This window comes from Vipera ursinii, assembly GCF_947247035.1.
Source record: "Vipera ursinii genome assembly, chromosome: 12".
Classification (NCBI taxonomy): domain Eukaryota; kingdom Metazoa; phylum Chordata; class Lepidosauria; order Squamata; family Viperidae; genus Vipera; species Vipera ursinii.
In genome coordinates, this window is record NC_139525.1 from 1 (window position 1) to 102,247 (window position 102,247).

The 102,247-nt window shown below is 45.0% G+C and overlaps 2 protein-coding genes and 2 long non-coding RNA genes across 10 annotated transcripts in view; 1 reads left to right on the plus strand and 3 right to left on the minus strand.

Annotated features, from left to right (window-relative positions):
* Positions 1 to 8,060: 8,060 nt before the first annotated feature.
* LOC310645790 lies at positions 8,061 to 10,527 on the minus strand. 5 transcript variants are annotated; one of them, XR_014493583.1, is made up of 3 exons: positions 10,425 to 10,527; positions 9,187 to 9,325; positions 8,061 to 8,603 (listed from the first exon to the last, which is right to left on the minus strand). It is a non-coding gene; the product is annotated as an uncharacterized lncRNA (long non-coding RNA). The 5 variants fall into 5 exon arrangements; XR_014493584.1 differs by having other exon boundaries at positions 10,296 to 10,512; XR_014493585.1 differs by lacking the exon at positions 10,425 to 10,527 and adding an exon at positions 10,160 to 10,282.
* Positions 10,528 to 17,639: 7,112 nt separating this feature from the next.
* On the minus strand, positions 17,640 to 23,743 carry LOC310645791. 2 transcript variants are annotated; one of them, XR_014493588.1, is made up of 4 exons: positions 23,692 to 23,743; positions 19,169 to 19,621; positions 18,454 to 18,592; positions 17,640 to 17,877 (listed from the first exon to the last, which is right to left on the minus strand). It is a non-coding gene; the product is annotated as an uncharacterized lncRNA (long non-coding RNA). The 2 variants fall into 2 exon arrangements; XR_014493589.1 differs by lacking the exon at positions 23,692 to 23,743 and having other exon boundaries at positions 19,169 to 19,907.
* Positions 23,744 to 36,787: 13,044 nt separating this feature from the next.
* LOC310645860 (gamma-aminobutyric acid receptor subunit beta-4) lies at positions 36,788 to 73,555 on the minus strand (the record flags this gene model as incomplete). Of its 2 annotated transcripts, none has more annotated exons than XM_083371883.1 (9): positions 36,788 to 37,165; positions 41,050 to 41,297; positions 43,014 to 43,166; positions 46,106 to 46,243; positions 47,937 to 48,019; positions 52,554 to 52,774; positions 58,304 to 58,371; positions 70,290 to 70,378; positions 73,476 to 73,555. In XM_083371883.1, 9 exons carry the CDS (start codon positions 73,553 to 73,555, stop codon positions 36,788 to 36,790), a joined length of 1,458 nt encoding a protein of 485 aa, XP_083228009.1. The 2 variants fall into 2 exon arrangements, with proteins under 2 accessions (XP_083228009.1, XP_083228008.1); XM_083371882.1 differs by having other exon boundaries at positions 41,038 to 41,297.
* A 14,228-nt stretch (positions 73,556 to 87,783) lies between these two features.
* The window catches only part of LOC310646069 (gamma-aminobutyric acid receptor subunit alpha-3-like), a gene marked incomplete at both ends in the record, with an annotated part of 14,688 nt that continues 224 nt past the window's right edge, over positions 87,784 to 102,247 (plus strand). Inside the window, 9 exons of the mRNA XM_083372265.1 lie at positions 87,784 to 87,872; positions 91,916 to 92,040; positions 95,570 to 95,637; positions 98,280 to 98,500; positions 98,949 to 99,031; positions 99,757 to 99,891; positions 100,538 to 100,690; positions 101,461 to 101,672; positions 102,130 to 102,247. The exon at positions 102,130 to 102,247 is cut by the window's right edge and continues 224 nt beyond it. Coding sequence (XP_083228391.1) covers positions 87,784 to 87,872; positions 91,916 to 92,040; positions 95,570 to 95,637; positions 98,280 to 98,500; positions 98,949 to 99,031; positions 99,757 to 99,891; positions 100,538 to 100,690; positions 101,461 to 101,672; positions 102,130 to 102,247 — 1,204 coding nt within the window. The remainder of the gene's footprint in view (positions 87,873 to 91,915; positions 92,041 to 95,569; positions 95,638 to 98,279; positions 98,501 to 98,948; positions 99,032 to 99,756; positions 99,892 to 100,537; positions 100,691 to 101,460; positions 101,673 to 102,129) is intronic.

Sequence of the window (102,247 nt, forward strand, 5' to 3'; positions counted from 1 at the left end):
CCTAACCCTAACCCTAACCCTAACCCTAACCCTAACCCTAACCCTAACCCTAACCCTAACCCTAACCCTAACCCTAACCCTAACCCTAACCCTAACCCTAACCCTAACCCTAACCCTAACCCTAACCCTAACCCTAACCCTAACCCTAACCCTAACCCTAACCCTAACCCTAACCCTAACCCTAACCCTAACCCTAACCCTAACCCTAACCCTAACCCTAACCCTAACCCTAACCCTAACCCTAACCCTAACCCTAACCCTAACCCTAACCCTAACCCTAACCCTAACCCTAACCCTAACCCTAACCCTAACCCTAACCCTAACCCTAACCCTAACCCTAACCCTAACCCTAACCCTAACCCTAACCCTAACCCTAACCCTAACCCTAACCCTAACCCTAACCCTAACCCTAACCCTAACCCTAACCCTAACCCTAACCCTAACCCTAACCCTAACCCTAACCCTAACCCTAACCCTAACCCTAACCCTAACCCTAACCCTAACCCTAACCCTAACCCTAACCCTAACCCTAACCCTAACCCTAACCCTAACCCTAACCCTAACCCTAACCCTAACCCTAACCCTAACCCTAACCCTAACCCTAACCCTAACCCTAACCCTAACCCTAACCCTAACCCTAACCCTAACCCTAACCCTAACCCTAACCCTAACCCTAACCCTAACCCCTAACCCTAACCCTAACCCTAACCCTAACCCTAACCCTAACCCCTAACCCTAACCCTAACCCTAACCCTAACCCTAACCCTAACCCTAACCCTAACCCTAACCCTAACCCTAACCCTAACCCTAACCCTAACCCTAACCCTAACCCTAACCCTAACCCTAACCCTAACCCTAACCCTAACCCTAACCCTAACCCTAACCCTAACCCTAACCCTAACCCTAACCCTAACCCTAACCCTAACCCTAACCCTAACCCTAACCCTAACCCTAACCCTAACCCTAACCCTAACCCTAACCCTAACCCTAACCCTAACCCTAACCCTAACCCTAACCCTAACCCTAACCCTAACCCTAACCCTAACCCTAACCCTAACCCTAACCCTAACCCTAACCCTAACCCTAACCCTAACCCTAACCCTAACCCTAACCCTAACCCTAACCCTAACCCTAACCCTAACCCTAACCCTAACCCTAACCCTAACCCCTAACCCCTAACCCCTAACCCCTAACCCTAACCCTAACCCTAACCCTAACCCTAACCCTAACCCCTTAACCCTAAACCCTTAACCCTAAACCCTAACCCTAACCCTAACCCTAACCCTAACCCTAACCCTAACCCTAACCCTAACCCTAACCCGCTGCTCCACCAAGGCTCCCTGTTAAGTTAGGAGGGAATAGTGTTACTTAAGGAGCCGATAGCCCCATCGTCCGCCAAAGCTCCTTTTAAAGTTGGGATAGAATGATTAACGAGAGTGGAGCAAAAGGGCCTGGGGGACTGTAAATTTCAACGGACGGGAAGTCTGCAATGCTGAGAACGGAAGTTAGTGTGGATGATAAAAAAGAAAGGAGCGAAAAACCCTGGGGGAATAAAAATTTGAAGGCACAGAGACTCGAACCTGCACCGATTACAGGCAGCCAGTACTACTTAATGAGGCGTTAGCCCACTGCTCCACCGAGGCTCCTTGTGAAGTTGGGAGGGAATTGTGTTACTTAACGAGGTAATAGCCCACTGCTCCACCAAAGCTCCTTTTGAAATTGGGATAGAATAATTAAGAAACAGGGACCAAAAGGGCCCGGGGGATTACAAATTTGAAGGGACGGAAAGTCCACCGTGTTTGTAAAGCTAGGGGGTTGATAAAGAAGAACGGACCGAAATGCCCTGGGGGGACTACAAATGTGACCGCGCAAAAAGTCCATCTTGCTGGGAACGGAAAAGGACGGACCGATAAGCCCTGGGGGAATGAAAATTTGAACTGACGAGAAATCCGCCGTGCTGAGAACGGAAGTTAGGAGGATGATAAAAAAGAACGGACCGAAAGGTCCTGAGGGTCTACAAATTTAAACGGACGGGAAGTTCTCCGTAATGGGAAAGGAAGTTAGGGGGGATGATAAAGAAAAACGGACCAAAATGCCCTAGGGGACTGCAAATGTGAAAGGACGGGAAGTCCCTCTGGCAGGGAACGGAAGTTAGGATCGTAAAGAAGAACGGACGTGTAGGCCCTGGGGGACTCCAAATTTGAACGGACGGGAAGTTCTCCGTAATAGGAAAGGAAGTTAGGGGGGGATGATAAAGAACAACGCAACAAAATGCCCTAGGGGACTGCAAACGTGAAAGGACGGGAAGTCCCTCTGGCAGGGAACGGAAGTTAGGATCGTAAAGAAGAACGGACGTATAGGCCCCGGGGGACTCCAAATTTGAACGGACGGGAAGTTCTCCGTAATAGGAAAGGAAGTTAGGGGGGGATGATAAAGAACAACGCAACAAAATGCCCTAGGGGACTGCAAACGTGAAAGGACGGGAAGTCCCTCTGGCAGGGAACGGAAGTTAGGATCGTAAAGAAGAACGGACGTATAGGCCCCGGGGGACTCCAAATTTGAACGGACGGGAAGTTCTCCACAAGGGGAAAGGAAGTTAGGGGGGGATGACTGATGCTTAATTTGAACTAATTTCAGTGGCCTAATGTTGCTCTGATTTTCACTGGATTTAAAAACAAAAGTACTGCTGTTGCAGGCAGGCACCGTTACAGTTATGCTTCTGTATTGTTTTATTTTAAAAGTGTGGACAGCAATTAAGCCTGATGATTTGCAAAATTTGATTTAGAGTTATGTTTATTCCTAGAGTGTAGCACGCTAAGGTTTAAGATGTAATCTATGTTTATAGTTATTTCTAACTTTACATTTGTTTCTAAGTTATTTTTTATCTAGGCGGCTTTTGTTTCTTCTACCGTCAAAGTTCTTCACAAAAAACACTAACGTTGTAATCTATAAACATTAATCCCGTTGAAATCGGTCTTATAATTACACAAGAGGATTGTTCAGAAATCAAAAGTTCGCCAAAGGACATGCCTTCTTATCTTGTCTCTAAATGCCTGCAAACTGGGGCCCGCGAGCACCATCCGAAGATTCTGCTGCACGGCCTGGCAGGCACGCCAGAAAGGGCCCTTCACGGTAGACTGCCGAGCTCTGCTCCTGGGAAGGCCCTTGGAAAGGTCCCTCCTGCTATTTCCCACCAAAACTGCAATATTGAGAGTGGTGGCCGTCGCGACCTCCCACCGTGTTTCCCGCTGCCTCTTGCTCCCGACTCGGCTCCCGACCTTACTCAATTTCCATCCCCGACTCTTTAAAAGGAAAAGCCTAAACCTTGCTGAAACGGCAAAAAAGAAAAAAAAATCCTCAAGGACAACTTATCTGTTTTCCTGAGTTCCTTCTTTAAGTGCATTAACACCCATTAACCCCCAGTAACCTTCATTAGCCACCATTAACCCCCTTAAACCACCATTGACCCACATTAACTTCATTAACACCCATTAACCCCCATAAACCACCATTGACCCCCATTAAGTGCATTAACACCCATTAACCCCCAGTAACCTTCATTAACCCCCAATAACCCACATAAACCACCATTGACCCCCATTAACTGCACTGACACCTATTAACCCCCATTAACCTTCAGTAACCACCATTAACCCCCATAAACCACCATTGACACCCATTAACTTCATTAACCCCCATTAACCCCCATTAACCTTCATTAGCCACCATTAACCCGCATAAACCACCATTGACCCCTATTAACTTCATTAACACACATTAACCCCCATTAACCTTCATTAACCACCATTAACCCCCTTAAACCACCATTGACCCACAGTAACTGCATTAACCACAATTAACCCCCATTAACACCCATTAACCCCCATAAACCACCCTTGACCCCCATTAACTTCATTAAAACCCATTAACCCCCATAAACCACCATTGAACCCCATTAACTGCACTAACGCCTATTAACCCCCATTAACCTTCATTAACACCCATTAACCCCCAGTAACCTTCATTAACCTCCATTAACCCCCATAAACCACCATTGACCCCCATAAGCCACCATTGACCCCCATTAAGTGCATTAACACCCATTAACCCCATTAAACTTCATTAACCACCATTAACCCCCATAAACCACCATTGACCACATTAACCTTCATTAACGCCAATTAACCCCCATAAACCACCATTGACCCACATTAACTTCATTAACACCCATTAACCACCATTAACCTTCATTAACACCCATTAACCCCCTTAAACCACCATTGACCCACATTAACTACATTAACCCCCATTAACCACCATTAACCTTCAGTAACCACAATTAACCCCCATAAACCACCATTGACCCCCTTTAACTTCATTAACACCCATTAGCCCCCATTAACCTTCATTAACCACCATTAACCCACATAAACCACCATTGACACCCAGTAACCACAATTAACCCCCATAAACCACCATTGACCCCCTTTAACTTCATTAACCCCCATTAACCCCCATTAACCTTCATTAACCACCATTAACCCACATAAACCACCATTGACCCCATTAACCTTCATTAACACACATTAACCCCCATTAACCTTCATTAGCCACCATTAACCCCCATTGACCCCCATAAACCACCATTGACCCCCATTAAGTTCATTAACACACATTAGCCCCCATTAACCTTCATTAACCACCATTAACCGCCTTAAACCACCATTGACCCACATTAACTGCATTAACGACAATTAACACCCATTAACCCCCATTAATGCCCATAAACCACCATTGACCCCCATAACACACCATTAAGTGCATTAACCCCCATTGACTCGCAATTTACTCCATTAAAACCCATTAACCGCCATTAACAACCATTAAGCCCCATTGACCACTATTAGTCCTATTAAACCCCATTAACAACAATTGACCATTATTAATCCCATTAACCCCCATTAATAACAATTAACCGACATGAAACCCCATTAAGCACAATTGAAGTTGGGGGGGAATGATTAAGAACGGACCAAAAGGCCCTGGGGGACTGCAAATTTCAACGGGCAGGAAGTCCGCAATGCTAAGAACGGAAGTAAGCGGGGATGATAAAAAAGAACGGACAAGAAGGCCCTGGGGGACTGCAAATTTGACGGACAGGAAGTCCCCATGATGGGAACGGAAGTTGGAGGGATAATTAAGAAGGACGTACCAATAGGCCCTGGGGACTGCAAATTTCAACGGACAGGAAGTCAGCCATGATGGAATCGGAAGTTAGCGGGATGATAAAAAAGAACGGACCAGAAGGACCTGGGGGACTGCAAATTTCAAGGGACAGGAAGTCCGCCATGATGGAAACGGAAGTTAGCGGGATGATAAAAAAGAACGGACCAGAAGGCCCTGGGGGACTGCAAATTTGACGGACAGGAAGTCCCCATGATGGGAACGGAAGTTGGAGGGATAATTAAGAAGGACGTACCAATAGGCCCTGGGGGACTGCAAATTTCAATGGACAGGAAGTCGGCCATGATGGAAACGGAAGTTAGCGGGATGATAAAAAAGAACGGACCAGAAGGCCCTGAGGGACTGCAAATTTGACGGACAGGAAGTCCCCATTATGGGAACGGAAGTTGGAGGGATAATTAAGAAGGACGTACCAATAGGGCCTGGGGGACTGCAAATTTGACCTCACAGGAAGTCCGCCTTACTAGGAACGGAAGTTAGGGGAATGATTAAGAAGAACGGAACGGAAGTCAGCCATGATGGAAAGGTAATTTTTCCACAGGCCCGGGGGGACGGTAAGTTTAAACGGACAGGAAGTGCGCCTTGCTGGGAAGGTCTCTGTGAAAGGGGACGCTCTGCCCTTTGTTGTTTCGCTTATCGGAGTCCCGATACTAGGCAAAAGGCCTACGACGTCCTCAATGATAATTCTATGAGACGGAAAACCGTGCCCTCCTGTGGTAAAACCGGGTATTGCGGCCGCCGAAGGAAATAATCCTTTTTAAATGGCGTTTTGAGGTTATTACCTTTCTTTATTATTACCGCCTTATTAATATGAATAGGGGGACTGGTGACGCTTTTGCTGAGACACAGGCGCAGAATAAGAGGACCTAATATTGATAAGGTTTGATTAATAGAGAATAATAATCTTAAAACGCCACTTGAAAGGTTGATTTATTTTGATGGCTGCTACGCCGGCGTATACCACAGGAGGGCACAGTTTTCCGTCCCTTAGCGATAGCGGCGTTGAGGCCTTCGAAAAGGTTTACCGTGGTCTCGGTGATAATGTTATGGGACGGAAAACTGCCGTCCTGTCGTCAAAGCGGGAGTTGCGGCCGCGAAAATAAAAATATATTTTTACTAGCGTTTTAAATGGACGGTCTACTAACTTGTTGATCGGACGTGAATTCCGCCGTGCCCGCAAGGTCGCCGCGAAAGGAACTTGGGCAATGACTAAGAAGAAATGACCGCAAGTCAGCCGTGATGGAAAGGTCCTATTTCAAAGAACTGGAGGACGGCCGATATCGACGAACAGGAAGTGCGTCGGGCACAGAAGGTCTCTCGGAGATTATTCGTGAAGAACGAGCCGGCTGACGCGTAGAATGGTGACGCCTTGTTGACGCTCTGCGCTTTTTGGGGCCTCTTCTCGGTGTCGCGATCTTAGGCGAAAGACCTCCCGCGGCCTCTATGTTAATGGTGTGGGACGGAAAACGGTGCCCTCCTGTGGTCAAACGGGGTATTGCTGCCGCCGAAACAAAAAATCCTTTTTAATGGGGTTTTAACTTCTCCTTTTTATTAATGCTTTATTATTACATATGAATATTAACGCCTCATTATTAATATTAATGTTAAAACGGAACCCGTTTGCTGCAACGCAGGCGCAGAAGAACAAATCCTTCTTCAGAAGCCTTAAAGCGAATTAAGCCCTACGTTGGCCTGTTAATATTAATAATTTGAATAATATAGAATGATTTAAAAATGCCGTTAAAAAGGTTTTTTATTTTTTTAATGTATTTATTTTTTGACGGAAGGATTCGGAAAGTTATCTTGCTATGCAAAAAACATTTTGTTGCGTCCTTGTTAATTTCCCAGGAAATTACTGGTTAACGATATGGGAAATAGCAGATACTAGCAGAATTGCTAAATTTTGAGAAGCGTGGACCTGATCGATAATTGGGATGGAAACGCTGGGGAGCTTACGTAAAACGGGAAGTTGAAGTAAGGTTTCTTTTTAAAAGGAAGGCTTCCTAACGCGTCTTTGTTTAGAATGGTAGATTTGTGACGTTTGACTATTTTAAATTATTCCGGTTGTGTGTGCGTTCTTACGCATGTAGGAATGCAAATTCAGACTGACCCTTCCGCACGCAAGCAATTGTCTTTTTCTGAAAATTCCCCGCTTATCTTATCTTTAGAATATGAATAAATTAATTTTAATGCTTGGCCGTTGCAGAATGCAGACAAATGCGTCTTCGCCCGATATTGGTTTGTTGTTGCCTTTTCTCCAGATCCTCACCTTTAGGCTTTAATTATATCGATAAAATAAAAATTAAAGTACTCCTGGTTTGATTTTTCAACCTAATTATTTAAGGTTATTTTGACTCCTATATATTATACAAAATAAGATTTGGAATGAGACGTCATATTTTACCTTCTTAAGATATATGTATGTGCTATGTAGGCTTACTTTCCACAAATGTACTTTTCTCATTAAAAATGCTTTTTTTGTTCCCTAGCGATATGTTCCGTGTTTAATATTTTCAAATGGTTTCTTTGTATGTTTGAGTCGTCCGAGTCGTGGTTATCCCAAAGATCCTTTTTCCAGACGCGAACGGAATCCAGTTCATTTCTGAAGATGTTTCGCCTCTCATCTGAAAACCCGCTTCGCCTCTGATTAGATAGTGGGGAATGGAAGGATTTATATTCCATGCGGACGGCTGGTCCTTTTAGAGTCTCTTCGGATCTTTCCACCGACTCGGTTTCCACAAAGACCAAACTCCATCCTCTCACGCTGGCTCCACAGACTTATTTCTCCATCTACAGCTGCAGCACATGACTATACATATAACAATTTTTTTTTCTCGGTAAATACTAAAACTTTACTTCTCATCAGCTTTCACATAGATTTACAGAGAAGGCAGGAGATGAAAGCAGCAAAAAATGGGTTGAGGAAAGCAGAGCAGATCAAAGCGGAACAAAAGAACCCACCTGCTTGGAGACGAAAAGGCACAGCTGCAGCAAGTCTGCATCCCAGGAGGCAGAAGGGCTTGGCCTCCAGGGCGCAGGCGAGGAGGCCTGCCCTGCAGTAGCGAGGGCGGCAGCTTGCCTGAACGAACAGGTTTCACGCGTTGACCCGAGTGGGAATTTGTGGTTTCCTGAATCGGCCGCACCGGCCTGGTGTACGCCTCATGTTAAGCCGAGACTGAATGCTGGGGCTACCGTGATCTAGGAAGCCCCTGAAGTCTTCCGTGGATGGTCTGTCGAAGGCTGGTTGAACGAACCTTCCCGAGGCCAACCACGTTGGCGAGGACATGACCGATCGGGCAATAGATGTTTTCCTTCCTCTCTAGGCTGTGTGGGTGAAGCGACTCCTCTTCTACTCCTGTCTGTTAAGAGAAGTGAATTATGAGATCATCTCGTTTAAATTTTTTGCTTGTGGATTGGAAAGGCAAACTGAGACACCAGAGCCTCAAACTGAGACTGCGGGTGAAAAAAGTCCACCTGGGGAGAATATAGAGTTGCTTAAAAGCTTACAATTTATTTATTGTTTTGTTTTCTTTTTAGCAAAACATCTTTCCTCTTTCTTCCTTCTCGTAGAGGATGGGCTTCCCTGTGACTCACGAGGCTCTCTGTGACTACAGAGCAGCCCTCTGGCTAACTGCTCCCAGACTGCTTTTCAGTCAATAAGGGTCTCTGTGGATATTCTGCTACTAACTAGCGTAGACAAAAACTGGCAGAGCGTAACAACGTTGTGGCAGTATTTTAAAAGGCAAATGTTTGATTTTAAAGAAAGTATCGGCAGGGGCCTGGAAAGTTTGTTACTCCCTCTGTGAAAAACGCAGATGCCGCATTATATCTCAAGAACAAAATAGATCGTTACAGCATTGGCAGAGCCAGAAGCGATGGAGAGTGCTGCTGAGAAGATCAGAGCGGACCGTAGGCACCTAACACAAAACACCGGCTCCTTACCTCTAAACTCCAACCTCTCGCTGTCCCCCGTGGCCGAAAGGATAGGGTGGTCACCTTGGTGTTTAATTTTCCAAGGGGCAGGCTGATCAAAGGTCTTCGCAGAAGGGCTCCATGCCTGCATCAACTGAGCGGCCTAGTTCTAGAAAGTGGGAGCAACAAGTGTTACACAGACTGCTTTTTGCCCAAAAAAGGGCTAAAGACAAATGCAAAACAGCTACTGAAGTTGCCCCTATGCTCGGAAAAACAGTGCTGACTCAATAGGACCCAAAATACTATCAGAAACACCCTGGGTTTTCTTATGCCACCTGCTTGCTGCGAAGCTACCTGCCTGTCTCGTGTCCTCCTTTCTGTTTTGGATTCTGCTGCTAAGAGGGCCCTGGCGGTCATTTCTGACTCCCACCCACCCCCGGCCAGAAAGTAAAGCATCGGCCCCTAGGAAAGGGCCTTCTCTGCATACCTACCGGACTCTGTGACAGGACCCTGGAGAGCGGCTCTTAACTGAGTTTCCACATGAAACGTAACCTGATGCTTAATTTGAACTAATTTCAGTGGCATAATTTTGCTCCGATTTTCACTTTATGATGTGAAATGTGATGATGTGCTTCAACCCAAAAACCTAGAACTAAGGAGAAACTTCCTGACAGTTAGAACAATTAACCAGTGGAACAACCTGCCTCCAGAAGTGGTGAATGCTCAAAAACTGGATGTTTTTAAGAAGAGACTGGGCAGCCATTTATCTAAAATGGTATAGGGTTTCCTGAGCATGGGGGTGGACTAGATGACCACCAGGGAGCCTTCAAACTCTGTGGTTCTGTAAGTTCTGCCTAAGCAGGGGATTGGACTAGATGACCTCCAAGGTCCCTTCCAATTATTATTATTATTATTATTATTATTATTATTATTATTATTATTATTATTATTATTATTATTATTATTATTATTATTATTATTATGAAGAAACGTACGTACGTACAATCTCCTTAAAGAAATAGCAGGGCAGGTCAATCAAACTATTCTTGAATGAAAACATCTTCGTTTGGTGGACGGGGGTCAGCGGGGTACACTTTTAAGAGGAACCTATTAAGACCTTATACAGAGAAGTGCCATACCGCTCGTTCTTCTACATCCGGGAGTGGGGCACTGGGAAAACACCATCAAACGGGTGCCTTGCTTGACAGCCTTCGAGGAGACCCCCGAGACGGGTCGGAACGCCATTCCGGACCCGGACGCCAAAACACCTTGAGTGCCGGTCCCGGCTCTAAAAAGGAGCTCCGCGATCTTTGCAGCACAACAGAAGGCGCGGCTGAGCTAACAGGAAGTCCGCCATTGCCAGAAAGTCGCAGCAAAAGGAAGTTGGCCGGGAAGACTAAAAGGAACGGACAGGAAGTCGGCCTTTTCGAGGTCTTTGTAAAAGGGGACGCTCTGCGCTTTGCGGCTTCGCTTCTCGGTGTACCGATCCTAGGGAAAAGGCCTACCACGGCCTCAATATTAATGCTATGGGCGCGAAACCGTGCCCTCCTGTGGTCAAACCCGGTATTGCGGCCGCCGAAATAAACCTTTTAAATGGCATTTTAAATCTACGGTCTAACGTTGATCAGACGTGAAGTCCGCCAGGCCCAGAAAGTCGCCGCGAAAGGAAGTTGGAGGATGACTAAGAAGAATGGACAGGAAAACGGCCATCGTGGAAAGGACAGGAAGCCCACCATGACGATGTCTCTCTCTGAAAGGAAGTTAGGGGAATGATCAAAAAGAAATGACCGGAAGTCAGCCGTCATGGAAGGGACCTATTTCAAAAGTCCTGGGGGACGGCCGATAGCGACGGACAGGAAGTCCGCCGGCCCGAGGTCTCTCAGAGATTACACGGGAGGAACGAGACGGTGCACATGCGCAGAAGGCCGACGGGAGCGGCTCGTCCTTTTCGGAGGAGGGTACAGCGGCGACGCTTTTGCTGACGCTCTGCGCTTTGGGGCTTCGCTTCTCGGTGTCCCGATCCTAGGCAAAAGGCCTACGGGGGCATCGATAATAATGCGATGGGACGGAAAAGCGTGCCCTCCTGTGGTCAAACCGGGTATTGCGGCCGCCAAAAAGAAATACACCTTTTAAATAGGATTTTAAGGTTATTATTCGCCATCTTTATTATTAACGCCTTATTAATGTTAATATTGATAATAATGCATTATTGATATTAATAGGGTGACAGATGGCTGAGACACAGGCACAGAATTAAATAGTATTAATGAGGTTCTGTTAATAAAGAATAATAATCTTACAATGCCATTTAAAAGATTTATTCCTTTTGGTGGCTGCCGTACCCGCTTGGACCGACGGAGAACACGGTTTTCTGTCCCTTAGAGATAGCACTGAGGCCATCCAAAAGGCGTACTACGATGCCCACGATTGCTAATGCTATGGGACGGGAGACTGTCAAACCATATATTGCAGCAGCCACCAAAAAAAAGAAACCTTTTAAAGGCTTTTGAAGCAGGATTCCTTCTTCTGTGCCTGTTCTGTACTCCTTGCAGGACTGAAAATAGTGCCGTCCTGTGTTCCAGTCACAATTAATAAAACTTTTTAATGACATTTTACCGTTATTTTTCTGTATCTTTATTATTAACAACTTATTATTAATAGGGCAACGGGAGGTCCGTTTGCTGCAACACAGGCACAGAAGGGAGTCCTGCTTCAAAAGCCTTAAACCAAGTTAAGGAGGACTACGATGCCCTATTAATATTAGTAAGGTTTAAATAATAAGGAATAACCTTAAAATGCCATTTAAAAGATTTATTTCTTTTGGTGGCTGCCAAAAGAATCTCAGAAGATTTAAGAATAGGGTAATTGTGCATCTCTTGGACTGAGCTACGACCTGAAACCTATACTGATGCTTAATTTGAACTAATTTCAGTGGCCTAATGTTGCTCTGATTTTCAATTGATTTAAAAACAAAAGTACTGCTGTTGCAGGCAGGCACCGTTACAGTTATGCTTCTGTATTTTTTTATTTTAAAAGTGTGGACAGCAATTAAGCCTGATGATTTGCAAAATTTGATTTAGAGTTATGTTTATTCCTAGAGTGTAGCACGCTAAGGTTTAAGATGTAATCTATGTTTATAGTTATTTCTAATTTTACATTTGTTATCTAGGCAGCTTTTGTTTCTTCTACCGTCAAAGTTCTTCACAAAAAAAACTAACATTGTAATCTATAAACATTAATGCCATTGAAATCGGTCTTAAAATTACACAAGAGGATTGTTCAGAAATCAAAAGTTCGCCAAAGGACATGCGTTCTTATCTTGTCTCTAAATGCCTGCAAACTGGGGCCCGCAAGCACCATCCGAAGATTCTGCTGCACGGCCTGGCAGGCACGCCAGAAACGGCCCTTCCCGGTAGACTGCCAAGCTCTGCTCCTGGGAAGGCCCTTGGAAAGGTCCCTCCTGCTATTTCCCACCAAAACTGCAATATTGAGAGTGGTGGCCGTCGCAACCTCCCACCGTGTTTCCCGCTGCCTCTTGCTCCCAACTCGGGTCCCAACCTTACTCAATTTCCATCCCCGACTCTTTAAAAGGAAAAGCCTTAACCTTGCTGAAACGGCAAAAAAGAAAAAAAAATCCTCAAGGACAACTTATCTGTTTTCCTGAGTTCCTTCTTAACAGCCACAGCAGGGCAGGTCACCCATTGGGGGAGGCTCTAGGCTGCAAATCCAGGGAACGTAACCTTCTTTCTCCACTGCCTTTCGGCCTGCAGGCCTTTGTAGGACTGGCCTCTTACCCTTCCTCCTCACCCACAGGACTGCTACCTCAGTCGTGGAGCTGTGATTGGGGAAGTTAGCAAAATTGCAAGCTGGACTCTGCAAAGACCCAAGTCTCCTGTTGCCCCCAGAGACCTGCTTTTCCTTTCTTTTACCTCTGGGCGGTGGGCGGGCTTCCCCCCACCCTGCAACCTGGAGAGGAAAGGGAAGAATCTCCTGCGCTTCCTAACCCTGACTTGCTTTGCAAAAAGTTCTACAAAGTTAGATGGATGGCAAACAAATCAATAAATTCCATGAGTTCCAACTCCTCTCCCCCATTTTATCCATACTTTCAATGATAAAACTTTAAGGCACCAATATGTTATATACATTTTCAAAATAAATTATATTTATTTTTATATCAATTTATATTTATCATTTCTTAATAAAAAGTACACAATTTATTTCAATTAGAAATTTAATATTCAATGTACATTAATATAGATATCTCAAAGGGATATCCTTTAGAAACATCAAATATAAACATAAACACCCAGATGCAAACAAAGTCATTACTAAAAGACAACATGGGTTTGTCAAAAACAGATCGTGCCAGACAAATCTTACTGCATTCTTTGACCAAGTGACAAAATTAGTGGACCAGAGGAATGCTGTGGATATAATTTACCGGGACTTCAGTAAGGCATTTGATAAAGTAGAGCACAACCTACTACTTGATAAGATAGAAAAATGTGGCTTAGACAGCATCACCGCCAGTTGGATTCGTCCCGCCGTACTCAGTGTGTGGTCCTCAAATGAACCGCATCGACATGGAAGGAAGGGTGTAGTTGGGTACTCCCTAACCCTAACCCCTAACCCTCTCTACCTTGAGCCTGGTGGGATTCGAACCTGCACTAGTTGCAGGCGACTGCTCCACCAAGGCTCCCTGTTAAGTTGGGAGGGAATAGTGTTACTTAAGGAGCCAACAGCCCCCTCCTCCAGCAAAGCTTCTTTTAAAGTTGGGATGGAATGATTAACAAGCATGGAGGAAAAGGACCCGGGGGACTGCAAATTTCAACGGAGTCTGCAATGCTGAGAACGGAAGTTAGTTCGGATGATAAAAAAGAACGGAGCGAAAAGGCCTGGGGGATTACAAATTTGAAAAGACAGGGACTCGAACCTGCACTAATTGCAGGCACCTGATGTTACTTAAGGTGGCATTAGCCCACTACTCCAGCAAGGCTCCTTGTGAAGTTGGGAGGGAATTGTGTTACTTAACGAGGTAATAGCCCACTGCTCCACCAAAGCTCCTTTTGAAATTCGGATGGAATGATTAAGAAGCATGGACCAAAAGGGCCCGGGGGACTACAAATTTGAACGGACGGGAAGTCTGCAATGCTGACAACGGAAGTTAGTGCGGATGATAAAAAAAGGACAGAAAAGATGGGGGATTACAAACTTGAAAGGACAGGGACTCGAACCTGCACTAATTGCAGGCAACTGGTGTTACTTAAGGTGGCATTAGCCCACTACTCCAGCAAGGCTCCTTGTGAAGATGGGAGAGAATTGCTTTACTTAAAGGGCATTAGCCCACTGCTCCACCAAGGCTCCTTTTGAAGTTGGGATAGAATGATTAAGAAACATGGACCAAAAGGGCCCGGGGGACTGCAAATTTGAACGGACGGGAAGTCTGCAATGCTGAAAACGGGAGTTAGTGCGGATGATAAAAAAGAACGGACCGAAAGCCCCTGGGGGATTACAAATTTGAACGGACAGGAAGTTCGCCGTGTTTGGAAAGCTAGGGGGTCGATAAAGAAGAACGGACCAAAATGCCCTGGGAGGACTACAAATGTGACCGCACAAAAAGTCCATCTTGCTGGGAACGGAAAAGGACGGACCGATAAGCCCTGGGGGACTGCAAATTTGAACTGACGAGAAATCCGCCATGCTGAGAACGGAAGTTAGGAGGATGATAAAAAAGAACGGACCAAAAGGTCCTGAGGGACTACAAATTTGAACGGACAGGAAGTTCTCCGTAATGGGAAAGGAAGTTAGGGGGGGGATGATAAAGAAGAACGGACCAAAATGCCCTAGGGGACTGCAAATGTGAAAGGACGGGAAGTCCCTCTTGCCGGGAACGGAAGTTAGGATCATAAAGAAGAACGGACATGTAGGGCCTAGAGGACTCCAAATTTGAACGGACAGGAAGTTCTCCGCAATGGGAAAGGAAGTTAGGGGGGATGATAAAGAAGAACGGACCAAAATGCCCTAGGGGACTGCAAATGTGAAAGGACGGGAAGTCCCTCTTGCCGGGAACGGAAGTTAGGATCATAAAGAAGAACGGACATGTAGGCCCTAGGAAACTCCAAATTTGAACGGACGGGAAGTCGTCCGTGATGGAAAGGTCCTATTTCAAAGACCTAGAGGACGGCCGATATCGACGGACGGAAAGTGCGTCCGGCCGAGAAGGTCTCTCGGAGATTACTCGTCAAGAACGAGCCGGCTGACGTGCGCGGAACGACGACGGAAGCGGCTCGTCCCTTTTGGAGGAGCGTAGAACGGCGACGCTTTGGCTGACGCTCTGCGCCTTTGGGGCTTCGCTTCTCGGTGTCCCGAACTTAGGCGAAAGACCTACTGCCGCCTCGATGTTAATGGTGTGGGACGGAAAACGGTGCCCTCCTGTGGTAAAACCTGGTATTGCTGCCGCCGAAACAAACAATCCTTTTTAACGACGCTTCAACGTAATTCTTATCTTTTTATTAATGCTTTATTATTAAATATGAATATTATTAACGACTTATTATTAATATAAATGTTAAAAGGAAAACCCGTTTGCTGCGACGCAGGCGCGGAAGAACGAATCCTTCGGAAGCCTTAAGGCCTACGTTGGCATGTTAATATTCATAATTTTAATAATATAGAATGATTTAAAAATGCCGTTAAAAAGCTTTATTTTTTATTTTTTAATGTATTTATTTTTTGAGGGAAGGATTCCCAAAGTTACCTTGCTGTGCTATGCAAAAAACATTTTCTTGCGTCCTTCTTAATTTCCCAGGAAATTATTGGTTAACGATATGGCAAATAGCGGATACTAGCAGAATTGCTAAATTTTGAAAAGCGTTGACCTGATCGATAATTGGGATGAAAAAGCTGGGGAGCTTACGTAAAACGGCAAGTTGAAGTAAGGTTTCTTTTTAAAAGGAAGGCTTCCTAACGCATCTGCGTTTAGAATGGAAGATTTGTGACCGTTTGACTTTTAAATTATTCCGATTGCGTGTGCGTCCGTAAGCGTGTAGGAACGCGAATTCAGACCGACCCTTCCGCACGCGAGCAATTATGTCTTTTTCTGAAAATTACCTGCTTACCTTATCTTTACAATATGAATAAATTAATTTTAATGCTTGGCTGTTGCGGAATGCAGACAAATGCGTCTTCGCCTCCTATTGGTTTGTTGTTGCCTTTTGTCCAGATCCTCGCCTCTAGGCTTTAATTATATCCATAAAATAGAAATTAAAGTACTCCTGGTTGGATTTTTCAAACTAATTCTTTAATGTTATTTGGACTCCTATATATTATACAAAATAGGATTTGCAATGAGACGTCACGTTTTACGCTCTTAAGATATATGTATGTGCTATGTAGGCTTACTTTCCGCAAATGTACTTTTCTCCTGAAAAACGATTAAATTGTTCCCTAGCGATATGTTCCGTGTTTAATATTTTCAAATGGTTTCTTTGTGTGTTTGAGTCGTCCCGAGTCGTGGTTATCCCAAAGATCCTTTTTCCGGATGCGACCGGAATCCTGTTCCTTTTTCAAGATGTTTCGCCTCTCCTCTGAAAACCCTCCTCGGCTATGACTAGATAGTGGGGAATGGAAGGATTTATATTCCTTGCGGATGGCTGGTCCTTTTAGAGTCTCTTCGGATCCTTCCGCCGACTCGGTTACCGCAAAGACCGAACCCCATCCTCCCAAACTGGCTCCACAGACTTATTTCTCCGTCTACAGCACGTGACTATACGTATAACAATATTTTTTTTTCTTGGTAAATACTAAAACTTTACTTCTCGTCAGCTTTCACGTAGATTTACAGAGAAGGCAGGAGACGAAAGCAGCAAAAAATGGGTTGAGGAAAGCAGAGCAGATCGAAGCGGACCAAAAGAACCCACCTGCTAGGAGACGAAAAAGCACGGCTGCAGCAAGTTTGCATCCCAGGAGGCGGAAGGGTTGGCCTCCAGGGCGCGGGCGAGGAGGCCTGCTCGGCAGTAACGAGGGCGGCAGCTTTATTTATTTATTTATTTTTGGGACTTATATGCCGCCCTATCTCCCAAAGGACTCAGGGTGGCTAACAACAATAAAAAACAACAATACAAAAATTAAAAAAGAAATAACAGCGCCAAAATAAATTGACTACACAGTTAAAAATTAAAACATATTTAAAAACCCCATCATCAATCCAGGTCAGCCTGATGGAAGAAAAAAGTTTTGAGGTCGCGGCAAAAGGACCGGAGGTCCGGGGCCATCCAAAGCTCAAGAGGGAGTTGGTTCCAAAGGGCTGGTGCTCCCACAGAGAAGGCCCTCCCCCTGGGGGTTGCCAGCCGACATTGTCTGGCCGCCGGCACCCTGACGAGGCCCTCTCTGTGTGAGCGCACTGGGCGATGGGAAGTCGTCCCCGGTAGCAGACGGTCCTGCTTTCCTGAACGAACGGGGTTCACGCGTTAACCCGAATGGGAATTTGTGGTTTCCTGAATTGGCTGCGCCGCCTGGTGTACGCCTGGTGTTAAGCTGAGACCGAATGCTGGGGCTACCGTGATCTAGGAAGCCCCTGAAGTTTTCTGTGGATGGTCTGTCGAAAGCTGAGTGAATGAACCTTCCCGAGGCCGACCGCGTTGGTGAGGACAGGACCGATCGGGCGGTAGATCTTTTCCTTCCTCTCTAGGCCGTGTGGGTGAAGCGACTCCTCTTCTACTCCTGTCCGTTAAGAGAAGTGAATTAGGAGATCGTTTCGTGTAAAGGTTTTGCTTAAGTGGATTGGAAAGGCAAACTGAGACACCAGAGCCTCAGACTGAGACTGCAGGTGAAAAAAGTCCCCTTGGAGAGAATATAGAGTTGCTTAAAAGCTTACATTTTTTTTGTTTTCTTTTTAGAAAAAATCTTTCCTTTCTTCCTTCTGGTAAAGGATGGGCTTCCCTGTGGCTCACGAGGCGCTCTGTGACTACAGAGCGGCCCTCTGGCTAACTGCTCCCCGACTGCTTTTCAGTTGATACGAGTCTCTGTGGATATTCTGCTACTAACTAGCGTAGACAAAATCTGGCAGAGTGTAACAACGTTGTGGCAGTATTTTAAAAGGCAAATGTTTTATTTTAAAGAAATTATCGGCAGGGGCCTGGAAAGTTTGTTACTCCTTGTGAAAAAGGCAGATGCCACATTATATCTCAACAACAAAACAGATAGTTACAGCATTGGCAGAGCCAGAAGCGATGGACAGCGCTGCTGAGAAGATCGGAGCGGACTGTAGGCACGTAACACAAAACAACGACTCCTCACCTCTAAACTCCAAGCTCTCGCTGTCCCCCGTGGCCCAAAGGATAGGGTGGTTTCCTTGGTGTTTCGCTTTCCAAGGGGCAGGCTGATGAAACGTCTTCGCAGAAGGGCTCTACGCCTGCATCCGTCGAGCGGCCTAGTTCTAGAAAGTGGGAGAAATGAGTGTTACTCAGACAGCTTCTTGCCCAAAAGAGGGCTAAAGACAAATACAAAACAGCTACTATAGTTGCCCCTATGCTCGGAAAAACAGTGCTGACTCGATAGGACCCAAAATACTATTGGAACCATGCTGGGTTTCGTATGCCGCCTGCTTGCTGCAAAGCTACCCCTTGCCTGTCTCGTGTCCTCCTTTCTGTTTTGGATTCTGCTGCTAAGAGGGCCTTGGAGGTCGTTTCTGACTCCCACCCACCCCGGCCACAAAGTAAAGCGTCGGGCCCCTAGGAAAGGGCGTTCTTTGCACAGCTACCGGACTCTGCGATGGGACCCTGGAGAGTGGCTCTTTGCCTATCAGAAGATTTAAGACTAGGGCAATCATCCTTCTTGTTAACTGAGTTTCCGCCTGAAAATTATCCTGATGCTTAATTTGAAGTAATTTCAGTGGCATAATATTCCTCCGATTTTCACTGATGATGTGAAATGTGATGATGTGCCTCACCCCAAAACCAACTAAGGAGAAACTTGCTGACAGTTAGAACAATTAACCAGTAGAACAACCTGCCTCCAGAAGTGGCGAATGCTCCAATGCTGGAAGTTTTTAACAAAAGACTGAGCAGCCGTCTGTCTGAAATAATATAGGGCTTCCTGAGCACTGGGGTGGACTAGATGACCTCCAGGGTCCCTTCCAAGTGTGCGGTTTTGTAAGGTCTCCTGCTTGAGCGGGAGTTGGACTGGATGGCCACCAGGCTCCCTTCCAATTCTGTGATTCTGTAAGTTCTGCCTAACCAGGGGATTGGACTAGATGACCTCCAAGGTGCCTTCCAATTTTTTTTATTATTATTAAAAAGGCAGGTCAAGCAAAACTATTCTTGAATGAAAACATTTTGGTTTGGAGGACGGGAGTGAGCGGGGTACGCTTTTAAGAGGAACCTATTAAGATCTTATACAGAGAAGCGCCATAGCGCTCGTTCTTCTACATCCGGGAGTCGGGCGCTGGGAAAACACCATTAAACGGCTGCCTTGCTTGACAGACTTCGAGGAGACCCCCGAGACGGGACGGAACACCATTCCGGACCCTGTCGCCAAAAACCTTGAGCGCCGGCCCGGGTCTAAAAAGGAGCTCCGCGGTCTTTGTAGCACAACAGAAGCCGTGGCTGAGCTGACAGGAAGCCCGCCATGGCGAGAAAGTCGCTACGAAAAGAAGTTGGCAGGGAAGACTAAAAGCAACGGACAGGAAGTTGGCTTCGTTTCTCGGTGTCCCAATCCTAGACAAAATGCCTACGACGGCCTCATTAATGCTATGAAGCTCCGCGGTCTTTGTAGCACAACAGAAGCCGTGGCTGAGCTGACAGGAAGCCCGCCATGGCGAGAAAGTCGCTACGAAAAGAAGTTGGCAGGGAAGACTAAAAGCAACGGACAGGAAGTTGGCTTCGTTTCTCGGTGTCCCAATCCTAGACAAAATGCCTACGACGGCCTCATTAATGCTATGAGGCGCGAAACCGTGCCCTCCTGTGGTCAAACCCGGTATTGCGGCCGCCGAAAGAAATAAACCTTTTTAATGGCATTTTAAATCTACGGTCTAACTTGTTGATCGGACTTGAAGTCCGCCGGGCCCAGAAGGTCGCCGCGAAAGGAAGTTAGAGGATGACTAAGAAGGATGGACGGCCATCGTGGAAAGGTCGTTTTTTAAAGGCCCTGGGGGCGGCAGCGAATTTGCTAGGACAGGAAGTCCACCGTGCCGAGAAGGTCTATCTCACTCTCTGAAAGGAAGTTAGGGGAATGATCAAAAACAAAGGACCGGAAGTCAGCCGTGATGGAAAGGTCCTAGTACAAAGGTCCTGGGGGATGGCCGATATGAACGGACAGGAAGTCCGCTGGGCCGAGAAGGGCTCTCGGAGATTACACGGGAGGAACGAGACGACGGACGTGCGCAGAAGGCCGACGGGAGCAGCTCGTCCCTTTCGGGGAAGCGTAGAGTGGCCACGCTTTGGCTGACGCTCTGCGCTTTGGGGCTTCGCTTCTCAGTGTCCCGATCCTAGGCAAAAGGCCTACGGGGGCATCGATACTAATGCGATGGGACGGAAAAGCGTGCCCTCCTGTGGTCAAACGGCCGCTAAAAAGAAATACATTTCTTTTTAGAAATAATTGCGGCCGCTAAAAAGAAATACACATTTTAAATAGGATTTTAAGGTTATTATTCGCCATCTTTATTCTAACGCCTTATTGTTAATATTAACGCATTGATGTTAATAGGGTGACAGATGGCCATTTTCCTGAGACACAGGCGCAGAATTAAATGCCCTAGTATTAATAAGCCTTTATTAATAAAGAATAATAATCTTAAAATGCCATTTAAAAGATTTCTTTTGGTGGTTGCCGTACCTGCTTGGACCAAGGGAGGGCATGTCCCTTAGAGATAACACTGAGGCGGACATGCATAGAAGGCCGATGGGAGCGGCTTGTCCCTTTAGGGGAAACGTAGAATAGCGACGCTTTGGCTGACGCTCTGCCCTTTGGGGCTTCGCTTCTCGGTGTCCCGATCCTAGGCAAAAGGCCTACGGGGGCATCAATACTAATACGATGGGACGGAAAAGCGTGCCCTCCTGTGGTCAAACCAGGTATTGCGGCCGCTAAAAAGAAATACACATTTTAAATAGGATTTTAAGGTTATTATTCTCCATCTTTATTCTTAACGCCTTATTAATGTTAATATAGTTAATATTGACGCGTTATTGATATTAATAGGGTGACCCCCGAGATGGGACGGAACCCCATTCCGGACTAAAAGGGACGGACAGGAAGTTGGCCATTTCGAGGTCTCTGTGAAAGAGGACGCTCTGCGCTTGTGGCTTCGTTCTTCGGTGTCCCGATCGATCCTAGGCAAAAGTTAGACCATAGATTTACCTGCTTGGACCAAGGGAGGGCATGGTTTTCTGTCCCTTAGAGATAGCACTGAGGTCATCGAAAAGGCATGCTACGATGCCCTCGATTGCTAATGCTATGGGACGGAAAACTGTGTCAAAGCATATATTGCAGCCACCAAAAGAAAGAAGCCTTTTTAAGGCTTTTGAAGCAGGATTCCTTCTTCTGTGCCTGTTCTGTAGTCATTGTGGAACTGAAAATAGTGCCGTCTTGTGTTCCAAGCAGACACAATTAATAAACCCTTTTAATGGCATTTTAAGGTTATTTTTCTGTATATTATTAACACCTTATTATTAATAGGGCAACGGGAGGTCCCTTTGCTGCAACACAGGCACAGAAGGAGTCCTGCTTCAAAAGCCTTAAATAAAGTTAAGGAGGACTATGATGCCCTATTACGTAAAAGGTAAAGGTTCCCCCACAAATGCGTGCTAGTCGTTTCCAACTCTAGGGGCCGGTGCTCATCCCCGTTTCAAAGCCGAAGAAACAGTGCGTGTCCGAGGACGTCTCCGTCATGTGGCCGGCATGACTAGACGCCAAAGGCGCACAGAATGCTATTACCTTCCCACTGTAGAGGTCCCTATTTTTCTACTTGCCTTTTTACGTGCTTTCGAACTGATCGGTTGTCAGAAGCTCAGGCGGTCACTCTGTTACGCGGCACTCGGGATTCGACCCGCCAAATTGCCGACCTTCTGATCGACAAGCTCAGCGTCCTAACCCACTGAGCCACTGCGTCCCTTATGATGCCCTATTAATAAGCTTTATATTATAAGGAATAACCTTAAAATGCCATTTAAGATTTATTTCTTTTGGTGGCTCCCAAAAGAATCTCAGAAGATTTAAGAATAGGGTAATTGTGCATGTCTTGGACTGAGCTACGACCTGAAACCTATCCTGATGCTTAATTTGAACTAATTTCAGTGGCATAATACTGCTCTGATTTTCACTTGATTTAAAAAACAACTGCTGTTGCAGGCAGGTACTGTTACAATTACGCTTCTGTATTTATTTTAAAAGTGTGGACAGCAATTAAGCCTAATGATTTTCAAAATTTGATTTAGAGTTATCTTTATTCCTAGAGTGTAGTACGCTAAGTTTTAAGATGTAATCTATGTTTAGTTATTTCTAATTTTACATTTGTTTCTAAGTTATTTTATATCTAGGCAGCTTTGTTTCTTCTACCGTCAAAGTGCTTCAAAAAACACTAACAGTGTAATCTATAAACATTAATGCAATTTAAATCGGTCTTAAAATTACACAAGAGGATTGTTCAGAAATCAAAAGCTCGCCAAAAGACATGCGTTCTTACCTTGTCTCTACATCCCTGGAAAGTCGGGCCCGCAAACACCATCCGAAGATTCTGCTGCAGGGCCTGGCAGGCACGCCAGAAACGGCCCTTCCCGGTAGACTGCCAAGTTGTGCTCCTGGGAAGGCCCTTGGAAAGGTCCCTCCTGCTATTTCCCACCAAAACTGCAATATTTAGAATGGTGGCCATCGCAACCTCCCACCGTGTTTCCCGCTGCCTTTTGCTCCCAACTTGGCTCCCAACCTTACTCAATTTCCATCCCCAACTCTTTAAAAGGAAAAGCCTTAAACTCGGTGAAACTGACAAAAAAGGACAACTTATCTGTTTTCCTGAGTTCCTTCTTAACAGCCACAGCAGAGCAGGGCTTCGGTTCTCTACAACTGCGATATCTGGCGTGTTGTGTTCCAAATGGCTATCTGTCTGTATTCGGAAGTCCCACAAGATCTTCACCCTCTCTCATTCTCGACAACTTTTTCCACCCTATGTTTCCATGACTTTTCGGACACAGGCAAGTTGTATTTTTCACACAATGTCCAGTGGATTAGTTAGCAACTCTGTCACGTCTAGCTTTGTAATCAGTTTGCGCGATTTTGCTGCACTCACATATTAAATAATAATAACAACAACAACAATAACACCGCCGATGATGATGAAAGGTACATACGTACAATCTCCTTAAAGAAATAGCAGGGCAGGACAAACAAAAGTATTCTTAAATAAAAAAAAATCTTGGTTTGGTGGACAGGGGTGAGTGGGGTACGCTTTTAAGAGGAACCTATTTAAGATCTAATGCAGAGAAGGGCCATACCACTCATTCTTCTACATCCGGGACTTGGGCTCTGGGGAAATACCATTATAACAGCTGCCTTGCTTGGCAGCCTTCGAGGAGACCCCCGAGATGGGATGGAACCCATTCCCGACCTGGACACCAAAAACCTTGAGGGCCGGCCCCGGCTCTAAAAAGGAGCTCCGTGATCTTTGTAGCACAACAGAAGTCGCGGCTGAGCCCGAATAAACAACTCAGAAGTGTATTATTGAAACAAACTAACTTCATTTGTATGTTCCCAATTTAGCCCCTCGTTTTTCTAAAGCTGAAATGGAATGAGTACAAAGAGACCCGGTCTCACAACCGCTGATGGCGCCACCACCACCGGTACTCGGTCGCTTCCTTACAGACGAAGTGAAAGGCCAGGAACGTGCAGGCAGTCAGCTTAGGGGAAGAGGACCAAATGAGTGGTCAGGGTGGCGGGGCGGGGGGCACGTGGGGATCCCCCGCTAACTAGGTAATAGAAAAACCCGCTGTCTTTGTGGAATCCGGAAATGCGGGGATGACTCGGCTCACCTGCGTCTCCATCAAGCTTTTTTTTTTCCCTTTTTGCGGCCTTGCCGGTGGACGCGCACCCCGGCAGTATAGAGCAGAAAATAGGACAGGAAAAAGCAGAGAACAGTTCTACAAATGGACAGGAAATTCATGACGGCCATACTGAGAAGGTCGTTGTTAAAGGCACTGGAGGACGACCGTAGCCGACTCACAGGAAGTCCGCCATGGCGAGAAGGTTGCTGCGAAAGGAAGTTGGCGGGGAAGACGGACAGGAAGTCGGCCATACTAGGAAGGTCCGTTCCAAATAAACTGGGGGATGAACGGACAGAAAGTTCGCCATATCGAGAAGGTCTCTGTGAAAGGGGACGCTCTGCGCTTTGTGGCTTCGCTTCTCGGTGTCCCGATCCTAGGCAAAAGACCTACAACGGCCTCAATGTTAATGCAATGGGACGGGAAACCGTGCCCTCCTGTGGTGAAACCGGATATTGCTGCCGCCGAAAGAAATAATCCTTTTTAATGGCATTTAAGGTTATTATTATCTATCTTTATTATTAACGCCTTATTAATATTAATAGGGCGACGGATGGCCGTTTTGCTGCGACACAGGCGCAGAATTAAATGGCCTAATATTAATAAATTTTTATTAATAAAGAATAATAATCTTAAAACGTCATTTAAAAGATTTATCTCTTTTGGTGGCTGCTATACCTGCTGGGACCACAGGATGGCACAGTTTTCTGTCCCCTAAGCGATAGCATCGAGGCCATTGAAATGGCCTATGATGGTCTTGACGCTAAACCCTGACCTAGGTTCAAGGCAGCTTATAATCATTAAATATTTGCCTCAGCCTAAAAAATATATTCATCTGTGCAATATCCCTTGAACAAGATGCCTTTAGGAGACCCCTAAGGGTATCTGATGCCCTCTCGCTTGCCTGGCTCCTCCAAAGAGAATGCCAGGGGAGGATCCACCCTCTTCTCAGCAAAGATACCGCACGGGCGAGAGCTTTAGGCTTGGCAGCTGCCCACCAGATCACCCTGTTGATCCCTGACAGGACATATTCACTGGAATCACTTGAAATTGTTCTTGGCTGGGCCCCTGAGATGCCCTCTTTCTTCCACTAAGGTCTCCCTGGATTTCCATGCTCCATGCCTGATCCAAGAAAGCTGCTCTATATGGTGGCAAGCATAGCTGAGCTTCCTTTCTGGCCATATCGTTCTTCATCTTTCACACCAGGGCTCTGCAAAAGGCTGGGGGAGATGTCCTGGGTTGCATCCCGTCAGAAGAGGAGGACTTTTCCACAAAAAAAGGGAGTGCTATGGCAAGGCAGCCACTTATGCTCTGTTTCTCAAGAAGAAGATATTTAATTCCAACCCTATGGCTAATCTTCAAGTTCAGTTCTGGCTCAGCTGTGACTGAGGACAGGACTGCCAGGCAGCTCTAAGTGTTCAGAGCTTGCAGCCTATTGCTTAGTTGGTGATCGTGGTCACATCGGGATTCCTGCAGAAGCCTACGTGCAGGTTCCCTCTTGTGCATGCACATATGAGCATTTTGGATCTCAGCCCTTGTGACTGTCAACTGGCACTCAACCAATGCATGGCAGCTACTTTTAAAGCAGCAGAGACTGCAAATCGGCTTGGTGGCCCTTGTGTGGGTCCTCCTCACCCCCCAATCCCTTTCTCTTATCAATACTCCAAGGACCAAAATCTATATTCTGACCCCTAGCTTTCTCCCAGTTACTGCCGAGAGACAACCCCTTCTCTTCAGGGATGGTGTGTTCCCCAAACCGAAATGAAGCAAAACATTTCTACCTTCAAACTGAGGAAAGAAATAAACATATCTTCTGTCAACCTGTATTTTGAAAGTGTTATTTCTTTTCTGGGTTAAAAACAAAAACAAAAAAGACTCCTGATCAATTATTATTTAACAATTTTAAAATACATTTTAGACCATATACATTGCCATTTGATTTTTCTTTAAAAAGGGTTATTGTTAGGGATATATGTGTGTCGGTATGTGTGCGTGCGTGTGTCTGTGGGTTTCAGTACTTTTCAAAACAAAACATGAATGTACACAGTTTACGTTGTTTGGCACTCTTATGATTGTTAAAAAACAGTTAATACTGATCGTATTTTATACAAAACTGTAAACTATGTTCAAGTTTCTTTTTTAAAGGTTAGTTTCTTGACATCTTTCAAAAACTGTCACTGTTAAAGTAACAGAATCAAAAAGGAAAACCGACCTATGTAGTAAAAGAGACAGTTTTTGAAAGCACTTTATTAACGAAGCAATTGGTGAATCTGCACTTCCAATCGCTTTCTCTCCTCTGCAGAACAGGAGTTCTGGACAACTCGTGACTCGCCAGCAGTGGCTGCTTGTGAAAAGGAAGTATTTGCTCTCCAATCGCATTTTCACATCTTAGAGTAGACAAAGATGGCTCTTTAAGTTATTTTTTTGTTTTGTTTGTTTTCTTGCCTTTTAATACAAAAATCTACAGCTAAATCACTTTGCTAGAAAGATTATTTCCTTTCCTGCTTTGTACACTTATAAAGCAGAATTTGCTTTCATGAGGAAAAAAAATATAAAAAACAACATTTCATGCACAAAATGCAAATCAAATAGAATTAAAAAGCTGCTTTTCTTTTCTTCTTTTCTTTTCTTTGTTTTGTGTAGGGTGCAAAGTAACCTGGGTGCAAAGTAGCCTGTTTAGGAAAGATTAAATAGGTTGGACAGAACAATTTCTACTGCAACATCTGTTCCCAGATCATTATAATGGAATTTTCCGCCTTTTCTTGGCTTTAGTTGAAGTTGGTCAGATGGTCTCTTAGAAGACAGAAGAGGCGTATCTTGTGGCTTCTGTTGAACATTCCGACTAGGCTAAAGTCTTCTGTCTTGATCTCTACAGTATAGAGATGACCATTTGCACCACAGGTCTAAATTACGCCTCTTGGTCAACTGCCATGTTGTTTGTTGTGTGAAACAATGCCTGTTTTGGATAAATGGCCATAGTACACGTCTAAAACTTGTTTCAAAATTAAATTGTTGAGCAGAAATTCCTGTTGCTTAAGCATAAAGTAATATCGATGCCCAAAGCACATAACATAACTGCAGCCCTGAAAATATCCTGAGCAAGTACTTCTCTGAAGTGTGGACTATGGACCTCCAGAGCAATTGCAAAACTTGCCAGTGAATTGCAGTTCCAGTTAATTTGAACATGACAGGGGAATTACTTGGTGAAATGCATTGGTGTTTATATATTAACTACTACTTTCAGTTGAATTGACTCAGGTAATATTCAAATTTTGACCGGCCCCCTGTCTTCTTTTTTCTTTGGGTCACTGCCTCCTTTTTGGACTGTATCGCCTGCAAAGGCCACTGTGGCTCTCCTTCTCCTTCCAGACTTTGGCTGGAGAAAGGCTTTCCTGGCCACTGTGGACTCTCAGCATTCTCGACTGGAACAGTGGCATTCCCATGCCAGATCCGGAGCTTAAGTCTTGGCAGCATAGAGAGGATAATAAGAGTATAAAAGGCTTCACACATCACAAGCTTACATGATAGAGTGATGACTTGTAATTTTCAGTCTCCTGTCCAGATTCAGATGCCTTACTTCTGACCTATTTCATCAAAGAGTTGATATTTGACAATCTTCTACTCGCTCCTAAAAAGACTTTGTTTGGAAAGCTGCATTTTCCTGAAGTTTGGAACACAAACTTACAAAGCCTGAGAGAACCTGGATGCTAAGAAGAGTGATGTCAAATCTGCTAAACTCACTGAGTTTCTTTTTTCCATCAAAATGGGGAAGGTAGGAAGTACCAATGGAGTGTAGGTCTTTCTCCTTGACACCATTTTCCAGTTTGGGTAGAAGTTTGCTACAGTATAAATTGCCAGTTGTTGCAGGCAAGACCAAGGCAGCCTTTCTCTGCCAGGGGCTCTTTCGGAACCTTTTCATTGATAGGCTACAGAAACACCCTATAACTGCTGCCTAATCTCCTGGCAGTTACTTCCTTTCGTTTCTATCCAGCACAATTTAGAATTCCCACTTGGCACAAACACATATTCTGTCATTATAAATTATATGGCACTTAGGAAGTCTGTTCATATATAAGATGTCACTTGTCCCAGGACACAAATAGGAGAATTTATTTAGAAAGAAAGTTAATAATAATTATGTAGGCAAATTTGGGAATTAGACACCACCTTTGATGTCTCTCAATGGCTTCGGGTGGCAATCTTGCCAAGGACTCTGCCCATTTGGCTTCTTTTCCCACCATCATCCCCAGGCTGGCCAAGCAGCACCTTTTTCTGTCCTCAAATGTAGGCATGGAAGCAGTATATGCCAGCACCAGCCCTGGTGAGGAAGATGAACACTTTCTGCACCATGGCTACATTGGAACTGAATCTACTTATTTAGTGCCACATTTCAACATCTAACACTGCAAGTGAACCGTCCAATTCACTGTTGAGCTCCTCTCCGAGAGCCCTGCAGCCTGATCGAGCACCACCTGGGGAGTTCTCCCACTCCTGGAAGGGGGTGATTGCATATGTGTGACCATACCAAGAAAAAATCAGTAGCATATTAGCATTCCAGACCTAAATTATTTAGTGTTTCAGACAGTTACCTACTTAACAAATAGTATTTCATTTAGAAATTCCTTCCTAAATGCTTGTTCGCAGCATCTTATGAAAGTCGTTCAGTTAGCCTATCTGTTCCTGTTTTAGTCCTGGTTATCTTACTGTTCTTTTCCAGCCCTTGTCCATCATTTATATCTGGAATTAGTACTATTATGCAGTATACACAACATACGAAAACACAGCTGCTGATTCTTTAGCTGGTGTTCTTCTTCATATGTATCCATTCCCCCCCCAAAAAACCTACAATGCTGTCATATTTTATTTATTAGATTTATGTGCCACTATCTAATCTATGTTATTATGATGATTCATTACATAGACAGCCAGATATTTAGACTGGATTTGGCATTTCGATCCACTTATGGAGTCATTTCCAAGGATCTGGGATAGGCAAATGTTATTATTATTATTAAATTTGTACTCTTTCAACTACACAACCTGTTCACCTTACCATTTCTATCCAAGGTTCCCTCTATATTTAAATCATTGTCACCTTATTTTTCTGCATAAAATAAGATTTATATAGATTATCGGGTGAGTCCATGTGTTCCTCTTAGGCGGGGCAGAACTATTGTTAAAATGTTCACCAATGGCAGACAGCATGAAACTTTAGTAAGGGAAAAGGAGGGAACACAATGAATGATGGCGCTAGTTGTGCAGCCATGGAAAGACTTCTCTTCCTCCTGGGATAGTCCTACATCCACAATATAACAATCAACATGGTTCACAAGGTTGGCAGGGAGAGAACAAACTGACAGCATGTGGGATTGTTTTTCTCAGGTTGAAGACAATAAGGCCTTGCTTAGTATACAATTGTTCTTCAACTGTACGCTTCATGTGCTGATAGGTTGATCAGAGCTACTGTGCTAGCTAAACGGGAGCACAGCACTGCTCAAAAACTGGAGTAGGGAGCTATGTCTTCCTCTGGAATTTATTGGTAATAGATTTGGCCTGATTTTAACTGAGGATTCCCACATACTAACATTGCTCATTACTCTGCACTGGGATCAGAGCCCCAATTCTTTTTTCTGAAATATGAGGAAAGAATAGAAAACAGTGTTTTTCTTGGGCAGAGAAATCCTTGTATTTCTACCGCTTATTATTTGCCAAAGGGCAAAAATAACTGAAGTGTGTTTTTTTTTATTTTCCAGGCCCAACAGTCCCCTCCCCCACCTTTTATTCATATGGAGAGGACACAAGAAGAGAAACTGGTGCCAAATCAAGCTTATGGCATGTGGATAAACTCCATCTTTGTCTAATTCCTGTTGCTTAATGCAACCAAACACAAGAATGCCAGTGGCAGGGGCAACATTCCTTGTTCATGTTTCTGAATTAAGGCTCTTTCTGAAAAATTACACTTCTCCTGCTACCTTGCTTGTTCCATCTGATTTGCTTGCCTAGAGAACGGAACAACAAAATTGAAAAATGAAAATCATGTGCACACACACAGAGCTGGTGGCCTCTCTGACAAACCTTTTCTTCCCTTTACTGTCTCAAGGTGAGTCTCACAAGAACACAGAAATCAGCCTTGCGTTGAATCAGAGGGCTAACCAGGTAGGCCAATTTGGCCTGCACTGAGCAGCAGCATTCAAATCAGGGACTGCATGCATGGCAACCATGGAGACCCTTCAGGTACCTCCTCCCAACTGGCCCACCCTTCCTAGGCTGTCCTTTGGGACCAGCCAGAAGGCTCAGTTGGTCTGGATGGTGCCACTGACCCACCTGACGTGGAAGGTAGTACCCCACGGCGGCTAAGCTGCCTTTCTCTGTAGCCTTGGCACTCTGACAGGCTGTTAATTATTTAACACTGTTAATTACTAGTTTTCGTTCCTCATTCATTTTCTTGTAAATGAGTGCCAATCTCAAAAACTCTGAATTATTCTATCAGGATTCTCCATGCATTTTAGCCATTCCTGTACAAGGCTTAGCTTCCTGCAAGTCCTTGTATCACATTTACTTTGAATAATTGCTGAGCTGAGATCATCGCTACCCCTGGCTCAAAACTCTGCTTCCATGTTGTCTGAAGCATCTGGTAGTTCCAAGACCCCAGGCTCATAAAGCTCTCACTGCCCCCAATAGAACTGATTCACTCATGGGGAGCATCAGCCACGTAACAATTAGGCAAATTGGTAGGTGAAGCTTGGCCTCCAAAACATAGTGCTGACTCTAGTCCACATATCTTTTCTCTTACCTACTGTTTAATCCATATACTTGTCTTTTTTTTCCCTGAGGAAGAAGTGGGGTATTGAAATATGGAGCGATTGACTGGATGGCACCCACAATTCACTAAAGTCCCTGAGTGGTGATGGCCTATTTTGTGCCAGCAGAAGAAAATAAAGCATGCCTACAGTTTGTGCTGTCCTGAGAGTTCTGACAATATTTATTGTTTCTTCTTCTTTCTCCTCCTTCCTTCCCAAAAAAGGAATTGTGATGGTAATACTTCATCCTGAGTTTTGACTAGTCCAGGATGATCATCAGACTCATCAAGCATTTTCATCAAGATCTTTTCTGCTCCTATTCTCTTCTGTGTTGCTTCTCCAGCATTAGAGAAGCAGATTAAACAAAAGCAGGTTGAACAAACATGTTTTTGAAATGCTGATCAAGAGTGACCTAGCACAAGAATCAAGATAGAAAGAGGGATGCTGGTTCAGGGTCTTTGGGAAGTCCTGGCTGCTCCATAGCTCTCAGAAGGATGGCCTTGTGATTTTGCGGCTGATATACTAATGAACTGAAATTGAGCCATTGTGATAGAGTTGGTAGACATATGAGAACTAACTGCAATTGTTAAAAGGATGTTAATTATGGGGTTGGATGTAGAGACAGTAGAAGTGGACAGACATGAATGGCCTGGGTAGGCGAAACCGTCATCCAAATAGTGATGTCACAGCAACACACTTTTCCCCCTTTTCCATCGTCACTGGCCACATTTTTTTTTGAAGTACAAACTTTCCTAGTTTATTTATGTCAAGAGCTGGACTTGGAGCAATTTTAACTGCACAAGTGAAGGAAATCTGTGTATTTGCAAGAATGAGAAAATAAGAAAATAAACGATTCCTTCATCAGTTAGTATTCTATGGGCACACACATTCTTGTGGGGTCATCGCTACTGACAATTACTTCATAGAGACCATAGAGGCAGAATTATTTGGTTTCCCGTACAGATTTTCACACCCAGAGGAAAGGTGGAGCAATGTCAACTTCTGGTTGCTCTAACTGCAGCTGGCTTCCGACTGTGGAGGCCCTCCTTCCAGATTTGGGCATCAGTGTGGTCACTAAGAGAGTTGGGGTGGTACCTCTTGGAAGGAAAATTATAATTGGTATAGATGAGTAGATCAAAATAGTTACCTTTGGGTGCTGACAAGCAGCTTTTTATATCTAATGTAAACTGGTAGCAGTAAAATCTACAGGAGTATTTTATATTGGTTTTGGTTATTTCCGTTTGCCACAGTGGAACAAATATAGCACGATATCAAAAGAAAACCAAGAAAATTTGGAATTTCTAGTACAGATCAGCTGCAGTCCCAGATTGGTTAGGTTTTACAGGACGTGCTGAAAACTGGAGAAAATAAGCAAAAACTTGAGCTGCGTTGGATGGGTAGTGGACTCAATGCAAAGAATGAGAAATTACAGACAGCCTGGAGATGAGGTAACTAAAGTCTGATGAGGAGTCGGATAAACATCGTTTGAGAAATGTGAAAATTACTTTGTACTGACCCAGAATATTACATTATGAAAGGCCTACAAACAAACAAAAAGGAGATATTATCCCCTATATAACAGAGTTAAAACTTGCAGCAAATTTTGGGGAAACTTTTTAAAGATGGTATCGTGTATGGAATGAAAAGAGTTACAGAAAGATGATTAATGTTGGAAAATGCTGTTGATGTCTGTAGAGCTGAGGAGTCGGCTGTAACTCACTTAAAAGGAAACTGAAATTCTGAGGAGTCAAATATTAAACTCAACCAAAGGTACATATCTTAGCAATCAGTCGGGATGCCAAAGGACAGAGACTGGAAGCACCTACGTCCCTAGAGTTTATACTCCTGAAACAGCCTGCTAAGCTGTTGAGGCAGAAAGAAGGAGAGGAAAGCTTAGACATTTTGCAGAACTGTATAGAACTAATGACAAACATGTTATGTGCTCTGAATGAAGAACTTTTAAAATAGAGGGAATAAAGGATGAACAAGTTGTTCATTTAATTACGACACTGAAATTTTAAGATTTATAGGGACACAAGCAAATGCTGGATCTTACTGAATAGTTGCAGAAAAAAAATGTGAAATAAACTTCAGGTATAACCCTATGAGTTTGATATTAAAGTTCTAGTTGTGGATTTTAGGTTCTTTTTTAGGTTAGTGCAGTAATTCATTTAAATCTCGTATTGAGAGTTTTTGCAAGAAGTAGAATTTTAAATTCATGTGTAGTATAGCATATGAATTTTAAAAAATGATTTTTAGATTAGGATACCTAACAGGACATGAAATGAAATGAATCAAATTGAATTAACAAGTACTTCCTGTGCACCAAGAAATAGTCTGGTAATAATAAAAACTGAACAAGAATTGAATAGAGTGGAACGCAGGAGTTGTAATAAAAGTAGATGACTGCTGAATGAGTAAACCCAATACTAATTATGGAGAAAACAGGATGGAAACAAAGATATGTTTCAGTTCCAGGAATTTAAATAAAGCTATTTTAAGAAAACACTATTATTACTAAGTGAAGAAGAAGATTTAGAGGGACCACAATTCTTTATTGTTTTCAATGCAAGTAGTTTTTTTAAAAAATGCAGTTAGATTACAGGACCTTGGAGAGATGAATTTTTAGTACGTCTTTAGATAAGTACAAATTTAAAAGTTTGTTTGGGGTTTTTCCCCAGAACTCTATAAAATGCAGCAGATTCTAGATGTTTTAGAAGCAGTCTTGTGCTTTGTGACATTTAATGTAGATATTCTGACATAGGTTACGGATAAACAACACAAGAATTAACAAGTTTTCAAAAAGGTGGAGAAAAAATTTAAATTAAAGAAATGAAGCTGTATGCTTAGATTAAATGAGGTAACGTTTTTGGAATATATGTTAACTACAGTGCTGTGAAACCTGACAAAATGAAGATTGACACTATTGTTAATGTACCGAGCAATATTTAAGTTTGGCCAATTATTTAGCAAAACATCTTCTGGAAATGGACACTGGCACAACTGCATTAAGCAAATTGGTGCTGCAGGATATGTAATTACGGTGGATGCCAACTGATGAAGAAAAAAGTAATAAATTAAGAAGATTGTTAACAAAGGCACCCACATTACTATATAAGGTGAAAAACTGTAAATTCTGGTGCATCTGATTTAGATGCAGTATTGCTACCAGGATGTACAAGAATTCTCTTTATTTCCAGAAAACACTTTCAGTAGAACTTTGATCATAAATCTTTGAAAGCTATTTTTAAGGAACCGTTATACTGTTCACGTTTAGGAATCCAAAGATGGTTATTGATGTAGCAATCACAATAAATGTTTTGTGTCTGGAAATAGCCAATAATTGCATGTGGTCTGCTTGTCTAGCGGGCTTTTATGAAACAAAGATGTGCAGGATGCCTTATTTATGATAGAAAAATACAAGAATTTAAAGATACTACATTAAATGACAGAACATTACAATTATTCAGGAGAATGAAATGAAAATGAGCATATCCCAAAAAGGAAAGACGTTCGAGAGGATGTAAAAAAATACTAGAATTGAAGAAAGAAGTTAAGCATTTACTTTTCAAGAATGATACAGTGGTCATCCTTGAACAGCCAGCAGTGAGAATTTCAAATTAATACATCAAAGGCCTTTGTGTAAGAGAGAGGCTAAAAAGGTTTTCCTTTGGCTAGGTGTGAATATTCCAAAGATAATGTACAAGGCAGATCAGATTTTAAGAAATATAAAGAATCAACTGAAATGCATGGATTAGTCTATGAGAGCTTAGCAGAAGTTGGGAATGACTATGTTTTAATTTTAAAAACATTTTGTACTAATTGTTTTTCTAAATTTCATGAAATTCAGAATTTTTGTTTAGTCAAATAATAATTTTGCATTGTCTCTTCATAAAGTGTGGAATCTCTGAAGAGATTGTTTTACTTTGCTTTATTTGTCTTGATGCTTTTGGATTTTGCTCTTCTACTGTGTTTCTTTTAATAAGTTGGTTTTTAATTGTCAGCCACTGAGAGGTGTTTGGAAGTGGGGCAGCTTATAAATTAAATAAATTTTATATCGTACAATTACATTGTATAATTTTGTACATTATACATTTTGTATAAATTTTACATTGTGTCGCCACAATGTAAAAAAGATGTTGAGAATCTAGAAAGAATGCAGAGAAGAGCAACAAAAGTGATTAGGGGCTAAAACATATAAAGAATGGTTACAGGAATCGAGTGTGTCTGGTTTAATGAAAAGAAGGACTAGGGGGGACGTGATAGCAGTCTTTCAATATCTGAGGGGCTCCCACAAAGAAAGCAGGGGTCAATCTATTCTCCAAAGCACCTGAAGGCAGGACAAGAAGCAACAGATGGAAATTAATCAAGGAGAGAAGCAATCTAGAATTAAGGAGAAATTTCCTGACAGTGAGAACAATTAATCAGTGGAACAACCTGCCTCCAGAGGTTGTGGGTGCTCCATCACTGGAAGTTTATAAGAAGAGATTGGACAATCATTTGACTGAAATGGTAGAGGGTTTCCTGCCTGAGCAGGGCGTTGGACAACAAGACCTCCAAGATCTCTTTCAACTCTGTTATTCTATAGATAAAATAGAAGACAAAATAAAATAATAAAATAAATAAATAAATAAACAACAGATAATGGGCCACAATTTTGCTCACTGGAATTTGCAAATAATTATAACTTCATGGACTCTGCTCCTAGGTCATATTACATCCAAACAAAAGAGATTAGAAAAAGAACTAGAAAAAGATTAGAATTAGAATTAGATAAAGGATCAATCTAAACTTTACTGCCACTTGAAATTCTTTCGGGTCCATCTCTGGCATCAAGAAATAAGGGCAGGTGGCAGGTAAATCTGTGGCAACCCAAAGGGGACCCACCCAACCAGGGCAAAGTCAACTTGAAGGAAGGGAACAGAGCAGCAGCAGCAGCAGCCTTCCTTTATGACACTTATTGGCAAGTCAATTCAGCAAGAGTCTTCTACCTTTTTCACACCTACAACTCTCGGTCCTATTCCACCAATGGACAATACAAATCCCTCCCTCACCCCAGAAAATATACATTCACCCCAGGAAAGCAAACACTCCCAAACTTCTAAAAGTCGTAAATGCAGCTTACAAACATTCCTTTGTCTTCAACACACTCACAGCAGATCCCCCCCCACCCGCCGTAATTTCCCATTTCTGCCCAAACAGTTGCAAAATACGGGTTCTGTTGTTTTAAACAAATCCTTATGCACCTATAAGATAGAAGGTGACAAAATAAAGGAAACTCATGCTTTGGGAGAATGTAGCTCCATCTTTCAAAAGAATCCACAAAGAAAGAAAAAATCTTAGAGTAACCTCACAGGTGAGGAACTGCACAATCTGTGAGCCAATGGAGCGGATCGCCAGGCATTTGCTGACACACTCTAGAGTCTAGAGCTAACTTTTGCAAGACTACTCTAAGAACTAAATTAGCTGCAATAATGAATTAAAAGAGACGATCACTCCCCTACCCACCCCTAGGGATGAAGCATTTCAAGCATAACAGAGAGGGGGAGGGAGGGAAGGTAGGAAAATCCCTGAAAACCATTCCCTCCTCCTTCAACAAACCCACATAGCCCACCACACAAACTCTTTGTGCGCATCATGTGCTGAAAAGAGGAATAACGATTTGCAGAAATTAAATAAAAGGTGGGGATGAAGTGAAAAATTGGTCATAATTTAGAGAATAACCAAACCCCAAAGATCGCCACACTCCTGTGTTGTTGTCATAGTTTGAGTGTCTTCCCCTATTCTTTCTCTGGTCTGCAGGCATCAATTTACATAGTACAACCAGTAAACCAGGTTGAAGAATCCAAAAGTGATGGGGAAAATGATCCGTGACCATTTGTCAATGGTGCTGACATCTGCCAGGTCAGGAATTTTGAGCTTCAGCTTAGACGATCGTCGGCGGAGTCGGCAGTTGGCACGAGTACGGGCTGCAGCATGATGGGTCAGCGGGACGTGGCGTTCAACTGGTGGGTGGTGTCCAAAACCATCTCGAGGGGCCAGCTGCTTGCGGAACTGGATCCCTGATCCTTCAAAGGACATGACAGAGTTTCGTGATTCACCTGCTGTGGTCATCATGTCAGAAGCTAATAATTCATTGTTCATTTCCAAAGAGCTGAGAAGAATGTTGCCATAAGGGTCCACCTGAAAAAAAGGTCCAAAGATATTGCACAGTATTAACATTTTATCTGTACGATGGATGATACCTGAACACAGGTGTTGATGTCATAAATGATACATTTGTTTGAGCAGCTTTTTCACAAATTTGTAGGGAAAGAATCAAGTGTGAAAGTACAGGTAGTCTTCAGGTTACAATGACAATTGAGACCAAATTTTCCATTGCTAAGTGATGCCATCTAACTATGTCACTTAGCAGTCCTGGTTACTGTTGTAATCCAAGGACTCTGTGGGTTATTAAGACAGGACCTTATGTGATTGTGACTTTTACCTTCCTACTGCCTTCTCCACTGACTTTGCTTATAGGAAGCGAGCAGGGAGCATCACAAATCATGAACATGTGGCCATGAGAAAGGTTTAATGGCTGGAACTCCAAGGACTGGTTGTGAGTACTATTTGTTCAGCACTGTCATCTCTGAACAGTCGCTAAATGGTCGCAATCTGAGAACTACCTGTAAAGGTTTTGCAGGAAGAGAAAGCAAACATTATGTATGAACAAGTATTAAAAAAACAGATCACTCTTCCAATACAGTAAATGAAAAATAGAGATAAGGAAAGAGGTTGTGGGAGCTGCTTGGAAAAGAGTGAGAAGAATTATGTGACAGAGACAAGGAAACAGGTGGTGTTATACCAGGAGGAAATATGAAGAAAGACGCTTGGTGGAAGGACAAAGCGAGAGAGACTCTGGATTAGAAAACCTGCATTTAAGAAAAGGATTGCTACAAAAAGTGAGGAAGGTATAATCTTTATATAGAGAAAAATAGAGTTTCACAGAAGGTAATAAAGAAAACCCTAAAGAGCACTTAGGAACAGAATGAAAAATAAAAATGATAAAAGCTTTGGGATGAAACTAAATTGAGGGAATGCTACAAAGAGTATTTAAGAAATTTGTATATGTACATTTTATATCTATAAAGATAATGGTTACTTGAAGATTGGAATTAATAATAAACTATATAAAAGTTTGTCAAAGGAAAACAGATGAAGAGGATATAATAAACGCTATGAAAATTTGAAAATGGTAATGATGCTGTTGTAGATATTAACATTTCAGCATTTGGATGTAGTTCCTTTATGACTAGATCTGCAACTTGTTTAAATCAGTCAGAATAGAGCTGGAATGGACCTTGGAGGTCTTCTAGTTCAACCCACTGGTCAAGCAGGAAGACCCTATACCATTTCAGAAAAGCCACTGTCCAGTCTCTTCTTACAAACCTCCAGTGATGAAGCACACACAACTTCTGATAGCAAGCTGCTCCACTGGTTGTCCTCACTCTTAGGAACTTTTTCCAGGTTGCTTCTCTCCATGATTGGTTTCCATCCATTGTTTTTTTGTCCTGCCCTCTGGTGCTTTGGAGAATAAATTGACTCCCTCCTGTTTGTGACAACCTCTCAGATACTTGGATACTGCTATCATGCCCTCCCCCCTAGTCCTTCTTTTCTCTAGATTAGTGAAACCCAAATCCTGCAATCATTCTTCATATGTTATAGTCTCCAGGCCTTTAATCATCCTAATTGCCCTTCTCTGCACTTTTCCCCAAAGTCTCAACATCTTTTTTGTAATGTGGTGACCAAAACTGGATGAGGTATTCCAGGTGTGACCTTGCTAAGGCTTTATAAAGTGGTACTAATACTTCATGTGATTTTGATTCTATGCCTCTGTTTATACAACCGAGGATTGTATTAGCTTTTTTGGCTACTGCCACACACTGCTGGCTCATATTTAAGTGATCATCCAATAGGACTCCAAGGTACCTCTCACAGTTACTGTTTTTGAGCAGGTTTCGCCTAATCTGTACTTGTACCATAAGTTTTTCCTGACTAAGCATAAAACCTTGCTTTTCTCCACATTAAATTTCATATTGTTGGATAGGGCTCATTGCTCAAATCTGTCAACATCTTTTTGGATCCTGAGCTTGTCTTCTGAGGTTCTGGCTATTCCTGTCATCTGCAAATGTTATGAGTTCCCCTTCTATTCCCTCATCTAAATCATTTATGAAGGTATTGAAGAGTACTGGCCCTAAGATGGAACCTTGTGGTACCCCATGACTTACTTCCCTCCATGTAGATATAGTACCATTAAGGATGACTCGTGTGAGTACAGTTTGTCAGCCAGTTACAAATCCATCTGGTGGTGATGCTATCAATCCATCTTTTTCTAGACATAGCATTTCGCTGGTGTACTAATTTAGTCACTTTGCCAAAGAATGAAATAAGATTGGTTTGGCATGATCTGCTTTTAACAAACCCATGCTGGCTTTTAGTTATAACTTTATTTGTTTCTAGATGTTCTGTTTTTTTTATTATCTTTTCCAGTATCTTCCCAGGTATTGATGTTAGGCTGACTGGTCTGTACTTTCCTGGATCTGTTTTACTTAGATGGGAACCACATCAGCTCTTTTCTAATCCTCTGGTAGTTCCCTGATGTTCCAGGATTTTTGAAAGATATGGTACAATGGTTCTGAGATGACATCCACCAGCTCCTTCAAAACTCTGGGATGAAATCCATCAGTTCCTAGTGGTTTACATTTGTTAAGATCAGATAGGTATTCTCTAACCATTTTCTTGCTTATTTTAATTTTTATTTCTACTCTGTCTTTTACAGTTAGGTTTTTGATAGGTTGGGCTATAGTTTCTTTTCCCAGTTGCAATGTATGGCAGTGAAAGTTGGACCATAAAAAAGGCTGAGCGCCAAAGAATTGAGGCCTTTGAACTATGGTGCTGGAGAAGACTCCTGCGAGTCCCTTGGACTGCAAGGCGATCAAACTGGTCAGTCCTAGAGGAGATCAACCCTGACTGCTCTTTAGAAGGCCAGATCCTGAAGCTAAAACTCAAATACTTTGGCCACCTAATGAGAAGGAAGGACTCACTGGAGAAGAGCCTAATGCTGGGAAAGATTGAGGGCAAGAGAAGAAGGGGATGACAGAGAATGAGGTGGCTGGATGGAGTCACTGAAGCAGGAGGCGTGAGCTTAAATGGACTCCAGAAGATGGTAGAGGACAGGAAGGCCTGGAGGAATGTTGTCCATAGGGTCGCGATGGGTCGGACACGACTTCGCAGCTAACAACAACAAAATAGTTCCTTTTTGCGTGAAGACTGATGCAAAGAATGAGTTAAGCAGCTCTGGTTTCTCTCTATTGCCTGTTACTTCCTTGACATCTTCCCTCTTAAGCGGACCTACTGTTTCCTTGACTTTTTTCTTATTATTTATATGTTGAAAGAAACTTTATTTATTATCTTTGACTCTTGTTGCAAGCCTGTGTTCATTCTGAGCCTTTGTTTACCCGACTTCATCTTTGCAGATTCAGACTATCTGCTGATACTCTGCCTTAGTTATGTGTCCCTCTTTCCATTTTTTGTACTTGTCCTTTTTGTCTTTCTTCACGTATATGGAGACTTGCATATGACCTAACAGTTGGAAGGCTGCCCTTGTTGTTCTCCAATAAAAGGGAAGCGCATACAGAAACAACTGGGGGATTGGCTTACACAGGGTGCTGGGAGAATCTCGGGCAGAATTCTACATTCTAAACCGGAAGCTACAGCCAGGCACTTTCCATTATGCTCCTGTGTCATCACTGCTATGCCAGCTGCATTGGTTACTAGTAGGCTTCCAGGTGTCCTTCAAGTTGGTTACTCTCCCCCCATTTCTTATGTGAATGAGGGAGCCTCTTCCACTTATTTTTTGTCTGTTGTGGAGTTAAGATATGTTTTACCCCTTGGCATTTTGGTAATGTAGCTCACATAACCTTCAAGATCTTCTTCCTTGCTCTCTACACTTAACACTCACAAGACACAACCTGTAGTTTGCTCGTAATTCTGCAATGAGGAAATCTACCAACCTGCTCTCTCACCCGCTTCTCCTCATATCGGTGCTTGTCCTCGTTAGTTGTCTTGTTGAGACGCTCGCTCTGTTTCTTCTGCTGCCAGGGGCCCCGGCCAAAGAAAATGTAGTTGACGAAGGCATATTCCAAGAGCGCCAGGAACACAAAAACAAAGCAGCCCATGAGATAGACATCGATGGCTTTGACGTAGGGGATTTTGGGCAGAGTTTCCCGAAGGTGCGTGTTGATGGTCGTCATGGTGAGGACTGTGGTGACTCCTGTGGAGGGAGAGTTCAGACATACATTTAGTGCTTTCAAACTGACTGTTGTCAGGAAAAGATTTTCAGTGGAGCAAGGGAGACTGCACAGCACTTTTTAAAAATGCTTTTGGAGACAATAAAAAACACAGGGCACCGGGGAGGGATGATTGTGTGAAAAGCCTGCACTAATTCTGCAAAAGAAAGCTGATTCCTGGCTGGACCGCCTCTCCTTAGGGGCCACGCAGCCTGCCTGTTTTATGGTCAGATTCTGGATTATGTAATCACTGTAACAAAATCCTGGGTTGCTCTGTCATCTACTTGACAACACTGTACAAGATCCGCAATACAAGCCTTGTGGGTTTGGGCATACTTTGATACAAGGGTGCTGGGAGTTGAATGGCATATTATTATGGTTGGTGGAAAAATTAGCCAGATGTTTAGACTGGGTTTGGCATTTTTATGGCATGCCCCTGAAGATCTAGCTCTTTGCCTAAGCCTTTGATGAGGATGAATTGACACCTCCTCTTAAATTAGGTTGTTCTCATTTGCTCCTACCTGGTTTGTCATCCTGCTATCTTTATCCTTGCTTTTGTTGTTTTTTGTGTTTTTTATGACTTGAAATTAGTAAAGCCCAGAATTGCTGGGAATTGGACAGAATACTAATCAAAATAAGAATAATAAAATACAAATACTTGCAAATAGAAATGACAAAAGAAAAAGAAAGATAGTATACAATAGTAATAGGTGCCTTGGGTGCAATCAACTGGAGCACCACTTGAAACACCATTGGCATTGACAAAATCACCATCAGTCAATTGCAAAAGGCAGCTTTGCTCAGAAGAGCTTCCATCCTGAGACCTTTAGGACTAGCAAACATCCACATCTGCCTATCTCAGCTCGATAGATAGACAATAATGCCAAATCCAGTGCAAACATCTGGCTGATAGTGTGAAGAACCAAAATATGAATAATAATCTAAACTGTTGATAATCACATTTTTAAAAGTTCAAGTTTAATTTCCAGGATTCATTCTTTTAAAAGCAAAATCAAAAATATTAATGCAACTGATATTTTACTTTTATTTTTAAAAAAAAACATTTATCTTATCCAGATTCTTTTAATTCTTGAACCATTAATATTTTGACCAACTGTAGCCCTAACCCTTATCCTTACTCAAATCAGACTTGCCCCAGGTTTTACTTATCACAAAACGGAGTGGCTGCGCATTTAACAAAATAACCTTGAAGAACCACTAATTGGTATTCGTACCTACAATGGCATTCAGCAGATATACTAGATAGAATTAACAAAGTCAGTAAGGTTATATTGTTTCCCATAATTAGTTGGGGGGGCAATATTGTTTATCATTTTTATTTAAATTAATTGGATGCCTGAGTCCTGTAGAGGCAGATGGTTTATTAATGATAGCTAAGGCCCTGACTTCAAAGTTGAATCTTATTTGGGTTAGTCTCTCAATTTACATAGCCAAGATAAATAGAAGTTGAAGAACTTCTGAGAAAAGAGCATTATGATATACTTATATCCCAAGAAACAATTTTGTTTCTTGAAAAAGAAAACAGAAATTTGTTTGCCACCTTTGTAAGCCTTTCCACCTACAGCTTACTGCTACAAACCTTTAGAAAACTTTCCCAATTTTTTGAAACATTCATGATAAACATTCTTCTTCATGACAAACCAACTCAGTTTCAAATTGATGTCAATCTGTAGACCTACCCAGGGCAACCCGGGCTGCAGAGGCATCGTAATTGATCCAGAAGGAGACCCAGGAAAGAATTGTAATGAGAATGGAAGGCATGTATGTTTGCAGGATGAAGTAACCGATGTTCCGTTTGATTCGGAAGCTGAGCGACAAGCGAAGATAGGAACCTACCAGATAGACGAGAGGGGAAAAACGGTATAATGAGAAGGAGATCTTGGAATCATCTCAGTGGAAATTTCTAGTTTTTCACAGCACAAAACTCAACATCAAAGTAATTATTATACACTTTTCAATAGATGGTAAGTAAATTTGGATGACAAATAAACAGCCACAATATAAAGTGACAGTTGTAACCCAACTGTCTGTTTTCTGTTCTGCTTGAAGGAGCAGAGATTATTCTTCCTGTGTCCTTCCAGCCCTTTCTAGCAATGAGGGCCCCGGTTGTGTGAATAGTGGCAACCATCTATGTCACAGCCATGTAAATTATAAAATCCTGTGATGCTCAGCCAAAGGAGGGTGGGCTGCAACCTGATCCAAAGAGGTTTCAGAGCTCCCCACAGGGATGGGTCATCTGCTCATTTCTAAATATCTCTCATCATTTTTCATTACTCCCTATAACCACCACCTGTTTTGAGATAAAAGGAGTTGCATTTGTATTTATTGTAAATTAACCCTTTTCAAGTATAGTAATTGCAATGAAACAAGAAACCTTAGTTTATTTTTTTTGTCTGTGTGCTTTATGGATTTTATGGATTTTAATTGGTGGTATTGGTTGTGAATGACATTTATTGCAATATTACAGTGCTGTAATTGGGCAACATAGGAACAGTAATAATGAATAATAATGAAGCTAACATGGCAAAAAGAGACACACTTTGGGGAGTGGGGAGGGAGAGAAGGAGGCTCTGTGAAATATGAAAGTTATGAAAAAATGCTTCAGATAAATAGAGGTCTCAGTTTTAAATGCAATTGTAGTGTATTCTAACTAAAGGGGCCCAAATGCTTATCTAGTCGAGGTCTCTGACAGAATGCAGCTGGGGTTACTGTTTGCATTTGGGAAAGACAGCTGCAGGTGGGCAGAAAGGCAGCTCACCCCACCGCTCCAAGGACAGCCTCAGCTTCTCCCAAACAGCAGCAAAAGTTAACAGCAATAGCACTTAGACTTATATACCCCTTCATAGAGCTTTTATAACCCTCTCTAAGCAGTTTACAGAGTCTGCATATTGCCTTCAACAACCTGGGTCCTCATTTTACCAACCTTGGAAGAATGGAAGGCTGTTGAGCTGTTCAGAATCGAACTCCTGGAATGAGCAGTGAGTTAGCCTGCAGTACTGCATTCTAACCACTGCACCATCAGAAACTTGAGAGGAGGTGGGCTCATTCATTGATTCATCCCTCCTCCCACCTCACAGTTTACTTATAAGCATCCACACTTGGTGGGCTAATTGAGCCACATCCTGATGCCTTTTGGAACTTGCAGATATCCACAGGCAGTCTCATCCCCCACCTGGGCTCTTAACCTACAAAAATGTGATTGTGTAGGAGAGGAAACAAAGAAGACAATGAGCAGAGGAGGAAGTGGGACATCTGCAATGTACATTACAGGCAAGCAAGAGCGCTGTCAACCACCAGGACCCCCAGCTATGACTCTGCCACCTGTTGTGGTGGGGTTCCTGCCTGGTGCTTGGCTTTGCCCAAAAGGAGCAACAGGATTCAGGCAGCAGCTAGTCCCAAGGACAAAGGTTGTATGCCACCCTACAAACTGTAAGATTTTGATTTCTTGTAAGGACTAACCATCAAATCCGGCTACACCAACTTGCAAAGCCTAGCAGGGTAAAGTTAACCAAGAGGAACAGGAAAGGCGTGTGTTATAATGAATTATTTTCTACAGAATTCATCTATATTGTGGTGTGTCCAGTTTTTGGAAAACAAAGAACCCTCACAGTGCTGCATATACTTCTAGAGGTGAGTGAAAAAAGTTACAAATCTTGATAGTTCAGAATAGAAACATGCCCCCAAATGATACTTCAATAAAATGCTCTCTAAGACACCAGGAGCAGATTGTAGAAAGAGGAAGAACTACTTGGAGAAGTCTGGAACATGCCATGTTTGATGTACCCTCAAATTGCTGGAACAATACAAAGTGACCACAAAAGCAAACAAGGGCTTCTATAAGAAAAATAACAAAATTTGAAATGCTTATGCAGAATAAAGCCTACCTATTAGGACATATATATGTAAATTGTTACTCGGGTAGACATGGAGACTGAACAAATAAAAGCATGAATGATAAATTGGATACAAAACTCACCAGTTCCTTTCCAGTATTCCCTGTCCACAGTTTCTTCTTTTCAGTGACTATTTTCCCTCCCCCAACATGCCTCCCTGAGCTTTCTCCACTTTTTTCATTTTTCCACCTTTTTTCCTCAATTCCCAGATCCCAAGATTGTTGCACTGTGTCCTGTGCTGGTTAAACTACTCTTGAAGTCCCGTATTATGTTGAGGGAGCACATTTTTAAATGGTGTGGAGAAGCTGGATAGGGCTCAAAGGAGACCTCCGGGCTAGAAGATTTTCACACAGCTTTGGGGGAGGAGAAAGTGAATAAGTAGCTGTGGTTGACTGCTAAATATCTACTTTCAGGGAATACAGCAGACAAAATCCAAGACAAGAATGTATATTATGAAGCAGGACCAACAGAAAGAGAAGTACTTGCAATCAGAGATGGGGAGAGGAGTTAAGGCACCTTAGTACCTGCTCTCTTCCGCTCCAATGAAAAACATCTGGCCAAGACCAGTGGATAATGTGCCATCAACTCATGTTCCGCTCCTATATATTACATAATGTTCTCTCTGCTGATCTGCCCCTCCCTTGGTCTTCAGGACTTCCAAGGGCGCACCCAATGCCGCTGTAACTGAGTTTGTTCCCTTGGTCTTCAGGACTTCCAAGGGCGCACCCAATGCCGCTGTAACTGAGTTTGTCTTTCTTTTCTCAGCTTTTCTCTAGGGAGCTAGGTCTTTGCACCATGTTTTTAACTAATTCTCTTGGTGTTTACATCGAGGCCTTGATGCCCCGAGTTGTCATTATGGCAAGGACGGAAGAACTCACCTGTGGTAAAGTTCACTTCTCTGGTGACAAGCCTTTGCTCAATGATGGTGAACTGGGGCAGCTCGAGGACCTCCATCCCTGTCACAGCTGAATTATTTCCTTGCCAAAAGAACACGATGTCATCAACTGTGTAGCCATCTGGAGAAAAGTAGAGCAGAGAAAGTCAGCAAAGTCTGCAGAGCACTTCAGAGAATAGCCAGAGGATGCAGGAGCCACAGGCTCACAGGCCACGAATTAGCATCATACTGGCCTACTGTGATTTATATTAGTGCTATTAGGATTTACTAGCTGTCACAAATGTAAACATGAATCCTAGTTCCTCTGTGAAAAGAAAACATTTTTCTCTCCTCCTGAAGGAGCTGTTGCAGCCAGCTGTCATACTTTCCAGGGATGAGATCTGGGAAATCTTAGCCTTACTGGTCTTGGGAAGCTGTCATTCCAAGTCACCTCCACACAAAAAAAACAAAGACAAACGCAGAGGGCAAGCTCAGTCCGCTAAACTTGCTCCAGCCCTAGGAATTGCACCTTCCGTTTCCTAAATGAAGAGGGGTGGGGGAAGGGGAGAAAACCAGTGGTTTCCCCACTCAAATGTCTCTGAAGATGAGAAAGGTTTGGAAACTCTGATGAATGAAAAAGTAACATCCAGGTACAAGAGTTCCTTCCCACTCCTGCACACGGGTGTCTGTGGGAGTGCATGGGGCTACCTCCTGTGCCTTCCCAGCACGCGCGCTCACACCCCAACCAGGAGGGTTGCTCATCTCAGACAGAGCCGCCCTGGCTTTAATCTCCGGAGTCCAAAGAAGTCTGGCTCCCTTCTCACCCAGCCTCTTGGCCGGCCTTGCCTGTATTGAAACGCGGGCTGAAGCGCGCGAGTCAGGGTCGTCCCGGCTTCCAGACCGGCCGTGCCCTTCTGCCCGATACTGGATCTCCCGGTGGGGTGCAGCCGTCAAGCGCATTTTCAACGAAGACAGCGAGCCTCGCTTTAAGGTGCGTCATCAGGTTTCCGCGACTCCCGATGCAGCCTCACTCGGCGGACACAGCGTAAGAATGTGGCTCTCTCGGGACGAGGGGGCTGAAGCCCTCAGCATCGCCCTCATGAGCCCCGCGAGAAGAGGGGCTACTTTTCCGGCTGGAGGCCGCTGTTGGCTGCGGCCGCCAGAGAGATGCGTGGTGAAGGGCGAGTTCCTGGGCGGCAAAGAATCTGGGGCCCCGGGATGCGCAGGAGCCTCGCGTTCTCCGTTCCACCGAAGCTTCAGGCAGTTCCCGGGAGGCTGAGCGTGTCCAGCCAGAGATGGGACCGGTCCGGACAGCCATAACCGGTTCCCTTTGTCTGGATGGCAACCGGCCACCATCATCCCCTTGCGCCTTTTGTGCTCCGACAAGCAGTGGAAGACTCCCACCCAATTAAAGGAGCTCATTAAGATGGGGGGAGGGTATTCTGTGCCACTGGGCAAGTGTGCACTACCTACACTCTGAAGACCACCCAGAGCCTCAGTTTTGCAATAACACCTCCCCACACACACTCAAAGATGGTTGGTTTTGAATCCGTGGGGGAAACCCGTTTAAAAAGTGCAGTTGTGGAACATCATTGACAGATGTCCACATCAGAACCCCACTTAGTCCTACTCAGAGGGAAAGTAGACAAAATAGCATTCTGCAAGCAAAGAAGGAGGAGATTTCCACAGTGGCAGAGTAAGTGTCAAAGGCAGGCAGGCAAAGAAGGGTCCATGCTCACTCTCCCTCCTTCATCCCCCCCACCCAACCTCACCCCCATGTTCCTCTTCAAACTCACTGGGGGAGCCCCTTCCAGGCCAAACAGGCTGGTACTCACAGCTCTCAATTTCCAAAGTGCAATTTTGCTGGTCAAGGGGGTATCTCCTTAAGTCCATCATGCAAGCAGCCGTGGTAGTGATTCTGGGGGGGGGGGGGGAAGGAAAGAAGGAAGGGAGAAAGAGAAAGTTAACATGGTGGGTTGCTGTCCCTATGGCAACCAAAAAGAGAGTGTAGGGTAGGTGTGTACATGAGGTGGGGAATGACAGGAAGAGACCGGCTGTGCTACACAGCATCCACTGCACAGTTTTAAGTCATTTGTGACTCACTGCAGCCAGCCCAGCAGCTCTACCAAAACAAGCTAGGAGGGTCAGAAAGAAAATGTAAGAAGAAAATCGGTAAGTGAACAAGAGACACTCATGTTTGTTACAATGCTCAGGAATAAATCTAGGTATAAGTTGTTTTTCAAAATGCAAACGCCTACATCTGAACTCTTCAGAAAGGATCAGTTGGTTTGAAGCAAAACTAAGTTTCAAATGGAATATGGAAAGCAAATCTAATCAAGAATTTTGATTGCCCAAACATGGTTTCTGTAAATGTACTGCAATCCAACCACGGTGTTAAATCCCGCAAATCATCCACCCCCAAGTTACATAAACAAGTTATACAATTGCATTTGACTACCACAAAATGTCACCTGCAGATCCATAAATATCAAATAACCAGTTCAAGAATACCAATTTCAGGCCGCAAAAGTGATCCTTTCCAGAGATTTGGAGGGCAACCTGGAGTCAGTATGAGACATCCTTGTGATGCCTATTGTGCCCTGCAAAGCTGCCAAGAGGATGGGACGCGGTTGTGTCATGAATTCAGTCTAAAGAAGGAGCACAATCTCAGGAGAAGAGGGACCCTGAACAATGGAAAAGCAAAAATTTTGATACAAAGCAAGAAATCCCAGAAATCTGATTGGCTGGCCAGTTTGGGGAAGCTAGGCAGGCCTTTGTCCTTACGCCTAGAGAGTGTTTTAGCAGGGCAGCAGAACTGGGAAAGACCATCGTGGAAGAGGTAGAGGTTGAGGTCATCGGCTGGTGGAGGATGGCGCCTTGGGGTTACTGTGGTGCAAGTCTCTTCTCGGGGCTGCCCTCAGGCTGTGCCGTGAGTGAGTGAGGTTTTTGGACAGCACCACCTTCTTAGTTATTCTCCTGTCTGCAAGAGCTGTGCCACAATGCTGAGAACTGACTACTCTGGGAAGTCTGAGTAATTTGGTCCCACTTGCTTCATTGTGGCAACGGAGACAGAATTGGTACTTTGGTGTTGAAGAAACCATTATTGGTGCATCACAGTTTTGTTTTCTTTCAGAACAAATGTCCTCCCTCCCTTTTATTCTTTGTCTTCATCCTTTCCAACCTGATTCTTGTAGTGAATATGAGATCGTGGTGGCTTATTTGCCTGGCTGAATAATGTTCCTTTGAAAATTGATCAGAATAATTCCTTCTTGCTGATATAGTTGGGCCTGTCAGGAAAACCTGGACCACGTTGTTTCTGCCCCAGAGTTTAAAAACACCTGGCACATACTTCATAGAGAAAATGCCAGTGACTTATCAGGTGAGCGCACAAGGGTGCAGTGAACAGATCTGTGGTGAAATTGTGTGATCTTGGAGCTGCGCAGTGGGTTCTTCGGTATTATTATCATCGCCAGGGCAGTTTTAAATTTCTATAAATCGCTGCCAGCTGAGATCATGTATAGCACGGTGTGGCTTTAATGGGCACTTTAGTTCATGTTATCCAAGAAAGCATTGGAGCAACTGCCTCCAACCTGAACTCATGTCACCTAGGTAGAATCTGAGTTGTTCAAGCTAAATCCAGACAAAACAAAGCTGGTGCTGTTAAAAATGGATGATGAATGATGATAGTTCAGAGTAATCCTTCTGTTGCATTAAAGCCCTGTGTGAGATCTGTGTGTTGTTGCTGATTGGAGCTCCAGTTTGATTTTCAAGGCTCAGTTTCCCTAAAGAAGGATTCTCAGCAGCCCCTGGCAAATGTCTCTGAATGGGCGCAGTTCAGAGGCTGAGCTTAAGGCAGTCCTCAAGCACGTGTTCTCTATTTAAAGGGAGTGCTTGCTTTTCCAGGAACATGGAGCGAGAAAGAAGACAATGAGGTGACTGCAACCAGCAGGGGAATGTAGACCATGAGGATGCAAAAGAAAATGGAGGCAGGGAGATAACCAACAGTGACCTGATAATTTGATCTCTCTGTAATGGGAAGCCTTGTGGGTGCCTCTGCTGTTGTCTCATGCCCTATAAATAGATGGAAAGGGATGGGGAACTTAGGAAAAGCATACCCTCAGATAGATCGGGACCATTTTGCCAAATGCTGGGGGTGGGGTGGGTCTGTTCAGTACATGGCTGTCTGTACATGGCTGTTTGTACAAAGCTGGGAGCATCTTCTCCCTGGAGGGGCTAAGCAAAGGCTAGCTGCAGCTCCCAGGAATGGGCTGGCTGCCAGAGGCCAGTTGGCACTCCCTGAGGCAGCAGCTGGATTAAGAGCATCTCTTCTAGGGAGGACCAGCCCTTCTTCACAAGAGCCACAAATTGGTTGGTGCTCTTTGTGGAGACGGAGGAACAGAACCTGTGGGTCTTCCTTGAAATTCCAGAGAGCAGCTCTTGGGTCTCTGAGAGTGATAGAGGAGCAACATTTAGAGAACCACCAATTTCTATTTTTTTTATGGTTGGTGAGATTCCTCTTGCTACAATGGATTCATTAAAACAGAATAATTTAAGATTAAAAAATTTAAAAATATAAAATATTATAAAATTACAAAAGATGGAGAGTACCAAGATGGGGAGGGTAGGAGTTGTTAATATAGGCTGCGGGGGGAGGTGTTTTCCATAGGGCCATCCAGTCCCATGGCTGTGGGGGCCCTGCATCCTTTGTGGAAGACCAAGAGAGTGGGGGCTTTCCTCACCTCTGGGGCATAAGATGTTCCACAATGCACAGGTGGTGGCAGAAGTGGAAATTCTTTGACTGATGGGTCTGTAGCCTGCTTTCCCTGACTGAACTAGTGGGGTGGGCTAATGTGTTGGGGTGAAGCCGGTTCCACGACTCAATGCCATGTAGAGCTTTATAGGTAATAATCAATACCTTGAATTGGACCCAGAAGCAAACTGGCATCCAGTACAGTTCGCGGAGCAGAGGTGTTATACACATGCCCTTCTTTGGGCACCCAGCATGGCTCACATAGCTGCATTCTGCACCCAGTTCAAGCTTCTTTTCAAGGGTAACCCCATATAGAGCAAGTTGCAGTAGTCCAGTTGGGAGATGACTAGAGCATACATACCAAGCAGATGCCCTCCCTGTCCAGGAAGGGGCATAACTGGCACACAAGGAGAAAAGGTCCTCCTGGCCATGGCTGCCACCTGAACTTTGAGCAAGGCCCCCTCAGTTACATACCAGATCTGTCTGGGGTAGTATGACCCCATCCAGGATCAAAGATGATAAATCCCTGGATACAGAAAGGCCCACCCACAGCCTCTCCATCTTACTAGAGTTCAGTTGAAGTCTGTCGTTCCCCATGCAGACCCCCCCCCCCCGCAGCCTCCAGGCACTGCCAAGGGGCATCCACTGCATCGCTCACTTCACCCAGAACGGAGATATACAGTTGTATATCAGCCCCAAATGATAGAGAATTTGACATTTTAGCAGCTTTGTCACTTGTTGCTGATTCATACGGAGTTTGTGATCCACTCTTGTTCTTTGATACTTCCCATGCATACTCTTATCCTGACATAGCCATATATGCCCTCAAGTCTTCTTCCTAATATCCCCTCCTCAAAAAATATGAAACCCAAGTGGAAGTAGTTGATTACTTCTGCCTTTTCTTAGTTACCCTTGTATTTTTGTGACTTTCAGTGCTGCACTATACCACTTGTTTCCTTCACGGTTGGGTCAGATAACCACCTTTTTAAAATTTACAGCTTTGCATGATCATATTGCCTCAGATTTTAGTAGAGTCCAGGCTCATTGATAACTATCCACCACTATTATCCATAGTGACTTGGCCATCTCTAACAAATATCTTCCTCTAGCTTTGGATCAGGTGGACTCTATCCCTCTCCTATGCCTCTGGTGACCATAGCATAGCTTCTAAAGAGTTCTATGCTACAAAGGAATTCAATCCAAAATGAATGTTTCTTATGGATTGTTAGCTACACACCATTACAACTGCACTCAATTAACCCCCTTGTGTGGAGACCACACATTCTTCTAAGCCAGCAAGGGGAAATGGAATCCCTTAGTTTGGTCTAAGCCAAAACTTTGTCCAGGGCAATTGTCCTGTGAAAACTGAAATAACCATTTAGAGGTCAATGTGTAACTCATGCATTTTGGCCACAAACTATTGCAGCATTGCCACAAATACACTGATTATGAGAAAACCACAATTTCTTATTTCTAGATTTTGACTTAAGATGAAAAGCCTTTTTGAAATGCTACTGAGGGTAACTTTGGAGCCCATACAAATAATTCAAGCCCAGATCATTTTTCTAAATTACTGGGAAAATATATTGATATTATTAAGTACAATTGCAATACAAACACACCACAGAAAAGCCAGCTTTCTCCTCATTTTACTAGAAAATAAAGGGTAGAATCCAGACTAAATGCTTTCTTTTGGACTCACCTCAAGCCGTAAAGAACAGTCCCATCTGGGTGAAGCCTGATCATCCGGTTCTTGACTGTTACCCCATGCAGGAAGGACTTCTTATCATTTAGGAAATAGGTATCAGGGAGCCACAGCTGGTCAGCCACGCGATTATCCAGGGTGAGGTTTAGGGCTAGATCACTATATGCTAGACGCTTATCTCGCCAACTTTGCTGGAAATACATGGTGATGGTGTAGTCCTGGGAACACAAGTGGAGAAGCCATGGGCTAAATGTCAGAAGAATGGCCACCTGTCTTTTCTAGGCAGAAGCACAGAGAATGTCAGGGCATCTGATGGCAACTGAATTCTCTGAGAAAGACATAGAACATAAAATAATGCTGTAGGATTGGAAAGGAACTTGCAGGTCTTCCAGTCCAATCCCTTGCTTAAGCAGGAGACAAATGGTTGTCTGGTCTCTTCTTGAAAACCTCCAGTGATGGAGTGCCCACAACTTCTGGAGGTAAACTATCCCACTGATTGTTTTACTGTCAAAGAAATTCTCCTTAATTCTAGGTTGGGTGTCTCTTTGATGATCTGCCACCCATTGCTTCTTATCCTGCCCTCAGTTGCTTTGAAAAGTAAGTTGACCCCTTCTTATCATGACAGCTCCTTAAGTACTGGGAGACTGCTATCATATCACCCCTAGTCCTTCTTTTCATTAGATTAGACATACCTGGTTCTCTCACTTGTTCATTATATAGTTTAGCTTCCAGACCCCTGATCATCTTTGTTGCTCTTCTCTGCCTGTCTGTGTCTGCCTTCCCTTTGCACTGCTTGCACTTCAGTCCCTTGGGGGGGGGTGTCACCCAGATTCTGGCCTGCCCAAAGGCTTGACAGAAATATGTCCCATTTCTTGGGATGATCTTCATTCCACATTTCAGTCGGAGGAGGAAGAGGAGACGGAATGGCCTCCATGTTCAACCACCTCACTGCTCTTTTGGGTTTGCATAGCTTTTGCTTTAAGACCTGCTTAGAGTAAAGAGAATAATTTCCAAAAATGCAGCACTATTAAAACTTAATTATTTCTGAAATTATGCTAATCAGAGGTATGAAAAAACAATTTTGTGTGAACGATGGTAAGAAAGAAGTTATAGAGATAGGAATGCAGAGCTGTGAATGCTGGAAAGAACTGGAGAGCAGCCCAGAAAAATGCCTGCCTGGCAGTTGCTGAGGGGGAGACCCAGCCCATCTGCAGGCCCCCAGGTGAGGGACAAGCCTTCTGCATGGAAGGAAGCAGTGCTCCGAATGAAGGTGCCTGGGGCCACCTACTAGCAAGAAGGGGCTGCACAATCTCATTAGATCCCTTTGTCCTGTTGCCTAGCAACAGCTCATTGCCTTGGAATCCCAAGTGCTCCCCTCCCCTCCCCTCCCCTCCCCAAGCCTCCCCTTCCTCACACTTGGCAGGCAAGAACAAAAGAAGAGGAAGAAGGAAATCGGAAATGCATCTAGAGTGTCTTATTCCAGCAGGGCTCCCTGACTGCCTCCGGGCTCCTCTCAGAGTGAGACCAGCATCCTGAACTGCCTGCCTGCTCCAACAGTAGAACAGTTCCTAGGCACCACGCGCACGCGCGCGCACACACACACACACACACTTCCAGATATGCTCTTCAGCACAACAAATGTCCCTGGGAAAGCAGAACAGCAGCAGCACCCATGTACCCCTGGCTTATGTAAAAAAAAAAACTTAAGGAGGGGGCAGTAAGGAGTTTTAACAACTCCCTGCTACTAAGTCTCAATGGGACCTTCACCTTGCCAAGCACAGTAAAACGAAGAGGGTGCTGGACTAGCCCCAGGGAGAGCCAGGTCTTTCCCCCCCCCCCCCCCGCCACTGAAACTGCCTGGGGCACTTTGGACCGGTCTTCCCTCCCAGCCTGCCTCGCAGAAGGGCTCTTGGGGATATACAGTAAGGGGACACGCTGTATAATTTGCCTAGAGCCCTTGGAGAAAAGGTGGAAATAAATCTGACTTTAAAAATAAGCAGGGGGTTCTACCTAACCCAATGGACATGCCATGGTCCATTGCTACCTCCTCATCTCATAGGGTACCTTGGTGCCAGTCATTCCTGCTCAGTCCAGTCAGCCTCACCAGGTGGCAGCGGAGGCTGTGGGGATGCAGGAGGAAGGCATCCCGGGTCCCTTGCCTTTTGTTCCTGAGTGAAACGCAGGGTAGAAATCTAATACAGGTGGTCCCCGACTTACAGTTGATCCCAAAATTTCTGTTGCTAAGTGAGACAATTATTAAGTGAATTTTGCCTTATTTTGTGACTTTTCTTGCCACAGTGAATTGCCACAGTGTTAAGTGAATCACTGCAGCTGTTGAATTAGTCACACGGTTGTTAAGTGAATCTGGCTTCCCCATTGACTTTGCTTATCAGAAGGTGTGACTCCAGGATGCTGTGAATGTCATAAATATGAGCCAGTTGCTAAGTGCTTGAATTTTGATCATGTGACCATGGGGATGCTGCAATGGACATAAGTGTGAAAAATGGCCATAAGTCACTTTTTCCAGTCCTGTTGTAACTTTCAACTGTCACTAAATGAACTGTTGTAAGTTGAGGACTACTGTATAGAAATATTATGGGCCAGGAATTCAACCAGGAGATGAATAGATTCTTTGGCAAAATTAATCTGAATGTTCTTCTTTTTTGACCCTCTACTGCAAGAAAACTCCTCTGCTGAAGCAATACTTGGAGCTTAATTAACCATATGATCAGGAGCATGCAGTAATCCAAGCTAGCCTGTCTCCATAGTAACTCAGCCTGACTGTCACCCTGTGAGGAGGCTGCATAAAGCCCCATCCTCACAGTGCACTACTGCACCTGGTGGCCCCCCATCCATCACTCAGCAATAACCACATCCTGAAGCAATTTGACATAGCTTTTTACTGAGGTGCTAGGATTGTATAAGGTTAATATATTAACTATATTGTATATTTTATATGTAGCTCGAGGTGATTCCTCTTCACTCAAGCCAAAGGTTGGACACCCATGATATGTAGCATATCTAAGGAAGCCACTTTCTCAAGGTATATTTAGACTATTGATTTTGTTGCCATAGGAAATGACAGAGATGATCAGCATGAAATATTATAGAAGAGAAGCAAAAGTGTTCTTAGAGAAGAGATTCTTATGAGCTCCTCTCCTTGAGCCTCCTTCTTAGGACCCCAGTTTGAGGCTACCTGGCATCTAAGGCAAAAGCCAAGCCCAGAATGCTGAGAACAGAGGTCAACCTCTCCTGAATCTTCTGTAGGGTGTCTCCACGTGGAAAGGTCCCCTTACAAAGCAAATGAAATTTAGCTTCCTGCTAAATTTGGAAGCAGGATTTTAAGAATTAGCGTATGCTCATTTTAGACTAATATCACAACTTTTCCACTGAGGAGGCTATATTGTGACATCACAACTCCATTCTTTTGCATTTGCATCAAGACATCACACACAGCTAAGTCAAGACAGTGTCTGCATCACAACACACATTTGTGTCAAAAAAGCCAACGTAGTCCTACCTAGGCTGCATCAACAGAGGGATAGTACCACTTTATGCCAGTTTAGTCACACCCCGCTTGGAAGGCTGCATCTAGTTTTAGTTACCGCTATACAAAAAGATGCTGAGACTCTAGAAGGAGTGCAAAGAAGAGCTACATTCATGATTAGGGGGCTGGAAGCTAAATCATAACAGGATCGATTGCAGGAACTATGTATGTCTAGGCTAATGAAGAGAAGGACTAGCAGGGTGACATGATAGCGGTCTTCCAATATTTGAAGAGCTGTCCCAGAGAAGATGGGGTGAACCTATTCTCCAAAGCACTTGAGGGCAGGAGAAGAAGTAATAGATAGAGGGAGAGATCCAGCCTAGAACTGAGGAGAAATTTCCTGAAAGTGAGAAGGGCTCGCCTTCAGAAGATGTGGGTGCTCCATCACTGGAGGTTTTTAAGAAGAGCATGGACAGCCATTTGTCCAGAATGATGTAGGTGTTCCTGTTCAAACAGAGGGTTAGACTAAAAAACCTCCAAGGTCCCTTCCAACTTTGTTACTCTGTTATTCTTCCCATTGTCCAAAACTCCATTTCAGGTTCCTCACTTTTTCTCACTTCAGGAAGATCTAGGTCAACCATACCTTTCATGAGAAACAAGAATTAGTTATGGAATGGCTTGAGACCATCATCTATCTCAATGAACACTTCATTATTTTGTGAAATGCTTTCACCTTTAAAAAGGTGTCCTTCACGTTTAAAAAGACAATGCAGAAGTAAGGCTCTCCCATTCAAATGAAATATTTTAACCTGTTTTGCTCCAGTGAAGGAATTTTTCATTCAAAATAAATCATGCAAAGAAATTACCAGCCCTTTTCCTACCATTACAACCTCAGTGGCCAGAATGAACTTGTGCTTTTTCTCAGTAGATCAGGTAATGGAATGAACCGTGTAGTAATCATTAAGAAGTTTGGAGTTTGGTGGTTTTCTAGTGTCCACTATAATCCTCCATAAAAAACAAGTCCCTCACATTAGCATCTGACATCATTAAAAAAAAACAACTCTCTTCCATCAACCAAAAATTTCTGCCTTAGCTAGATCTAAACTTGTAAACATTATTTTTCTCAAACCAATTAAGATTAAGGCTTAAAAACTGCTCTTTGTTAATACTCCCACCTGTGATGGAATTAGATACGAATTCAGGTAGAAGGGGAAGGGATTCAACATTTTGAATCTGCACAATAATTAATTTTCAGACTCAGTCCCTAAACATACTGCTCAAAAAAATAAAGGAAACACAAAATAAGACATCCTACTATAAATACAGTACATTGTGTTGTTTAAGTGTTCTCTTTATTTTTTTGAGCAGTATATATTATAATGACCGCTATGTTAGGCAAGTGTCAGAAGCTGGACCTCCTCGTCTTCCTGTGACTGAAATCTAGGGACAGTTTGTAAAAATATTAGCCCCTATTCCTTTCTGCTATAAACTAGGAAGATCAGAGAAAACATATAGAGTTTTATCTAGCTCTGGTAGGACATCCTGGTCAAGAAAAGGTGGTCAACACATTCTCAAGTGTCAGTATATAAAAACTATTCGTTCTAGTTCCATGGTTATCTAAGATTTTTCAGAAAATCTCAATGCAGAATGAATAGGACTTCTAATTGCCTGCCTCTTCTTTGGAGCAGGTCCTCTGGTTGTGGATACCCCAGTGGAGAGGTTCTCCATTTAGACAAGTATGCGAAGCTTTACGGGGTGGAGTTTTCGCATTTATTCTACCCCCCCCAGAGGATGGTAGAGTCTAACAAGTCTTGTCACTGAACTCAGTGCAGAATCTTTTCAAAAGAGCAAAAAACAGTGGGGTGAAGGGGGAGGTTGCAAGTACTCCATTGGTTGTCAATACAATACAAGATCACTTATTAACTGAAGACAGATTTTTCTATCGTATTTCAAAAGTCTTTTCCTGTCTGACATTTGCCATCAGAATAAAGTAGAATTTGCTGCAAATAATTCCCAGGGCAAAAGCATGGCATTAAATAATACATTTATATTGTATATGTATACAATATCACATGTTTGAATGTGTGCTCATGCATTCCCCATGCTCTGGTATACCTCACTTCTAGCTAAACACCATTTGCAAATGAGGACGATGAGAACATTAATGCCTCTCTGTTCAATTCAAATTGGGTTTGCTCAATTGGTTGCAGGATATGGAATTCCCAAAAAGAATGATTTTGTTATTCTCATTCATACTCACCATATTCACTTCAGAAATCTGATCAATGCTCGAAATATGGATGCTCATTCCAACAGTAACGGGGTTACCTGAAGCACAAGGAGGTAGGATTAGTCCCCATGCAAATTGAACTAATTTAGGTCTGTTATGGATAATCAACCCTGATTTTTCTTTATGGAATAAAACTTCAAGCTCTCATAAAATGGATAAAGTGAATTGAGTTCTTGATGCTCTTTGGGTTTGATTCTTTTCTTGCAGATATTTCATCACCAGGCCAGGCAACAAAAGCACTGCAAGCCTAAGCCTAGCACCAAGAATCCAGCAGTTCACTTCTAAGCAACATATATCTCTGATATGGACAAGTTTTGAAACTGATAATAAAGTGTTCATGTCTAATCTCTGCTAAATGCCTTGGTAAACCTCACGTCAGGATATGGAAGAAGGAAGCCTCTTTTATGAGAACCAACAGTTGACTAAAAAAGATTTAATTCCCCCCTCCAGGTAGAAGAGAAGCCATGATTACAAGCAACAGTGAGGCTAATTGTTTCAGTTTTGACTGATTTTCCCAAGCATCCCCAAGACACATATGCATAAATACTATGAAAAATATAAAGCTCCAGAATAAAAGACCCTATCAAAGGGCCTTCTGAAAGAACATGAAATTGCTTTTCTTTCTAAATTACAGAAGAAAAAAGGATGCTACCTTTTGCCCCATTAATTGGTCTTCTGTAATCAGAGTTCATTCATGAAAAAAAATAAAGAGCAATGGCATTTCATTTAAAAGGACACTGAAAGATATGATGCTAAATTGCTCTGAATGTCCCCTCTGCACAAGCAACTGCTTGGTGGGACCTCTGGCTGGACCATTCACTTTCTCAGGAGCTCTTTTACCTTCAGCATCTCCCTCTGCAGTTGGGGATGACAACATCCAGCCAATCTATTGCTAAGCACATTGATTTGTGCTTTAAATTGTAAGCTGCCCTGAGTCTTCGGAGAAGGGCGGGATATAAATGGGATTAAAATAAAATAAAATAAAATCTGAAAGGCCTGGTGAAAGAAAATTAAGGCAAAACACTATGAACGCCACGAAGGTGACAAGCGGCGATCCATGATCAAAGGTTAGGGTTAGGTGAGAAAGAATTTAAAGAACCGCAAGAGTTGAGGAATCAGAATCTTGGTTAGCAGCTCCCAGAATACATGTCTTTGTTGATTCTACAGGACTCCTTGCTTATTCTTTTGGAACAATTTCAGAAATGAGGAGTGCTCTAACACTGGAGGCTCTTAGGAAGAGATTGGACAGCTGTTTATCCAAAATCGTATAGGGTCTCTTGCCTGGGCAGCGGGATTGGACTAGAAGATGTTCAATGTCCTTTCCAATCTGCTACTCTTTTATTCTATTAACACTTGGATGACTTTAATTATGGCGTTCCTCCAGATCATTGGAAATAGGGAAGGAGTTAATTTTCCTCTTGTTTACTGGTTGTTTCCAGAAGATGATGCTGAGGAATTAACAGTTATCTCTCAATGGCATGAAATTTTTCAGGCTAAGATTCAACAGGTTGTGGGAGACCTTACAGGGATCAGGGCTGAATTATCTTCACTGTATCCAGCCTTTCCTCTCCATCCAGTCACCTTGACTCTACCCCAAATTAAGGGATTACAGGATCATAAAAAGGGAGTTAAGAGCATTTATGTCTTGAGCTGATGCCTGAGCATAGTAATTAATTGGGTGATATTGGGAAAATTGAAACAAAGTCCAGACAAGACAGAAATAGTTGGTAGAAGGCCCAAATATTCATCTGAATAGTGTTCAGCCTGTTTCAGGGAGAATTGTGCTGTCTCAGGTGATCTTGATGGCGAGGAAAACTTTTATCATCTTCTACCTAGAGCTTTCTTGGCAGAGACCAGAGAATCTCAGCTGGAACGCTGCAGGGTGTGACTGCCCCTGACAACAGTTCATCCCCTTCAGCTAGCCTGGAACAGAGCTGGCAGGCTATAGCTGGTATAGGTTCTCCTGCTTCGGCAGGGGGCTGGACTAGAAGAACTCCCTTCCAGCTCTATTCTATTCAATTAGCTATCTCTTGGAACTGTGTCACGTCAAGATCCTTCTAATGGCGCTGGGTGCCCGTTCCTTTCTTGGCCTAATTCCCGGCCCAGTTCGAGCTGGTTTTTGAAGCCTGGAACAACTTGGGACCAGAGACTTTTTCTTTATGTATCTGCTTGGGTTCTTCCATTACTGTTTAGATATCTCCTCTGGGTGGGGAGAGAATCCCTTCTTAGGAATGGAGTGCAGGGAAGCCCCTCTGCTGCTTGTATCTTGTCGGTGCATTAATTTGAGTTTGGAATCAGTTTGGTTTGAAAGTCCTACTCTGCTCTTGGATGGCTTACATATATATCTTCAGTGTTATTACTAATTGTATTTTGTACATTTTATGGTTTTATGGTTTCACAAATATTTTAATAACTTTATAATTTGAACAGAGAACTTTGGTTAATATGTGTGATGGAATGGGAATTTGATTCAGAAAAGGGTCAGGACTATGTCAAGCCATTATCACAAATACATTTAAGTCCTGAAAAAAACTCAAAACAATTCCACTTGTTGTATTAGGTATAAGCTGAAGTTTAAACAGGCTTTAAAGACTGTTACAAGAAGACCCTAACTGCAATATATTTCAAGACACCTAGCAGCCCATTTCTTTATCTTGCCTACCTAAAAGGGCTGACAAGAGATGGACTAGAAGCAAGGAACATAGAAATGTATGTAGAGTGCTGAGACATGGTTAGAAACCCAGGCAGACATACGTAGTTTTCAGACTGGCCTATTTCCTTTTGGCAGAGAGACTCCCTGCACGCAGCCGAGAAGCCAAATGCATGACTTGGATCGGGGAAAAAGTTGTGGCTCCCTGTTCTGAGAACGCTCATGGATTTGTTTTGTCTGAAATTAGTCAGACAGAAACAGAAAGGTTAGTTCTTATAAGTAAACTACATCAGCCTCTGGCTTTGATACTGGATGCTTAGCAAAGGAAGCTCTGCCGGGAACTGATAGTCTTCTGATGGTGATGGGAACCACATATACTGTCCTCATATTTCACACCTGGAAATAAGGATCCCTCTATAGAGAACAGGATGTTTTCTTCAGGATAATCACAGCTGTCTTCATTCTCCCCTTGCATATTATCACACAAGACTGGAGATTTGCTTGGCCAGCAGAAGTGGCTGAATTTGCAACTGCCCCCCCTCCACTGACTTAAAAGCTGAGAGAGCATCTGTTATTTTAGTTAAAGATCTACTTGAGAAACATCATGTTCCTACAGTCGCTGATCAGTGGTTCCAAATGCACCTTAACAGCAGCAGACTGGAATATCAGTAGGCTGCAGAGGCCTTCTAGCGTCTATGCAGTAAGGACAAGAAGTGTCCACTCTAAACACTGGAAACTCTGGGCAGATAAATGAGGTTTGTAGCAGACAACTCTAGGGGTACTCCTACTGTCCACAGGGCTAACAGTTGCTGTCACTCTTGCCCCCAAATGTTCTATATGGCTCCAAGTGAGGTGATGGCAGTTTAGGAAGAACAATGAGGTTGCCGAGGGAAGAAATCAAATCAACAGCATGAATAAAGATGGTGGCAAGGATTGCTTGGTTTAGCTTGGATGAAGCCCATGATAGGACACAGAATGTTAAAACAGAGGAGGATCTGGATGCAAGTAGGCAAGGAGGACCCTGAGCACTGCAATACAGCACTGAAGCATGTGGCGGGGGTGGGGGGGTGTGATGAACAGAAGGCAGGAGTGGAAGGGGGGGATTGGAAGAGATGGGGGAAGCCAAGAGGGTGAAGCTGGATCAAGAGGGGACAGCTAGTGGAAACAGGTAGGAGGGAAGCAAATTGCCAGGTTTTATTTCCAGTTGATTTTTTGAAATATAACAGTAGGGGTCACTCAGGAAGCAGAACGACTTAATTAGGAGCTCAGTTGTTATGATGCCTGGTGTAGGGATTGAGTAGCAGGCCAGAGGTTTGTGTTAGAAGGATAAAAGGACTGTTCTGTTCTAGGATGGAGTGGACTTTGTCTGACTCTTCCATGCTTCTCTCAGGCAAGTTTTTACTTCTATATTTCAGGGGCGGAAATGTTGAGTTCTTAACCTATTTCACTTTGCTTTTTAAATATATTCTGCTGCACCACTCCACTAACCCCATAGGTTGCACGTTTGGCCAATTGAAAGCCTTTGTTCAGCACCTCCTTATTATGGTTGCCCAGGGTTGCTAAGTGCTTGCAGAAGAGAGAAGACCCTCCTGTCTTAGGTCATTCAGTGATTTATTGCCAACTTTCAGAAAAGTTTGGGCACTGGCTGAAGGAAATCCTCTGTGATTTTTCTACTGAGTCTGCAATTCCTGAAGATTAGGCTCAGTAAAATACACTACACAATAAATTTAAAGGGCCAACATAAACACTTCATTTCTTATACCATTACCATTAATATGCTATACAACAATCAGTTGTTTCACGTTCGTCAGATGAACCCTTTTAGAGATTGATATATTAACTGCATTTATATAGCTGCCCATCTCTCAGATATGATTCTGGTGGTGTGCAATAAATCAATGAGGTTAAAAAATAGAAAACAGTACAGGATAACACAACAATTTAAAATGTGTTAATGAATATTTGCAGAAAGTATAGCTCATTTTTCTTGGCGCAATACTAATGCCTTCATAAAAGGAGACCTGCCCTTTAGCTGGGATGTTTCTGTGCCCTATAAATCAAGACCAGTCCTGCTTCATCCCCTCTACCCCTCCAAGGAGGAAGGTGTGAGCCCTTTGTGTGGTTCAAACAGGCCCCAGCACAGGATTGGAACTAAAACCAGTCTCTCCCAGCCCACAGCCATCTATCCCACCAGAATAGGCGAAGAGGTCTGACAAAGCTCCTCCATATGGTTGCACACCTAGGAAGAGAGGCCGGCCAGATTAACCTTGAGATCATGCACTGGATCACTAAGGCCAAAAGGACCACTCCATTCTGAAGCAACCTCGAACCCCAATAGGACAACCCCATAAAGGAAATCTTCTCTCTTACCCTATTCCAGTCTACAGTCATCATTGTTCATTAGTATTTTATAGCTCCTTCATAGCATTATTCAGCCATCACAGGAGGGTTATAAAGCCTGTCCACACTACTCTCTACCACATCTATGGAAGTCTAACTCTACACATGAGCAGGAGGGGTCCCTGACTTACACCAAAGAACTTCATATTGGGGAATAGGTTTTGGATTCATAGATGGGGCAATTACTGTGCACTGAAACTGAGGCATGTCTTCAGCTTTCACTAGTCTGCTTGTGCACCACTGGGATCTCCAAATAGTCTGATTTAAATTTTGAATTGGCTATGCCTCTTTTTGCTTAAGAAAAGAAGGACAAGCCACGGATATCCTGTGGAGGGGGGACCTGCCATGAAATTCAGGCAGTAGCCTTCTTCCCATAACAGTTTATCAAATGCCTGCCCACCATTTTCTCTGCGGCCTCCAAGAATGAAGGGAGCCTTGGGAGTTTAAGCACTTGGGGGTCAGCCCACTTTCTTGACTCCATCTCTTAGAACCATAGCAGGCATCCTACTGAATGGCTGGAAGCCAAGCCCCTTTCTGGAATAAGAACCCTCTGGGCTCCTTTGAGTCCCTGGCTCCCTTGTGCTGAATTGTAGGGCCAGTCCCTGCAGCCTGGATCCCTTGCTGCCATTTCAACATTTGGAGGACTGACTCTATGACTGGGCCTGAAATCTAGGTGAGCTGAAAACATGATTTCCTGAAGTGGCTTCAAGCACTGCAGACTTGACCATCCAAATGGGATGGAGAGCGATCCTGAAACCAAGATAGAAATCAGAGTCAGGTCTCACTTCTACTATGAACTCACAATCTCAGATAAGCCTCTCTCTCATCCTCAGGGTCCAACTTCTGTAATACGACTTTCTGTATAAAATTGTAATACACACGTGCATATTCATCACACAATGCTCTATTTTGGTCTTTGGTTTTTATGAAATTTTAAATTTGTTACCATAGAAGTTATTTGAGATTGGGGGGGGGGCAATAAATCAAATAAAACAGGCAAGCAAGCACCATTTTGTTCCAGCACCATTGCATTTCTTTCCATCCTTGCTTGCTTTATCCATTCATCTTCTAGTGCAAACATTGTTTTATATTCTTTAAACTTTTCAAGGCTCTTTCCTCCCATTCACCTTTCTTCATGTATTTGTTTGGCCATTGCATTCCCATTCATTGTCCCCATATGATAAACTGCCTCAGTGCTTCTTTTAATGGGTCACTCATTTTCGTCTTCAAGACACAGTTCATTCATAACGGATTCTCTGTTGACTTTCTCTCTTCTTATTCTACCCTGCTTCTTCCAAATACCTTCAACAGTCTGCAGTTCTACTAGCATTTGCACATCTTAAAATTCCTCCCTGTTTTTTCAGCTGTAATAAAGAACATGTCAAGGTACAACAATTCACAATTCTCAACTGATATATACCGTGTAATGATTCACTTATTTTTTTCTTTGTCAAACACAACTACCTGGGTCTTTTATGCAAGAATTTCCAATTAATACTTCTTGTTGCATCACTCAATATGGAACATCACCTACAAATTATTTGGGTTCTCAGCCAGCCACATTTTCTGCATACAAAGATATCCATAAGTCCACATTTCCAACCAACTTCTAATGACCACAAGCACTTTTTATACATTGATCCACAAACATGCTAAGCAATCTAGAGGACAACAAATGTCCTTGATGCCCTTAACTTACTCCAGTACTGAATCATTCCCAAGGCTTTCTATGAGGGTTGAAGGAGAGGTAATGCCTCCATCTCCATAACTTTGATTTAAATAAGGATAGTATAATAAATGAAACAGGAAATAAATCTTGAAATTAACTCTTTGTTACTTGTATTTACAGTACTTGTCCACACAATTGCCACCATTCACTGTGCAGGGGATGGACAAGCTTCTGAAAGGCATCACTAAAGAACTCCACATTTATCTCTTCCACCAGGTCCTGAAAGCCCTTTCCACCTCTTCCTCTGAGTCAAATAGAGGGCCATGAAGGTATTCCTTCATTTCTTGGGAAAGGTGAAATAAATACATGGGGCTATGTCTGGCCTGTATGTCAAATGGGTAAGAGGGATCCAACTTCACAGTTGCCTCTTGGGTGGCTCATAAAGTGTGAGGCCACATAGCAATAAAATTTACTTCTGATGCTTCCAAACTCTGCCTAATCATTGCTGCAACATTTTGAGTGTTGCACTACACCCTTCTGAGTTGATAACAGGTCCAGGTTCAAGGAAATCCAAGCAAATAACCACATCTGCATGCCAAAAAACTGTAACCCTATGCCTAACAAAGCTGGGGTTTGGATGATTTTTCCATGTGAAGCTTTTTAGATGCTTCATTTCTGGGTAATAATGATGAGCCTATGTTTTGTTGGCTGTCACAATGCTATGAAGAAATTTCTTACATTCATTCTTACTGTGTGACAATAACTGCTGGCAAATTTAGTCTTGAAGCTCTCGTTGCTACTATAGGATTCAAGGAATCCATTGGGAACAAACCTTCTGATATTGAAGAAGATCCATAATATGACCTACACGTTCCTGTGAAATGCTATGTTTGACAGTAATTTCCCTTTGATAATCTATTGGTTGTTCCTAATTGATTCATCTGACTCTCATGTGGAACTCAGAGGTTGCTGCCGTAGGTCATCTACAGCACTTCATTTTTGATCATACAAATTGGCTCCTCCCAATTCACTATCTTTAATCCTTAATATATATATATTTAGCCAAGCAATACACAGGACCCACATCCAAACACATCATCACTATAAACAAGCAGCATTCAGCAGTGAATCTCAACTGAAGAGACTCCCTCAACAGTCAAAAATGTCAGGTACATTGATGAGTACTCACTCTAGGCTTTCATTTCACAAATAACAGCAACACAATTTTTCCTCACAGTAATTTCCCACCAACTGAAGTGAAAGAACAAATGCTAACACACACACACACACACACACACACACACACAGAGCAGAGTTTCTTAGAAGCCGGCACTAGAATCTGGTGGTGAATTATAATGGTGGAGGTATTACTTTGTAGCCATTGTATTTATTCTCACCATGTTATATTTCCATCATGGATTGTTTATAGCACATTCAGTAACCTAACTTTAACTTCATTTTCATGCAAAATATTTTATAATTCTATTTTTGCTTTTGATTTCAATTTTTAATTAGTTTATCAAAGTATAAAATACAGAAATACAAAAAAAGAAAATAAAGGGAAAATAGAGGAGTAGAAGGGGAAGAGGAAAAAGTGTAGGGTAAAATGGAAAAGAAAGAGAAAGGCATCGACTTCCTACTTTTTTGGCGCAATAGAATAAGATAATAGCATACAATTTCAACTTTTTGCTTTTACTTCATAATATATATTAGCCATTGATTAGCAATCTATCTAATCAACAAAACCCAAAATCAAACCTATCTAATCAACAAAACCCTAAATCAAAATTTCATTTTTTCTATTTTGCACTTAAAGTAGTTTCCAAGTATGGCTTTCTTTAATCAGAGCAGTCAATTTAGCCATCTCTGCTAATTCCATCAACTTCTGCAGCCATTTGTCCATTGTGGAAATCAAAGTATCCTTTCATTTTTGTTCATAAAGTATTGTTGCTGCTGTCAGCATATATAACATCAAAGTTCCACTTTTTTCAAGTTCTTTATCCATGAAGCCCAAAATAATTCCGCCCTATTTTTATCATATACTTTCTCATCTCTTTAAACAAGCTGGCCTGGCCTGATGGGACGGGGTGGGATTTTTATAAATGATTTTAAATTTGTATTAATTTTATGGGCATTGTTTAATCATGTTTTAATAATTTTAATTTTTGTATCTAGTTTTTATGTATTGCCCTGTTCACCGCCCTGAGTCCCCTGGGAGAAGGGCGGTATATAAATTAAATTAATAAATAATAAATAAATAAATAATAATCCAACATGCAGTAACACCTGTTTCCTTGCATGCATATCTTTTTCAATGACCTGATGAAGGGCAAAACAAGGTCTCCGTATCCCCCTGCCTGGCATGATGCTGCACGGCACCTCCCACCGTTGTTCACGGTTATTCTTGTTATTCTTTTCCATCTTCCAAGGCCCAAACTAACTTCACCGACTCTTTGATGCTTTCCCCTGTATGCAGGGAAACAATCACAGCCTTCCTCTCTTCACGGCATAGAGGTCATCCTCACGCAAGCTAAACGGTTCATAAGCTACTCCTTATGGAAACCACATTCTTCTTTTACTACCATCTTATCATTTTTCAATATTTGACAAGGATCTGAGACTTTCTTTTCATTTATAGCACTAGAAATACTAGCATTTATGTCATCCATTCCAAACCCATAAAAATCTCTAAAAGAGTTCTTCCAGCATTCCCTCATTTCAGTTTCATCCCTGAAATTTTATCCCTTTTATTCTTAATTCCATTCAGTCTTCTGGAGACTACCTCTCTTCCCCACAGCCTGAAGAGGCTTTTTTAAAAAAAATTCTATCAAACTTGTATTAATTTTTTTTATCAAATTTGTATTGCTCTTTCTTGGCCACCTTTAATCTTAATACTTATTTATTTTTCATCACATGGCTGGCGACTAACCATTTCCTCTCTACAATATATTTCTCCTGTGCTCCTTGTTTTCAGCCATTGTTTCCTTCTATGCATTTCCTCTCATCCACGGCCCCTTTCGTGTTATGGTTCCATCCAGTGTTTTTTCATCCTCCCTAATAGCAAAGCTCCACCCATCCAAATCTGAGCACTTTGTAGCTTTGTAGCTTCTTCTTTGGGTTCCAAGCAATATCTTCTTTTCTTATACTCTCTGTATTGTAAGTTAAGGGTTACTGTCATATCTCCCAACTTTGTCAGTCTTTCAAGGTAGTCCTGACTAGTCTGAAATCACGAGTGCTGATACTGCTTTTATAATAAGGTTACTATAAGACAATCTCAAAAGACTGAATGTGGTTCGCCCCCTTCCCTTTATTTTCAAGAGAACTAGGGAGCATCAAGTCTGAAAGTTTTTCTCAAATTATATTTCTGTCTTGGACTTAACTTTTTTTTATCTGACCGTTGTCTTGGTTGCAGTTCTTCTTCCTGTTCCTCAAGAGTCTTACACATAATTATATCTTGGGCCTGTAGTTGCTTAGTCAAGAATTCTTTAAAAACACACCAATATGATGCAGATACCTTCTCGGCCATCAGATTCCTTCCATTTTTCTTCTTACTGGAATTGTTTACAACTGTGTTCATTTCCCACAGTTCCTAGACATATTTCTCCTTCGAGATTTCAAGTCATAGGATCTAACCTACCTTTCTTCAGAGTTCAAAAAATATGTTCTTCTGAAGTCCAGCATGCAGATCTGATTCTTCTTAGTTCCTTCTCCCCTGGATATCATGAATTCAAGGTTAACACAATCATTTTCCTTCACCATGACTTCTTCAACCAACTCATCCCTTTAGTAAGAATTTGGTCTGGGATAATAGACCCTTTGTTCTTTCTTCTACCTTCTGGCAAATGAATTTATCAGCAAGAAAGCAAGAATTTACTGGGCCTCTGATTTTTGGTAGAATTAGATTCCCAGCAGATGGGAAATGAAATCCCTATTATCACCATCTCACACTTCTCTGAAAAATTGCGTATATTTATCAATGCCACTCCACAGAATCAGATCACCTTCTTTTACATCTTTCCTCCTATTTTTTAAATTTCATTTGTTAATTCATGCTCTTTACAGTAATTCCTCTAATACATTCTATGTCATCAGCTTACATACGATATTATGTCATATGATATGATACCTTCTACTATCCTTTATGGCTTGATCAATGTTGCTTTTTAGAAGATAAGAGAATATATGGGTGACGTTACCAGTCTTAACCACATAAGGTTTTCTCTGATTATGTTAAGGAAAGTGACCATCTGTTTTGGTAAATTTTATGCTAAGATACCACAAGCACATCCAGAGTTTAGTTTTACTTCAAGCATATTATTCTCTGTAAACTAGTATCTCTGATCTACAGAGTTCTTTGCAAGAAACACTCCGTTGCCCTACCAGTTACTCCGTTGCCCTACCAGTTACTCAGTACATAGTCACTCAAGCTATGTTTTAACTATGAAATATGTATAAAACACTTCCAATAGTCTTAGCCTTGTTATTAGTAATAGTACTAATATTGCAGGATCTTAGCAAAATGAATATAAAGGTGACCCAAAACATTTCCAAAGAAAAAAAAACAGCAACCATGAACCATGACAATGTCCAATACAAGATGAAGAACTGTACACTGCAACAAACTAACAAAAGCTCCAGTCCTAACATCTGTCAGCCAAAAATGTGTGATTAACACGATTAGCCCCTGAAGTGTTTCCCTGACTGGAGATTATTTGTGATGCCCCTGGACGACTCCTCTTTGGGATGACCAATCTGCACACTTCTAAGCAAACAACTGATTGGCTTGGCACGCCTTTTTCATGCCACATTGGAAGAACCCTCAGCCTGGGAAGGCACAGATAGGGGAGGCCTTGCCAGAGTAACTGACCTACCACTGTGACATTACAGGATGCTGGGGCAAGGAGCAACATCTTGATCTTTGCAGTCAGGAAGTGTCGGGAAGCCTGTAGCAGCAACCACTGCAGAAAGGGCACCGCCAGACAAGGCCAATTTTTATTCCCCCTGCCTCCATCATTCTCAATACTGAAAGCAGATTCTGGAGGAGACTGGCTCTAATCAGGCATGGTTTGCCTGGCCCAGCCAAGAAACAGGGGATGATGGAGGAAAGGGAAGGAAATTGCAAAGGTCACCATAACAACTACAGAGCGACAAAAGGAGCCCAAGTAGCCTTGGGGGGCCTCTGTCTGCTTTGAAGGAAGCCCCCAGACAAAGCAAAAGAAACGGAAGGATCTACATACCTCCAAAGTCAGGCCGGAGACGGACATCATAGCCTTTCAGCAATTTGTCCACAATATTTTTAACTACGGATATATTCCCAGTAGCTGGGCTGGAAGACAGAAAGGGTAACATGATCTGGTCACTATCAGTGCCCCACACCCACATCCACACCCAGCATCCCACAAGATCCTGGACTGTAGTGACCAAGAAGACCTAAAGGAGAAACAGCTGTTCTGGCTGGAGAAACACGGGGGGGGGGGGGGGAGATCGGCCAGTGCAAATGCAGCAGGTTGGGTAATTCCCACACCAGCATCTCCTGTCAGGTTGCACCCACTGCCTGCCACCTCTCTTGAGCCCAGACGGTTCTGCCAAAAAGCTGCTGTGCCATTTCCATCCCTTTCCCCAGCCTTCTGGGAATACCAGGGGGGATGTGCACAAATTTTCATGGTGTCCTAATTCCTCTTGACAGGGCCCTAACAGCCTCACAGCTTCTGCCCCATAACACCTCCTGTGTTTGACCTTTCGTTAGATGTGCAACTTCTAAAATCAGCTCACAAGGCCACAGCCTTTACACAAAAGACACTGAAGCTGCTCTGCCCCCTTTATTCTCCTGGGGCTTCCTGAATATGGCTGTCATTCCTGCTGTCCCTGCTCCACCCACTGCCAGACAGGCAGGAGACTCCTGAGCCCCTGAAAATACTCTAAAGAGCAACTGCCTTTCTGCAGCCAGTAAGAGGCAAGACTCCATCTTGGCCTCAGTGGTCTTGGTATGATGAGCCTGCCTCCTTCCTAAACTTCTAGTTTTCTCTTACAGACTGAGGCCAGCGATACTCTTTTCTGTCCCTCCAAAGGGGACGGAAAAGAGTATTGGGGTGGGGTGGGGAGAAGGAAGCAGGTTGAGACACAAAGGAAGCAAAACCCTGTAGCCCTGAGGCCAAGAACCCATAACCCAGTAGCTCCTCCGTACTCCTGCAACCATTGCACTATAACCATCCCCAAGGGCCTTGTTCTCCTGCAGGCTGGTTCATGTAGTCACCCTTCTCACTGCTCTTTCCCAAGGCAAAGGCACCATTTCCTTTGTCATAGATTGAAGGTGAACAGAAGCTGCAGTAGGACTCTCAGCCAGCCAAGATGGGCCAGAAGCAGGAGTACCTTCAGAGCTCCTCCTCCTGCCCATCATCCCGCATGTGATTCAGACACAATCAGCAGATAGAAGCAGCATGTGGCCTCTATGAATGTTTGTGTATCTTTAGCCAAGCCAAGGAAACCTTTCTTTTCCACCATGGCTGCTGCTAGTGCTAATGTTAGTGGGTTAAGATGCCTCAATGACCGCTTAATGAGTCAGACTAGAAGAAGACTTTGGGTGGTTGGTTTGCCCCTGGCAAATCAGTGCTTCTTGGCCAGGAGGTGACAACCAGGCGTGCTGATAAAGCTGGGCAGTGTCCTGATGCATCCTTTCCAAAGATTCATGGGGTGGTCACTTTCAGAATGCTCTGCACAATTTCTGGTCTTCTCATAATACTGAAAAGGATGATCCAAATGATCAGGAGATTGGTGTTTTGCAATATGTAAAGGATCTAAACTTATATCTAATGTGGGTCAATCAAATCAGGGAAAGCATTTTCTCTCCCCCAAAAGAATAGACCTCGTGGAAATCATCTCACGACACTGGAATGTGGTAAATTTGAAACTGACTAGAGGGATGTTTATCTTCAAGCATGAAATCCGTGGGATTTGTTACTGGAAGGCATAGTCACGGCAGTGCTGGCCAGCTCTTATGGTGAGCAAAAAAGAAGATTGGAGAAATCATGGAGGGGAAATACTCAAGTTCTGGTGGCACCACACTTCCTTACTAGGCACAAACACTTCCCAATTCTGAAGACCATGACAGTAATAAAGGTGTGGTGTGACTTGATCTGATAACTCTACAGATCAAGTCCCCTTTGGTCTTCCAATGGGAACCAAAGGCCCAATCCTGCAAAGCTCTCCTAAGTTATGCTATATGGAATCAGCTTCCAGCTCCTTCTGACATCATCTGTCAGGGTCCTTCTTTTTCCCCTTCCACGCAACCTTATGGTGGACTTGAGCAATTTGAAGAGACACAGAAAGATCTGATGATGGGCTAAAGGTTGCTCTTTACAAGGAGTTTTTCCCCTTAACCCTAACCTGAGTATCATAGGAATGGCTCAGAAGATGATGCACCGGAGTAGGCCTGCTGTGATGATGCAAGCTTCTTAATTACAGAGATCTTATTCAGATAGGCTTATTAGACTATCAGTTCTTCCCCAACTGCTTATGGTCTGGCACACAGACAGCTCCACTTTCCAGTTCAAATTTTCAGTATTTGACTGCTTAGATGAATGCTGTATATTATGTCCAAAGAGAGCCTGATATGAGAGAAGGGCAAAGGGGCTTGAACTTAAGACTTGCCCCATTGTCTTATCTCTGGTCAGAAGAGGGCTTGGGGGGAGGGGATGGACTCCCCCTGAACTAGCAAAAGTCCTTCAGCAGCTTCCAAAGCAGCTCCTGCTCCTGGCCAGTTCTGCAAAAGAGTCTTCATAACCTTTCCAGAATGGGGGGAGAGGCATTTCTTTTGGCAGTGATCTCTATCTAAACCCAATACACTGTAACATACACACACACACACACCCCCAAATCCCTATTTATAGTCGGATTCCAATTCCCCACCAGATGCCAGCAGGACCAACGACCGGACAGGTCTGTCTCTTTAAGGGATTTGAACCCTGGATAGAAATGCGGCCTCCCGGTCGGGATTCCTCTGGCTTTCCGGGTTAGGTAGGCAAAGGCAAACGACACGCTGGCAATTAGAGTCCGGCGTTGGATCGCGTGCAGACGAGAGCCAACCTGGCAGGGCAGCGGTGTGCTGGCGCCGCTTCTTCATCACCGCCGATCCCCATCCCCATCTCGCCGCGGCGCCAGCAGCTCCCTCGGGGTCCGAAGGCGCAACAACAGCGGCGATTTACTCCGGCGGCAAACGGTCAGCAGCAATTGCTTCCCATTGGGCCCTCCCCACCGGAGGCCTCCTTCGAAGTCAGCCTTTTTTGCCCGCTCCGTCGGCCTGCAGCTCTCCCGCGCGAGACTGAGCGGGTCCCGTTCCCGGCGACTCGAGGGTGGCGCAAGAAAACAATGCGGGAGGGGGTCTCTGCAGCCCAGCCTCGCCTCCCCGATCCGACGTCGCTTCTTACCTTTGGGCGCAGCAGGCGAGACAAAGAGCTGCCAAAGCAGAGACGAATCCACTCAGCCTGCGTGCCTGAAATCTCCACATTTCCACCTCCAGGACCAGGGAAGGGAGGGAAGGGGGAGGGCGGAAGGGGTGGAAGGGAGCCGCGCTCGTCGCCCTCCTCTGCGCGCAGGAAGGGCCGATGCCCGCGACCGATATCCTGGATGCCCGACGTCGGGGTGCTGCGGCGGCTGCTTTTTAATCACATGAAGCATTTAAACCTTAGGGAGGAAGGAAGGGAGAAAGCGGGAGGGGAGGGGCGCACGGGAGGGTCCCTCAGCGCCGGCCCGATACTCCACTTCTTCTGGCCCCCAGCAGCGGCAATTGCGGCAAGAGCAGCATCCTCGGTTGCGCGAGCGAGCGAGCTCTCCTCAGGCGACGGAGCAGGTCCCTCGGGAGCGAGCAGAGACAAACGCTCGCGAACGGCCTCTGTGAAACGTAGACTCCGTTCTCGCGGCGACGGCTACGGCGAGGGCTGAGAAGGTGGGAGGGAAGGAGGGAGGGAGGGAGGGAGGGAGAGTGGGCGGGGGACCGCGGAAAAGAGCCTTCAGACGAGAGACCGCTCTGCCTACTGAGCTCCGCTGCTGCCCCCGGCCCTGCCGCTACGTCGCCATCCGGCCGTGCCGAGATTCGCTCCTGCCTACTCGCCTCCTTTGGGATCGGGGCGGCGGACCAAGAAGAGGCGAGGTCTACGCGAGCAGTCGGGCAGCGGGGAGGGAAGAGCGGCGAGCCACGCACCGTTCAGGCTCTCAGCAGCCCCCTCCCGCCCCTGCGTGGGTCCCCCGTCCCTATTTTTAGAAAGGGGCTGCCTGCGCACTCGGCTAGTTCCCACCGGGTGGCATTTGCAGAGCAGGAGATGCGGAAAGTGATTGGCACGGATGGACTATAACGGGAGGGGCGGCAAGAAGCCAGAAGAAAGGGAAGGGCGGCGGGGGTGTTTCCAGGGAGAGGAGGAAACGCCGCCCCCGCATGCGGATGATCAGAAGATGGTTCCGCGGATTTTCCCCGACCCGCACCAACTCCGTCACGAGGAGGGGGAGGGGGAGGTGGGGCAAAAGGAGCCAGGGGCAAAGAGAGAGGGAGCCCCTCCTTCCTTCGCTTGCTCCCCAACCGCTGAGCTCGACACGGCTCTTCTCGGACTGAGGTCCTTCGTAGCCCCGCCCCCGGCAGCTTTGAGAACGGCGCCCGCACTTGGATGTCCTAGGGACCATTCGTCAGTCGAGTGGCCGCTACCTGTTTTCCCTCGATCTAGCCCAGGTTAAACCCTCTCGGGCTTATCCAGTGGGGGGGGGGGCACTAGCATTTCCTGCTTAAATCGACCTAGCACCACCGTGTGTGGTTCATTTCCCTTTTTCCCCCACCCTCCCTATTCCCCACTTTTGAGGGAAGGCGCTCACATGACCACCCCTCCTATTCGGGCATTGGCAGATTCCTGGGAGACGTGCTTGTATCTCAGCGAGCAAATCAAAAAATGCGGACCATTGGCCACCCACAAGCCAATCAGGCATCCTCGGCAGTATTTCCCCATCACCACAGTGACGACAGTAGGTGTGGTTAGGCAGCCAGGAGAACACCCTGCTAACAACCCCTCAAGATGCCACGCCGATAGTATCGAGAGCTGAGTTAGACTCAGGATCTGTGAAGAGGAGATGCCCTTCCGCGCCGTAAGTACTCCGCTCCCTCCCGCTGGCCACCTGCGAGGACCAGGGGACCCGCACGCTCTTCTCGGCTCACGCCCTTCAGCGACAACAGGGCGCAGGAGAAAGGTGGTGGTGCCACTTGCTCTCCTCCCGCGGTGGGCAAACTGGCTTGGCTCCAGGGGCAAGGCAGGGCATCCTGAGCCAAGAAGAGCCCCCATTTCTAGGGAGAGCAGCGGCTGGGCTCCTTCTTCCCTGCGAAGCCGTCTGCTTTCTTGCAGGTAGAGTTTCTACTTCAACAGATTTCCTTCCTCAGGTCTTGCTAGGCATTGCCCTGCTCCCCACAGGAATTTCAGAAGAACCACACAGTCCGGGAGGTACTTGGCATCTCCACCAACAGTCTTCACTATTAAATATAAATTGGATGCATTTTCATTTCAGCTGATGCCTGAAGAGGTCTTCTAATGTTTTTTCTTGTTTCCATTCTAAAATAAACAGACCAACTCTGACTTCCTCCTCCCTCTGAGGCAAGACTGGCAAGCTGATACCACAACACTCCCTTTCTAAACATAGACCCATAAGTAGGAGGGGGCATTGAAGCTCATGCAGGCCAACCTCCTGCCCAGAGGGGGATCCATTCTACAGCAAGCCCACCAGCTGGGTTACTCCTGGCCACCCTCCCACCCTGAGAGCCCTTCAGATATACGGGGGAGGGAATCCATAAGAAAAGATGGAGCAGATACAGAAAGGAGAGGTAGCTGAACAGTCAGCCATATGTTTGTGTGTGTGTGCACGCACACATACACACATGCATAGGCACACGTGTATGTACAAGTGTATGTTCCTACAGGCCAGGGAACATGGCACTTTTAGGGTGAGATGGATAATTCCATTCACAGCAGTCCTCTTCATCGGTGGCTCTTGTCTTATAAATATCACTGTATAAATGGGGGGAAGCTTCTTTGCATCTGCAGCCAAGCCACATGCATGGCATAGTATTAGAAGACAGAGCTGGGGCAGGGATGTGGCGTTGCCCTTTTTGTTTCTTCTTGGCCTTGGCCTTTTTTCAGGAGGAGAATGTAGAGCAGAAGAAAACTATCTGCCTGACATAGTGATGTTGGAAGCCTCTATTCCTGAATTTATTTAATTATTCTGGAAAAGCCCCTTTGTTCAGATGAAGTGGTGGTGTTTCTTGGCAAGAGAATCTCCATGTTCTTTCAGCTCTTAACTCAGGAACAATCCCAGGATTGAGGATTTTGCTGTTCAGAGAATACCCTCCCTGACTGCTGCTCAACTAATCATTTCTCTCCAGTCTGCGTTTTTGTTTCCATTTTCTATTTATTCTGTAACCACACTTGGCCAAATAAAGTAGCCTAGCCTAGCCTAAATTTCTCTTTCCTTTCTTCCAAAGCAACATGAGGATGCTTTTGCACTAATTCAAATTATATTTGTAACTTCTCACTAAGCTCTAACGTCTGTGAAAACTCTTGAAGCCTGCATCTCATTTCTGTCAGCTATACTGTGTTTGAGGTGTGATCAGTGAATATACATAAACAATTTGGTTTACTGGGCCACTGGTTCCTGTTTAATTCCTCCCTGTTGCCACTCAGGACCAATTCATCTTGATGTAAATGTTTTCTTACAAGGGCACTGAGCATTTCACAAATGTGGGGGAGGGGGGCATCTCAAAGGTTTGGTGGTGAATGCAGTTCCCCTCCATATGTGTTACTGACCTGGAGGGAGGATGAGGGGATTGGGAGGTGGGGAAAGGGCCCATCTCTCTCCTTCTCCTGTTCTGAAGCCAACTTGGGGCCTGAGATAATTTGGGCTGTGCAAATCATGTCCTTGGGCCTTCTCTGCCAGTTCAGGAATGGGAGGAATGTACATTAGCAGGTGGGCAGGGAGAGTCCTTCCCCATCTTCCCTCTCTCACGTTGGAAGTACTTTAATTTTATCCTCAGAAAATTTCTCTTTTCTGGCATGGCCTCGATGTCTAAAATTGTGTTCCTTCCTTTCCAGAAGTAGCCATGTATCCATCTACCTGGAAACGGGGAGTGAGGGTGCCTCCTCAGACGCCCCTGGGAATTCCTACAGGCTTTATCAGATCATGCTAAATTACTGCCTTTTCTGCATTTCTTACATTTTCATGAATGATTCTAATTCCCTGATCTGGGACACCCTCCCTTAATACACACCTCTACTTTCCAGGTTTTGTTGCCAATAAAGCAGTAGCTCTTTCCTGGCCCTTGCATCTTTTGAGGCATCACATTTTCTAAAGTACATTCCCCATGAGAAGATCCTGCAGGTATATACATGTGTTCAATTTATATGAGAATCTCTGCAAGAGAACTGACAGGTTCCGGCCTCCCAAATCACCCAGTGGCACAGGACCACATTAGGGAAGCTCCCAGATCTAAGCACATTCAACCTTTCCCCACAACTAGCATTTAGGGCATGCTGCGTATCACTCCAGAGGAGATAGCCAGGGCATGAGTAGAGCGTCTGGGACCCATGTTAGTGCACCCACCCACCCCTGGGCAAAAGTTCAGATACCACCCACCGAGACCCCATGCCAGAAGTGGGAGGCAGTGGAAGGTAACAGGCAGCCAGCGGCCACCCCAGCTAGAAAAAGAAGCAGGCCTTTGGATAGAGAGACAGGGGCTTCTGTATCTGTCCCTGGGTAGCTACATGCATAGGTGTTCTGTAGGTTGGATCCATCATCTCTTAGCCTTCTCCCAGTCCTTGGGCCCATTCAGCGTTTGGACAACTAGCCCTCTGGGTTAAAAGACCCACCATGAAAACTGAACCAGCACAAATGCTTAATGAGGCCTTAGGCTGTGACATTTTTCTTGAATGTAAGTGTACCTGCACACCTATATACAACTACACATGGAAACCAGTAAAATATATCCCTTTGGTGCAAGAGACAACCTGCTGAATCTGAAGTTTGTTCCTCTTTGGTGCACTAACATTTATCCACATTAAACTTGGAAGGTTGACCCTTTGACACCATCCCTGCTACATCAGAGTAAAGCGGCCCCATTAGCAGATTACTCACATGCTTTGCAAAACCAAAAAAAATGTGCTGCCTGAAGGGAATAAACTTTACCGTCTGAGGAAACATTCTAGGAGATTTAGGCTTCCTTCTACAGCTTGCTTTCTTTTAAAACCTTTAGCCAGGATGAGCTAAACTCATGTTAGAGGAGAAGAATCTTTCTTCTGATTTTCAAACAAAGGAGACGGTCACTGATGCAGAAGGCATCAGAAGGCATCACTTCTGAGTGCCTTTTCAGTTAGATATTAAATGCATTGTTCTTAAGAGAATCTGAACGAGTAAGTCTGAAACTCACCAGTTACAAAGAGAGAAGGCAGAGAACAGTCTCCATCTCTCATCGTTTAACTGCAACCTTTAATCATAATTTCATTGATATTCAAGGACTAAGGCTGCAATTTGTATGTACTTGCTTAATTTTATTCCACCACACTCCCGTGGATTCCTGACCATTTACAATAGAAATGTGAGGTCTCCTGCCATTCCTAGCATTTCAGCTATACTTTTCAAATCAGTTCAAATTTTCTGTTTCTTCCTGCAATCTGCTTTGTGATCTACACACATCACTCGCTCATTAGACCTCCTACAATGTTACACTTTCTATCATGCTAGGATTAAAATATTTGTAAAGTCCAACTGATACTCCTTTCTTCTTATTCTTATGAACCAGAGGAATAGGAAACTGCACTGTGAAGGAGACAACGGCTTGACACAATGAGTGCTTTTCTGTCTTCAGCTGTTGGTTGGTTCAGCCACTCTAGCGTGAGGTTTTCAGAATGCCCTTCTCTTCCTTACCTTGTGATTCTTCTACCAGTGCTCAGTTAATTTTCTACATGCATGACACAACTCAGACTATAGCAGTAAAAAGACTGCTAAATACTTGTCTGCAGTCCCTTGGAGAACTGTTTCTTCAAATAAGGGTTGTTTTTCTTTTTGGGCTGTGCTTTATTGTGGTTTTACAGAATATATCTTGGCAACTAGAGGGCAGCAGAATCTCAACTACTATACCAAAGCTGCCTTCTTCTGAAGTTTGATTCAACAGAAGGAGGTAAGGAGTCTCTTTCTCCCCCTTCCCCCGTCTGCAGCTGATGGGAGGAAGAGAAGGAGGACAGATCTTAGATGGAGCTTGGAAGAGACCAACATTCTTTCAAGAAATTGGAAGAACTGGATGAAGCTTGAGATGGATAAAAACACAATTAGGGATTGGGACAACCAGCTTACCACAGAGAATTACACTGCTTTCCTGTGCTGAGTTCAAATCTTCAGAGCTAGAGGAACAGCATCTCAAAGGAATGAGCTGGTAGTATCTTTGAGAAATGCTGGTGAGTGGGTGAGGTGCTTGGAAGATAGCAGAAGGTACCCCCACCCCACAGGAAGAGTGCAACTCTATTTTATGGAGATTGTCTCTAGGCTGCTTATGTTGTCCCTCCCCTTCTTTTGTCTAGCACTGAGTGAGTGAGGAGCCAACCTGAGCCTCTTCCTAACACCATCTTTTTCCTGGAGTTTAAGGAATGCTTCTGCCCTTTTGGTTTTGTTTTTTAAAGCTTTTGAATATTTCCCTGAAAGCCACCTTCACACCTCCCTGTGCTACATTAAAAGAAAAAGGGTGGGTGTTCAACAAATTGGGTACCAGTTTGGTTTGGATAGCTGGGACGATTGTAGAGCAAACTGTAAGAAGCTTAACCTTTAAGCCCAAAGACGATCTTAATAATAATAAAGTTGGAAGGGATCTTAGAGGTCATCTAGTCCAACCCCCTGCTCAGGCAGGAAACCCTATACCATTTCGGACAAATGGCTGTCCAGTCTCTTCTTAAAAACTTCCAGTGTTGGAGCATTCACAGCTTCTGGAGGCAGGTTGTTCCACTGGTTAATTGTTCTAACTGTCAGGAAGTTTCTCCTTAGTTCTAGGTTGCTTCTCTCCTTGAGTAGTTTCCATCCATTGCTTCTTGTCCTGCCTTTGGGCACTTTGTCCTACCTTTGGGCGTTTTAGTCCATCATCACTCAGATGACGGACTAAGTAACTGTTTTGGTCATTTGTATAGAACACACCTGGTTGCAGCAAAACATATGAAAATTAGTGGAGCCGCAAGACTTCACACCCCATTTCTTGTCCATAATCTTCAGTATGTGGAGAGAGGAGCCACTCTTACTGCTGCTCTGCCAGTTCAGAGATAGTTTATTCTGTAAGACTGCAACCTGAGTTCTTCACTCATTTTGCACAGCCTCTTTAAAGCAATTGTTGATATCAATATATGAACAGCTACAGCAAATATTTAAAGTTCAGTTAGTTTTTTTAAAAAAGGAATGAAGTACCTAATCAGCTTGGATCACATTGACAGGGGCAGGCAAGAGGAAGTTTCATTGGGGAAGGAGAAGATGGGCTGAGAGTTCTGTTTTGCCCCTTTCTCCTTATGGACTCTCGAAAGTCCCAGGATGGCAAGCCTAACGCCTGTTGGGGAACAGCAATGGAGCCCTCCCTCACAACTTCCAATGCAGATGGAGTATGTTGGCAACTGCAACCAAGAATTGTTGCAAATGTCTGCAATAAAAACTAAACTAATTCTGCAGTAAACATTTCCGCTGCATTTTAAAATGCTCCTTCCAAGCCAGTGCAAAAATTGCCTGCTCCATGCTGAGGCTTCTCAGAGGTGACAGACCATCCTCCAGATAATGGGGGGCAAGAATGGAGTTGGACGCTATGAAACATGAAGACTGAGGTGCAGATCTGTCTTCCAGACCACCATGGTGAGGTGGGATCCATCTGAGTGAAGCAGTGGATGGGTTGCTATGGAGATTCACTAATGAAATCCTTGGCATTGATGAGCTTTGACAATGCAGCTCAAAAGAAAAAAAAGCAACTCAGAGATGCATGTGCATGGGGGGGAGGCAGTGAAAGAAGCAAGTTCCAAGTTGTGCTATCTTCTTAATAGGGGAGGGGGCACACTCAGTGGTTCAAAAGTCTCTAAGGGCCTTGCAGGGTCCCACTCTGATTGGGCAACATGAAAGCAACAGGAAGGTCTAGATGGGGTTTCCAGGATAGGATGCAGAAGGAGCACATCTACCCACCCAGGAAGCAACATCCTCCCCAAAGGCTCTGCCCTATTCCCAGGCTCAAACTCCTCCACAACATTCACTCTTTCCAACTCCACTTTCTCTGATGATCAGGCTTTCCAGAGGGGAAAAGGTCTGCTTTTGGAACAGGCTAAGGTCCCATATTAGTCTGGCATTGCTGACTGCCTCCTTGTGCTCTGCTGCTGGGGTTCGGCTGTGCCTCAGGGTTCTTATGAAGCCCCAGGAGGAGGAAAGCCATCGGCTCCTCTTCTGTTTGGATGGGTCTCTCACTTGTGATACTGAAAATTGGCCATCGGCCATTGTCATTTTGGAGCATCATTTCCACTGGTTTTTGCCCCCACAACACATCTGGTGAGTCTCACATAATTTAGCATTCAGGGAAGGCCTTCAGCTCTCTGGTGCTGAGCCCAATGAACAGCCTGATTGAGGGTGGGAGAGGTCAGGAAGCTTTCAGGGTATATCAGCCCATTTAGCATGAAGGACAAAGGACACAGAATGTCCTAAGCCAGTCATGGCCGAGTGCCCAAACTGCAATCCAAAACCCACTTACAAAACCCATTGGGTGGGCGTGGCAGACTGGGTGGGACTAAAAAGTTCAATCAAGCAATTCCAGCTTTGCGAGATCTTTTTTTCCCCCATGAGAAGTTGAAATTGATTGATTGAACTTTTTTTTTGCACATGGTGCCGGAGTCCTAAAGTGAAAAGGTTTTATAAAACCCAGCTGAAGCCCTAGGACTAGGGCAATGGTGCACGTGCTCACAGAGAGGGCTCTACGTGCCACCTGTGGCACGCATGCCATAGGTTCACCACCGTGGTCCTAAGCAAACAGAAAAAGCCCCTGAGAAGTTCAAGTCCATGCAATATATTCCTCAAAGTGAAAGTGATTAGTCCCATGACAATACAAGTTCTTGACCCAAATCTCCATTGCTTAAGTGTGAATGTTCTGAGAAGTTATTTTTAAGAAAGCTGTTAATTAATGTCTGAATCCTGCTTAATTAAGGCAGGAAGGGGGACAGGCTGACAGTGAAACAATTTCCTAGTTGGCACCTTTTGTCTCAAAAGAGGTCAGGGATGAAAAGGAGGCAGTTGCAGCTGTCCTGAGTGTGCTTTTCCTGTCACGCAGCTTTCCCATTACCAGTTTGATTCTGCTTTGTTACTGTTGAGATGGCACCCTGAAAAGCCTGCTCTGCGGATGGGGAGCTGGACAAAGTATCTCCTGGAGGAGCTTTCCACAGCAAACCCTGAGATCTGGGCACTTCATAGGGTCATCTCAGCAGAGCCTGCCCACAAGTGGAGGCTCACAGTGTCCCTGAAAGTCTGAACTGAAAAGAAAAATGCTGCAACTAGCTTAGAGACCCAGAATTGGACTAGAGAGAGTTCCGAACACAGAAACAGAGGGAGATGAGACCCCCGTCCTCACTGCCCTTACCATCCTCTCTGTTTCTTATCAGCAGGTGGAGGAAGAGAGGGAAGAGGTCAAAGAGCTTGGATCAAGTGAACTCCAAGGAAGAGCCTTGGTGGAGCAGTGGGCTAATGCCTCCTTAAGTAACACCAGCTGCCTGCAATTAGTGCAGGTTTGAGTCCCACCAGGCTCAAGGTTGACTCAGCCTTCCATCCTTCCGAGGTAGGTAAAATGAGGACCCAGATTGTTGGGGGCAATTAAGCTGACTTTGTAATAATGCTGCTGGTGTGTGTGTGTGTGTGTGTGTGTGTGTGTGTGTGTGTGAAAGCCCTAATAAGCAGGCATGTACATAGAATGAAGGCTACTGCTAAGCTTGTAAGCCGCCCTGAGTCTTTGGAGAAGGGCGGGATATAAATGGAATTTAAAAAAAGGAAGCTCCTGGGCCACAGCCATATGCCCTGGGCTGATTGTTCCACAAATACCTGTGGCCTACCTGCTACTGGCTTCTGAACCAGCTCACCCTTGTGTTATTGGGGCCAAAGAAAGCCAAAGCGGACCCAAGAGACCAGGGAGTTCCTTGGTGACTACCATCCCATTGAAGAAGAAAGGAGAGAGCAACTTTCCCAGCCAAAAAGGGATGCCTGGACACCAGAAGGACAAGACCACGGGCTCTGGCCATTTTACTGATTGGTCCCTAAGCTCCCCACTCCCATCCACCCACCCCTGAAGCTGCCAGGCCGACCCTTGCTGTCTTCTGACTGCACAGGCCCAGATTTCACAAAAGAAGATCAGTGCCCCCACCTCCATGCACCAGCACCTTCCCTTCCCAACACCTCCTTTTTCTCGAAATGCCTGACACCGTTGTCAGAAGCGTCAGCGCCTCTTCCAGTCGAGACTCTTAGGCTTGATCTGGGCAAGGCGCCTCCTGCCCCAGGCCCTCCAGCAGTGCAGAACGGAAGAGTCCCGCCTGGCAGCGGGCCTGCTTTGGCCAACGAGCCACCACCTTTTCCCAATGAGGCTAATCCCGATGGGGCAACTTGCTGGGCTCTCACTGCGGGTAGCGTTCTGCCTCCGTCTGACCTACTGCTTCTCTGATCCGGGTCAGAGAAGGCACTTTCCCTGCTGGCGCTCATAAGATCGCCAAGCCCTCCTCCTGGAAAGGGAGGGGGAGGAGAGGCGCGAGGAGGAGAAATCTGTCCGCCGCGCCTCACCGCCCTAACCTTCGCCGGTGTCGGAGGAAGACGGCCACGGCTGCTCTCCCTGCCGCCGCCGAGCTCCCGAGAGCGCGCGAATTACTCGCAGCAGCCGAGGAACGCAGGTTTAAAGGCGCTCCGCTCCTTAGCCATTCGTCAGGCCGCCCCGCCCGCCCCTCTTCCCTCTCCAGCCACCCGCGAGGACAGAGCAGCGCCAGAGGCTAGCCGGTGGCAAGACCGAGCGGCGGCGGCGGCGGCGGCGAGCAGGAGCCCATAGAGCCGCTCCGACAGGATTCCGGCTTCGGCAGCTCCGACGACGGAACTGAGCCTTGGCTCCTCGCTTCCTCTGCCCAAAGGAGCGTCTCGGATCGCCAGGACAGGCAGGTGTTCTTGATCGCCGCCGCACTTTGGGTCAAAAAAGAAGCGCTGGGCGGCGTCGGAGGGGAGGGCAAATGTTGTCTGTTCGCGGGCCCCTTTTCAAAGCCCGGGCGATAGACACGGAAACCGGCGGCTTGCTATTCCCGCTGCGCGACCTCGAAGATCGGCGCCTGCAGCCCACATCTTTCTAACACACACCGCCCCCGCCCAAGTTGCGCAGCGCCAGCAGCAAGCCGCGAGGGAAGCAGCGAGGGAGAGGGAGGCCAAGGCCCCTCGCTCTTCTTTCTCCGGGCTACCGGCAGCTGGGGCAGTCGCGCGCCCGAGTTCCAAAGAAGGACAAAGGGCTGCGCGGCAGTGGGCGCGTTTCCCTCTGGCTGAGGCGCTGCCAGCCAGGCGCCCCTGAATGCGCACAGCGGAGGGTCTTGCGGCGGGCCGCCCAAGGACACGGGCGGAAAAACCGAGACAGCTACGGCTAACGGAACTCCCTTCTGCTGGGCTGCTTCATCAGGAGCGGGGGCGGCCAGAGAGGGAACTGCGCGGGCAGGCTCCCTGCCTCCCCAACCCCCTTGCCTCTGTGGGGCTCTTGCCTCTCTCACTCAAAGCCGGCAGTGCTAGACTCCTCTGATTAATGGGCTGCAGCAAAGAACTGGCGGGGGGGGGGAGGCGGACGACCAAACCCTCGGCCTCCGTGCTTGCGGGGGCTTAACCAGCTGCGCGCTGCTCCAGGATCGGAATCAAGCGGTTATAGCAACGCTGACCTGCACCTCTCCCTGCTGCCCGTCTCGCCATCTAAACGGACGCGGCCGGGTGCGGTGTGCATTCTTTGCACTGGAGAGAGGCGCGCGAACGAGAACCCGGGAGGGCGCGGCAAGACAGTAATGGTCGAGCCTCCCATGCCCCCTGGGGACTTGTGGCGGGCAGGCCTAAGGGGCTTATTGCTGGGTTCCAGGGCTGCAGGCTCCGCGAATGGGCAGCTGGCAGTGTGCTCTGTGTCCGCAGCGGTTTTTCTCTGCTTCAGAGCTCCGACTGGTCTTCAGACCTCCTCCCACCGAAGGCTGAAAGGGAAACGTCCCTCCCTGGTGCCCGCTTCCCAGAGTCCCTGATGCACAATCGCAGAGGTGACCTGGGGAGGCAGGGCACCTGAGAATCCCTCTGTCTCCAGGCCTGGCCTGGAGCAGAAGGTCACAGGTATGTCCCCATAGCTTGGCTGGAGAGACAGTGAGTGCCAAAGCGATATGGATGGCCCCCTCCGTTTTGTGTCTAGGGAGCTTTTGCCAGTGCCACAGGGCAACAGGAGAGGCGCTTAATCCCTAATTTCTCTGGTGGCTGCTCTTTGCGAGGGAGTTTTCCCATAGCCACTAGGTGCAGCCTGGCAGCCACCTACAGCCAATAGTGCAAGATGCGCTGCCTGGAGTGGGGTCAATGACCACCATTGGCTTCCTTTCACATGGGCCAAGTGTAGTAGTTCAAAAGCCACCTGCTGAGTTGCCTGACAGGCTGAGGCACACGGGCTTGATACCTGCCAGTTTTTAGCAGCCTCATTTCTGAATGCGGGTCTAGGGATCCTTTGGAACAGCCATAGCCCCACCTCTAAAAAGAGCCTGGCTGGCTGGTGACAGAGAGGGAGTGCCTCATTCTTCCCCCCCCCCTCCCCGGGAGTCTCAAAAAAGAACCAAGCCACATGGGCTCCCAGCCAGCCACAGCTGGAGATGCCCTGCCTTGCCCTGCATATGCTCTGTATGCATTTCCTCTTTCTTTGCCACTTCTCTTCTTGTAATTTCTCATTCTTAATATTCCTTTAGTTAAGCACGCCAATGCCTACCATATCAGCAAGTTCATTTCCATTTCCCCCCACGAGTGACTCAGGCTTTGTTCTTACATTTCTCCTCATCTCAGTTCTGCTGTTTAACCCATGGTGTTGAACATACAGACGGAGCTGACATAATTAGGCACACAGAGGGAGACATTGTAGTAAATAAGGCAGCCATTTAATACGCCCCCTTTTCTACTAGCACGGCTGCTGCTGCTGCTGCAAAGCTCATTTCCCGGCGTCAGCAGATGCATGGTTGCAAGTCACACAGCTGTCCATGAACACCTTTTACATGAGTGCCTATGGGGAATGTTCAAAAGCAGGGGTGTCCATGAAAGACCCATTTCTGTCATTTCCTTTACAAAAGCTAACTGAACAGACAACCTACTCAGGAGTTGCTGCAGAAACAGTGTCCTTTATTGTCTTGGGGCAGAAAGCCTGGCCAGCTCAGGGCTGATCTGCTTCCCCATCCCTTGTTCTTGCCTGATGTTAGGCTCAGCCTTCCAGGGGGAAAACATCTCTGTTCAAACAAGGGATCGAGAAGCTCCAGCATTCTCCCTTTCTTGAGATGGGGCAGCTTTTCCAGGGTCTGTCACTCTTCCCTTACTGAGGTGTCCATTTTGCTGCTTTAGCCTTATGTTTAGCCTTATGTTTGTTTTTATGCCAGAAATACGTTGGTGTACACAATCCCATTACTTCAGGCTTACTTGTAAGCTGCTTCCCAAACATTTGTCCTGAGCTATTTCTCTTGGAGGTTCCAAGTAATGGAACTTGTTGGCTAATATGTATTTTCCAGAGCTATTTTCCAGTCCTGGCTGTACTGCCACCTTTTCCATAACCAATCCAGATAAAGCTTTCCATCAGATCTCCTTGCTCAAATGAGCTGAAAAGTGATGAGAAAAACAGTCTAGTCTATTTAAAATGTATCCCAATCTAATATTTTGCATGACAGAGCTGACAAGTAAGTTCTTAACTGCCAACCATTTTTTGAGATAATATTAATTAAAACATGTGAAATGTGACCCTTTAATGTTCACTACATTTTACCCCTCCTTTGATTTACCTCTCCTAATGCAAAGTTTTAGGTAAGAAAAGGGTAAAAACAACATTGAGGAAAACCTGTGGAATCAGGAGAAATGAAAGTTGAGGCTAATGGAACTATGGAAAAGCATTACTTTTAAAAGACCCTTTGAAAAGTTCTTTGAAACTACTCATTAACACACAAAACTAACCTAAAACCAATAATTCTCTCAGCAGCCTGAACTTGCTACTGCTCACCACTGTAATCCTCCTTCCTTCCTTCCTTCCTTCCTTCCTTCCTTCCTTCCTTCCTTCCTTCCTTCCTTCCTTCCCTCCCTCCCTCCCTCCCTCCCTCCCTCCCTCGCCAATTGACCATTGCCAAAGACGGGGAGAACAGCATGAGAGAGTGGAGTATTATTTTCCTGGGCTGTCTAGAAGTAGCAGTCCAAACTCAACATTGTTTAGGGACCACTGGCCACAAGGACCACTAGAGGGGATTGACAGTGGCTAGCTGGACCTGGCTTTGTGCATCAGCCCCTAGGACTCCTGCTTTCAGTCCTTTAGACCAAGACTCTAGCTGGCCTTTCCCCGTGTGCCTTCTGTCTCCCCGTCTTCCATTGTCAGCATCTTTCTGGCCTTTGTGACTCTCCTCTTTTCCTCTTTGGCAGGTGTGGAGTATCCGCTGGCAACCACGGCTGCACTGTAAAGGGATGGCCTTGAGGATCCTCTGGGCAAGGGCCCCCTTCTGCACCTCTAGCCTTGGAATTCTGCTCCTAGTCTATGCCCTGCCTGCCGAAGGGTAAGGTGGCAGAACAGGGGTCTCTTGTCCTAGCAAGGGCAGCTGAGTCATTCCTTCTGACCCAGCCATGACTTTTGGGAGGGAAGCATCAGCCTTCATTTGGACCCACCTACTGGCCCCACAGGTCTGATTTGCTTATTTGGAGGCTGGCTGGCAAATTGCTCTTTTTTTACCCTTCCTGCGCTAGAGAAGGGGTGATTCAGCAGTCTATTGCAGGCTGAATTTACTGCTGGGTCAGTCTCCAAAGCTTCTCAGAGACCAAAAAAAAAAAAAGACAGCCCTGCTGAGAGCTTTCTTGGGCCTCCCTTCATCATTTGCCATTTGCTGCCCATCAGGCAGAACAACACAAAATGGAGCACCTAGGGTGGGGAGGCCACCAACAGCCACAAGGGTAGAGGGGCCAGGCAGTAAGGCATGGGCCTCCTCTTGGCTGGACACCTTCAGGCAGAGGCCAGGGAGGCTTTAATTTGGATTTCTGCCCTGAGCAAGAGAGCAACGGATCTATGGATCCATGGGCTCTTCCCAGTGGTGGGATTCAAATATGTGAACAACCGGTTCTTTGTGGGGATGCCGCCTCTGGAAGTCCATTCTGGGCCTGGGCAACAAAAAATTAGCTACCCGTTCTGCCGAAGTGGTGAGAACTGGCTGAATTCCACCACTGGCTCGGCTCTTCCCACTCTGAATGCTGGAGAAGAAAAGGATCCCAGGATTTATCATTTGGCCTTCCTTCTTGCATTTGTCCATGAAAATAATCTTGGCTGCAATTTAGAGTTTTAAACCTCTCCCTCCCTCCCATGTCACTCTGATACATCTTACTCATTCATTCATTCATTCATTCATTCATTCATTCATTCATTCATTCATTCATTTCACATGCTCCCTACCCAACTCTGGGCAGCTTACAATGGTATATGGGGAAGGGTATTTGCATGTTTGAATTTTGTGGCTGTGAATGTTTCTACCTGCTTTGCCTCACCCTCACCCACAAGGAGAATTTGGACACAAGAGCATCATTATACTACAATGGATACAATAGTTCTTGCTTAAGGTCTGTCTCATTTAGTGACCATTTGCAATTACAATAGTAATGAAAAAGTAAACTTGCAACTGATCCTCACCTTTACAACCTTTTTGATCCAGAATAAGATCTGTAAAGCAAAGAAAAACTGGTCAGATGCTAAGCATAGTTATAGTTACACCTAGCAACTGCTTTACTTAGTAGCTGAGTTGCTAGTCCCACTTATGATCACTAAATGAGGACTGCCTGATTAAAGAAATCTTATTTCAGAATGAAACATAGAGACTCAGACTACTCGCCCCATCTCCACACCCAGAAGGCTGGTGAGCAGGGCTTTTGCTCCTCTGCAGAACTGTCTGACCTTCATCACACTCCCCTCCTCACAGGGCCGGCAGGGGGCAGGGGAGTGTGTGTGCAAAGGTAATGGGAAAGTAGCGGGGAGATACGGGGAGGATCTTAGCCAGAGGAGACCTTGTCTCAAGCTCCTGGGCAGCTCCACGAACAGCTGCCTGTGCTCACCGTGTCCACTGAGTCAGGTATCAGAGGAGTGCCAGGGGGGTTTTCTTGAAGGAAATATTCAAAAGTGCCCTAAAAGAAGCAAGAGCAGAAGCATTCCTTTAGTCCCGGGAAAGAGGAGAACGTTAGGAATAAACTTAGGCTGGCTCCTCCCTGAGTCACAGGGTATCAGAAGGATGGAGAGAAAGTCTATTAATAAAGTCTATCTTAATCAAACTTAATTCTAATCTTCTTGGGGAATTTATTTCTTCCAGGGGTGTCAAACTGCCAGCCCGCGGGCCGGATGCGTTAGGTTGAAACCGCGCCCACCCTATTGCTGACAATAGAAAAAAAGTCATGATACGTTGCAACATGTCACGTGATGTTGCGAGTTTGACACCCCTGGTTAGACGATCCTGAAGGGCTGACAGGCATCAACTCACTTGACCAATTATCTCATAAAGGTACCATTCTCATCTAGCATATACAATTCCCAAACTTGGTCTCCTCCAGCAACACCACAAATACACTTTCTCATCATAGACCCAGCAGGAGAAAACATTAGAGGTCATCTGGTCCAACCCTTCAGCGTTCTGCTAAAATATACTGATGGCTCTCTTCTTTCTCTCTTTGAAGACCTCTCGTGAAAGGGAACATACCACAGGAAAAGTAACCTATTTCACTGGTTGACAGCAATTAACATCAGTAAATTCTTCTTAACATATAGCCTACTTCTAAGAACAGGGGTCTCCAACCCCCGGTTTCTGGACCAGTACTGGGCCACAGCATGCCAGCAATCCGTCTGTGCAAACAAGGAAAGCCCCATCCACAGGATGCAAGCAGCACACAAAACCACGCCCCCTCCAGTCCACGGAAAAACCTCTCTCCATGTAACTGGTCCCTGGTGCCCAAAAGGTTGGGATCCTCTGTCTTAGAAAGTTCCACCCACAGTTTCAAGTTTTACCCTCCAGGGCAACAGACAATGTCCATTATCTTCTGTATACTACCACATTAGATGTCACTTCGCAATGTGAAGTGGCACAATGGCTCCGCAGTTAGAGGCAGAGCTTGTCAGCTAGAAAGCTGAGAACCTGGGTTTGGGACACAAGCACCACACAACAGGGTGACCTCCTGTTCCTGCCGCAGCTTCTGCTTGCCTCACAGTTTGAAATTATGCAAATGTGAGTAGATAAATAGGTACCACTTAGGTGGGAAAGTAACTGCATTCCATGCGCCTCAGTGTATAGCCATGCTGGCCGCATGACTTTGGAAATGTCTTTGGACAACGCTGGCTCGCTCAGCTGAGAAACGGAGATGAGCACCACCCTCTAGAGCCATAAACACCTGAACAGGGGAAGCTTTTACCTTCATACCATCACATCAGATGCCACTTTCTCAAACTAAATTTTCCATTAACCATTCTTCATAGGATTTGGTTTCCAGTCCCCCCAGAATCATGGTAGCCCCCTCCCAACTTGCTCCAGTTTGTCAATATCTCTCTTAGACTGCAGTACCTAATACTAAGCAGAGTATGAAAACTGGAGTTTAACCAAAGCAGAATGAAGCTGGATGATTACTCCCTATATGCAGTTACAACAGGCCAAAACAGCACCTGCCTCACACAGTTGGTGCACATTCACCTCCTGATCTACTAGAACAACGTTTTTGCATGTTCTAAACCAGATCTCCCCATCCTAAATATATGCACAAATGTATTTGTGTACACACTCATATACACAAGCGCAGGACTTGATAGGTCTGTTGCTAAATTTCATTCTGAGTTGGTTGTTTTTCTGTTTTTCTAGTTTTGTTTTGTTTATTTTGTTTGGGAGGGAGGGAGGTCCCAGTGTAAAATATGTATAGATCTTTTTGAAATGTATTTGTCTCCCTAAACTGTTAGCTGGTCCCCCTAGTTTGAGTCATCTGTGAATTTGATCCCTTCAACCCTTTCATCCAGCTCATCATTAATAGAGAGGCTGAACAGCCTAGGGCAGGGGTGTCAAAATCCTGGCCAGCAGGTTGGCTGCATCATGGCAAAACCCGTACCCATAACCATTGCCGGCAATGGCAAAAAAAGTCACAATACATAGCACACATCATGTGACATTGCGAGTTTGACACCCCTGGCCTAGGGCCCAGGACAGAGCCTTGCAGCGCTCCACCTGAGCCTCCCCACCCAGCTGAAGTGATGCCATTAACAAGCACTCTTTGGTGCAGCTAATTGTAAGTCCATCTGACTGAAGTTTTACCTAGCCCAGATTTTACCATGTTATTAATGATGTTGTCTACAGTAAACTGCCTTTGTCACTTTACGCAGGAGTGGAAGTATGGAGAAGATCTTGCCACCAGGCCTTTGGGACTTACCTGAAATCTGTTTAGATAGAGTCTGGGAGAGTCAATCATCATCCAGGTCCTCCTCAGATCTGTTGGATGGAGACTTGTCCCAATATGTCTGATTCCCCTAAAGAGATAAGGTGTGATAAATGGAGGTGTGTCTTGATTTTTTCCCCCATTTCTGTTGTCCTGACAGACTAGCCCAAAAACATGGACCTGATATCATTGACGATGACAGCAAAGACAACATAACCATCTTCACACGCATCCTGGATCGTCTGTTAGATGGTTATGATAACCGACTGAGACCTGGTCTCGGAGGTAAATCCATTTCACCTGTGTTTTCTGTGGTTTCTTGACATCCATAAACTAAGGAACTATTTCAAGCTTCTTTGCATATACATGTTTCTGTTATTTGAATTTGGCGGCTTACTTTGTTCTGTGCCCATGGAGCAGCTGCTCCTACCTGGGGGGAGGAGAGGCGCTGAAGCCTTCACCAACACAGCCTGTGGGTGCAGTGCTGGCCGGGCAGGGCGTTCACTCTCTTCTTCTTCAAGTTGCATCTGCACTTGTCTGGGCAGGTGTTCTGGAACTCTCTGAGCATGGGCAAGAAGTTCCTTCTTGAAGAACTAGGAACAAGGCACCTCCATCTTGATGTTCTGTGAAGCTGGGAGAGATCAGGGGTCACTGCGGTTATCTCACCTGCTCTTTCTTGTCTACAAAGTGCAGTCCAAGTCACTGGCAGGACCAGCAAAACCATTGCCAAGCTCTGATTCTCAGAGTCATTTTTACACAAAACTGGTTTGCACTTAATTTTGAATTGATGGGGATTTACATTCATCCAGTAGTGTCTGGGGTGTATGCTCTTCATCTCTTTTATAGTCAATCTATTTCTGTAATTCAGAATATTACCCTTCTTTCTTTCCAACTGAAGCATGGCTGCAAGTTCTTTAGATCTTAAAATTAAGCAGATTTAATTTTAGAGAATTTGCCTTTCAAAAAGCATTTTTCCACATCAATTTTGGCTTTATAAGTCATGTTTTACCATGAGTCTGTCCAATATTCAGTGGAATGGTGGTAATGCAGAGAAGCACAAGGTCTTCTTATCGGGTTAGTTATCCCTTCTAAAGCATGTTCCCACTGTCCAAATTGCATCAAGCTGTAAAATATGTGTCATCACAGTGCAGTCCAACATGGTAAAGCTGGCTCATGTTATTAGTTATGCAGCTAGCCTCTTGGCCACCACTCAGCACTATTCCCACTCAAGAGGAAAGTGTTGAGCTGGTGCGACTCTACAAAGAGAAGGATTAACATGGCCAAAAAATGTGGGCTTTTCCCTAACGCTCCACCAGAAAATCAGGTGCTCTTCTCGGTGCTGATCCCGCTCCTGCCTCGGTTGCATTTGTTCCCAGCCGCCAATGGTGCTTGACTTTCCTCCAAGGGGACAAAGCCTAACAGAGTTTATGTAACTTGAGTCTGTCCTTGGATGTGGCAGAGTAAGGGGAAAACATTATTTAAATGCCAATGCAACAAAGGATGACTTAAACCTCTCTCATGGATGTGCTGGGCACCTAGTGCTGGCCAAGGCATGCATGACTCCAAAGCTGTACGGTCTATCTAGCATAGCCATCTCTTTCTGCTCCCTGGCAGTGCTAGCCCTCCCTTTCCCCCCAGCCCACGAAGGGAAGGCTGGATTTTCCATTCTCTTTTTGCCCTGGACATTGTGTCTGGGGGTGTGCAAGGTTTTTTCTCCTTTTTTGCATTGCCACTAATTGAGCTCAAATAGGCACCCACCCACCCCCACTTGGGGAATTTCTATTTTCCTGCCTCCAGGAGGGGTCTGTCTGGCTTCCTCAATTCTGAGCTGATGATGCTGTCATGGTAACATAGCTGCTCACTCAAGAGCGATCCTGAGAATTAATGGACAAGGTTGGCCTACCCTCACAATGTGGGGAAAGGCTTGTGTGGAGCCACAGGGGGAGCACATTGAATGCATCTTTCTAAACTTTTGCCTAGGCAGTGAGGAGGGGCTTGGCATCTTTGAGCAGGGGCACTCACTAGTCCACCCTCCATACTTCAAGCTCCCAGTCTCACGCCACATCCTTGTCAAGACTCCCCTTTTTGCAAACCTCCTTTCCTTTCTCACCCAGAGAGAATGTTTAAGGAAGAACTGTAATTTTGGGTGCCTTCTACCTGGGGAATGGTGCAGCTCACTTGGCTGTTGCTAAAATAAAGGAAGGGTGGTTACCTGACTGGAAGCTGCAGGCGATGTGCTAGAAAGGAAGTAGAGGTGGTGGTCATGGAGGAGGAGGAGGAGGAGACGCCCCTCCCAGGTTTGGTCAGGACCACAGAGGGCAGTTTGGCATGAGCTCAAGCTCCTTCCTACTCATCTTCCCTCCCTTCCCTCCCTTCTGGAGCACTCCTCTGCTGGGTGGGAGATACTTTGGGTTCCCCACACAGACACACAGACACACACACCCATTGTGGAAGGGCTGCAAAAGAAGAATGGCAGAGCAGAAGTGGAGCAAAGCAGAAGCTGTGGGGCTAGGGGGATCACCTTTGCTCCAGAATGAGCCAGAGTCATTGGCTGTCCTGGGGAGAAGGCCAGAAACTGGCAAACCGGCGAGACCAAATGAACTTATCTTGATCTGGTTTGTACCAGGCTCAAAGGTGGATCAGTGGAGTTTGCTCTCCATGGCCCCAAGCAAGAAACAGGGAGCCTGCATGATGCTGTCATAAGAGCATGGGCTAGAGGGGCTCTATATGTCATAGGCAGAGACTACAAATAAAGCAAATAAAATGAGTAAGTGCACCTCTGTCTAGGAATCCCTCATTTGCCCAAGAGGCAGCACTGAGAGAGGAAGCCAAAATATGTTGCCGCCGCGCTTTGAATTAAAAAGTGTGGCGCTTTCAAGGGTGGGGGAGTGGCTAGCAAGAATGGACTTAATGAAAGTAAGTTCTCCGTGCCAAAAATTTCTCTATGAAAGTGGCACAAAATAGGGAAGATACCTCTTCAATAGGTCCAATACTTATCACTGGGATGACTTGGATTCAAAAGGAATGGGAGAAAAAAAAGACACCCACACTTAAGCCACCCATTTCGCTGTATATTTTGGTCTTACCAGGCATAACAGGTCTTTTATGGCTGCTTGATATGGAGTCAAAATGGAAGTAGTTGCCAAACCATCAGATGCTGCAGGTTGAGGGAGATACTTAACTGAAAAGGTGATTGGCCTCTTTCCAAGGAATGGCTCTTCTTACTTGTGGGAAGGTTATGTGGTTGGAGGGCAAAAACCTGAAGGGGTGTCCACGTAGAAAAGCCCTTGGCTTGAAGTACTGGATGGGGAGGTGTTAATGGTAGCCCCGTGGCCTGCCTTGGGGGTGTGGAAAGTCCAGGTCCAGGTCTGCAGGCCCCTTATCTTGCTGGGCAGGACTGCAGCCCATCCCATTGCCTGGCTCAAATATTGAATTGATTAATCAAGTTTCCAAAGCAGTCTTCAGCAGCAGCCCCATGTGAAGCATCTGCTTTAAGCAATATGTAGCCTGTGCCGTTTAACAGAATTTGGAAACATTATTCTTGGGTGATGGCATAACAGGAGATCCATGGATCACATCACGTATGTGTATATAGAAATTCTATAAAATTAAAATGCATAAAATGCATTTTTCTGTTTGAATTAAATTCTATATCTGATTTACTTTCAAGGCATGGGATTATTTTAGACATCAAAGGATGCCCCAAGGCATGGACATTTCAAACAAAAGACAAGATGCTAATATTATATCATGTTATGTTTGCTTTGTAAGTACAACTCATTTTCAATAGCTATCACGTGTTATGTTGTTTCAGATACAGTAACTGAAGTCAAAACCAATATTTACGTGACAAGTTTTGGCCCTGTCTCAGACACTGACATGGTAGGTGATGCTCTGTTACATCCACGCTTCCTGAGGGATAGGGATGCTTTCAGCTGGCAAAGCAGCATTGCCTTAAAAATATTTTGATATTATGGCTTCTCCTTTCCCAAAGGTCTGCCTGCAGTTGGATTTTAGAGGGAAGGATGGGGAGCAATAGTGGGGTGATTCCCAGCAGGAATCTATCAGGATCCAAGGACTGTTCTGAAGGTTGGATAGGTGTTGACGGGCTCGGTAGGACCAAAGGGAATGGCTTCCCAGGGCCAATGGAAGAATCCTCCAGGTCCCTGGAGCTAAACTATCAGTTTGACTTCTGACTCAGAAGAGCAGGCTGGCAACGGTTGCCCCTGGAGGTGCCATCTTTGGTTGGCAGGAAAGAGGTCAGTGGGGCTCCAATTTCTGGTGGGGAAGGAAAGGGAAGGGAAAGAACTGGATAGCCCTTGGATGAAAATAGGAATGGGATAGCTGAGATCTGAACAATCAGGAAATAAAATCCCATTCATGAGAAGAAAATAGTTTTCCATGCACTCTTTTTGGAACTATGGTGGGGATTGTCCAGCTAATACAGACTGAACCTGCTGGCAGACTGGAATTCTCTGGTTTGTTTGGGATTGCAAGCTTCACTTCCTCTGGCCCAGGGAGAAGCTCTTGGCAGAGACCACTGACTCATTGGCATGTATTTACTGGGATCCGAACCTGCCTTCTTCCTGAGTCAAGGGAACAGAATTTGGCTCCCTGGGGTCTCTCAGTCTGGGCCTGTGGGGTGAGACATTTGAGTGCCCCCTAAGCCATCAGCCCTGCTCAGTCTGCCTGTGGCCTACAGCAGTGTAGGCCCCTGGTTTAACGGGCTTTCTCCAGGCCAGCATAGTTGCTCTGTTTCTGAAGTTGATCTCCTTTTTTCCAAATAAAGAAGGAAGGAATCTCTGCTGCTGCTCTGCCAAATGGGTGACTCAGAGCACCTGATCTATAGGGTGGTGATCAGTTGCCCCAGGTTTGTAAATCAGGCCCTGCAAACCATCCTGGTGAGGGACTGAGGGTGAGAGGCAGTTGGCTCAGTGCGACGGTGGAGGGTAGATTCAGGGTTGCCTTCGTGTAAAAGTGAAAGCTTTGCTTTCACACCTGATCAGGAAGCTCCAAAGTCTGACCAGCTGCCTTCCTTGCAAAGAAAGTGAATTCCGTTTCATTTTGGACTGTTGTTTTCCATCTCTCTCTCTCTCTCCTCCATGATAACTGCCTTATTGTTGCACGATAAGCCAAGAACCCTAATATATTCAATCATTCCACCTTCAGAGAGTACCTTGTCATTACTATAAAGTTAAGCATATTTCATTAAGTCAGCTGTGAAGAAAGGAGAAATCAAAGTAGTTGAAAATGAATTGCATTTTCTACTGCTATGTGATCTTACAAAATTTACTCGGTGGAAAACGGGTAAAGTCAAATGCAAGTGTTTGCTTCATTTCTGCACAAATCCTCCTCCTTAGCCAGTGCATCTCATCCATCGATCTTCTTTTGGCGGCCCCTTTGTGCTCCCCCCCTCAGGGGAGTGGCCAGAGGCAGGAACCGGCTGACGAGGGAGCAGTCTTTCCCTTCCAAGGGTCTATGGGCCTAGGACCCCGGGGGGCCAGCTAAGCTTTTCTGGGGAAAGGGAGGGAGCAACTGCTGCTGTGGCTGGCAGCGCTCTGCATCCATTATCACTGGCGCTCCTTGCCACATGATTGTTGCCATGGCAACTGCTGGGAGGGGGGTCAGTTTTTTCTGCACTTGTTGCTGGGCTTTTTCTCCTTATGACGATGGAGGGGGGCTTGGAAACACCCAGAGAAAAGCTCTGCGGCATATCCTCCTGAGCCTACATGGCCCTGCTGCCCAGCCCAGAGGGAGGGTGGAGAGGAGAAGGCTTGATGATTGCCCCACCCCCTCCCCCTCCCCTGTAAATGGCTTCTGGCAAGAGCAGCTGATGTTCTGCCAGGATCCTGTGATCTTTTCCTCCAGCTGCTTCCACACCTAGGGCAAAATCCTGCACAGACCCTTCCGTGCTCTGAGAGGAATCCAGCAACTGGGCCTCTCCTGAGGGCTCTTACCATTTTACTGCTCCTGCCAGTCATTTTTTTCCCCAAGAAAATCTGAAAAGTCAGCAGTGCACCCGCAGTCTTCTCTGCACTTGAGCTGCTTCTAGGGACAAGAGCGTAACTAGGGCGCCCCTGAATGACCTTGGATTCCTTTCGCCACCCCACCGGCCCCAGAGCAAATCAGTCAAGTTAGGGCAGCGCTGAGACAGCACAACTGTTGCAGTGGCAGAAGCTGCCTGCAGTAAAGTTGACAGGGCAGAAGTGACCAGGGTGGGGGGCAGGAAGGCAGGACCTTGAGTGGTCTCAGGGTGCAGGAGAAGTGGACTGCAATATATGATGCTGGGATGGTGGCACAAAAGGTCTCTTTGGGTTCTTCACTCTGTGGGGCTCCGAGGTGCTAATTCTGGTGTGAACAGCCAAGACCAAGGCAGGCATTGAGCAGAGGGCCCCTGGAGGTGTGTGCCGTGGTTTCCCCTTGTGAAGTCTGTTGGATGCAGGATTCCTCTTTATTGTGGGCAGGGTGAAGAGAGGGCCTGCTCCTCGGGCACCCTCATCTTCAGCTCCTTTTTTCACCGGTAGGAGTACACCATCGATGTCTTCTTCCGGCAATCCTGGAGAGATGAGCGGTTGAAATTTGATGGTCCAATGAAGATTTTGCCCTTGAATAACTTGCTAGCCAGTAAGATCTGGACCCCAGACACCTTTTTCCACAATGGAAAGAAATCGGTGGCACACAACATGACCACACCAAACAAATTGCTTCGACTGGTGGATAATGGCACTCTCCTCTACACCATGAGGTGAGCTGGGGTGTCGGGTTGGCCATCCCAGGGCTTGAGACAGAGGCGCCCTGCCAGAAGCCCCTTTGGCCTTGATGGAGGGGAGACCCCTGCTTTACCCACACCATTGATGTGACCCTGGAAGCAGCGGGAGGCAACCTAAGATTGGCTGCTCAGCGGTCAGATTGGGGAACTGGATTAACCCCTGCTTACCGTGGAGCTTCCCTCTCAATGCCACTTGCAGAATGTGACAGTGGGCTTTGGCACACTCCATCCCACAGTGTCATGTGCCTTAGTGGAGCAGCACTAGAGGCAGTTTTGAAAGCATACATTCTATGAGTCAGCACCCTCTCTGGTGGAAAGACAAACTGGGGATATTTGAGAAAGAATCCAGTCAAAGGGCTCGCCATAGGCCTCAGAGCTAAGTCCTGGGAGTCTCCCGCCTGATGGCGGACCCTCTGCCTTGCAGATTGACCATTCATGCAGAATGCCCCATGCATCTGGAGGATTTCCCTATGGACGTGCACGCCTGCCCATTGAAGTTTGGGAGCTGTAAGTACTCCATTGTTGTTCTCTAGCTTGAAGGGGAGGGAGGCTTTTGCCCGCTTACACTTGCATAGGTTGTGATGGCATCACAGTCTGCATCTACAAATTGAATTGAAAACTGGCCCACTCCCACTTCTTCTGATTTAAGAACAGTGCTGGTTGCCTAATGCAGGAGCCAGCACTCTCCAACCAATCATCTACCACTCTGTGTTCTGGCACACTTTACTGTTCCAACTACCAAATTTAATATCCTCACTTTTCCAAGAAGAATCCAAGAAAGTCCTGTTGTCTTTTGGGGAAAAACAGCTTTGGGACCTCACCTTTACTTTGCTCAGAGTTCCTATGGGGAAGGCAATCTTGCAGAAACCCTGAGTTGTATGGGGCTTTGTAGGTCATGAGCAGCAGCTTTTCATACCCAGTATTTGTGTTCCAATGGTTGTAATGTAATAAGTACTATATAGAGGCCAGTGCATTTTGCAGCAGTTGAAAGTTACTTATTTATTTAAAACATCTATATAACCACTCTTATAACCAACTCAAGGAGGCCCACGATCCAAAGGTTTGTAGGTGATCATCAAGTAGAGCCCCATCTAGAGTAAATTACAGCAAGGCAAAGACATCTTCTTTAGTACAACCCCCTCGGGATGAGATTTCCACTAGTCCACCAACCAAAGCTGGGCAAAGGCCTTCTGGGCATAGCTTCCAGCTGTTCTGTAATTTTTCCTCCATAGATGCCTACACCACGACAGAAGTCATCTACACTTGGACTCTGGGAAAAGTGGAAGTGGCTGAAGGTGGCTCCCGCCTCAATCAATATGACCTCCTTGGCCATAATGTAGGAAGAGATTCCATTGAGTCTAGCACAGGTAATTCAGATGCCTGAAGGCAACAAGAAGCAGAGTTGATGCAGGCTGTAGGAATAGACTAGGGGGTTAAATGAGGGAGCAGTTTTGGGGGAACTTACTATTGGATAATCCCATGAAGAGCATGTTTGATTTAAATAGGGATTATATTTGTAACACATGGTCCTTCTTGTGGCAAGATAAAGAAAAAAAGCCTTTACTCCTGTGCATCTAAGCTCAGGGGCTGTCTGGTCCTGTCACTGTCAGAAGAAGGCAGGACCAGGCAAGGAAATTTGTACCAGTATCTTAGGGCAATAATTCAAGTAGTTTAAGCATGTGAACCAATTCACTGAGTAGACTTGATGACTCTCCCTGGTTTCATGGAAGACCCTGAGAAGGGCATTGCCAGCTATTTCATTTCCCTAGAGAGATGGCATCACGATTTGTGACCAAAACACAATTTTTACAAAACTATTACAGATGTGGTATGTGAAAGGCAGATTTTTAAATCATGAAGATATAGATGTAGATGCACCCCAGTCATTAACTGCAGTTGGTCACCCCAGTGAGCAGTTTTACTGGACATTTATAAAGATGGCAGCTGAACTAACACATTGCTGCCTGGCCACAAGATGTTAGTATCACTGTATTGTGGCCTTTCTCTTACCAGGGACCTACATTGTGATGACCACTTACTTCCATCTCAAGCGCAAGATCGGATACTTTGTGATCCAGACTTACTTGCCCTGCATCATGACAGTCATTCTGTCCCAGGTTTCCTTCTGGCTCAACAGGGAGAGCGTCCCAGCCCGAACAGTGTTTGGTGAGTGTGTCCTGCGGTAGGCTGCAGGGAGAAGAGAGCCAGCAGACACTCACAGTCTGGGCCTTTCTGTCTTACTTGCCTGGATACTTTGCCTCTCCTCCTCCTCCTCCTCCTCCTCCTCCTCCTCCTCCTCCTCCTCTTCCTTGTCCTTCATAAGAAACATGCATTATAAGATTGGGAAAAGCCAGTGTCAAAATTAATCCTTACAGAAGTGCATAGGCTGCCTTGGGAAGTACAAACTGAGATGCTTGTTGTGTGGATGTGTGTAAAGCTATCAGATACTTATTGTGTGGGATTCTCTAGGGTTCGGCACTCTCTCCCTCCTATTTAGCATCTACATGAAGTTGCTTATGGAGGTTGTTTTTAGATTGTATGGGGTTTTTAACTATAATTGTGTTGTACACCACCCTGAATCATGTGTCTGTGAGATGGACAGCTATTGTATATAAGTATGCTAATTAATTAATTAAACAAATAATAAAATACACTATAACATCAGCATTCTAGCTTCATATTCAAAATCATAAGGATCATTCATTAGAAGTCATTATTAATATAGCAGATAAACAGTGCCTGAATTTGTTGCTCATTATAGAGGTTTTCAAATCTCGTTGATGCTGTATTTTGAAAGACTGATGTGTGCCTTTCCAATTTATGGGGGGGGGGGTGGAAACAAGACAAAACAAAATCCTACTAGCCTGGACAGAGGAGAGCCTAAGGGTGGAAGCCTGCCTTCTTCAGCTGCCTCTGATCTGTTCTCCTTTTCACAGGCGTCACTACAGTGCTGACCATGACTACCCTGAGCATCAGCGCACGAAATTCCCTCCCCAAGGTGGCTTATGCAACAGCTATGGACTGGTTTATGGCAGTGTGTTATGCCTTCGTCTTTTCTGCACTGATTGAATTTGCTGCCGTCAATTATTTCACTAAGCGCAGCTGGGCCTGGGAGGGCAAGAAGGTGCTGGAGGCTCAGGAGATGAAGGTGAGAAGGGAGGGGCAGAGGGCATCAGAGGAGTGACCCAGAGAAATCCTGGCCATCTTCCCACAATGTAAAAAGCTATAACTTGCTTAACCCAAAAAGGGAATAGTACGATTGCAATCCAACTGGCCACCGTTCTTTTTGTCATGGTAGTTTAAAGAGGAGAGCAAGTACCAAAGCTCTTACATTTGCATCAGAAAACACCACCAAGAGAGGGGATCCAATTCTAAATATGAGAAATTCATTTCTGAAGGGCCTGGATTCCAGTAGATGCCTTGTTTCAAAAGATTGTGCCTTGCTGGCCCCTTCTCTTCCAGAATGGAGATCCACATTAGGGCCAAATCAGAGCAGCAGCAGTCCTTTTTCTCACCCTTCCATACCCACAGAGGCAAATATCTCTGGATGCACTTGCATCCATCCCACTGGGCCATTATCTCATCTTCTTTGCTTCTCTTCTCAGAAGAAAGAGCCAGCCACGTTGGCTAAGAAAACCAACAACACCTACAACATTGTGGGGACCACGTACGCTCTCAATATCACCAAGGAGCCTACCCTCCCAACCATCGCCAAGAATGCAG